General features: G+C 42.6%; 4 protein-coding genes across 5 annotated transcripts in view; all 4 read right to left on the bottom strand.

Annotated features, from left to right (window-relative positions):
• gcnt4 (glucosaminyl (N-acetyl) transferase 4) overlaps positions 1-3217 on the bottom strand; it is an 8406-nt gene extending 5189 nt beyond the window's left edge. Inside the window, exon 1 of one of the 2 annotated variants that reach the window (XM_033018646.1) lies at positions 2982-3217. The gene's annotated coding sequence lies outside the window, so the exon portion shown is untranslated. Of the gene's footprint in view, positions 1-911; positions 1021-2981 lie in introns of those variants that run through there. The other variant, XM_033018647.1, reaches the window with a different exon arrangement.
• Positions 3218-30016: 26799 nt separating this feature from the next.
• ankrd31 (ankyrin repeat domain 31) lies at positions 30017-96140 on the bottom strand. Its single transcript, XM_033018645.1, has 13 exons — positions 95612-96140; positions 93336-95190; positions 88065-88247; positions 86076-86218; positions 83686-83854; positions 75202-75288; positions 72553-72641; positions 72331-72430; positions 46050-46146; positions 39327-40509; positions 35538-35678; positions 34297-34441; positions 30017-30934 (listed from the first exon to the last, which is right to left on the bottom strand). Exons 1-13 carry the CDS (start codon positions 96125-96127, stop codon positions 30783-30785), a joined length of 4860 nt encoding a protein of 1619 aa, XP_032874536.1. The 5' UTR covers positions 96128-96140; the 3' UTR covers positions 30017-30782.
• An 887-nt stretch (positions 96141-97027) lies between these two features.
• Positions 97028-101697, bottom strand: LOC116971600. The gene is made up of 6 exons (XM_033018834.1): positions 101554-101697; positions 100594-101058; positions 99724-100251; positions 98871-99398; positions 97951-98415; positions 97028-97609 (listed from the first exon to the last, which is right to left on the bottom strand). The coding sequence occupies exons 1-6, from the start codon at positions 101695-101697 to the stop codon at positions 97028-97030; spliced, it is 2712 nt and encodes a 903-aa protein (XP_032874725.1).
• Positions 101698-106942: 5245 nt separating this feature from the next.
• On the bottom strand, positions 106943-142665 carry LOC116971597. The gene is made up of 10 exons (XM_033018833.1): positions 142267-142665; positions 137346-137425; positions 134267-134800; positions 133213-133455; positions 119145-119669; positions 118560-118802; positions 108631-109155; positions 107760-108287; positions 107028-107304; positions 106943-106962 (listed from the first exon to the last, which is right to left on the bottom strand). Exons 1-10 carry the CDS (start codon positions 142379-142381, stop codon positions 106943-106945), a joined length of 3090 nt encoding a protein of 1029 aa, XP_032874724.1. The 5' UTR covers positions 142382-142665.
• Positions 142666-144179: the final 1514 nt, after the last annotated feature.

Raw genomic sequence — 144179 nt, 5'->3', positions numbered from 1 at the left:
AGGATTTTGTGTCTATCTTCGATTGAGAGATGACTGTGCAGTCTAGCTTGCAGGAAGTTCCTTGTTGCAGTTTCATCAGGGTTCACCTCGTGTCTAGGATACGTATTGGCACGATAAACTGCCCTCTTCTTTGGAGCAGGGTTGAGAGTGCAGGGATGGGAAGGTTATGGATTATGTGCAGACAGATCAGTGATCTTGGCATTATGTTCGGACAAAGGGCCTGTTCCTGTGCTGTTCATCAGTTCTAGGAGAAGAATTAGGCCATTCGGCCCATCAAGTCTACTCCGACATTCAATGGCTGATCTATCTTTCCCTCTCAACTACATTTTCCTGCCTTCTCCCCGATGCCCTTACTAATCAAGAATCTGTCAATCTCTGCTTTACAAATCTCCACTAAAAATATCCATTGATTTGACCTCCACAGCCATCTGTGGAAACGAATTCCACAGATTCACCACCACCTGACTCAAGAAATTCCACCTCATCTTTCCAAAGGAACACCCTTCATTTCTGAGGCTATTGCCTCTGGTCCTAGATTCCCCCACTAGTGGAAACATCCTATCCACATGCACTCTATTCACTATTCAGTAAATTTCAATGTCTCTCAACCCCTCCCCTCCCCCTCCCCCTCCCCCTCCCTCTCCCTCGCCCTCTCCCTCTCCCTCTCCCTCTCCCTCTCCCTCTCCTCCTCCTCCTCCTCCTCATCCTTCTAATCTACATATCAAGCTTGGTCCACCCATAAGCAATTGTACTGTCTGATGTAGACACAAAAAGCTGGAGTAACTCAGCGGGTCAGACAACATCTCTGGAGAAAACTCTCGCTGACCCGCTGAGATACTCCAGTTTTTTGTATCTATCTTCAGTTAAAACCAGCGTCTGCAGTTCCTTCCTACACATACGGTCTGATTTACCTCTATCCCATTGTAGACATTGGACTTTGACTCTGGAACGGATGCGTTACTTTCCTTGTTCAAGAAGGAACTGCAGATGCTGGAAAATCGAAGGTACACAAAAATGCTGGAGAAGCTCAGCGGGTGCAGCAGCATCTATGGAGCGAAGGAGATAGGTAACGTTTCGGGCCGAAACCCTTCTTCAGACTGATAGGGGGTGACGGGAAGTGCTTTCCTTGTTGTGAGACTGTATGCTACAAACAGCACCTTGGCACAGATTGCCGAATACAACTGCACACACCCTCTCTCTGTGGTATCGGCGTGATGCACTACACCCACTGTGTTTATGATAGTGTGGCTTCCGCTTGCCTCTCCATCTAACCTCATGCCCCTGACACCGTTGAAGGCGAGGAGATAGCATCAGCAAAACGCATCCTGTGAAATGTACGAGGGTGGCGGCAGAACTGCCTTCTCGCTCAACAACCTACACTAAAACCCACACAAAGCTGGAGTAACTCAGCGGGTCAGACAGCATCTCTGGAGTCAAGCAATACATGCCGTTTCGGGTCGGATTAATCACTTCCTTTCAATTAAACTACACGGAGATATGGAGTACACCCTTCAGCGCCTCGGTGTGGACGCTGGGCTAAAGTGAAATATACACATAGAATGTGACTGGGAATTGCCCAGAAGAGCAATTGGAAATAGATCCTTTTACCAATCGATGTCCCGGGTCAGCGGCGTTTTCGCATTGAGAGCGTGGCCGCTGTAATGCACAGAACTTACCATTCGCTCCCTGTCACACGCCCCCCTCCCACACACACACCGACACACACGCGGCAATGCACTCCGCAGGTCGCATACCGGACACTAGCCACCACAGGAACCACAATCTCCCTTGCCCAACAAATGGGGCAACAATAAACCCATCTAACACGCAGAAACGAAGTTGGGTCGCGACCCGAAACTTCGCCTGCTCATGTTCTCCAGAGATGCAGCCTGACCTGCTGAGTTACTCCAGCACTTTATGTCCTTTAATCGAACTTGTAGGCTTGTGTTGAATAATGTACACCATAGTTATGGAGTCATACAGCGTGGAAACAGGCACAACTGACCAACAATGTCCCAGCTACTCTAGCCCCACATGCCTGTGTTTGGTCCATATCCCTCTGAGCCTGTCCTATCCATGTACCTGTCTAAATGTTTCTTAAACGTTGACACTAGACTATGAAGTATTAGCAATTAATTATATTTTTAAAAAAGAGAAAAATGTAGAAGCTGGAAATCTGAAATCAAAACAGAAGCATGTGTGGAGAGAGCAACAGGTTAAATTTCAATTGTAGGAAGAAACTGCAGATGCTGGTTTGAACTGAAGATAGACACAAAATGCTGGAGTAACTCGGTTGGACAGGCAGCATCTCTGGAGAGAAGGAATGGGTGACGTTTCGGGTCGAGACCCTTCATTCGCACTGAGAAGGGAAACTTTCCACACAGGGGAAAGGGAAACTAGAGAGGTCTATCAATAAAGTCTCAAATAAAGTTCAGTCAAGTTAGAATTATCTCTAACTTTTGGGAAACTGCTATAGTGGTCCTCGCGTCCCCCAAACGCAGCGCGAACTCACACACACACACACGCACACGCACACGCACACACAGACAGACACACACACACACATACAGACAGACACAGACAGACACACAGACAGACACACACGCACATAGACAGACACAGACAGACACACATACACACAGACAGACACACACACACACACACAGACAGACACACACACACACAAACAGACACACACACACACACAGACAGACACACACACACATACAGACATACACAGACAGACACACACACAGACAGACACACATACACACACAGACAGACACACACACACACACACACACAGACACACACACACACAAACAGACACACACACACAAACAGACACACACACAAACAGACACACACACACACAAACAGACACACACACAGACAGACACACGCACACAGAGACACAAACACACATATGTACACACACAGACAGACACATAGACACACGCACACAGACAGGAGTGACTTACAGAGCAGCGAGCAGGGCGGGCGTGCGGTGTGAGGAGTGACTGCGCCGGTGAGAGGCAGTCGGCTCGGCTCCTCCACACACTGTGAGTGCTGACTCGGGCAGCGCGGAGCCTGGGACGGCGGCCAAGGGGGAGGGCTGCGGGTTAACTTCTATCCGTAGTTGTCAGCAAACATTAACTTCACAGAACTGTGGACACCAGGTGCAATGTCACACTGTTATTTGAGGTAGTGGCTGCGACCGTTCCCTGAACAGAGAGGTTTGCACTGTTTAGAGACACGGCATGGAAACAGGAACTTCGGCACATCATTCACACTAGTTCGATGTTGTCCCACTTCCACATCCACTCCCCACACACTAGAGGCAATCAACCTACAACATGTATCCACCTTACCTGCCACCTTTGCCCTGCTTAGCCTCCCCTCCAGCTTTCTTATCCACCCCCTCCTCAATGGCCTCCCAAAATACGAGTAAACTCTCTTATCTTGGTCTGAAGAAGGGTCACCACCCGAAACGCCCCCTCCAGTGTGTGTTACTCCAGCACTTTTGTGGCACAAACCCGACACTTTGGGATGTGGGAGGAAACCGTATCGCCCGGAGGAAACCCACACAGTCACAAAGAGAATGTGTAAACTCCACTCGTACAGCACCCAAGGATCGAACCGGGCTCTACGGCGCTGTGAGGCAGCAGCTCTACCAGCTACGCCACTCTCCACCGCCACATATTGGTCATTTAATCAGTCAGAGTATTGAGTATAGAAGTTGGGTTGCAGTTATATAGACATTGGTCAGGCCATTTTTAGAGTATTGTGTTCAGTTTTGGTCACCTTGTTATGGGAAAGACGTTGTCAAGCTGGAAAAGGTTCAGAAAAGATTTAGGGGATGTTGCTAGGACTCGCTATGAGTTATGAGCCTGAGCTATGGGTAGAGGTTGAGTAGGCTGGGACTCCATTCCTTGGAGCGCAGGAGGATGAGGGGTGATCTTATGTAGATCTTATAAAATCATGAGAGGAATAGATTAAGTAAATGTACAGTCTTTTGTCCAGAGTAGGGAAATCGAGAATCAGAGGTTTAAGGTGAAGGGGGGAAAATGGAATAGGAATATAAGGGGCAACCTTTTTGCACAAAGGCATGTGGGTGTATGGAACGAACTGCCAAAGGAGGTCGTTGAGGCAGGTAATATTGCAACGTTTAAGAAACATTCTGATAGGTACATGGATAGGACAGATTTAGAGGGGTAGGAGCCAAACGCAGGCAGGTGGGACTAGTGTAGATGGGACTTGTTGACCAGTGTGGGCAAGTTGGGCCGTGGGGCCTGTTTCCATGCTGTATCACTATGACTCTGTGACTATGACTGCAACTGAATCTATCTTTTTCTCCTTTCCCAGGATGGAAAAAATCAAATATCAGAGGTCATAGCTTTCAGATGGACAACACCAGAAACCGAACCTAATCCCTTTACACTGATGCAGTGATCCAGAAATCGCATCAGCATTTCTTTCTTAGGCATCTGAGCAGTTTTGGCATGTCCACAAGAATCTCTCAAACCTCTACAGATGTACTATAGAAAGTAAGGCGATGAAATGCATCTCACTCAGCCTGGTCTGCAAACTGCTCTGCTCTTGACCACCTGAACCTGCAGAGAGTGGTGAACACAGCCCAGTCCATCACAGACTCATCACTTCCTTCCATCCAGTCCATCTACATGGTGCGTTGCATAAACATCGAAACATAGAAAATAGGTGCAGGAGTAGGCCATTCGGCCCTTCGAGCCATTCAATATGATCATGGCTGATCAATACCCTGTTCCTGCTTTCTCCCCTTATCCCTTGTTCCGTTAGCTCTAAGAGCTAAATCAAACTCAAATATTGACTCTAAAGAAGGCTGGAAGTATCTTCAAGGTTGCCTTGTTGTCCATTCCCCTTTCTCTCTTCTACCTACAAGAGCTTAATAACTCAACTATCTGGGCTTCATACCAATTTCTCTCCACTGCTATCTGACTCTTGGACCTATTATCTCTTTGAAAATCCATTTCCAAAGGTGCTGCAACGTAATCTTACTTTTAACTCTATCTCATTCAGTTATTGTTAGAATTCTGAAGAAGGGTCTCCACCCGAAACGTTGCCTACTCCTTTTCTCCATAGATGCTGCCTCACCTGCTCAGTTAGTGCTGCCTCACCCAGCACTTTTTGTCTACTTTCGATTTTTCCAGCATCTGCAGTTCCTTCTTAAACAGTTAATCTGTTATTGTACTTTAATGCTCCCTTGCACTACTCATATTTTTTATTACATACAGTCTTGCACCATACTGCTGTTTAGCACTCCTCAATGTATTTATTGATGTATTTATCATTGTTGTATGTATAGTGTTTTACTCCTTAAGCTTCGTATGAACAAGACATTTAATTGCACCTTGACAATAAACTAATCTAATTTATTTAGATTTTATATTTTGATTTTGTCCAGAACTCAAGTTCGGACTGGAGGGCCTGAACTATAGGGAGAGGTTGAGCAGGCTGGGACTCTATTCCTTGGAACGCAGGATAAGGGGTGATCTTAGAGAGGTGTACAAAATCATGAGAGGAATAGATCGGGTAGATGCACAGTCTCTTGCCCAGAGTTGGGGAATCGAGAACAAGACACCATAGGTTTAAAGTGAAGGGGGGAAAGATTTAATAGTAACCTGAGGGGTAACTTTTTCACACAGAGCGTGGTGGGTACATGGAAGAAAGTAGTTGAGGCAGGTAATATCGCAATGTTCAAGAAACATTTGGACAGATAGATGGATAGGACGGTTTTAGAGCGATATGGGCCAAACACAGGCAGGTTGGAGTAGGGTAGATGGGACATGTTGGTCGGTGTGGACAAGTTGGATCAAAGGGCCTGTTTCCACACTCTATGACTCTATAGCGCTGTAACTAATTCACTTTTATTCTTTAAATGAAATTCCATTATAACTATTCCCTCAAGGCTTTTTCATTACACATTATTAATTAAACGTTTCTCATTGCAGAATATAAGAACTAATAAAACTTGCACTCTAGATTTGTTCCTGAGCATACTGATCGAGAAAACCTTCTCATACAGACTCCATGAATTTCCCCTCTCATTATAACTGCTGGTTTGATTGTCCCTACCAGCTCCCTGTTATCGTGTTACCCTTGTTAGCAGACCAACTAATTTTCTGATTTGTACATTCCTTCATTAAAATATTGGTGAAAGCCGTAAGCTCAGCTTCTACCTGCATTTTCTGCCGTCTTCTAAGGTTTAGTTTAGACATATATCGTGGAAGCAGGCCCTTCGGCCCACCGACCAGCGATCCCCAGAATGAAAATGCAAGGTTGCTTGCCAATAAAACAGGAAGATATACCATTGAGTGAAGGGTGGAGATGGTTCAGGAGAAGGTTAGCTACTGTCTGAAGGTGCTGCTGTGAGAAAAAAAGTTGCTCCTCAGTTTTCCTATTAAATAATTTTCCTCTTACCGTAAGGCTATGCCCCCTAGTTCTTGATTCCTCCATCCTATCTAAAAAAAATCTGACTATCTACTGTATTTATGCCCCCAATTATTTTATAGACCTTTATAAAGTCAACCGCCAGCTTCCTGCGCTCCAAGGTATAACATTCCAACCTGCCCAACATCTCCCTCTAGCTCAGGCCCTGGAGTCCTTACATCTTAATTTTCTTCATAATTAATCCCATCCTTCATTCTCAAGGCTACCCTCCTTCTCTTTTGCATGTCTCTTCTAAAAGTTAAATACCTTGAAATATTTAGTTCCCCGCTTTGGTCACTTTATAAAAGTATCTCGACGCTGGCTGTTAGATGTTATCCATTAATTTTGAAAGTTGACTTGCTTGTCTATTTTTGGTTTAAATGTTGCACACATTCAGATAAAGGGTCTTCATTTTTAGTTTAGTTTAGTTCTAGGGATACAACGCGGAAACAGCCAATTAACAGATCTCATAGAAAACCCACGCAGTCACGGGGAGTACGTACAAACTCCGTACAGACAGCAACTGTAGTCGGGATCGAACCCAGGTCTCAGGCAGCAACTCTATCGCTGCACCACCATGCTGCCCCAAGATTTTCTTCCCCATGATTACAATTTTTTTCTCATTCTTGTTGGAGGTATGCTCTCACGGTTTTGAGATCTGTGCCTTCCTGACCAACATAGATCATCACTGAAGATGGACACAGAACGCTGGAGTAACTCAGCGGGTCAGGCAGCATCTCTGGAGAAAAGGGATGGGTGATTCCCCCAACATTGGGAACATTTTTCCTGCATCTAGCTTGTCCAGTCCTTTTATAATTGTATATGTTTTGTATAAGATGCCCTCTCATCCTTCTAAATTCCAGTGAATACAAGCCCAGTCTTTCCAATCTTTCCTCATATGACAGTCCCGCCATCCCGGGGATTAACCTTGTGAACCTACGCTGCACTGCCTCAATAGCAACAATGTCCTTCCTCAAATTAGGAGACAAAAACTGCACACAATACTCCAGATGTGGTCTCACCAGGGCCCTGTTCAACTGCAGAAGAACCTCTTTACTCCTATACTCAAATCCTCTTGTTATGAAGACCAAAATGCCATTAGCTTTCTACACTGTCTGCTGTACCGGCATGTTTACTTTCAGTGACTGGTGTACAAGGACATCCAGGTCTTGTTGCACTTCCCTTTTTCCTAATCTGACACTATTGAGATAATAATCCGCCCCCTTGTTTTTGCCACCAAAGTGGATAACCTCACATTTATCTACATTATACTGCAACTGCCACGCATCTGCCCACTCACTCTACCTGTCCAAGTCACCTGCAACCACCTAGCATCCTCTTCGCAGTTCACACTACCACCCAGCTTTGTGTCATCTGCAAATTTGCTTGTGTTACTTTTAATTCCATCATCTAAATCATTAATATATATTGTAAATAGTTGCGGCCCCAGCACCGAGCCTTGCGGCACTCCACTCGCCACTGCCTGCCATTCAGACAAGGACCCGTTTATTCCTACTCTTTGCTTCCTGTCTGCCAACCAATACTCTATCCATGTCAATACCCTACCCCCAATATCATGTGCTCTAATTTTGCCCACTAATCTCCTGTGTGGAACCTTATCGAAGGCTTTCTGAAAGTCCAGATACACTACACCATTTTACTTGTCACATCCTCAAAAAATTCCAGTAGATTAGTCAAACAGAATTTCCCCTTCATAAATCCATGCTGACTTGGACCGATCCTTTTACTGCTATTCAGACGCGCCACCCCCGATGTCAGGCAAACTGGTCTGTAATTCCCCGTTTTCTCTCTCGCTCCTTTCTTGAAAAGTGGGATAACATTAACTACACTCCAATCAAGAGGAACTGATCCTGAATCTATCGAACATTGGAAAATGATCACCAATGCATCCACGATTTCTAGAGCCACCTCCTTGAGTACCCTGGGATGCAGACCATCAGGCCCTGGGGATTTATCTGCCTTCAGTCCCATCTGTCTACCCAATACTATTTCTCGCCTAATGCAAATTTCTTTCAGTTCCTCTGTCTCCCTAGATCCTCTGTCTAGTACATCTTGGAGATTGTTTGTGTCTTCCTTAGTGAAGACAGAACCAAAGTATCTGTTCAACTTTTCTGCCATTTCCTTGTTCCCCATAATAATTTCACCTGTTTCTGCCTTCACGGGACCCACATTTGTCTATTAATCTTTTTCTCTTAACATACCTAAAGAACCTTTTACTATCCTTCTTTATATTCTTGGCCTGCTTACCCTCATACTTCATCTTTTCACCCCATATTGCCCTTTTTGTTACCTTCTGTTGTCTTTTGAAAGTTTCCCAATCCTCTGGCTTCACGCTACTCTTTGCTATGTTATACACCTTTTCTTTTAGTTTTATTCCATCCCTAACTTCCCTTGTCAGCCACAGTTGCCTCTTACTCACCTTAGAATTTTTTTTCCTCTTTGGAATGAAATGATCCTGCATCTTCCAGATTATGCCCAGAAATTCCTGCCATTGCTGTTCCATCGTCATTCCTGCTAGGATCTTTTTCCATTCGACCTAGGCCATCTCCTCTCTCATGCCTTCATAGTCCCCTTTGTTCAACTGCAACACTGACACTTCTGATTTAACCTTCTCCTTCTCAAATTGCAGATTATACCTTATCATATTATGATCACTACCTCCTAGCGGTTCCTTTACCTTGAGTTCCTTTATTAAATCTGGTTCATTGGACAACACTAAATCCAGAATTGCCTTCTCTCTGGTAGGTTCCAGTACAAGCTGCTCTAAGAATCCATCTCGGAGGCACTATACCCAGTCTACCTGCATATTGAAATCTTCCATAACCCCAGTGGCATTACCTTTGTTACATGCCAATTTTAACTCCTGCTGCAACTTGCACCCTATATCCAGGCTACTATTTGGGGAGCCTGTAGATAACTCCCATTAGTTTGTCTTCTTACCTTTACAATTCCTCAATTCTATCCACAGCGATGCTACATCGTCAGCCCCTATGTCACCCCTCGCAAGGGACTGAGTTTCATCCCTCACCAACAGAGCTACCCCACCTCCTCTGCCCACCTGCCTGTCCTTTTTATAGGATGTATAACCCTGAATATTCAGTTCCCAGCCCCAATCCTCCTGCAGCCATGTCTCTGTAATCCCCACAATGCCTTATGTACCCATCTCTAACTGAGCCTCAAGCTCATCCACCTTACTTCTTATACTTCACGCATTCATATATGATACTTTTAAAGAATTACTCACTTTTCACATCAATTCCTATTTCACTTTGCCATATTCTCCTATACCCTTCGTGAGCTTTCTGTCCCGTTAATTTTGGTGTCTTTCTTAACTTTTCCTATACTCTCTTTCCCTTTAACACTTTACCACCTTTAATTTCCAATTTGTCCCCCCCCCCCCCCACTATTTATGGATGCAAACAGTGGAACTGGCAGGGTAACTGAAGTGGGGGAGGGATGAGGGGAGAGGAAATGCAGGGTTTACTTTAAGATTAGCGAATGGCACAGTGGTGCAGCGGTAGAGTTGCTGCCTTACAGTGCTCTCAGCGCCAGAGACCCAGGTTCAATCCCGACTATGGGTACTGTCTGTACGGAGTCTGTATGGGTCACGTTATTCCCGTGACCGCGTGGGTTTTCTCCGAGATCTTCAGATTCCCCCCACACTCCAAAGACGTACAGGTTTGTGGGTTGATTGGCTTTGTATAAATGTAAATTGCCCCTAGTGTGTGTAGGGTAGTGTTAATGTGCCAGGATTGCAGGTCGGCGTGGACTCGGTGAGCCGAAAGGCCTGTTTCCGCGCTGTATCTCTAATCTAAACTAAATCACTACCCATGTTGCTGCCCTAAACTACAGTGTAGTTCCTTCCCACAGCATAAGAACATGTGAGAATCAGAGGCAGGCTATCTGCTTCTCCTTTGACTCCACAAGGTCCCTTTACTCACCAGAGTGCACTTACTGTAGTCACTTCACAGAGGAAGTGGAGATAGACGGAGAGAGGCCTCTAGATTACCCAACTGTAGGCCACGGATTCTTGTTCCTCCTGCTCCCATCGCAGGTCGTAGACAGATTGCTGATGTGGTGGATATTCTCCGTCCAAGTCTGAAATTCTTATTGCTAACCTCAGCACAGCAGAGAAAACAGCAGATCTGTCCAATGTCCAAAATGCTTATTGCTAAACTCAATACTTCCAAGCACAGCAGAAAGGCCGTTTAAATTTCCAAACAGTAACATTTATCCATCCTCATGACAAGATTAAGAAAAAAGTAATATTATCTATGTTGACCCGATCAAGATTATTGATGCCAATAGTAGTTGCAAAACATTATTTTTTTAATCCAAAGGTCATTTATTGTCACGTGTACCAATTAAGGTACAGTGATATTCATATTACCATTACCAAATTATAATCTTGGTCAGAATTTATTCCTCAAAATAAAATAAAACAAAATGACTGTGTGATCAAACTAATTCATTTGCTGGAAATACCTTCCCCTTGAGATCCTTTGGATTTTCAATGTGATCTTACATCCAAAATAGGTGGGATTTTCATGTTGCTCACGGAAGAGACCTTCCCTGAGGTGAAGATCCTATCAACTTTCCAGTGTAAAAGTGACCACTATTAAAACAGTAGTTTAGTTTAGTTTAGAGATACAGCGCGGAAACAGGCCCTTCAGCCCACTGAGTCCGCGCTGACCAGTGATCACCCCATACACCAACACTATCCTACACACTAGGGACAATTTACAATTTACTGAAGTCAATTAGCCTACAAACCTGTAGGTCTTCGGAGTGTGGGAGGAAACCGGAAAACCCGGAGGAAACCCACGCAGGTCACGTGGAGAACATACAAACGCCATGCAGACAGCACCTGGAGTCAGCATTACCTCCCCCCTCGACTCCATTCAAGGACCCAAGCAGTCGTCCCAGGTGCGACAGAGGTTCACCTGCATCTCCTCCTACATCGGTGAGACCAAGCGGAGGCTGGGCGATCGTTTCGCCGAACACCTCCGCTCGGTCCGCATTAACCAACCTGACCTCCCGGTGGCTCAGCACTTCAACTCCCCCTCCCATTCCGTATCCGACCTATCTGTCCTGGGTCTCCTCCATGGCCAGAGCGATCAGCACCAGAAATTGGAGGAACAGTACCTCATATTCCGCTTGGGGAGTCTGTATCCTGGGGGCATGAACATTGAATTCTTCCAATTTTGTTAGCCCTTGCTGTATCCTCCCCTTCCTATCTCTCCCTCAGCCCTCGGGCTCCTCCTCCTCCTTTTTCCTTTCTTCTCCCCGCCCCCTCCCCCACCCCCCATCAGTCTGAAGAAGGGTTTACGGCCCGAAACGTTGCCTATTTCCTTCGCTCCATAGATGCTGCTGCACCCGCTGAGTTTCTCCAGCATTTTTGTGTATCTTCAGCATTGACTACATTGAGGGATGTTTATGTTAAATCTTATTGTGTATTGCATTCTTTTATTTGTATGGCTGTATGGAAACTCAAATCTCACTGTACCAATTGGTGCATGTTCCAATAAATGTAACTTGAACTTGAACTTGAACCCGTGACCTACATGGGTTTCCTCTGGGTGCTCCGGTTTCCTCGCACACTCCAAAGATGTACATGTTTTTAGGCTAATTGGCTTTGGTAAGCTGTAAAATTAGTATGTAGAATAGAGTTAGAGTATGGGGTGATCGCTGGTCGGTGCAGACTAGGTGGGCCGAATGGCCTGTTTCTGTGTTCTATCTCTAAAGTCTAAGGTAAAGTTTAAAGTCTAAAGTGATTTGGTGGATCCAGGTATTTTGTTGTCTAGGAGCTTGGGTGTCATGGTCCTAGTGGAATGTAGGATGCCAATAAGGTTCTTCAGGTTTTTGGGCTTTAGACCTTGGGATGATAGATCCCTGAAGACCAGGGGGTGAGACTGATGGCATTTTGTGAATCAGCATTATTTAGTTTAGAGAAACACCATGGAAACAGATGATTCAGCGCTGAAACGGTCCCTTCAGCCCACCGTGTCCGCGCCGACCAGTGATCCCCGTACACTAGCACTATCCAGCACACTAAGGACAATTTACAATCTCTACCAAAGCCAATTATCCTACAAACATGCATGTGTTGTGCATGTTTGTGAATGTAGGAAGAAACTGGAGCACCCGGGGAAAACCCATGTGGTCACAGGGAGAACGTACAAACTCCATACCAACAGCACCTGTAGTCACGATCGAACCTGGGTCTCTGGCGCTGTAATGCAACAACTCTAAGGGTATCTAAAACTAGAGGGCATTGGTTTAAGATGGAAGGGGAGACATTGAAAGGAGATAGAAACATAGAAAATATGTGCAGGAGTAGGCCATTCGGCCCTTCGAGCCTGCACCGCCATTCAATATGATCATGACTGATCATCCAACTCAGTATCCTGTACCTGCCTTCTCTCCATACCCCCTGATCCCTCTAGCCACAAGGGCCACATCTAACTCCCTCTTAAAATGAACTGGCCTCAACTACCTTCTGTGGCAGAGAATTCCACAGATTCACCACTCTCTGTGTGAAAAATGTTTTTCTCATCTCGGTCCTAAAAGATTTCCCCCTTATCCTTAAACTGTGCCCCCTTGTTCTGGACTTCCCCAACATCGGGAACAATCTTATGTTATGTAAGGGTGTCAGGGGTTATGGGGAGAAGGCAGGAGAATGGTGTTGAGAGGGAAAGATAGATCAGCCATGACTGAATGGCAGAGTAGACATGATGGGCCGAATGGACTAATTCTGCTCTTATAGCTTACGAACCTATGAACATATGAGGTTGTTATAGGTGAAGGACAACAGTGGAGATAGGAATGTGTAGGAAGAAACTGCAGATGCTGGTTTAAACCGAAGTTAGGCACAAAAAACTGGAGTAACTCAGCAGGTCAGACAGCATCTTGGAGAAAAGAAATACCACTCATCCAGACACAGGCCTGGCCTGATTACGGAATTAAGGGTTTTATACACAACTTATATTACACAACTTATATTAATGATGGGAATGGATAATGGGTTCTTGATTGTTAAAGTTCAGGAAGTATTTTGTTACGTCCTCTTGCACTGATAGCAAGTCTACTGAGGCCGTGTCGTAACATGAACAAGAAAGATGTAAAACCAATGCATCTAGAAGTCTTATTCACTATGCATGTCTGCACTGCAACCACGTTACGTGACCTCCCAAAGCTGAAGAAGCCTGGGCAAGAAATGCTGTCAAATAGTTACTAATAATGACTTTTAAAAAAAATGATTCCCAGAGTTGCAATTCAATATGTAGGACAGCACATTCCTGAGCAGGGCATAGCACTTTACAGAAAAGAACAAGTTACTTCACATGTTATAATAGTGCACTAAACCCAACTTTGTGACATAAATGATTCAGAATGATAGCGAATTCTACTTGGCAACGTTCACATTGATGCTCAAAAATCCTTTCAGAAACCAATATGCTTTTATCGGATATAAACAAAATCACCTCTTTTTACATGGAAATGTCCCTGAGAATATTTGTGCTCATTTTGGGAAAAATACTACTTTCACCCTTACCAAGCAAAGAAAAATAGACTTGCATTAACATAGTGCCTTCCACATCCTATTCTGGTTTAATCCTTGCGTAGGTTCACGAGATTGATCCCTGGGATGGCGGGACTGTCATATGAGGAAAGATTGAAAAGACTAGGCTTGTATTCACTGGAGTTTAGAAGGATGAGGGGGAATCTTAGAGAAACATATAAAATTGTAAAAGGACTGGACAAGCTAGATGCAGGAAAAATGTTCCCAATGTTGGGCGAGTCCAGAACCAGGGGCCACAGTCTTAGAATAAAGGGGAGGTCATTTAAGACTGAGGTGAGAAAAATACTTTTTCACCCAGAGAGTTGAGAATTTATGGAATTCCCTGCCACAGAGGGCAGTGGAGGCCAAGTCACTGGATGGATTTAAGAGAGAGTTAGATAGAGCTCTAGGGGCTAGTGGAATCAAGGGATATGGGGAGAAGGCATGCATGGGTTATTGATAGGGGACGATCAGCCATGATCACAATGAATGGCGGTGCTGGCTCGAAGGGCCGAATGGCCTCCTCCTGCACCCATTTTCTATGTTTCTAATTACAGTAATAAGTTCATAAGTTTTAGAAGCAGAATTAGGCCATTCGGCCCATCGAGTCTACTCCACCATTCAATCATGGCTGATCTATCTTTCCCTCTCAACCTCATTCTCCTGCCTTCTCCCCCTAACCCCCGTCACCCGTACCGTTCCCGAATCTGTCAAACTCCGTATTGACAAAATGCTTGGAAATAGGGAAACCCTACTGGATCATAGCAGTACAATGATAATAGTTTTGGATTGATTCATTAATGGATAATTCCAGACCCAGGAACAGCATCTTCCCCAGGCTTCTGAATGGTCCTTCTAGACGCAAGGGTACTGTCTGATTTACCTCTGCCCTATTGTGGACATTGGATTTTGTCTCTGGAACTGTGTTACATTGTTGAAAACTATATTCTGCACTCTGTATCTTTCCCCTTCACTTTACCTATTGCACTTGCTTGGCTTGATAGTATTTATGTGTAGTATTATGTGATCTGATTGGAGAGCATGCAAAACACTTTGCACTGTACCTCAGTGTATGTAGTACCTTAGCTAATCTGTGGAACTCTGCCACAGAGGGCTGTGGAGGCTGGCAGTGGATATTTTTAAGGTGGAGATAGATGAATTCCTGATTAGAATGGGTGTCAGGGGCTAAGGGGAGAAGGCAGGAAAATGGGATTAGGAGGCAGAGATCAGCCATGATTGAATGGCAGAGTAGACTCGATGGGCCGAATGGCCTAATTCTACTCCTATATCGTGAACTTGTGAATATGTGACATTAATAAATCATAAACCTAACGTGAGCAAAAGCTTCCTAGATCAGCCACTCAATGTTGCCATAGGGTCATTCGCACCGCTTAAAGGAGCATAAAAACTTTTGATCAGGTGTTTGGAGTAGGTCGTAGGCCCAAGGAACTCAAGATGCCGGTTTACAAAAAAAGACACAAAGTGCTGGAGTAACTTGGCAGGCCAGGCAGAAATAGGCCCCACTGAGTTCACACCATTCACCCAACACATATTTACATTCACCCAATATCCCATATTGATCTCAACACATTTCCAACAACCAATCCCACTGGCAGAGTCCTGGAGTGGAAAGGCATCACAGTTGGCATGGATGAGTAGAGGTGTGGGTCCCATTTCTTCGCTGTACAGTTCTGTTTGGGTGTTGATCTATTTGGGCCAAGATTCCCTCTGCCTCTGATGACAGTGTGCCCTCAGTAGGGGATAGAAGCCCCTTTTGTGGAGCAGAGTGCTCAGCCCAATCTCAGACCTGCTGTGCGCAGGAAGGAACTGCGGATGCTGGTTTATACCGAAGATAGACACAAAGTGCAGGAGTCAGGCAGCGTCTCTTGAGAAAAGGAAATAGGTGACATTTCAGGTTGGAACCCTTCTTGAAATTGCTGTCTTTCAGTGAAAATAATTTGGCTAAATGACCTCTGTAAACTCTGCGGGACAGCCCACTTTAGGAAAGTGGAATGAAGTGCACAGCAGTAGGTGTTTCTGGCAGATTTAGCATCATGTTGAACCTTGGGTGGCCGAAGAGGGAAGAGGAAATCTTGTAACAGTAACAATAACAGGGAATGTAAATCTAATTATTCCCTGGACAGCAAGAATGGCCAAATCTGCACAGTGTTGTTTAGTTTAGTTTATTGTCACGAGTTGCATAAGCGAAAAGCTTATTCTGCGTGCTAACCAGTCAGCGGAAAGTCAGAACATGATTACAATCGAGTATTGTCTTCCTGCTGACTGGTTAGCATGCAACTAAAGTTTTTCACTGCACTGAATTTCTATGGTCAATGTTTGGGAGACTCTCCTTAGAGCACGTTTTCTCATCAAAGTTTTATTATAAGCCAGGCCAAAAATACTTCCACACTGTTGGCATTGTGGGAGCCTATCTGACTATAACATCCCCCTGACTATAACAAGTCCAGTGAACTATTTTGCAAGTCTTCACATGCTTGGACAAGATACAGTGAGTGCCTTGGCTTCCGAGTTTTTTTCCATTAGTGGTGAACTGTTTTCTGTATGCAGGAAAGGACAAGCCCAGGCAGTTGTGTCGCACAATCAGCTTCTCCTTCCGTAGGATGTGGGAATTACCTAACATTTGTTATCCATCACCCGTGGGTCTCATATGGTTTGCTTGTCCATTCAGAAGTTAAGTGTTAAACCACATTGCTGAGGATCTTTAGATTTTAGAGATACAGCATGGAAACAGGCCCTTCGAGTCCGCGCCGACCAGTGATCACCCCATACGGCGCCGACCTGTAGGGGGTATGTCTGTTTTTCATTTCTTTTTTCTTATTTTTAGTTAGTTTAGTGTTTTATTTTTAAGGAGTTCTAGCTTTTTTATGTGTGGGGAGGGGGGGGGGAAACTAATTTTCAGGGTCCCTACCTGGTCGGAGATGCAGCTTTTCTCCGGGCTGCACTTTCGACCCGTCCTCGCGGCCTACCAGCGGGCCTGGAGCAGCATTTCCTGAGGGGACCGCCCGGAGCCTCGGCATCGGCATCGGCGGCGGCTGCGGAGCTGCGGGTCCGAGGAGCGAGGGGACCGCCCAGAGCCTTGGCGGCGGCACCGGCATCGGCGGCGGCGGCACCGGCATCGGCGGCACCGGCATCGGCGGCGGCGGGGCTGCGGGTCTGAGGACGGCGGTGCAGCGCTGGAGTGCCATTGCGGGGCGGGCTGTGCCTTGCCTGGGTCGCTGAGCTGAAACTCCAGTGAGCTGGGTCCGTTGCGGAGCTGTGGGTCTGAGGAGCGGCTGCGGGCGGCGGCGCTGAACTTTCCATCGGGAGCCTGGGATCTCTCGATGAGATCGCCAGTTGAGCTCCATTCGGCGCGGCCTTGTCGGCTCCGGAAGCCAAGGTCTCGAGTAGGGAGGCGGCCGTTCCAGGGTTCCCATGCCGCTGAGAGGACTCTCCCGACGCCGGAACATCATCACCCGGCGAGGACGGCCTGGAACATCGGGCCTCCGTAGAGGCAACTGTGGAGGCCTCAATAGGCGCGACTATGGGTGGACATTGGGGATGGGACTGGACTTTGTGCCTTCCCCCATAATGGGAACCATTGTGGGGGGATGTTTTTTATGTTAAAGCTATTTATTATTGTTATGTTTGTATTCTTTTTTATGTGCTGCATTGGCAAAAAGAATTTCGCTACATCTAGGTGTATGTGACAATAAATCAACCTTTGACCTTTGATCTACACTAGCAGTATCCTACACACTGGGGACAATGTTACAAGTTTTACCGAATCACTTCAAGCAGGGTGCAAGGCCACCAAACTCAAGTGCAGTTTCATGCCATTTCAAGCAGGGTGCAAGGCCACCAAATTCAAGTGCAGTTTCATACCACTTCAAGCAAGTTGCAAGGCCACCAAATTCAAATGCAGTGTCATACCATTTCATGCAGGTTGCAAGGCCATCACATTCAAATGCATTTTCATACCATTTCAAGCAGGGTGAAACCACCATAAAACCACACAAAACACCACACTCACAGTTCAGGAGACATTCAGTGTGTTCAGTTGATTCACAGCTCAGACAGAGAGTCGTGACCTCTCCCCCATCTTGCAGAGACCGAGCCACACCCACACTTCCGAGTTTTATAATCCCTCCCCCCTCCCACCGGAAGGGGCGTGGCCTTTGTGGCGTGATTGACAGGGGAGGGATTCTCAACATGTTTTAAACATTAATAACACTTTTATTTTTCATTGATGGGAAGAATCCTCTGCACCTGATGTGCAGAGGGGGACTGAGTAAGATGGCCAAAAATCACAGCTGTAAGTGATAGCGTTTTATCTAAAATCAATATACAGTGCAAACAGGAAGTTGTCAAGTTTAGCCATTTAATCATTTGCCTTTTCAAACCAACCATTTGCTGTGCTTTGCTTCAAGCCAACCACCACCAATCATTTGCATGTGCTTTATTTCAAACCAACCACATTTTCATTTTCAAACCACATTAAGGGCACTCAAGGTCAGTAAAACCGGACTCACAGTTTAGTAGACATGTGTTCAGTGTTATTCACAGCTCAGACTGAGAGACGTGACCCTCTCGCTCCCCCATCTTGCAGAGACTGACTGATGCACTCAACACTTCCGGGTTTTATAGTGCCTCTGGAAGGGGCATGGCCTTCAGGAGAGAGAATCTCAACATTTTTAAAATACTAATAACTCTTTTATTTTTCATTGATGGGAAAAATCCTCTTATCCTGCACAGCGGAGGGGGACTCTGAGTGCAGATGGCCAAAAATCACAGCCGTAAGTGGCAGCGTTTTTTCTAAAATCAATATACAGAACAACAGGAAGTGGCCAAGATCAGGCTTTCAGTAATATGGATACAGGACACTAATGAACCAGGTGTCATTTTTGACAGTAAATTAAATTTATCAATTATTTTTTTTAAATTCCATTTAATTAATTGGATTTTAATCCACAGCTAAGTAATTTGCCCAATGCTAAATGTATCTATCCAGTGATTTATCATATTCCTGTGTTTAGTTTAGAGACACAGCATGGAAACAGGCCCTTCGGCCCCGAGAGCTCACCGACCATCAATCACCCATTCACACTGTTGCTCACACTAGTTCTATGATATCCCTCCTACATACTGGGAGCATTTTACAGAGGCCGATTAACCTACAAACCCGCATGTCTTTGGAATGTGGGAGGAAACCGGAGCACCTGGAAGAAACCCATGCGGTCACAGGTAGAAATTGGAAACTCTACACAGCAGCACCCGAGGTCAGGATCGAACCCTGGTCTCTGACACTGTGAGGCAGCTGCTCTACCAGCTGTGCCACGGTGCCTATAGTATTATGCCTGGCATAACAGGTGAAGTGATTTTGGGCTGCAGGGCATAAAAGAAATATAAACGTTCTATATTGTTAATGAGATAAGCAGAAAAGACTCACCATGCAGATAGATACCTTGAATCACAAAGTGGACCAGGAATTTCTCACATTCAGATGCTACAACCTTGGTGCATGATTGGCATCGAGCCCATCGACATGTAAATCTGTCAGTCTACTGCCAAATGAACAGTGTGGCTGATCTGATTCCCAGGGAAACTCTTTGGCACGTTACAATGAAAGTCAATGGTGAATGCATATCTATTGCCTTGAATAAAGATGCAGAGAGGAGACCTTGCAGATACATAAAAGATGGATGAAACCATCTGGAATATCACCTTAAATTAAACCAATGAGAAAACTGCTGGCTGGTGGCCAGACCATGCTGGCAGCACTGCAGTGTGATAGACAATGCTGATTAGTTATGTATCGATTCAAGTGTTTTTCAATGTTGCAAAGTCCATCTGCAGTATTTATTCTGGTAGCCTCTGCCATCAGAATCAACAACTGTGTCATGGTGAAATGAGTTCAACATCCACATTTGGGGGTAATTGCAATTCTGGTCATTAGGGAAGAGCTAAGGGGGTGGCTGGGGATGCCAACAAACAAGGTAACTCTGGTATGGCAATGTTCGTAAGTTCATAAGATATAGGAGCAGAATTAGGCCATTCGGCCCATTGAGTCTGCTCGGTCATTCGATTGTGGCTTATTTGTTTTTCCCTCTCAACCCCATTCTCCTGCCTTTTGCCCATAACCCTTGACACCCTAATTAATCAAGAACCTATCAATCTCATCTATAAAAATACCCAATGACTTGAGCTCCATCACCATCTGTGGAAATGAATGCCACAGATTCACCACCTTCTGGTTTAAAAAAATCCTCATCTCCATTCTAAAGGTGCGTTATTTTATTCTGAGGTCCAAGAGATGCTCTCCACATCCACCCTATCTAAGCTTTTCATTATTCAGACTTTTTAATGAGATCCCCCTCATCCTTCGAGTACAGCGAGTACAGGTCCAGAGCCATTAAATGCTATATAATGGTATTTGATGTTAAATCCACTTCTCTTTCCACAGAGTTTTTAAGAAGGAACTGCAGATGCTGGAAAATCGAAGGTACACAAAAATGCTGGAGAAACTCAGCGGGTGCAGCAGCATCTATGGAGCGAAGGAAATAGGCAAAGTTTCAGCCCGAAACGTTACCTATTTCCTTCGCTCCATAGATGCTGCTGCACCCGCTGAGTTTCTCCAGCATTTTTGTATACTTTCTCTTTCCACAGATGCTATTTAATATGCTTTGCATTTTCCCTTTATACAATAGTTTATAGAAACAGAGAAAATAGGTGCAGGAGTAGGCCATTCGGCCCTTTGAGCCAGCACCGACATTCAATATGATCATGGCTGATCATCCAAAATCAGTAACCAGCTCCAGCATTTTCCCCATATCCCTTGATTCCCTTAGACCTAAGAGCTAAATCTAACTGTCTAAATCTAAATCTAGATGTCTTTCTAAAATGTCTTTCCAAATCATTATTACTCTCCTCCCTTTCTTCTTTACAACCGTTCCCTTTGACTTGACTTTTGGAAAACCTCTGTCTTTTTGGTTACATTTTAGTGAAGAGTAGATCTGAATCGTTATATAGTAAGGTTGAAGTAAAACCGACAGTGTACGGGATAAATGAAAGATTAGGCGCCTAACCGCATCTTTCTAGAATGTTTAATCTTTGAAAAGACGGGCAGAGTTTGTTAGTGACATGGAAACAACAATCTTCACACAGACTTGTACATATTTCACCCTCAACCATAAAGTTAGAAGATCTGCAGCTTTCTGAGGAAGTGATAACAATATCAGGTTTAAATATCAGGTCTGAAGAAAGGTCTTGAGCCGAAATGTCACCTATTCCTTTTCTCCAGAGATGCTGTCTGACCCGCTGGGTTCACAGCTTTTTGTGTTTGTCACAGGTTTAATATAGTTCCTGGCTTTATCATTATTCTTGGTTGAAAAGATGTTACATGCTGTTTTTTTTAGGTAATAGACTGCTCTCATGCTTTTGTTGATTAGAAAATAGACCTTAGAACCGTGCAGCACTGGAGCAGGCCCTCCAGCATATGACATCTGTACTGTCCATGATGCCAATTTAAACTAAATCCCATCTGCTTGCATATAGACTAAGGGTTCCCAACCTGGGCTAAATGTTCTCGTTGACTGACTGTGTTACGTTCTGGTATACCGATATCTGTTCATCATTCTTCTTAGGCCCCCTTCGGCCATGGCTGACCATGGGTGCTATTCTCTATATGGAGGACGCCTGTGCGTGACTTTGTTTAACGTGGGCAGACTGGTGCACAGACAGCCACCCCACGGTCCTTGACAGATCTGGGTCAAGATCCAGTGGCATGGAGTCCAAGGCGACCGGAGAGCCTTTTTTGCTGCCGCCTTCATCCGCCTTCCCAGCCGTTGTGACGCTCCACTCAGGTCAGCCATCATCGTCCCCCTCCCATTGGAATTGCGCAATATTGTGCGAGTCTTTTAACTTACACTTGAATACAATATACAGTATATGCTTTAAATTGGATTGGAGCGTTTTTGAAAGGGGGGAGGCTGTGCGATCACTGATCACTGGCCTTGGGGGTACCCGGTGAGGGAGTGGAGCAACCGAGTGTGGAAAGGGTCTGGAAGAAGGGGGTCCCCCCTCCAAGGGTAGGAACTTTTTGAAATTTGATGTATTAAAATCATGTTTTAGTGCCCTGTAGAAGTATGATTTCAATGTTTTTTGTATGAAGTATTTTTAAGAGGTAACTTTTTAAGGGGTAACTTTATCCACACAAAGGGTGATGGGTGTATGGAACAAGCTGCCAGAGGAGGTAGTTGAGGCAGGGACCATCCCAACATTTAAGAAAAAATTAGACTGATACATGGATAGGACAGGTTTGGAGGTATTGACCAAAAGCAGGTAGCGTAGCTGGGACTTGTTGGCGGGTGTGGGCAAGTTGTGCCGAAGGGCCTGTTTTCACACTGTATCGCTCTATGACTACATTATACCTCCACCATGCATGAATGCTTCAAAATCAAGTGATCGAGTTTTATTGCCATATACTCAAGCATAGAAACATAGAAAATAGGTGCAGGAATAGGCCATCGGCCCTTCGAGCCAGCACTACCATTCAATATGATCATGGCTATTCATCTAAAATCAGTACTTCTTTCCTGTTTTTTCCCCATATCCCTTGATGTCGTTAGCCCCAAGAACTAAATCTAACTCTCTCTTGAAAACATCCAGTGAATTGGCCTGCACTGCCTTCTGTGGCAGAGAATTCCACAGATTCACAACTCTCTGCGTGAAGAAAGTTTGTTCTCATCTCAATCCTAACTGCCCCCCCCCTTTATTCTTAAACTGTGACCCATGGTTCTGAACGCCCCAACATCGGGAACATTTTTCCTGCAGTTACAGTAAGTGAAAATCTAGCAGGCAAGCAGGATGCTTTCACCAACCACCCCCATTTGAAGTCCACTATCTTCCACCGTTTCTACCCAGTGCTTGGTACTTACTTCCAGCAGCCACTGGTTGTCCTCCAGGATGCACTCTCTCTCCTCTCAACCCCCCTCTATCTCTCCCCTCCATCTCTCTTTCCCCTCTCTCTCCTCTCACCCCTCTCCCCAGTCTCCCCCTCTCACTCTCTCCCCTTCCCTCTCCCCCTCTCCCCCCCTCTCTCCCCCCTCTCCGTCCCACCTCACTCTCCCCCCCTCTCTCTCGTCCCCTCTCCTCTCTTTCCCCTAACTCTCTCTCCCCTCTCTTTCTTCTCTCTCCCCCTCTTCTCTCCCTCCCCCTCTCTCTCTCATCTCCCCCTCTCTTTCTCCCTCTCTATCCCTCTCCACACACTCTCCCCTCTCTCTCTCCCCTCTGTCTCTCCTCTCACCTCTCTTCCCCCCTCTCCCTCTCTCATCTTTTTCCTCCTCTCTCTTTCTCCTGTCTCTATCTCCTCTTTCTCTTTGCCCCCCCTCTCCCTCTTCCCCCTCTCTTTTACCACCCCTCTCCCATTCTCTCATACCCTCTCCTCCCTCTCCACCCCCTTTCTCTTCCCTCTCTCTTCCCCCCCTCTCCCACCTCTCTCCCCTACCTCTTCCCCCTCTCCCTCTGTCTCTCCCCTCTCTCTCCTCTCACCCCTCTCTCTCTCTCCCCCCTGTCTCCTTCCCCTCTCTCTCTCTCTCCACCTCCCTTTGAGAGTCTGTCCCTTCAGCACAGAGACTCTCGCGGCAGTGGTGCAACGCTTCCAACGGCCCCGGGACACTCGCACTGTCTGGAGTACTCCATGGCCGAAGCTGCAGCGAGCCACTCGCTAGCCGCACAAATACTCGTCAGCCCCGCAAACTCGACAGTCCCGGCTCCCCGCATCTGTATCTGCCCGCTGCTTCCATCCCTCCCTCAGCCCCGGCTCTCCAACACCCGCGGACCACGCAGTTTATCCTAGTTTTGAAATTTTTGTTGATCACAGAATTTCTCACCACAGAGCGTGAGAAATTTCTGATCAGCGTGAGGGCGTGAGAGTTTGCTTGAGGGCGTGATTCTCACGCTCAAAGCGTGAGAGTTGGCAGCCCTGTATTAGCCAAGTATGTTTTCCAACAAATGAGGAATTTCATTTGCCAAATCCGTCATACAAATAAAAAGCAATGGAACACACAAAACACATTTTAACATAAACGTCCACCACAGAGACTCCTCCACCTGAGAGTATTGCCATTTACCATATGGTTCTCTCTTCCATTTGACTCCCAATGTGCAACACCTTACACTAGTCTAGGTTAAACTCTATCACTCATTTCTCCATTCATATTTCCAAATGATCTATATCCTGTTGCCTCTTTTATAATTGTCCTTGTCATCTGCAAATATATATATATATATATATATATATATATATACATACACAAGCAACAGAGGTCAGTGATCCATCTGAATAGGTAATGGTTCTGTTATTCAATGATAGTTTGATACCACATGTACCAGGTACAGTGATGCTTTGACAATCTGCATGTAGCAGATCTCATCTAGGCAGTACACAGTCTCCACGTTTTGGTGCTGGCAAAGTTACAAAAGTTCACCCAACATTCCTATCTACTGCCTGCCGCCGCATGTGGCAGCAGCCCCTCCCTGTCTCCCTCCGGTCTTGGCACCACCTGCCCTCACCACCCCGCCGGTCCCCCTTTGCTCCTTTGTTCTCGGTGCCCCCCCTTCTGTCGTGTCCCCCCTGGGTCTTGGCACCCCCCCCCCCCCCTCCCGCCTCCAGCTCCGAAGGGTCTCCCTCCGTACTCACGTTCTCAGCACTCCCCCACTCCGAAGGATCCCTCTTCTTTCTCAGCTGGATGATGAATCAGGGTATTGGATCTACGACTTCCTCATCAACAGACCACAATCATGAAACCAGAGCAGTGACACTCCTTGCAGGCAATTGATTCTAAGAGCCAGCAAGTCTATTCAGTGTTAATGATTAATGGTCTACCATGCCATTGTAAATGTATCTCATTTAACAAGGTAAAATGTTTTCAGTGTTTTTTTTACTGGCAATCGTACATTAAAGAATTTCACATAAAACCAGTGACTCTGCTGATTGCTTTGACGTGGGCTACCACACCCAACGTTGAAAAGAAGCAGGCATTTCTAGATTTCACCTATATTTTTTGCTTTTTTGATGTTTTTTCTTCGGGGAAAGTTAATTTGATCATAATCATTTGAAAGGTGATGCAGAGCTGAATTCTTGAATCGCTGCAGGCAATAGACAATAAACAATAAGTGCAGGAGTAAGCCATTCGGCCCACCTCGTTCCTGACCTCCCCATATCCTCTGACTCCGCTATTTTTAAGAGCCCTATCCAGCTCTCTGTTGAAAGTATCCGGAGAACCAGCCTCCACCGCCCTCTGAGGCAGAGAATTCTACAAACTCACAACTAACTCTGAGAGAACAAGTGTTTCCTCGTCTCCGTTCTAAATGGCTTACCCTTATTCTTAAACTGTGGCCCCTGGTTCTGGACTCCCCCAACATCGGGAACATGCTTCCTGCCTCTAGCATGTCCAAACCCTTAACAATCTTATATGTTTCAATAAGATCCCCTCTCATCCTTCTAAACTCCAGAGTTTACAAGCAGCTCCATTCTCTCAGCATATGACAGTCCCGCCATCCCGGGAATTAACCTTGTAAACCTACGTTGCACTCCCACAATAGCAAGAATGTCCTTCCTCAAATTAGGGGACCAAAACTGCACACAGTACTCCAGGTGTGGTCTCACTAGGGCTCTGTACAACTGCAGAAGGACCTCTTTGCTCCTATATTCGATTCCTCTTGTTATAAAGGCCAACATGCCATTCGCTTTCTTCACTGCCTGCTGTACCTGCATGCTTTCTTTCATAGACTGATGTACAAGGACCCCCAGATCCCGTTGCACTTCCCCTTTTTCCAACTTGACGCCATTTAGTTAGTAATCTGCCTTCCTGTTTTTGATACCAAAGTGGATAATCTCACATTTATCCACATTAAACTTCGTCAAGTCAAGTCAAGTCATGTTTATTCGTCACATACACATACGAGATTTGCAGTGAAATGAAAAGTGGCAGTGCTTGCGGATTGGGTAAAAAAACTACAAAACAGAATGGAACAGAATCAGTAATTACATATTTGTGGGAGAGAAGCAAAAAAAGAAGAAACAGCAATTTAAAAAGACACCACAGAGAGCTTAAAATTCCTGGGCGTGCACATCTCTGAAGATATTTCCTGGTCTGACAACACTGATGCAATTATCAAGAAAGCACATCAGCGCCTCTACTTCCTGAGAACACTACGGAGAGTCGGTTTGTCAAGGAGGACTCTCTCTAACTTCTACAGGTGCACAGTAGAGAGCATGCTGACCGGTTGCATCGCCCTGGAGAGGAAAAGACGAGAGAGAGAAGAAGAGAGAAAGAGAGAGAGAGAGAGAGAAAGAGAGAGAGAGAGAGAGAGAGAGAAAGAGAGAGAGAGAGAGAGAGAGAGAGAGAGAGAGAGAGAGAGAGAGAGAGAGAGAGAGAGAGAGAGGAGAGAGAGCAGGAGAGCTGATCGGAGCAGCCTCTCCTTCTAAGAGCGCAAATCTCGATCGTCAGTGCTCTACGCTGTTCGCCTCGCTCTCTCGAGAGAGCTAGCTCTCTAGTCCTGAAGACCCTTGCTTTGCGCCCCTTAGACTTATGGAGCATGTTCGTACCTTTGTAGCAGGCGCTTCGTTTCCACTCAACGTGTGGCTCAGTTCAAAGGAAGGTAGGTTGGATTTGCAGTGGTGGAAGAGTACAATGGCCAATGTGGATTCAGCAGTTTGAGATAAATATATCTAGAGAGGGTAAAATGCCAGAAGAAGAGAGGATCAGGAATTCTGGAGATGGCAGAAAGGGTAAGACCCCACACTCTTCTGGGGTGAGTTCTCCCGGCCAGAAAATTGGGCATGGGGCCAAAGAGAGTGACAGAGGAGGTCAACATCACGTTGGGCTCAAAAGTCATTGTGAGAGGGAACTCACTACGAGGGGGATTCGAGGATGAAGCTGAGGCCTTTGTGGAATCTTGATCATTCAAAATCAGGGAGGGGAGGAGAAGTCGTAGTAAAAAAAACATTGCAACGGGTGAGACTGTGGGGAGAGATGGGGTAAGAGAAAATTAAGAAGGTGGAAACATCCCCAAGTGTGTTGTAATTAATGAGCTCATATGTCTGAAATTTGATTCTGAAAGTAAATTCTGAAAGTCTTTTGGTGACACATAGGGTGTGACAATGAATAAAGTTGAACTGAAGTTCAGGGCATCTTGAGAAGCAGTTGGTTGGGCCTGTTGTGATGAGAGGTCAATGGTTTCCACATGCAATGGGTGGAATTAATCATACATCTCAGGTTTTAAAGGAATTATGATTCAAGGTGCGCTGGATAGCTTGGACATACCTATGATGAAGGGTAGCTCCAATTGCAAAGAGAATTCCAGATGGGCTGCATGTGAAGGAAGATGGAACTGGAAATAATTGCTAAAGAAGGAGATGCGACTATGAAACATGGTTTAGATTAGTTTAGAGATACCTAGCGGAAACAAATCCTGCGGCCCTCCGAGTCCACACCGACCAGTAATCCCCACACAATAGCACTCCCCTACACACATTCATAACCAAGCCAATGAACCTATAAACCTGTGCGTCTTTGGAGTGTGGGAGGAAACCAAAGATCATGGGGAGAACGTACAAACTCTGTACAGGCAGTGCCCGTGGTCAGGATCAAACCCGGGTCTCTGGCTCTGCAAGGCAGTAGGTTTACCGCTACATCACTGTGCCTCCCAATTGGTCTGCAATGCATTGCAGTCATCCCCTTTGTTTTCTCCACTCCTCATACTCTGCAACTTCTAACACAATTGATTTAGCAGTTCTCAAATGCTTATTGACCTGGAACTGCAATCCTTTCCCTCTGCAGATAGTCCACAGAACTGCTGAATATTTCCAGAATTTCTGTACACTGTGGGTGGCTTGACTGTAATCATGTATACTCATTCTTCTGACTGGAGAGCACGCAACCAATAGCTTTTCACTGTACCTCGGTGCACGTGACAATAAACAAACAACAAATCTTATGGTAGACAAAAATGCTGGAGAAACTCTGCGGGTGAGGCAGCATCTATGGAGCGAAGGAAATAGGCGACGTTTCGGGTCGAGACCCTTCTTCAGACTGATGTGAGGGTGGGGGGGGCAGGAAGAAGAAAGGAAGAGGCAGAGACAGAGGGCTGAGGGAGAGCTGGGAAGGGGAGGAGAGAGCAGGGACGACCTGAAATTGGAGTAGTCAATGTTCATACCGCTGGGGTGCAAACTGCCCAAGCGAAATATGAGGTGCTGTTCCTCCAATTTACAGTGCGCCTCGCTCTGGCCATGGAGGAGGTCCAGGACAGAATGGGAGGGGGAGTTGAAGTGCTGAGCCACCGGGAGATCCGGTTGGTTAGTGTGAACCGAGCGGAGGTGTCGGGCGAAACGATCGCCAAGCCTACGCTTGGTCTCACCGATGTAGAGCAGCTGACATCTAGAGCAGTGGATGCAATAGATGAGGTTGGAGGAGGTGCAGGTGAACCTCTGCCGCACCTGGAAAGACTGCTTGGGTCCTTGGATGGAGGTAAAGTGACACGTGTAGCATTTCCTGCGGTTGCAAGGGAAAGTGCCAGGAGAGGGGGTGGAGTGGGTGGGAAGGGATGAGTTGACCAGTTAGTTACGGAGGGAGCGGTCTCTGCGGAAAGCAGACAGGGGAGGAGATGGAAAGATGTGGCCAGTGGTGGAATCCCGTCGGAGGTGGCGAAAATGTCGGAAGAGTATTTGTTGTATGTGACGGCTAGTATGGTGGAAGCCGAGGACAAGGGGGACTCTGCCCTTGTTACGAGTTGGGGGTGTAGGGTGGAAGGCGAGGACAAACTAATCTTATGTTTTCTTTTTGGATTGCTAATGTGCAATTTCTGGAGTAATTCTACTTGCATCCCCTGCTTCAACTGGTGTGAAGGAGATGGTTACATTATGGATAGGATTATGGTTATGATATGAATATGGATGGTTACATTATGGAGATGGGCTGAATTTTTGTTTCTGCTTTATTAATATTCAACTTTAATAATGCAGTCACAAGGAACTCCAGCAGTTTGTGCCTTTTTTTCAATGATATAGTGTTTCCCTTTGCAATGTGGGATTTAATATATCATTTGGATGGGATGTTGTGGGCCTGAGGTGTGAGGCTGTACCATCCTACCCAAGTAACACATTGTTTGATTTGGAAATATTTCATGTCTTTTAACCTTCACAGGTTTAATGCATTTGTGTGTAACTTCATCAAAACAGAAGGCTGTTCATCTCCATTTCTCAAGTGCAGGCAGCAATGAGCAAAAGAAGGTCTGAAGAAGGGTCTCGACCCGAAAAGTCACCCATTCCTTCTCTCTACAGATACTGCTTGTCCCGCGGAGTTACTCCAGCTTTTTTGTGTCTATCTTTGGATTAAACCAGCATTTGCAGTTCCTTCCTAAACAATGAACAATAATGGTTGGCCTTGGCCGTAACTCCATATTCTGTGAATTATTTAAAAAAAGTAAATAGTCTGCAAATGTGCATTTCCCAAACCCTTTGTTGCTTCACTGGCAGCCTTCTTTTGGCAGTAAAGGTCCTAAACTCTGGAATTTCTGCCCTAAACCTACATCTCGTCTTTTAATATCTTTGGGAAAACCAGTGCTATCACTTCACTGGGATTTTAAATTCCCAGCAACATATATTACAAATCATCTGTTGTAAATTTTACCTAATGCAGCTAAAATATGTTATGTTAAATCATATATTATTTTTCATGCAGCTTCTATACTGAGTATTCACCGCTTTAAAGGATTATTTGATCCCCAAATAATCAAAATGCACTTTGGACTTCAATGTAAATAGAATCGGGGTAAATGGGTCAAACTTCAGTGAATCACATTTTTTTCAGAAATCTGTCAACATCCAATTTATTCTTCCAAAAGTATTGGAATAACATCAATTTCAACAGAAATACATATCAATAAACAAATCTCTTTGGGAAAGCAGATTGGGAAGTCTGAGTGACAAATCTTTGATCTGAAATATAAAGCAGCAAATTTAAATATTAAGCTTATCCTGAAATATATTAAACCAAATATTCTGATGACATCTGAATTAAAGCTAAAGAATGCTGCTGTTTTTTTTTCAGAGATGCAATCTCTTTGGTTAATATATGCTTTTCTTTCATTGGCAATGTTCATTAATTTTCATTTTACGTGGACTTAATGGGACTAAATGCATCGTATAAATAGCATATCTTCATAAAAAAAGAACAATAATTACATTCTTATGCACTCATTTCACAATACTTCGGTAAACCTCACACAACCCTTTTAAGATACAATATTCCTGATATTTATCCAATCAAATTGAATAGGAAAAAAAGATGAAACATTAATATATATTAGTTGTCACCAAGGAGGTTTTAAAATGAACAATGACAATGCAAAACATGCCGTTTGGAAATAACATCTTTGTTGACAATAGCAGTTTGGTGTCATTAATATAACACAATCTTAACACAATGTTAAATTATTTATTGGAGACACAAGGAACTGTAGAAACTGGAATCTTGAGCAAAAGACAAAGTGCTGGAGTAACTCAGCGGGTCAGGCTGTAGATATTGGAAATGTCTGAAGAAGGGTCCTGACCCAAAATGTCACCTATCCATTCCCTCAGTGATGCCGCCTGACCCACTGAGTTACTCCAGCACTTTGTGTTTTACTCATAAATTATTTACTGTTGTGGCTGTTTCTTCTTTAAAGAGCAAGTTCAGAAATTCCACTCATCAGATTCTGCGTAGAACTTCCAGTGCTGATTCATGATGTGACATGGCAGGAATTCTTCATTCTTTATAAGGAGAATCTCCCGAAGATGCATAAAGCTGCTGTTGGATTTCTTTATCTGAATCTGTGAGAAGTTATCTGCACAAGATATAAAGAATTACATATTGTACAATGCCTCCGGTTGGACGGGCAGACTACTGATAACGATCCAGAATTATTTGATAAGTAACTTTGATAAGTTCGGAACATAGCTGTTACAACTCCTGTGCTGGTTAGAGTATAGTAACAACATTTAAGACCATTTTGCAAGATTGTGGATCCCTGCCTTTGGTTTTGGGCAGATGAGTGTTAATTTTAGGTGGACCTCAATTAAATCGAGACAGCATTCAGCTCCAGCTTGACCAGTTCATTCCACTTTAATTTTCATGATTGCCACTTGGCCAATGTGAATTTATAATTGAGCCAATGCATAGGAATGCAAGAGGCTATGGACTCAGCTTGGTCCATCAAGGTCAGAATCCTCCCCTCAACCTCCGACGGAAACAATCCAAGTCTGTCCAGCTTCTCCTAGTAGTTAATAATCCCTAAACCAAGCATAATTCTGAGAAAACCTCCCCTGCACTTTGCAAAGCCTCCACATCCTTCCTGTACTGGGGCGACCAGAATTGTACACAATACTCAAATGCGGCCTAACCAAAGTCATATCGAGCTGCATCATGACTTCCTGATTCTTTTACTCAAAGGCGTGACCAATGAAAGCAAACATACCACATGCCTTCTTTCTCTATCTACTTGTGTAGCAACTTTCAATGAGTTAAGGACTTGGACCCCAAGATCCCTCTGCATCTCAATGCTGTCAAGAGTCTTGCCATTAATTACATTTTTTCCCCCTTACATTTGACCTACCAAAATGCAGCATCTCATACTTGTTGGGATTAAACTCCATCTGCCATTTCTCTGCCCATTTCTGTAGCTGATCTCTATGCCACTGTATACTTGGGCAGCTTTCCTCAGTTTGTGACCACAGCAATCTTAGTGCTATTACAAACAATAACACATGTACTTCTGCTTTAGAGTTATTAATACGTTTCACAAACAACACTAAATGTGCTCTGCTTTTACGTATCGTTCTCCCACACAGAACAAGGATAGTACTTCCATTGGCCTCACCATATTTCCCCTTTCAGACAACTGAACCATCCTATGAACAACTAGAGAATAGTTCTGAGCTACTATCTACCTCACTGAAGACCCTCGGACTATCCTTAATTAGACTTTACTTTACTCATCTTGCACCAAATGTTATTCCCTTTGTCATGTATCTGTACACTGTGGATGGCTTGATTGTTATCATGTATAGTCATTCCCTTGAAGATAGGCACAAAATGCTGGAGTAACTCAGCGGGACAGGCAGCAACTCTGGAGAAAAGGAATGGGTGACGTTTTGGGTCGAGACCCTTCATCAGACTTTCCCTTGATTGGTTAGCACGCAACAAAAGGATTTTCACTGTATCTCAGTACACATGACAATAAACAAAACTAAACACATGTGATTCAAGTTCGCAAGTTATATGAGTAGAATTAGGCCATTCGGCCCATCGCGTCTACTCCGCCATTCAATCATGGCCGATCTCTGTCTCCAAATCCCATTCTCCTGCCTTCTCCCCATAACCCTTGACACCCATTCTATACAAGAATTTGTCTATCTCAGCCTTAAAAATATCTACTGACGGCCTTCACAGCCCTCTGTGGCAATAAATTCCACAGATTAACTACTCTCTGACTAAAGAAGTTCCTTCTCGCATTTCTAAAAGAACGCCCTTTAATTCTGATACTATGACCACTGGTCCTGGACTCGCCCACCAGTGGGAACATCTTTTCCACATCCACTCTATCTATACCTTTCATAATTCTGAACGTTTCAATGAGGTTCCTCCTCAAACTTCTAAACTCCAGCGAGTACAGGCCCAGTGCTGTCAAACGCTCATCATTTGCCAACCCACTAATTCCTGGAATAATTCTTGTAAACCTCCTCTGGACCCTCTCCAGAGCCAGCACATCCTTCCTCAGATATGGGGCCCAAATGTGCTCACAGAACTCCAAATGCGGCCTGACCAGCGCCTTATGGAGCCTCAGCATTACATCCCTGTTTTTGTATTCGAGTCCTCTTGATATAAATGCAAGATTGAATTTGCCTTCGTTACTACTGATGAGTCCTGCACCAGCAATCCCAAGTCCCTTTGCACTTCTGATTTCTGGATTCTCTCTCCATTTAGAAAATAATCAACACCTGTCCAAATCCTTCTGTAGAGACCTTGCTTGCTCTACACTGCCTGCCCCTCCACCTATCTTAGCATCATTTGCAAACCTAGCCCCAAAGACTTCAATCCCCTTGTCTATATCATTAATATACAACGTGAAGAGAAGTGGCCCCAGCAACGACTCTTGCGGAACTCCATTAGTCACCGGCAGCCAACTTGAAAAAGCGCCTCTTATTGCAACACTTTGTTTTCTGCCATCCAGTCAACTCGCTATCCACGTTAGTATCTTCCCTTCAATACCATGGGCTCTCATCTTCTCCAGCAGCCTGATGTGCAGCACCATGTGTCTGGTAACAATGCCTTTACCAGACATATATTTCCCTCCCATCCTCACTCAGCATTCTCAGGGACCGTTCCACCTCTACACCCCATTCACACTTCCATCTTCACCTACCCACCATCCAGGAGTCCAAACACTTATTCCAAGTGAGCCAGCAATTCAATTGCACTTCTTTTAATTTAGTGTACAAAATTTGGTACTCATAATGTATATCTTACATTTTGGAGAAACTAAACACAGATTAGAAGAGTTTACAGAACAGCGCTGTTAATGCCATAAGGGTAAACCTCAGCTTCCAATTACCTGTTGGTTTAATACCCTATCCTATTCTCGCATTCTCACTTTGATGTCTCTGGCTTTACCTTCAGAGAGTGTTCCAACCAGGTCCAACATCTGCCAGAGGAAGAACATCCATTTTTTGACCAGTCCTCAGAGCTTTGATGAAAAATCACCAGAAAATGTATTCTTGCTTGGATTCCCATGAACTTGTCTTAATCTAGAAAGTGGGTGAACCTTTGGTATTAAGTTCTTTAGTTGCTGAGCACAGATTTTTAGGTGTTGGGGAAATTAAAGCATGTGGGTTTAATGGTGCAGTAAAACATCACCCATGATGTATGTTTATTGAATGGTCAAGTAGGAATAAGGGACCACATGGCATTCTTCTGCTTCTATTATGGTTTTATTTTCTTTATCCATCACAGGAATGCATAATTGTCTTCAAACGAAAATGTTATTAAATTTTGGTTACATCAAATGAGAAGATGAAAGTACAAAAATACATTATTTTCTACTATTGAATCCAAAATATTACAGTTGGATCATATTAACTTGAAGTAAATTAAAATAATAGGCATAAAATAAATGGTTTACTGGCTGATGTAACATTCATATTAACAAACCTGCACAGATGCTGTTTTGCACAGTTACTGAGGATGTCTCATCTATTGCTAGGATGGGTTTTGGAATAGACTGAGTCTCTGGGGTCTTGGATGATGTTGTAATTATGGTCCTGTATTTGTCGAGTTCTTTTCCTTTGTACGTAACCTAAATAATAAACACAGTAAGCAAGATTTTCACTTAACCTGTACCTCACCTTATTTGTTGAAATGACAATAATCTCAATTTGACTTGCCATCAGTGCAATGCAACATTTTGAAATTTAAAATCAACTTTGTTCCCAGGAACAGCTTGTCTTATCTTTATGTGGAGAATTCAGTGAGAATATTTTACGGAAATTTTAAATGGTCATCCATATCACATCTGCGACATTAATCTTTTTATAATCTCCAGCAGTTACAATGGCATTCAATCATTACAATGAACAATATTTTCTTTATGATTAATATATTCAGCTAGAGAGAGGTTTTGGAAAAAAAGCATCAGAAAGAATTGAAGAATCCCTTTTCAGAAATCAGGATGTGGAAATACAGGAATTCATCTTAAGTGGTGTTGATTGGGTGTGCAAAACTAGGCAAAATTTCAGCCTTGACGAATGGGAAATGGCTTGGCAAAAGGGAATTTAAATGAAATAAATTGGACTAAAAGCAATAGTGAAAGCAGCAATGATTGGTGCATGAACATTTCTGGTTTACTAATAGTTCACTAATGTCTTTGAGGGAAGGAAATGTCCTCTATATGTGACTCTCGACACATTAATATGGGAAAATATACCATTTAAATGGTCAATTAACCTACAAACCTGTACATCATTGGAGTGTGGGAGGAAACCGGAGCCCCTGGAGAAATCCACGCAGGTCATGGTGGGAATGTACAAACTCCGTACAGACAGCATCCATAGTCACGATCGAATCCGGGTGTATGGCGCTGTAAGACAGCAACTCTACCGCTGCGCCACTGTGCCACCCATTTAATTCACTTCTTTTCAGGTGTTACATGGCGCTATAATATTTTTCCATTGTTGAATTTAAAAGGAAAGTTGAAAATAAGGAAATAAGGGTTTAGAATGAGCATGGGACAACACCTGGTGAGTCAGGAACAGTATGATCAGGATTGTTTGACAAATGGGGGATGTTTTCTCTAGAATGTCTGAGGATGATGGTGACCTGATAGAAGTATATAAAATTGTGCAAGGTAGAGACAGGCTGGATAGTCAGAATCTTTTTCCCATCATTGTCATTACCTTGCTCCATGCAAAGCTCCGGCTGACTGGCATTCCTTCTTCCAGAAGTTCTTTAATCCAATGCACTGGATTACGATATAGTTTTCTGTCTTTATCTCTAATTATACCAGTATCAAGAAGATCAGCTTTATAGCAAACTCCCTAAGGACAAGAAACCAATTTTGACTTATTATCTGGATTTCTCACCAGAATAAAGAGATCCACCATTAATTCACTGCTCATAAATGTAAAATGTGCACATCTAGTGCATACATAAAAAGACATATAGGGAGCCAAATAAAGAATGTGGGATGTATACTGGAGGGGGCACTGCTCTGGCAGCAGCCATGTCATGCAGCTCGTCAGTTTTTCAACTTTTTTTTATTTTTTTAGTATGTTTTAAAGTCTGTATTTAATGTTTCTTTGTGTGTTTTGTGTGGGGGGTGGTGTGGGGGGGGGTAAGGGGGAACCGCTTCGGTCGCCTCCTCCACGGAGAGGCGAGTTTTTCCAGGTCGCCTCCCCCGTGGCCTAACATCAAGGATCGACGCGGCCTTTCCCGGAGACGCGCCCGGGGCTTCAGCGGCGGGCGCAGCGTGGACTCTCGGCGTGGAGCGGGCGACCCTCGCTGGGGCTCGCTGGAGGGGAGCGCTCCGTTTCGCTGGCCCGGGGCAGCCGGCAGCCTGAAGTCGCAGCCTGAAGCCGCGGTCTGCAGAGCTCCAGCTGGTGCGGCGTCTACAGCCCGGCATCCCTCGTGGGGGACCCGGGGGAAGAAGAAGCCATCACTGCCGGCCCGCGGCCAACTTCTACCGCGGGGTCGGCATGGACTTACCATCACCCCTGGAGGGGAGCTTCGACCGCCGGCCCTGCAGTCTACGGTGCTTCTGGCTGCGGCGGGGACTTAAATCTTGACCGCCGGTCTGCGGCCTACAACAACTTAAAGCCGCGGTCTCCGGTGAGGAAGAGCCGATCCTGGACTGACTCTGGACTCTGGTCCTGACCACGGGGGGGAAATGGAGGAGGACTGGCCAAATTTTGTGCTTTCCACCACAGTGATGAATGCTGTGGTGGATGCTTGTGTTAGTTTTATTGTGGCTGTGTGTTCTTTATTATTGTATCGCTGCAGACAACCCAAATTTCCACCAGCCTGGCTGTGTGGCAATAAATTATATCTAATCTAATCTAATTATTATGAAAGTGGTGAACTGGTGTTGTTTCTGATGGTATTGGGACATTCACGAAGGTTTCCAAAAGTTTGAAGAAGCTGGACAGACAGATATGTTGAAGACATCATCCGAGGAGGAGCCATCTTGGGGAACGGCTGCTAACCAGCAGCCGTCCGTTCAATTCATTTTTTTTGAAGTTTTTATTAAGTCCTGAGCTTCGTCTGTTGGAGAAATTGACTTTTTAATGTGGGGGGTAGGGGGTAATTATACTTCTAGGTCCCTACCTGGTCGGTGAGGCAGCTTTTTCTCCAGGCTGCCCCATCGACCCGTCCTCGCGGCCTACCAGCGGGCTTGGAGCGCCGTTTCCTGGCGGGGACCGCCCAGCACCTCGGCTTCGTTGGCGGCACAGCGCTGGAGCGCTATCGTGGAGCGGAGCGGGTGATGCCTTGCCTGGGTCGACGCGCTGGATCGACGCGCTGGAGCTGCGGTGAGCTGTGACCGCCGAGATCAACACCTCCGGGCTGCGGGTCTGCGGAGCGGAGCGGGCGGCGCCGACTCTAACATCGGGAGCCTGCGTGCTCCAAACCGGCACGGCCTTGTCGGCTTCGGAAGCCGCGGTCCCCAGCTAGGAAGCGGCCGTTCCAGGTGGCCCAGCCGGTGAGAGGACTCTCCCGACGCCGAGGCAACACCACCCGGCCAGAACGGCCAGGAACATCGGGCCTCCGTGGAGGCCATTGCGGTGGCCTCAATAGGCCTGACTTTGGGTGAACTGGGGATGGGGACTGGACATTGTGCCTTCCCCCACAGTGGTATCCACTGTGGGGGGATGATTTTTTTATTTTTTTTTGTGTGTAAGTTAATATGTTAGTCTGTGTCTAAGATGACTGTCGAAAGGGAGAGTGGACGCTGGCGTGCTTTAGCTGCCGCTGCCGCTGCTCTCTCTTCACATTGTGTTTTTTGATTTTTTGTCTTTGGAGCGATTTCTGTCTTTAATTTGTGTACTGGTGATGTCCTTATTATTTATTTTTCTCCGACTTTGATTTTTCTCTTCTGTTAATTTCTGTAAGGTGTCCTTGAGACTTTAAAGGCGCCCGAAAATAAAATTTATTATTATTATTATTATCATTTTACCACCATCAAAGGTATTCTGCAATGTTTTGTGTGTTCGTCCAAATGACACAACTTTGCCACGTGTTGTGCTATGTAGGGTCTCAACAGATGGATCTGGGAAGCTCGCAACTTCGAATCTTTCCCTGCCAGATACAAACCAGTCCAGTACAATGAAGAATCTGAACAATAAACACATAAACACAGAGTGCTGAGTAACTCAGCGGGTCAGGCAGCTCCATTGAATATGCATGGGTGACGTTTCGAGTCTGGATTGTAGTTGGAGAGATGGGGGGAGGGAGGGAGGGAGGTAGATGGAATAGAGATGGGAGCAGGACAAAGCCAGGAAAGTGATAGGTGGAGGAAGAACACAAAATGCTGCAGTAACTCAGCGGGACAGGCAGCTCCGGAGAGAAGGAATTGGTGGTGTTTAGTGTCGAGACCCTTCTTCAAACTGTCACCCATTCCTTCTCTCCAGAGATGCCGCCTGTCCTGCTGAGTTACTCCAGCATATTGTGTTTATCTTTGGTGTAAACCAGCCTCTGAAGTTCCTTTCTACACAAGTGATAGGTGAATACAGGTGAGTGCGGGGGGGGGGGGGGGGGGGGGGGGAGGGTAGAAGAAGGGTTGTTTGAGTGGCAGAATTTATTCCTTATCTACTAGATATCATTTAAATCAGCATATCCCGTATTTCAGCTGTCTCTTGCGTTTTCCCCTTGCATTCTTTTCAGCTGCCTCCATTTTATTCCATGTAAGATTACGTAATTGCATATTCTAACATAAAGGAGACTCCTTTATATATACATGATGCAGTTTGCAGATGAACCAAAAGTAGACTTTTCAGGCTTCAAGCTTATTCCATCATCTGTATGATGATGCACCTTAATCTCATTTAGTTTGCCATTGATGAACTAGTGGTACAGCAGTCAGTGTTGCTGCCCACAGCTCTGGAACCCAGGTTCATTTCTGACCTTTGGTGCTAAATGTGCATACTCGCCCTGTTTCCTCTCACATCTTCGCGAGGTACTGATTGATTATGTGGTCACTATAAATTGCCTCTCAGAGTAGATAAGTGGCAAAAAGTTTTAAAAGCAGGTTGGAAGGTCATGAGAGGATGTTGTGGGGAATAAAACAGGGCAATTGGACTAATTATGTTGTCCTGCTTGAATCCAGCATGGATTTGATGGGTTGAATAACCTCATCTGTGCCATAATGATGTTGGACTTTAGAGATACAGTACAGAAACAGGTACTTGGCCCATCGTGTTCACACCGGCCAGCGATCACCCCGTCCACTAGCCTACACACATTAGGGACAATTTTACAACTTACCCAAGCCAATTAACCTATAAACCTGTACGTCTTTGGAGCTTGGGAGGAAACCAGAGCACCCAGAGAAAACCCATGCGGTCAACGGGAGAACGTACAAACTCCGTATAGATAACACCTGTGATCAGGATCGAGCCCTGGTCTCTGGTGCTGTGAGGCAGCAACTCTACCTCCTCACCATGGTTCATACGTGGTTCTTTTTAATGACTCACCAGTAGTTTGAGATCAAGGACATCGTCTCCCGGCTGAATCAATCCATGTTTGATGAGATCTATTAAGTGTAGTAGTTTTCTTTGCCCAGTTCCTCTATCCACTGGTAGAGATTGTATATTGAGCTCTCTCCCAGAAAGACCAGATGCATTCGCCAGGCTGTGAACTTGATTGTTGCTGGTAACCTGTCTGTTATTTACCAGCAATGTGCCCCGGTTGTCTGGCTGAGAAACATTTACCTTCACAATGTTTTGGGAATTCACACTATTACCTGCATTGTTAAATGGTAAAATCTGCTGTTGAATCCTACTCTGTGGTGCGTTCAACTTAAGGTTGGATTTTAATACATTTGGCTGCTTGGTTAAATTAATTGGTATCATGTAGGTTGCAGGTTGTGTGGCAGCTGGAAGCAAATAATACCTTTGCTGGTTGGAACTAATCAGGTTTACCCTCATCACTGTAGATTTTTCGGTGTTCACCAGCGTAGGGTTACAAACTCTTCCAGCGTTATTTTCTGGGTTATTGATCGATTGTGCTATGTTCAAATGTATATTCTGGCTTGAGTTACTGCATGGTGTTGAATCTCTGCTTGTCTCAGTTTGGTTTGAGTTTAATGATTCCACTTGTAACATTTCCAGAGTACGTGACTGTAACAAATTTGACTCTCTGTGGCTTGGGTCAGGTTCTGAAGCACTAATTGTACTTATACTGCCATCGCTACTTGTAGCGTCAACAACATTGGTTGCAGCAACATTTTCTTTATCTCGTCCAGTGCTATGATCCACAACAGCAGTAGTTGTATTTGCCTCCTGATTGGCTGAAATATTAGTCTCTCCCTGATTGGGAAAGTTGTCCGGTTGTAAGCATTCTGATCCGCGAGCTGGACAGGCAATGGATATTTGTTCAGACTCTTCAGTTGCACAGCCAGCACCGAGTCCTTCATTTTGATCCAGAAACTCCACTGCTTTCGAGGGTGTAATTCTGCTTTCAGTAGGGCAAGTCAAACGTTTACCCTGGGTTTGTATATTGTTTTGCCGCGACTGTCGCTCTTTTAATTTGTATTCCCGCAATTTATGATCTAATGTTTTCTGCTTCTGTAACAAATTTAGAAATCTTCTCTGTCGAGTGGCCAGAGCAGTTACTTGTTTTTGCAGCGTGCCTTGCCTGAATGATCCTGGGGAGACCCTATAAAATAAACAATCACTAAATAATATATTTCTGATACCTATAACATGTGGCATGTAGTTTAGTTTAGATATGATGCATAGGAAGGAACAGCAGATGCTGGTTTATACTGAAGATAGACACAAAAGCACCTCTGGAGAGAAGGAGTGGGTGACGTTTCAGGTCAAGTCTGAAGAAGAATCTTGACCTGAAACGTCACCCATTCCTTCTATCTAGAGATATGGTCTGTACCACTGAGCTACTCCAGCATTTTGTGTCTATCTTTAGTTTAGACATATGAAAACAGGCCCTTGGCTCACCAAGTCCACGTCGACCATCGATCACCCGTTCACACTAGTTCTATGTTATCCCACTTTATCACTTCCATCACACTAGGAGCAATTTACAGAGGCCAATAAATCTATAAACCAGTCTGTCTTTGGGAAGTGGGAGTAAATACGAGCACACGGAGGAAACCCACATGGTCACAGGGTGAAGGTGCAAACTCCTCACAGACACCACCCGAGGTCAGGATCACACCCTGGTCTCTGGCACTGTAAGGCAGCAGATCTACCAGCTATACCACTGTGCCACCCACTGAGCATGTTGATGTTGGCAAATAGCCGAACAATCCAAACTTGTTTGTTCTTAAATTCCATTAATTATTTTGTTAAATAAGGAGTTACTGTTATGTCTTTGTATGATTAATTGAATTCTATTGACCACAGCCTAATAACAGATAATGTATAGTTGTCATTGTAAGTAAACTCAAAGAACGTAGAACACAGTACAGTACAGCACAGGAACAGGCACTGGAGCACAATGTCTGTGCCGAACAATGATGCCAAGCCAAACTCTTATCTCATAAAGTCATAAGGGATAGGAGTAGAATTAGGCCACATCGTCTACTACGCCATTCAATCATGTCTGATCCCTCTCCCTCCTAACCCCATTCTCCTGCCTTCTGCCCACAACCTCTGACACCTGTACTAATCAATAATCTATCTATCTCTGATGGATTATCTGCCTGCACATGATCTGTATCCTTCTTTTTCCCACATATCCACGTCTATCCAAAGGCCTCTAAAACACCACTGTCGTATCTGCCTCCACCACCAGTCCTGGCAGCAAATTCCAGTCACCCACAACCCTCTGTGTAAACATAGTTGCCGGGTACATCTCCTTTAAAGTTTGCCCCTCTCATTTTAAAACTATGTATTCTAGCATTTGATATTTCTATCCAAGGAAAAGGGGTCTGACTGTTTACCCTGCCTCTCATCATTTTATGTACTTCTGTCAGGTCTCCCCTATACATTAGTAATTAATGTCCCCACAATGAATTAGTTCCTCCACCAGGAACAACATTAGCTACGCTGCAGTCTTCCAGGACTTCGCCTATGGTTTTACATCTAAGATGAATCTAAGATGCAAAGATCTTCGTCTAGGCTCCTGCAATCTCCTTTCTTGCCTCTGTGGTAAATGGCATCAGTAACTTAATGCAGATTAAATTCAAATGGTACATGCAATCGAGGCTAAGATACTGAATCATTACCTTTGGTTTGGTTTTGTCAAAAATTATAAGTTATGCCTAGTGTGTAGGAAAGTGCTAGTGTGCGGGGATCGCTGGACGGTGCGGACTCAGTGGGCCGAGGGGTCAGTTTCCTTGCTGTATCTCTAAACTAAATTAGAAAGTAAAGGGACAGTTTAAACACAGTATTGATGAAGTAATTAGTGGAGTGATTAAAATGTAATGTGCGCAAACGCAAACAAACAGGTTTAATATATTGAGGTACTCGCTAGCCAACAAGGACACTGTGAGCCAAAGAGCCTGTTGTAGTGTTTTGAGGTGATGGCTGGGGGCATTGATGTGATCCATTATAAAAACCCTTGACACGTTCAATTAAACATGGCACGGTGGCGCAGCGGTAGAGTTGCTGCCTTACACCACGTAGCGCCAGAGACCCGGGTTCGATCCCGACTATGGGTGCTGTCTGCACCCAGGCTGAGGTGTTCCAAACCAGGGCATCGGAAATTTCCTCATTCTTTAGGGAAGATCCCCCTCTTAGACTATAGATGAGGCTCTCACCAGGGTCTCCTCTATATCCCGTAACTCCACTGTCACTCCCCATCCCCCCCACTCGTAACAAGGACAGAGTCCCCCCCTGTCCTCACCTTCCACCCCACTAGCCGCCACATACAACAGATAATCCTCCGACATTTTCACCACCTCTAACAGGATCCCACCACTGGCCACGTCTTCCCATCTCCTCCCCTTTCGGCTTTCTGCAGAGACCACTCCCTCCGTAACTCCCTGGACAATTTGTCCCTTCCCACCCAAACCACCCCCTCCCCTGGTACTTTCCCATGCAACCGCAGGAAATACTACACTTGCCGCTTTACCTCCCCCCTTGACTCCATCCAAGGACCTAAGCAGTCGTTCCAGGTGAGGCAGAGGTTCACCTGCACCTCCTCCAACCTCATCTATTGCATCCGCTGCTCTAGGTGTGGGCTGCTCTACATCGGTGAGACCAAGCGTAGGCTTGGCGATCGCTTCGCCCAACACCTCCGCTCGGTTCACACTAACCAACCTGATCTCCTGGTGGCCCAGCATTTCAACTCCCCATCCCATTCCGAATCCGACCATTCTATCTTGGGCCTCCTCCATGGCCAGAGTGAGTCCCACCGTAAATTGGAGGAGCAGCACCTCATATTTTGTTTGGGTAGTTTACACCCCAGCGGTATGAACATTGACTTCTCCAATTTCAGGTAGTCCTTTTTTCTCGTGTAAATTGGCCTTAGTGTGTGTAAGATAGTGTTAATGTGCGGGGATCGCTGGTCGACGCGGACTAGGTGGGCCCAAGGGCCTGTTTCTGCGCTGTATCTCTAAAACCCTAACATCTTGCAGGATAGTATCATTAAATTACTTCAGTTCCATTATGGAACGTGACACCATTATCTAACATTTTACTTTCAATGTTTTTTGTTCTATTGTTACTGCCAAAGACTCAGATGGGTTAGAAATTGTTTGGTGTATCCAGAAGAGTTTCTTGAAAGAGTATGTCAATAAGCCAACAAGGAAAGGAGCCATATTGGGAGGTGGTCAAGTGATTGGAGTTTCAATGGGAGAGCAGTTTGGGGACAATATCCATAACACCATAAGTTTTCAGATAATTATGGACCTCAGGGAAAGGTGATAAATTGGGGAATGGCTAATTACATAGTACTCGGCAGGAGTTGGTGACAGCAGATTGGGAGCTGATGTTATTGGTTCAGTCCACATCTAGATAAACAGGGAATCAATAGGGCTGAAAGAGGTCACATTATACCCTTGGCAAGTAAGATTAAGGAGAATCTCTTGGCATTTTATACATTATGTAAACACTAGAGGGTAGCTTGAGAGAGAATAGGGCCTCTCTAGGCCAAAGAAGGGCATTTTACATTGTCAGAAGAAATGTGTAAGATTAATTACCACATTCATATTGGAGAATTGTGAGGTCAGGGAGTAGGATGCGGACAAATGGAGCATGTTGAAAACAAGAAAGAGGTGTTGAGTCTTTTGAAGAATGCGGAGTTGGATAAGTCCCCACAGGATCTATACCAGGTTATTGAGAATCAAGAAAGGAGATTGCTAGGGCCTTAACAAAGAGTATTGCTCTTGATGTACCAAGGATTGAATGGGTCAATGCTTTATTTACTGCACATGCACAGAGATACTGTGCAGTGAAATACTTGTTCTATATGCCATGCCATACATGAATACAATAGATGCTCTTCTGGAACAGCATGCAGAATCATCATGTTCCAACTTCCAAGTCTCTGAAATGTCTGATGTAAGCCTATGGAGATGCGCAAATTTTATATTTCTCACTTTAAGGCCTTGTGTTCTGGTATAATTGATTTGGGGTCCCAGGGATCAGCCTGGCCCAGTGAGATGCCGTCGGCTCTATGCAGCTACTGCAGGCCCGTATCAATCACAGAATCTTAAGGAGCTTTCCAGGGACGCGGGAGGTGTGTCCGGTAGTCTGTTCACAGCCATCAACTTTACCCTTCACCTTCCACTGCTGCCAGGATGCAGCATCCATTTACCATGATTGATCAGGTTAAACCACAAGGGGAGGCTGCTTGGCTTAAACCAGAGGTGTTCCCTGTTCACATTTTGAGGAAGTGACAAAGATGATTGAAGCAGGTAGGACAGTAAATGTTGCATGCATTTAGTAGGGCATTTGACAAGGTTCTTCATGGTAGGCTGATCTAGAGGATTAAGGCAAAAGGGATCCATGGAGCCTTGGTAGATTGGACTCAAAATTAGCTCGGTCAGGGGATTGATGGTGGGTTGTTATTCTTACCAGACGTTTGTGACAAGTGATGTTCTGCAGGGATCAGTGCTGGGACCACTGATGTTTGTGATATATATATATATATATATATATATATATATATAAATAATTTGGGTGAAAATGTAGGTTGGCTGATCAGCAAGTCTGCAGATGACACAAAAATTGGCAGAGCACTAGATAGTGAGGAAGTTTATCAAACGACAGCTGAATCCAGATGGGTTGGAAATATGGATGTTGAAATAGTTACTATTGTGTGCAGTTGTGGTCGCCCCGTTATATGAAAGATTAGGAGGTTTTTAGATAGGCATATTGATATACAAGGAATGGAGGGATATGGATCATGCAGAGTAGATTAATTCAATTTGGCATCATGTTTGGCACGGATATTTTGGGTCGAAGGGGTTGTTCATGTGCTGTACTGCTCTATGTTTCATGTTAAGAAATGGCAGATGGAGTTTAATCCGGGCAAGCATGAGGTATTGCATTTTAGGAGGTCAAATGTAAGACAAAAGCATACAGTAATTAACAAAGCCCTTAGGAGCAATGATGCTCAGAGGGATTTTGGGGTGCAAGTCCGTAGCTCCAGGAAAGTGGCAACGCAAGTAGATAGGGTGGTGGAGAAAGTTCATGGTATATGCCTTTATCTGTCGGGACACTGAGTTTGAAAAGAGGAAAGTCAGTACAATACAGTTTGCACAGTTGCAACTGTATAAATGGCCCCATTTGTGTATGCATGCTGTTCTGATCGCCACATCACAGGAAGGATGTGAATGTTTTTGGGAGGGCGCAGAAGTGTTTCACCAGGATGATACCTGGATTAAAGAGTATTTGCTATAAAGATTCAACAAACTTGATTTTTTTTCTCTCTGGAGTGTCAAAGGCCAAGGAATGATCTGACAATCAGTGACTTTTTCCCAGGAAGGAAATGTTATATACCAGAGGACATACCAGAGGACATACGTAGCTTCAAGTTGAGATGGAAATTTTTTACAGGGTGTTTGCGAGTCGAATAATGATTAGAGAAAGTGATGGGTGCCTAGAATGTGCTGCCTGGGGAGGTGCTGGAATCAGAAATGATGGCAACATTTGAAAGCCATTTAGACAGGTACGTGTGCAAGCAAGGGTTCGAGGAAGATAGACCATGTACAGGCAGCTAGGATTAGTTTAAATTGACACAGGCCTTTTCCTTCCTGTACTGTTCTAGGTTCGATGTTTGAAACTTACCTAAATTTTTTAACAAGATCTTCCTTTTCAACTTTATGTTTGGTAAGTATTTCATTTAACACAGCCCGCATCTGTAACAATTCCAGTTCAAGTTGAGCTGTTGGAACAAACAAATTGATTCCATTATTGAATATGACAATGTAGTTTGCTGACAATTATCTACTTAGTTATTTATTGGGCATGTTATAGGAAACGCATAAAAAGGTGTAAGGCTTTATAGACTGATTTTGATATGTTGGAAATGTGAGATGTCACAATAACATTTGATTCTCTTAATATCCATAAATGTTTTGATTTCTGTTCAGAATAAACTCACTAACTGAACATTCACAGCCCTTGAGAGACATGAATTGTAAAGATTCACCACCCTTTGCGAGGAAAAAATCCATCTAAACTGAAATCTGGTAAGATGTAAAAGCAAATAAAAATATATGTTAATGATTTGTTCTGAAACATGCCAAGTGTTGTTATTTCTTGCATCACTGCCACACTGCCAGTTCCTCAAATGATTTGCAGTGCATCAAATGTGTACCAAGAACAACAAGTGGAAACATTGATACCTGTGTTACATGACCTATTTTAAAAACCAACTGCGGTATTTTCTTCCGAGAAGACAGTTGTTGTCATCTAACACATTTTACCCTGTGAATGGAGAACTATTTACACTGTACACATGTCACATAAACCCAACAAGCAGTTGCACAAAGTGATAAGGAGGACAGATAGAAAAAACCTACTGGACTACTCTACGGGGCAAGCAGCATCCGTGGAGGGAGTGGACGGACAATGTTTCGGGTCAAGACCCTTTTTCAGACTGATTAGGAAGACAAATGGAATTATGTTTTTTATTAGAGGAGTATAGCAGTACAGGTGTAAAGATGTCATGCTGCAGTTATATATGGTCATGGACTCGGAGTGACACAGTGTACACTTCGGCCTAACTTGCCCACACCAGCCACCAATGTCCCAGCTACACTAGTCCCACTTGCCTGTGCATGGTCCATATCCCTCCACATAGAAATTAGGTGCAGGAGTAGGCCATTCAGCCCTTCGAGCCTGCACCGCCATTCAATATGATCAAGGCTGATCATCCAACTCAGTATCCCGTACCTGCCTTCTCTCCATACCCCCTGATCCGTTTAGCCACAAGGGCCACATTTAACTCCCTCTTAAATATAGCCAATGAACTGGCCTCAACTACCTTCTGTGGCAGAGAATTCCAGAGATTCACCACTCTCTGTGTGGAAAATGTTTTTCTCATCTCGGTCCTAAAAGATTTCCCCCTTATCCTTAAACTGTGACCCCTTGTTCTGGACTTCCCCAACATCGGGAACAATCTTCCTGCATCTAGCCTGTCCAACCCCTTAAGAATTTTGTAAGTTTCTATAAGATCCCCCCTCAATCTTCTAAATTCTAACGAGTACAAGCCGAGTCTATCCAATCTTTCTTCATATGAATGTCCTGACATCCCAGTAATCAGTCTGGTGAACCTTCTCTGTACTCCCTCTATGGCAAGAATGTCTTTCCTCAGATTAGGAGACCAAAACTGTACGCAATACTCCAGGTGTGGTCTCACCAAGACCCTGTACAACTGCAGTAGAACCTCCCTGCTCCTATACTCAAATCCTTTTGCTATGAATGCTAACATACCATTCGCTTTCTTCACTGCCTGCTGCACCTGCATGCCTACTTTCAATGACTGGTGTACCATGACACCCAGGTCTCGTTGCATCGCCCCTTTTCCTAATCGGCCACCATTCAGATAATAGTCTACTTTCCTGTTTTTGCCACCAAAGTGGATAGCCTCACATTTATTCACATTATACTGCATCTGCCATGCATTTGCCCACTCACCCAGTCTATCCAAGTCACCTTGCAGCCTCCTAGCATCCTCCTCACAGCTAACACTGCCCCCCAGCTTCGTGTCATCCGCAAACTTGGAGATGTTGCATTCAATTCCCTCATCCAAATCATTAATATATATTGTAAATAGCTGGGGTCCCAGCACTGAGCCTTGCGGTACCCCACTAGTCACTGCCTGCCATTCTGAAAAGGATCCGTTTACTCCTACTCTTTGACATCTGTCCTATCCATGTACCCGTCTAAATGTTTCTTAAACAATGGGATAGTCCCAGCGTCAACTATCTCCTCTGGCAGCTTGTTCCAGCTCCATTCGGCAGCTGTGGCAGGGCCTGAATGCAATCATCTCCTACAAGGTGAAATCAGGAGGCAGCACACAAGTCAGTGAAACATCACTCCCTGACGAGCTCAATGCGTTTTACGCACGCTTTGATAGGGAGAACACTGATGTGCCTTCTCGAGGCCCCATTCGCTGTGAGGGTATTTCGGTCACGGTCACAGAGGTTAACGTCAGAAAATCCTTCAGAGGGGTGATCCCTCGGAAAGCACCTGGACCTGATGGTATACCCGGTCGTGTTCTAAAAACCTGTGCGGACCAACTGGCTAGAGTTTTTAAGGACATTTTCAACCTCTCACTTCTGAGATCTGAGGTTCCCACCTGCTTTAAAAGGGCATCAATTATATCGGTGCCCAAGAAGAGCAAGGTGACGTGCCTCAATAACTATCGACCAGTGGCACTAATGTCAGTGGTGAAGAAGTGCTTTGAGAGGTTGATCATGGCGCAAATCAACTCCTAACTCGACAAAAACCTGGACCCACTGCAGTTCGCTTACCGCCACAACAGATCAACGGTGGATGCGATCTCGCTGGCTCTCCACTCCGCTCTGGACCACTTCGACAACAAAAACTCATATGTCAGGCTGTTATTCATTGATTACAGCTCGGCATTTAACACAATCATCCCCTCCAAGCTGGTTACCAAACTCTCGGAACTGGGTCTCTGCGCGTCTCTCTGTAATTGGATCCTCGTCTTCCTCATTCACAGACCACAGTCTGTTCGTATTGATGAAAATGTGTCAACGTCGATACCAATCAGCACGGGAGCACCTGAAGGCTGCGTACTCAGCCCCCTGCTATACTCACTCTATACTCATGACTGCGTAGCCGGTCATAGTGCGAACTCCATCACCAAGTTCGCTGACGACACCACCGTTGTGGGACGTATCATTGATGGAGATGAGTCAGAGTATAGAAGTGAGATCGACCGTCCGACCAAATGGTGCCAGCACAATAACCTGGCTCTCCACACCAGCAAAACCAAGGAACTGATTGTGGACTTCGGAAGGGGTAGGATGGGGACACATAGTCCCATTGATATCACCAGGTCGATGGTGGAGAGGGTCAAGAGCTTCAAATTCCTGGGCGTGCATATCTCTGAAGATCTCTCCTCGTCTGAGGACACTGATGCAATTATAAAGAAAGCTCATCAGCGCCTCTACTTCCTGAGAGGATTACGGAGAGTTGGTATGTCAAGGAGGACTCTCTCGAACTTCTACAGGTGCACAGTAGAGAGCATGCTGACCAGTTGCATCGTGGCTTAGTTTGGCAACTTGAGCACCCAGGAGCAGAAAAGACGGCAAAAAGTAGTAAACACTGCCCATCGGCTCTGACCTCCCTACCATTGAGGGGATCTATCGCAGTCGCTGCCTCAAAAAGGCTGCCAGCATCATCAAGGATCAACACCATCCTGGCCACTCACTCATCTCCCCGCTGCCTTCAGGTAGAAGGTACAGGAGCCTGAAATCTGCAACATCCAGGTTCAGGAACAGCTGCTTCCCCACAGCCATCAGGCTATTAAACTCAACTCAAACAAAACTCTGATCATTAATAGCCCATTGCACTTTATCTGCTTATTTATGTGTGTATATTTATATATTCATTGGTATATGGTCACATTGATCTGTTCTGTTCTGTATTTATTTATGCCTATTATATTCTGTTGTGTTGAAGCAAAGCAAGAATTTCATTGTACTATCTGGGACACATGACAATAAACTCTCTTGAATCTTGAATCCTGAATCCATACACCCACCACCCTTTGTGTGAAAAAGTTATCCCTCAGATTCCTATTAATTTTTTTCCATTTCACCTGAACCTATGTCCTCTCGTCCTCGATTCCCCTACTCTGGGCAAGAGACTCTGTGCATCTACCCAATCTATTCTTCTCATGATCTTGTACACTTCTTAGGGTGACCCTTCTCACCATGGCCACAAACTCTTTGAATCACTTCCTGCTGAAAGGCGACTCCGGACTGTCAAAGCTGCCACAGCCAGACATAAAAACAGCCTTTTTACCACGAGTAGTAGCTCTACTCAATAACCAAAAATCTGTAGCCTCCTTTTGCTGTGGTATTTTATTTAATTCACATGTTTAATCAATATTGTTTTAATACTAATGTTTAATGTTTTATGTGTCATTCCTAACTGTCATGTATGTCATGTTGCCACTTGCGGGCGGAGCACCAAGGCAAATTCCTTGAATGTGAATACTTGGCCAATAAACATTCATTCATCATTCATTCTATAAGATTTCCCGTCGTCCTCCTGCTCTCCATGGAAGAACCCCAGCCTACTCAATCTCTCCCTATAGCTCACACCCTCTAGTCCTGGCAACATCCTGGTAAATCTTTTCTGAACCCTTTCAAGCTTAACAATATCTTTCCTATAACATGGTGCCCAGAACTGAACACAATATTCTAAATGCGGTCTCACCAACGTCTTAAACATCTGCAACATGATCTCCCAACCTCTATACTCAATACTCTGACTGGTGAAGGGCAAAGTGCCAAAAGCCTTTTTGACCACCTTATCTACCTGCAAGGAACCATGCACTTGTACTCCTCGATCCCTCTGCTCTACAACACTACTCAGGGGCTACCATTTACTGTGTAGGTCCTGCCCTTGTTCGACCTCCCAAAATGCAACACTTCACACTCCTCTGTATTAAATTCCATTAACCATCCCTCCGCCCACCTGGCCAATCAATCCAGATCCTGCTGCAATTATTCACAACCTTCTTCACTATCTGCAAAACCACTAACTTTTGTATCATACCATCTGTCTTGGGCAGAGTTGTTGCCAAACAGACCTATGATGCATTTGTGGAAGTTTGTAAGAGCTGCTGGAGACATCCCAAAATTCCTTAGTCTTCTGGGGAAATGGAGACTTTCTGGTGTGCTTTCTGGGCCGCAGCTTCAATGTAGTTGGTCCCCAGCAGATTTTTTGCTGATATTTATGCCCAGGAACTTGAAACTCTCGACTATCTCCACATCAGCACTATTGACGCTGACAGTGGCATATGCACCATCTCATTTCCTGCACTCAATAACTAGCTCCTTCATCTTGCTGACATTTAAAGAGCCATTGTTATCTTGACACCATGTGACTAAACTCCCTATCTCTCCTTTCCATCTATCTAGACATAAGTAAAACTATGATCTTGTGCTCTTCCGGTTTGCGCGGTCTTTCTATTTGCGCAAAAACGGTACGCGATAGCACTACGATTTTTCGCCAGCTCACTCACCGTTCTCCTGTGCTGCGAGTGCACCAAGTTTCGTTCCGATTGGTGGTCTATTGTAAAGGTTAGTGAGTTTATAAAATCTTTAAAATCGGGCGGGCGCTGATCGATCTCCTCTCCTGCCAGTCAACGTCGCGTGGATTGGTCTTTTCTCCTGTCTTTATTGGAGCTGAGGGATGTCCTAGATGGCCGGTGGAGGTCTCCAACCGGACACAATTTTCGGAGGGGCCGGATGCGGCCCGGCCCGGGAGATGTCGCCAAATGGAAAGCGGAGAATCTGAACCCGGCGTAGAACGTCCAGCGACCAGTGCCCGCTGTGAGCCCCAAACGCACCACCAGCTGCAGCCCCTTCCCCTCTGGTCCTCCTCGCTGTCTCCTGCCCCCCAAAATGCAGGGTGGCACCATCGAGTGTGGCAGCCTCGCCAGCAGCTGTCCGCCCTTTTACCTTTTTCTGTTATTTTTCGTATGTCACAAAGTATGTTTTAAAGATTTCTTTTTTTTTTTTTTTTTTTTTTTTTTTTATTAGAAGTACGGTAAATTACAATAACACACAACACATATATCTTAATACATTTTTTGTACCGCTTCATTTTTTTTTTTTTTTAAAGCTTTAAGAAAAAGATAGAAGTAAGGAAAGTAAAGAAGGTGCGCAAGAGTTGTGAAGTGCAGGAGAGTGTTGGGAAAAGAAAGCCCCTTAGAAAAGAAGTTAGAGAAGGAAGTAAAGTAAGAAAGTAGACCCTAGAAAAGAAAGAAAAAGAAAGTAAGGACAATCGCTCTATTATAACATTAAACTCCGCAGAAAGACTACCAACCAAGTCTGTTTTTGTTGTTTTATCTCCCAATGCCAGGTCCTGATACCATTTATTTATTTATTTATTTTAAAGATTTCTTAGTCTTTTTTATGTGGGGGAGGTGGGGGAGGGAAAGGGGGAAACCGTTTCCCAGTCACTTACCTGGTCGAGATGCGTATTTTCTCTGAGTCGCATCTTCGCCCCCCCACTCGCGGCCTACCAACTGGATGGCGCGGTCTTTCTTAATCTAGTCTTTATTAAAACTGTAAAATTCATAATTAACTACTAGAACTTGCTTAGATGCCAGGAAGTTAGATAAACGGATCGTTTTCACTGGAGAGTTAGAGTCTGACAGGTGTCCTGGTAGAAATATATCAAATTATGGGAGGCATATCTGCACTTTCTCTGCAGTTGCAACACTATATTCTGCATTTTGTTCACTTTTCTCTTTGTTTTGACTGTTGTATGGTTTGATGTACCCAATGGATGGTGTGTGTAGGAAGGTACTGCAGATTCTCGTTTAAACCAACGATAGACACAAAAAATTGGAGTAACTCAGCGGGACAGGCAACATCTCTGGAGAGAGGGAATGGGTGATGTTTCGGGCTGAGATCCTTCAAGGGTCACCTATTCCTTCTCTCCAGAGATGCTGCCTATCCCGCTGAGTTATTCCAGCCTTTTGTGTCACTCTTCCATGCGTAGTATCAGGGCCGGCCTTAAGCCGATTTGACCGATTGCTCCCAATTGGGCCCCGCGCCTAATGGGGGCCCCACACTAATGTTCCGTATTTCGTACGGAAATACGATTTCTCTTTGTTAAATAAAGATTTTTTTTTAAATTCGCCATCCGGATTTTTTTTTTAAACGAACATGTATAACAACCGCTGCACGGCCATCAGACACAAACGATTTGGTAACTCGTACTGTTAGCACTTCTTAACATGAAGTACTTAACAAGTTGTTATACCATGTCATCAATCTGCATCCATCCGCATTCCTCAGTAAATGTTATTGTGTTTTGAACAAGTATTAATAACGTCGTGTTCCTTTGAATAAAATTCACGCGGCGTCAATAATACTTGTTTAAAACACAATTACATTTACTGAGGAATGTAGATCGATGACACATTGAGAATTTCTTTAAACTCACCATCATGAGTGAGGGCCCCGGACCGCGAGAAGGGGCTTCGTCCTGGTGTGCAGGTTAGTCATTCACCTACCGACCCACGTTGTGTCTCTCTGTGTTTTGCTCTCTCTCTCCCTCCCTCTCTCTCTCCCGCTCCCCATCTCGTCTCTCTCTAGCTCTCCCACTCCCTCTCTAACACCCTGTCACCTCAGCATTCCCGGAATCATTGACGTTTAGCGGTAGACAAAAATGCTGGAGAAAACCAGCGGGTGAGGCAGCCGCCTTGCCCGCTGAGTTCCTCCAGCACTCTGTGTTTATTGTTTGGCTCTGAAGTTGAAGGTGGCTCAGCGGGACGGGCATGGGCTCTGGGGAGAGGGTTGCGTTTCTGGTCGAGACTTCTTCAGACAATCACAAGTATTCTCACCGACGCGAGTTCAGTTTAGTCTGAAGAAGGGTCTTCTCTCCAGAGTCGCTGCGCTGCCTGTCCTGCTGAGTTACTCCAGCTTTATGTCACTCTTCAATTTCAGAGAAATACAATTTCTCATGGGGGGCTTATAACGTCTCTAAACCCCTCTGGGACCCTCTGAACACCTCTAAACCCCCTCTAGCCCCCCCTATTCCCCTCTAAACACTTCTAAACACACCTGAACCCATCTGAAGCCCTCTAAACATCTCTACACCGTTTAAACCCCTCTAAACTTGGAGGCTGCAAGGTGACTTGGATAGGCTGGGTGAGTGGGTAAATGCATGGCAGATGCAGTATAATGTGGATAAATGTGAGGTTATCCACTTTGGTGGCAAAAACAGGAAAGTAGACTATTATCTGAATTGTGGCCGGTTATGCAACGAGACCTGGGTGTCATGGTTCACCAGTCATTGAAAGGAGGCATGCAGGTGCAGCAGGCAGTGAAGAAAGCGAATGGTATGTTAGCATTCATAGCAAAAGGATTTGAGTATAGGAGCAGGGAGGTTGTACTGCAGTTGTACAGGGTCTTGGTGAGACCACAACTGGAGTATTGCGTACAGTTTTGGTCTCCAAATCTGAGGAAAGACATTCTTGCCATAGAGGGAGTACAGAGAAGGTTCACCAGACTGATTCCTGGGATACCAGGACTTTCATATGAAGAAAGACTGGATAGACTCGGCTTGTACTCGCTAGAATTTGGAAGATTGAGGGGGGATCTTATAGAAACTTACAACATTCTTAAGGGGTTGGACACGCTAGATGCAGGAAGATTGTTCCCGATGTTGGGGAAATCCAGAACAAGGGCTCACAGTTTAAGGATAAAGGGGAAGTCTTTTAGGACCGAGATGAGAAAAACGTTTTTTACACAGAGAGTGGTGGATCTCTGGAATTCTCTGCCACAGAATGTAGTTGAGGCCAGTTCATTGGCTATATTTAAGAGGGAGTTAGATGTGGCCCTTGTGGCTAAAGGGATCAGGGGGTATGGAGAGAAGGCAGGTACAGGATACCGAGTTGGATGATCAGCCATGATCATATTGAATGGCGGTGCAGGCTCGAAGGGCCGAATGGCCTACTCCTGCACCTATTTTCTATGTTTCTATGACTGCGTCCAACTGCTGTCTGGTTCGTTGATCGGATTGCTAGATATGAACTGGTTTGGGAGAGAAAAATGGTCACGGCAGACCAAACGTGTTAAACAGAAATTGGTCAGATATTGAGCTTTACACAGTGAGAAATTATGTGAAATAATCACAGAATTTAATTTTAAATGAATGTACCTGCATGTTATACTGTTTAGTTTGGAGATACAACCAGATAGTCTGGTTGATACAACCAGATTAGTTTGGAGATACAACCAGATAGTCCACTGAGTTTGCACCGACCAGCGATTTTTGTTATAGATTTGACAATTTTATTTGGCGGCCAATCAAACGCTGTCTCTAAGGGGGTTGCATCCAATCACCAACCAGCTTGCCTTAAAATTCCCGTCCAATCAACAAATAGGTCTCCTCCCGTCCAATCAGCCGCTGTCTCCAAGGTCATTGTATCCAATCACATAATTAGCAGCTACGGTAAATGTTGGAAGCCAGTGTAGCTACTGACAGTCAAACGGGAGGGAGCAGGAGAGATTCACACAGTGTATAATCCATAGCACCTAGTGTACAATTTCATAATATATACTAAATAACTGGGCTGACACACCTTGGCTGGGAATCTGGGGTTCACCAAAATTGTTCCCAATTGGGCCCCGCACCCCTAAGGCCGGCCCTGCGTGGTATGATTTGACAGGATCGCACGCAAAACAACGTTTTTCACAAAGTTGGTCTAAGAGAAGCCCTTTAACGGGATCCCTATCAGGAAATGGGAATATTGGTAAAATAAAATTGGGTAGTGATTGCAGAAATGTTGCAGACAATGTGGCTAATGGTTGGCTCAGGGCGTGGTCTGCTCTGTTAAGGGGTGGTGTGTAGTGTAAGGGTGTCCTTGTATTATGTTTGACTTGATTTAACCATCTGTTGTTGAATAAGATTAACATAAACGAAAAGATCATTATGATTAATGAAATAATTAATAACCATGTAGTAGATAGTAATGACAGGGAAACATATAGCCAAGGACAAAGTATATTTTTGTATAATTGTATCTAACCAAGAAAAAAGTTGTTTACTGCACTGTATACCTATCGGCTAATTCTGCTGCAAAAACAGGGAACTGGTGAGCAGTTAACTGCCGCCATCTCTCCATGATATCATGCAATAAAGCCTCTTGAAGCAAAGTCTCCGTTTTTCCTTTAAGTCAATTTCCTCGACAACTATTACTACACTGACTACTATACTACTTGAAAGGCTGTCCGATTAAAGGGCATAGCATGCAGAAGGATCAGAAACAGATTTAAATAACCCTCGATAGACGCAAAATGCTGGAGAAACTCACCGGGTCAGGCAGCACCTCTGGAGAAAAGGAATAGGTAACATTTCGAGTCAAGACCCTTCTTCAGACTGAGCACCAGACTCTCAGTCTGAAGAAGGGTCTCAACCCAAAACGTCAGCTATTCTTGTTTACGATTTATTCAGTGTTTTACCTATTTGTTTATATCATCATTATGTGAAAACCAGCTTCGCTCCAGGCTTTATTAAATCCTTGTTCAAAACCTAGTCAACAGATTTGAACTCTGTGGATGTGGCGAGGTTGATTACATTTTGAAAATAAGGTAGTTGCAAAGAATGTGCTACCAAGGAGCTCTAAAAAAGCTGAGGCCATTGGCGCTGAATGAAAATGCTTTTCAATAGCTTGGATCTAATAAAATGATTGAGTTTGTCAAATATTAGGTATTAAACTAGTTTGCTTTATTCCCCATGCTTCATTTACCTGATTGCCATGGGCACTACCATGCAAACAACTACGTACTCAAAGTTTTGCATAACGTTCTGGCCTAGGGGAAATTCCTGAGGCCTGGTTTGTTGGCATGTGGTTGCAACGCATGGTTGGATGCAATGGCTTATTCAAAGGCTCATGAAATCTTGATGCTAACAACCTTAAGAAAGTACAAATGTAGACTGTAACAAATCGACACCTGCCACATCAGTTTGATCGAACTGATCTTCTGCGGCAAGGTAGGGTGTCGAATTGCAAGTTTCAAGGGCAAGTTACAAATAATGATAGTCTTGGCAAAGGCATGGTCCCTCGTGATTGATAGGGGTTATTCAGGGTTGTAAAATTAAGTAGAAGTTAGTTAGAGTTAGATAGTTAGTTAGATATACATAATAGAAACAGACCCTTCGGCCCAACAATTCTGTGCTGAGCAAAGACACTTGTTCTATGCAATCCCATTTTCTCATCCATTCCCTTCCCTCAGAAGCTTTTCGACCATCCATATGAATTACTTTGGACCAGCAAAGGTGTTGGGAAATTCAGAGATATCTTGTCAGCTATAATATGCTCCCATTGTAAATATATAATTTTGCAAAGTTACTTGTCTACACTCAAAATCTTAAAATTAAGTAGATAATTATAGCCATCAGTAATGTAGTTAATAATTTATTGTTGTCTTAATGTTTAAAAGATATTAAAACTCAATGTACGTAGATTCTTTCAAGAGGTTGTCCAAGAGGAAGTCTGTTTCTCTTAAGCAATAAAGACTTTTATATGATTAAGAAGGAACTGCAGATGCTGGAAAATCAAAGGTAGACAAAAGTGCTGGAGAAACTCAGCGCGTGCGGTAGGATCTATGGAGCGAAGGAAATGGGCAACGTTGGTCTTATTAAAACACTGTGTTTTGTTTTAAGTCGTACTGTACGCACCAAACCCTTAACATCAGGCATGATTTTTAGTATTCTCCCCATCTGCCAAGAACCTCGTGATGCTGTGGAATCAACCACCAACACAATGTCACATGGGACAAAATTGCTTTTAATTCTTAACCATCGTTGTCGTTCCTGAATCAAAGGCAAATACTCTTGTATCCATCTCCTCCAAAAAAGATTTGCCATATATTGTATTTGTTTCCATCAACGTCTCATATACAAATCCTCTTTTACAAGAAAGAGCCCAGGTTGGATTGGTTTTCATCCGAAGAATATGATTTGGTGTAAGTACTTCTAGTTCATTCGGGTCATCAGAACTCTTAGTAATAGGTCGATCATTTAAAATCACTTCAATTTCACAGAACAGAACCCTTCGTAATCCAAATTGTTTTTTGTCTAAGAACAGAGCGCAGCACATTTCGTACCATGCGAATTAACCGTTCACACATACCGCCATGATGAGAACCCAGCGGACGATTAAAGCTCCATTTTATACCTTGTTGAAGCATAGTATTCTGGATTTTATCCTGATTTGAGCTTTTGAGTGCCTCTTTTAGTTCCCTTTCCACTCCAACAAAATTTGAACCATTATCCGATCTTAACGAAAAACTTGACCTCGTCGACAGATAAATCTCCTTAATAGATTAATACAGCGGTCTGTGTCAAGTGTAGATGCTACTTCAAGATGCACTGCTCTACTTGCCATACAAGTGAAGATCACACCATACCTTTTCACAAAGCCTCATCCTCTTTTAACCTCTACAGGACTGAAATAATACACCCCCACATCTGTGAACGGAGGTTTATCCAGAGTGATCCTCCAGAGGCAAACCTGCCACCTTCTGTATACCAAATTTCCCACGCTGTCGCCTACACATAATACAATTTATTATCTTTCTTGCGGCGGAATTAGCTGTGATAACCCAATATTTTTTACAAAGTTGGGATAACATATAATTTCTTCCTCCATGTCCAATCCGTTCATGAATATGTGGTAATAATAGTGTCGTTATGTAAAAGTCCTTTGAGAGAAGGATAGGACGTTTAGCTTCTTCGGACATTGCCAATTTATTTAGGTGACCGCCCATCCTCAGAAGACTTTCCTCCAATACTGGGTCAAGCTTGTACAACCGACTGTTTCTTTTTACCCCATGTACCCCAGCTTCCAATGTTAATATTTCTTCCTTGTATTTCTATCTTTGACAGAAGGAGATGATGGCATTTTCCACCTTGAGGAGATTATCAAGACGTAAACCCTGTACGCCATATGAAGCTTCAAAAACTTGCAACTGGCTTTCAACCTTTTATTTTCGCTTATCAGGGTTCTCTTCCAGGATACTTCCTGTAATTTGTCTCCTTTTCCGAGCCGACAGCAATAACCTTGTTTTCAATTTAAGAAACCAGGATACCGCAGTTATCAATTTATTCCATGATGAAAAGTGGGTAATTAAATTGTTCACGGTGTCATATGAATCTTTAGCAATCACATTCACCGTAATGTTTTGTTTAATTTCCGGATCATTAACAGAGATTTCAAATGAGTTCAAGCTTTGGCCATCTCTTGTTGCTTAGAAAGCAATTTGCTGTCAATCCTCTAGAGGCTTCGTCCGCAGGATTTTCTTTTGTGTTAACATATTTCCATTGTGAAACATTAGTAGGTACTAATACAAAAGAGACTCTGTTCGCTACAAATGTCATAAAGCATTTGGTTTTCATTGTTTAAGTATTTAAGAACTGTAGTGCTATCGGTCCAGAAGATGGATTCTTCCAGTTGAAATTGTAGTTCCTTTTGCAGCATAATGTCAACTTTAACAGCTAAGATTGACACAGTAATTTCCATTCAGGGAATCGGCATTTGTTTCAGTGGTGCCACTCTGACCTTTCCCATAAAGAATACAACACGCATTTAAAAAAAAAATCATTTTGCAAATCATATGAAACAGTACCGTAACCACTTTCATTGGCATCCGAGAAATGATGCAATTGTGCACTTCTGATTTTACCAGTTTTTAGGCTTTATGCACCGATCCATCTTGAACTTCGAAATCTTATGGAGGTCTGTTAACCATTCTGTCCAGCGGTGTATACAGGTGCACAACCTTTTATCCGAAAGCCTTGGGACCAGACACTTTTCGTAATTCAGAATTTGTCGGTCTTCGTAATGGAAATTTTTTAGCGTAGATTTTAATGGCTGGCTCAGTGGTAGAGTGCTCGGCTCATATCCGCAAGGTCGCGAGTTTGCGCCTTGATCCTGGCAGTTACTCGATCGCGAGTTTGAGTCTTCAATGTCGTTTTTTCTTGCAGAATAAATGTTTGTATGAAATGCAGTGTAGGAGAGGTGTACTGACTGTGTGGGCAGAACTTTGGAAGTGATTGCCCACCAGTCTAAAAAGCCGCTGTGTCTCCCTGTCCCTGGGATAGCAGGGGGCGATCAAACAGCACAATACCCCCCTCCCCCTCCAACTCCAGAGGAATCCGCTCCCCGATGGGCCGCTACGGCGACAAGTGGCAGTTTGCCCACAGCCCGAGCTGCGCCCCCTCATCCGCCACCCCAAGAACAAGACGTACCTTGCATACCATCAGCTTCTGCCCCTACGTGTTCCTCTGGAGTTGGAGCGGGGCTGGGCTGGAGTTGCTGCTGGCTGTGGGTCTCTGGGTTCTCCGTGCTTACAGTGGGCCTGGGGGTCGGTGGGCGGCGGTGGGAGCTGTGGAGCATGTGGACCTACGGACCTACCTCCGTGGAGCTAGCCAGCTTCGGAGCGTGGAGAGCTGCGGGGGCGAGCTGCTGCGACCCGACTCCGGTGGATGGTGACACCGGGAGCTCGCGGGTCCCCGGTGGGAGACTGCTTTGCGGGGCACCGGCAGCGGCGACTTCTCCCGCCCGAATTACGGGGTTGAGAATGACCTGGAGGGGGGCCTTACAACGCCCGGCGCGGCTGTAAATTGCCGCGGACGTGCTAGCGCCCGCCGGGGGCTTTGATCGTGAGTCTACCGTGGGAACTTTTTAACTCAGCGGGCAGGCAGCAGCATATTGTCAATTATTAAACCTCCCGCGCAATATACCCTCACCTTCTCTTTTATGAATGGGGATTTAGTTCCCCTTTCTTCGAGGACCGACCGGAGGTTCCGCTGTCACCTCTGCGGGCCGCCCTCGGTGAACGTTTTCAAGGACCTTTCTTCAAGGACCGAAAAAATGGCCGTTATTCGGAGGTTTTCGTTATTTGGATCTTCGGATAAAAGGTTGTGCACCTGTACTCTCATCCCATCCAAGTTTTTCCTTACAAAGATTCTGTAAAATTAACTTGGCTGGCAGTGTAAATGGTGCAAGAATTCCCAAAGGGTCGTATTGAGATAAGATACCCCTTCTAGTACATGGTCGCTCTTGAATTGACATTCTGAACTTGAACACATCCGTTTCAGTGCAGTCCCAATGCTCTTTCCATTGGCATATTATCTTTGCTTAAATCCAACTCTTTGGTTTCTTTGGCTCTATCACCTGGTGGAATACTTTCCAATACAACACGATTATTGCTGATCCACTTGGAAAGCGTAAATCCTCCCTTAATGCAGAGAGAGGTCAGGTGTTTTACCATTTGGATTGCCTCCTGTTCAGTAGATATGGATTTTAAGCAATCATCCACGTAGAAATTATTTTTCAAAGTGGATATTACGTCATCTGGAAAATAATCTTTATTGTCCTCTGCGGTCTTCCTTAAAGCAAAGTTCGCACAACTTGGAGATGACACTGCTCCAAAGAGATGTACCTTCATCCGGTATTTAACATGAGCTTGCTGCACATCCCCTACAGGCCACCATAAGTATCGCAGGTAATCAATATGTTTCCCAGCTACTTTTACTTGATGAAACATCGATCTGATATCAGCCATTAAAGCAATCGGTTCTTGTCTAAATTTAATGAGACCTCCAGTGAGTGAGTTGGTAAGGTCTGGACCTTGCAGTCATTCACCGTTAAGTGATGTTCCTTTAAAGACTGCAGCACAGTCAAAGACAACCCTCAGTGTCCCTTTCTTTGAGTGATACACCCCATGGTGTGGAATATAGCAGAGCTCTCCATCATCCCGATTCAGTTGATTCGTTGGTACCATTTCGGCATAATCATTATCAATCATATCCTGTAAAAAGGATGTATATTCCTCATGACATTTTGTATTCTTAACAAACTTACGTTTCAAATTCTGGATACGCTGTTCTGCAATATGACTATTATTCGGTAAACTAACACTTTTTTCCTTGAAAGGTAACTTCAAACAATAATGTCCATCGATCATCTTAACTGAATAGTTCATAATATCCAAGAATTTTAATTCTTCTCTGGGCATTACTTCAGATTTTTTATTTCAGTTTCCTTTATTTCTTCTCAAGGAGCCATAGATAACCCATCCAAGTAGGGTTTTCGCAGCATACGGTCCATCATCTTGGCTCCTAACAATCTGTATAGGTTCCAATGCTTTCAGAGCATTCGTTCCAATAAGCAGCCCAATATCAGAATTTATTTTAGATATTTTGACATCTTTCAGGTAAGGCCATTGCTTTAAGTCTTCACATCTGGGTATATTTTGATGACCAACAGGCATAGTTCCATGTGTAAACACTTCAAATATTCGTATAAAATTTTCTTCATCCAAACTGGATATCTCCATACTTGTAATGTAATGACTAGGGTACTCTTTCTCTTTATTCATGGTACGCATTTGAATTTTAACCTTCTCTCCTGTAATGTCTAGCCTTCTCATCAGATTCTCTGTACAAAAGGTAGCTGAACTTCCGTGGTCCAAAAATGCATGTTTGCAACACTACATTCGTGGCTCTATTCCTCACCTGTACTGGTAAGAGGAAATGCATGCTTCTACCCCGGCCACAATATGAGCAGTTACTTGAGACGAGGTGACAGCATCACTAACAGCTGTCACCTCTTCCTGCTCTGTATGGTCCGGCTTCCTTTATACAGGGTGAAGCACATCAGGATGATTCTGCTTACACTTGTCACAAATTATTGGGCTCTTACAGTTTTTTTTATCATGAGCCCCCTTCTCAGACATCCATAGCAAATCCCTTTTTTTTTAAGAAGTCCATCTTCTCATCATATTTCTTGGCTTTGAATCTTCGACACCATCTTATGATGTGACCCACTTCATCACATAACTGAAAAATCCCTTCTTCTTAATAGTTGACACATCTTCTTTGGCTCCACCTGTCGTCTCCATAGGTATTATAGTGGTAGCAAAATTGCTTATCTTAGGTCCTGATTTTCCTTTAGTTTTGGTAAAGATAGAACCTTTGTAAGTTGCAAGTGGTTTGTGATCTTCAATAGCCCCATAGTGTGGCTCTAACATGTACCGTACTTCCTTTTCAAAGAAATACACCAGATCTGGTAGCCTGGCTACTTGGTTCATCCTATCCAATATTCCGCCTGCTTCATCTCTCCACTTTTCTCTCATTCTTCTGGGCAGCTTGCTAATGATTATTCTAGTATTAATCGCAAGATTCATTTCTTCCATGTGGCCAAGATTTTTCATCGAGCTGCAACAATCTCTCAGAAATATTGCATAATCACTCAATGCCTCCCCATCTTCCGGCTCGATTCCTTTCCAAGCATGGGCCTTCTCCATGTATGCATTGGCAATCCTCTGTTCATTCCCAAAACATTCTTTAAGTAATCTTCTCGCCTTTTTATAGCCATGGCTGCCCGGCTCATTTTGACAACTTTCTACAAGTACTTTAACACTTCCACTTGTGTACTTCACCAGAATTCGTAAGCGCTCCTTTTCATCCGTAACTTTAGTTTCTAATACTTCTTACGAAACATTACGAATCAGATTCAGATTCAATCTTTATTGTCATTGTGCAGTGTACAGTACGGAGACAACGAAATGCAGTTAGCATCTCCCCAGAAGAGCGAACATAGAACAATGAGCAATAACTATATATACGTACATACAGTAGTAGTAGTGCAATTTTTCTGGGGGAAGGAGTGTCCGGGGGGGGGGGTGACTGGCAATCACCAAGGTGCAGAGTTAAGTAATGTAACAGCCGCAAGGAAGAAGCTGTTCCTGGACCTCCTGGTCCGGCAACGGAGAGACCTGTAGCGCCTCCCGGATGGGAGGAGGGTAAACAGACTGTGGCTGGGGTGAGAGCAGTCCTTGACGATGCTGCGTGCCCTCCGCAGACATTGCTTGCTTTAGACAGACTCAACGGAGGGGAGTGAGGAACGGTGATGCGTTGGGAAGTTTTCACCACCCTCTGCAATGCTTTCCGGTCTGAGACAGAGCAGTTGCCATACCATACTGTGATACAGTTGGTAAGGATGCTCTCGATGGTGCAGCGGTAGAGGTTCACCAGAATCTGAGGAGACAGATGGACCTTCTTTAGTCTCCTCAGGAAGAGACGTTGGTGAGCCTTCTTGACCAGAGTTGAGGTATTGTGGGTCCATCTGGAGCTGGAGCCACGTTCCACCTCCGTCCCGTTAATATGGATGGGGGTGTGCGTGCCGCCCCTAGACCTTCTGAAGTCCACAATGAGCTCCTTGGTCTTCTTGGAGTTAAGGGCCAGGTTGTTGTCAGCGCGCCATGCGGCTAGGAGCTGGACCTCCTCCCTACAGGCCGACTCATCATTGTTGCTGATGAGGCCAATCGCCGTTGTATCATCTGCATATTTGATGATGGTGTTAGTACCATATACAGGTGTGCAGTCATAGGTGAAGAGGGAGTAGAGGAGGGGGCTCAGCACACAGCCCTGTGGAACGCCAGTGTTCAGGGTGAGGGTTGAAGAGGTGTGGTTGTCTAACCTAACAGACTGGGGTCTGTTGGTTAGAATGTCCAGTATCTAGTTGCAGAGGGAGGGGTCGATGCCCAGGTCGCTGAGTTTGGTGATCAGTTTTGAGGGAATAATGGTGTTAAATGCTGAGCTATAATCTATGAACAGCATTCTCACGTAGGTGTCTCTGTTGTCGAGGTGGGAGAGGGCGGAGTGAAGTGCCGTTGAGATGGCATTCTCCGTACTCCTGTTCTTGCGGTAGGCGAACTGATAGGGGTCCAGTGTGGGAGGTAGGCAGCCTTTGAGGTGTCAACAAATGTCTACATTTCCATCAGAACCATAACAAACTGGGATGTAGAGAACTTTTCTCAAACCTCAGGTGCTTAAAGATGATGCTTCTTCGAAAGGAACGTGTTTATCAAAAGATTCAAAACAATCCAAGGTCGCTCTCGTTTCTCCAGACAGATTGGAAAAAACACCTTCTGGCTCTTCTTAAAGAAGCAGTTTAATATAAAGCTTTGCTGCTTCAAATTCAAAGAATAATAATCGATTTTTACTCACAATTCCAGTGATATTGTAGGTAGGCAAAAGTGCTGGAGAAACTCAGTGGGTGCGGCAGCATCTATGGAGCGAAGGAAATAGGCACCATTTCGGGCCGAAACCCTTTTTCATCAGATAAGTCTCGATGCTGTCAATAGACCTCAAGGCCTTCTCTGGCCGAGTTCTATTATCTTCAGTTCCTCGGGTGGAACCAGTCTTCTGGCCAAACCTCTTTTGAGATATTAGCATAATCTTCTGTCCCAATCTCTGGGACTGGTATTTACCCCTCTGCCGGCGGAGGTCTCCTTTGACTTAATGTAGCGGCAGATTTTTTTATCGTTCAAGAGATTACTCTCTCTAGCCGCTAAATGGACAGCATGGTTAAGGGACATGTCTTTTAAACGCATGCAAGCTCACCGTCAGAGACCTTCAGAGCTTCTTCAAAGATAAGTCTTCAAAACACAGTCTTTTGATTAGTAAATTCTTTAATGTGGATGAAAAACAATAAGGTACATCCAAACTTCTTCTGACTTGTTAATATAATCTTCATCGAACTCCAGCTTATCGCATTAAAGGTTAGAACACATTCCTCGTGTGTCCGTTAATCTTCGCATGGTCAAAGGGTAAACCTTCTCCATGCTCGTTCCAAACTAAACTAAAAACTAAGCTTCTGCGCAAGCAACTTAGCCCCAAACACGCCCTAAAATAAGTCATAAATCCCACCCACAATATAACGGGCAGTCTAAAATTTAAAGACACATGCCATCATTAATGACACGCAAAACAAGCCAAATGGCCACTACAGTTGGAAATAGACAAGCAGAAAAAAGCTGCTCTGTAAAAAAAAGTCTAGGAAAAAAAAGTTTTTGTATAACCTTGCAGTAATCAGACAACATTATCTCTTAAGAACAGTCAGTTTCATAGTAGATGGTCTTGAAATTGACAACTTCCTGTGACACCTGTGCAATGATACACTATTAAACAATTTAACATATAGCTTTTAGTACTTTTAGCATGGGAATAACAAAAATAAGCTTAGTTGTTAAAACTACCTAACCTCCTTTTCAAATTGATTTATACAACAGGATTTTCTATAAATTGAGATTTCTTAGGAACATAACTATCATAACATAGTTGAACTACCTCCAGTGTTACAATCTCTGACACAAACACAATCAATGAGGTGACCACATGAACTTTTGGTGACTGCGGGTACCTGAAAAGTTTACAGTGTCGATAGTGATCACTGCTTTAGTGTTTGTTTTGGAAAGATATAATCTAAAGCCTCAGGAAGCTACAGGTGCACAGACACATATTTTGATGACGTGACCGTACACAGTAAGTGGTTCATTTCTGAACTATGGAGAGTGATGAGAAACAAGTTTGGAACAATTACGACTGCTGAGGAAAAGGGAGGCCCAGTAATCAACTGTGTAGAGAATGTTATGTGTGGATAGGAGACATGCCTGGTGCAAACAATATAATTATTTCAACCACATTTAGTTTAGAGATACAGAGCGGAAACAGGCCCTATGGCCCACTGGGTCCGTGCCGACCAGCGATCCCCGCATATTAACACTATCCCACACCGGCTAGAGGCAAATTTTACATTTGCCAAGCCAATTAACCTACATACCTGTACGTCTTTGGAGTGTGGGAGGAAAGCGTAGATCTCGGAGAAAACCCACGCAGGTCACGGGGATAACGTACAAATTCCGTACAGACAGCACCAGTAGTCGGGATCTAACCCGGGTCTCTGGTGTTGCATTTGCTGTAAGGAAGCAACTCTACCGTTGCGCCACCATGCTATTCTGCTAGAGGAACTCAGTGGAGTGAGCAGCATAGCGTCATAAAGTTATACAGCACGGAAATAAGCCCTTCGACTTGTCCATGCCAACCAGGATATCCCATCTAAGCTAGTTCCATTCCCCTTTGTCCCGCTAAACCTTTCTTATCCATGTATTTCTCCAAGTGTCTTTTAAATGCTGTTATCGTAGCTGCTTTAGCTATCTTTCTGACAGCTCGTTTCATACACCCCGTGTTCCTGCTCGTTCCATACACCCACTGTTCCCACACGTTCCATACACCCACTGTTCCCACACGTTCCATAACACCCACTGTTCCCGCACGTTCCATACACCCACTGTTCCTGCTCGTTCCATCTGTGGATGGAAAGGAATGGTTGCCATTTCAGGTTGAAACGTTGCATCAGGATATTTCTTTCAAGTTCTCAGCTAGAAAACCTGGGAGATCTCAGTCATTCCCATACTGCCAAATAATCCAGGGCGGCACATGTTCAGGATAATGATGACCAAGCTGAGGACACAGATTTTCATACGGTGTGATCAAAAGCCGAACTGGTCACCAGAACTTTGAATTTATTTGCCAATCGAACAAGGATTGGTATGCTGGATGATGACACTGACAGAATGAACTAAGAGCCTTGGTTATCTGCCTTGTCATCTTGTGAAAATGTTTACAATGTCATCGAGTCCTACAGCATGGAAACTTTGGCCCAACTCATCCATGCCCACCTGGATGTCCCATTAAAGCTAGTCCTGTTTGCCCGCGTTTTGCCGATATTCTTCTAAACCTTTCCTTTACTTTCCAAGAGTCTTTTATTTGCTGTTATAGTTTATAGTACCTGCCTCAACTAAGTCCACTGACAGTCCGTTCCATACACCTACATCATCTGAGTGAAAAAGGTTGCCCCTCAGATTCCTAATAAATCTTGCCCTTCTCACCTTAAACTTATGTCCTCTAGTTTTAGATTCTTCTATCCTGGGTAAAATACGCTGTGCATTCACCTGATCTATTCCCCACATAATTTTATACTTCTCCATCAGATCACCCCTCCTGTGCTTGATGGAATAGCGTCCTAGTCTGCCCAACATCTCCCTAAATCTCAAGCCATGAGTTCTGGCAACAGTAAATCTTTGCATTCTTTCCAGCTTAACGACATCCTTCATATTGCAGTCAGAGCCGGTGCTAGGAATTGCGGGGCCCAATTAGAAAACTGATGGCGGGGCCCCTACTCTAGAAAAGTAAAAATTTATGTATGCTTATATTTCGTGTAGTTTCGGGAATTTTAAGGCAAGCTGGTTGGTGATTGGATGCACCCCCCTTAGAGACAGCGTTTGATTGGCCGCCAAATAAATTTGTCAAATCTGTAACAAAAATCGCTGGTCGGTGCGAACTCAGTGGACTATCTGGTTGTATCTCCAAACTAATCTGGTTGTATCTCCAAACTAATCTGGTTGTATCTCCAAACTAATCTGGTTGTATCTCCAAACTAATCTGGTTGTATCTCCAAACTAATCTGGTTGTATCTCCAAACTAATCTGGTTGTATCAACCAGACTATCTGGTGGTATCTCCAAACTAAACAGTATAACATGCAGGTACATTCATTTAAAATTAAATTCAGTGATTATTTCACATGATTTCTCACTGTGTAAAGCTCAATATCTGACCAATTTCTGTTTAACACGTTTGGTCTGCCGTGAGCATTTTTCGTTGCATCTCGTTGCATCTCCCCTTTTCCTAATCGGCCACAATTCAGATAATAGTCTACTTTCCTGTTTTTGCCACCAAAGTGGATAACCTCACATTTATCCACTTTATACTGCATCTCCCATGCATTTGCCCACTCACCCAGCCTATCCAAGTCACCTTGCAGCCTCCTAGTTTAGAGGGGTTTAAACGGTTTAGAGATGTTTAGAGGGCGTCAGATGGGTTCAGGTGTGTTTACAATTGTTTAGAGGGGAATAGAGGGAAATAGGGGGGCTAGAGGGGGTTTAGAGGTGTTCAGAGGGTCCCAGAGGGGTTTAGAGACGTTATAAGCCCCCCGTGAGAAATTGTAATTCTCTGAAATTGAAGATAGACATAAAGCTGGAGTAACTCCGCAGGACAGGCAGCGCAGCGACTCTGGAGAGAAGACCCGGTCTGAAGAAGGGTTTCGGCCCGAAACGTCGCCTATTTCCTTCGCTCCATAGATGCTGCTGCACCCGCTGAGTTTCCCCAGCAATTGTGTGTACCCTGGAGAGAAGACCCTTCTTCAGACCGAACTGAACTCGCGTCGATGAGAGTACTTGTGATTGTCTGAAGAAGGGTCTCGACCAGAAACACAACCCTCTCCCCAGAGCCGCTGCCCGTCCCGCTGAGCCAACTTCAACTTCAGAGCCAAACAAAAAACACAGAGTGCTGGAGGAACTCAGCGGGCCAGGCGGCTGCCTCGCCTGCAGGGTTTCTCCAGCATTTTTGTCTACTGCAAAACGTAATTCCGGGAATGCTGAGGGGACAGGGTGATAGAGAGGGAGTGGGAGAGCTAGAGAGAGACAATATGGGGAGCGGGAGAGAGAGCGCGAGAGAAAGAGGGAGGGAGCAAAAGACAGAGAGACACAACCAAAGATCCGCTATAAGATGTTCAAAAGGGAACTGGATCCAAGATCTTTGGACACAACGTGGGTCGGTAGGTGAATGACAAACCTGCACACCAGGAAGAAGCCCCTTCTCGCGGTCCGGGGCCCTCACTCATGATGGTGAGTTAAATTAAATTCTCAACGTGTCACCGATCTACATTCCTCAGTAAATGTAATTGTGTTTTAAACAAGTATTAATGACGCCGCGTGAATTTTATTCAAAGGAACACGGCGTCATTAATACTTGTTCAAAACACTATAACATTTACTGAGGAATGCGGATAGATGCAGATTCATGACATTGCATAACAAGGTGTTAAGTACTTACCGTTAAGATGTGCTAACAGCACTAGTTAACAAATCGTTTGTGTATGATGGCCGCGCAGCGGTTGTTATACATGTTCGTTTAAAAAAATCCGGATGGCGAATTAAAAAAAATCTTTATTTAACAAAGAGAATTCGTATTTCCGTACGAAATACTAAACATTAGTGCGGGGCCCCGCTTAGGCGCGGGGCCCAATTGGGAGCAATCGGTCAAATCGGCTTAACGCCGGCCCTGATTGCAGTGGACCAAAACTGAACACACTACCCGAAATGCGGCCCCACCAACATCGTCTTGTACAATTGTAGCATAACATGACAACTTCTATACTCAATACCCTGAGTGAAAATCCTGGTTAAAATGGAATTCTAATCTAGTGCTTTTAATAGAAAGAATGAAACTAATTTGGAGAGGGAAGCAGGGTAGTGACAATTTGGGGCTGTGCTTCAGGTGTGCCACATTGGTCTGGGGAATATAGAAAAACCAGGACCCGTGAGTTTTACGTTTCTTGAGGTTCAGTTTGAGCTGAAAGAAGTCCAGAAAAGTAAGCAGTTTACTTATTGTTCCTGGAAGAATTATTCGCCAGTGCAGATCAGAGGAGAAATTTGAAAGAATTTCTCAGACCTTTGAAGATAAAGCTGATTCAACCTCTGGTCTTTCCCCAAGCATTATAAATATTTTTAGACATTGGACTATTAAGACCTTGAACACCTTTAAGTTACACATCCAACTGTTGCTGCTTACAGTGTTGGTAAGGATTGGACAGAATTAAGACACGTGCATCAAACCACTCAACTGGAAACTCAAAATATACTAGCACCAGTCCACTTCGGCTTGAAGGATGCCACAGTTACAATGAAGCCAAGTGGACCAGATGCCTAGGTGCTGCAATGTCGCCATTGATAATGCTCAGAAGTCGTGATGTTTAGACCTTGTCAGAGGCATAATTTGCTCAGAAATGCAATAGAGTTGCTAGCACTATTTATTTAGACTTACACAATTAAAAGTAGATATTTTCCAGAGAGAAACACATCAAGAAGCATTTCTATGACATTTCATGACTAAGCACTTCCAGTTGTGTAATGCATGATAAATGACACCATTGTTACTTTGGAAAATTGTGAGACAATTCCAGGAAATAACCCATGTAGGATTGGGGTTGGGTGGGGAGCGGGTGTGTGGGAGGTCAGCACTTGCTGGACTGGAACCATAGAATTAACTAAGCCTTCCCAATACCTCATGGTTACCAATCTCATGAGCTGTGCACCTCCCAACCCTTATAGTTGTCCCTAGCCTTGTCCTTCCACTGCTCCACTCTCCCAATATCACTCTTCTCTCAAATCACTTTGGACAAAGACTGGGGGCTACTTATGCCTCACGCTGCCTCGGCAAGTCCAACGGCATAATTTCCTTCTTCTCCCCTCTCCCATCAGGCAAAAGGTATAGAAGTGTGAAAACACACACCACCAGATTCAGGGAGTTTCTTCCCAGCTGTGATCAGGCAACTGAATCATCCTACCGCAACCAGAGAGCAGTGCTGAACTACTATCTACCTCTTTGGTGATCCTCGGACTATCCTTGATCGGACTTTGCTGGCTTTACCTTGCACTAACTGTTATTTTTTTATCATAGAAACATAGAAAATAGGTGCAGGAGTAGACCATTCGGCCCTTCGAGCCCGCACTACCATTCAATATGATCATAGCTGATCATCTAAAATCAGTACCCTGTTCCTGCGTTTCCTCCATATCCCTTGATTCCATTAGCTCTACGAGCTAAATTTAGCATGCATCTATACACTGTAAATGGAATGATTGTAATCACGTATTGACTTTCTGCTGACTGGTTAGCACGCAACAAAATCTTTTCACTGTACCTTGATACACCTGACATAAACAAAACTGAAACTGAACTGTTCCTGGTCTTAACTCTACCGATCTGAGCAGCCCTGTCCAGTTTACTATATTGCCCATAGTTCTTGCCCACCTGATCTCTTGCTGGTCACCCTCCCTCCAGACAGAGGCTCTGATAATAAATCCAAGCCTCTCCATCTGATTTATAATTGGGCTTCTAAATCTTGAAGCACCCCCAAGCCCAGACCTCCCAACATTTGTTACTGTTCCATCCTTACTCTCTGATGGTCAAGACCCTTGACTCAAAGCTGAGCTTTTAACGGCAGAATTCTGCTGGAGCGAGCTGATGATTGAGCAACAGACTTACCAGTGATAGAATAAATCAGAGACGGAGGACATTGCAGATGCTGTATTCTGGAGCAACAAAGCAGCCAAAAGGAAAAGGATTCCTTTTTTAAAATATATCCCTCCCATTCAACCCATTATCAGCATCTGCATCCTCAAAAGGCTACCCCTTAATTTCTTGATATTTGCAATTGGTATTTGATATTCCTCTCTGAAAATCAATGTTCTGTTTACTGTCCCTTACATAGTACCAACATGACCCCAATCAAGTTCAAACTCAGCTTTTTTTTTGTTTCCATAGCTCAGAATCCCATCTCATCTGATGTAACTTTTTGAATACTCAATCTAGTCACACAGAACCTTTCCGCACCGTACACAATATTACAGATTCTATAGTTTTCTTACTTGCACTTTCAGGCTCCTTGAGCTCGCATTTGACTATCCTTTCTTGCTTTGTCGCAATTTCATCCAATGTTATTGTAATCGATTCATGCTGTGAAATATTCTGAAATAACACATGCCATTTTATTTAGAAGCATTTAACATACAAATGGCTTGAAGTGTTTGGCTTATGAATTCAGCGAAATAGATCAAAATTCTAAAATATTCATTTTCTGTGGAACTTACGTAATGTGGACTTTCTAAACCTTTATCATTTTGTAAAACTGTTGATGTTTGATTATCATCACAAGACACACGGTTATCTGGTGGAGGACCTGGAAAATACATATCAGACATCCATTCAGAGATGTAGCAAAAATAATCATGCATCTACAAATAAGTGGCTTTGTCGTTTTGACAGCAGGATTCTATCCAGGCTAATTCCTTAGCAATACTTTTACAATGCAGCAGTTAATAAAAACACATACACAGTTAGCACAATAAGAAATTCAAGTAATAATCCCAGGTAAAGTTGCTTTTCATCAGCACAGCAGTTTTTGCTTCATCTCAGCTTCACATAAAAGTTAATGCACAAATGTGTCCCAGGGATAGCACTACCTGTGGATGCATGAATCAATTATCCCATCACATCTTTCCAATCCATTGTTAGCAGAGAATCAGTCAGCTGGTCGTACACACAAATTTGTCTAGTTTTAATTCATGTAATTTGGTTTATTATTATTGTCACATGTCACATTAGAATGAGATGCAGTGAAAAGCTTTTTTGTTGCATGCTATCCAGTCAGCGGAAAGACTATACATGATTACAATCAAGCTGTCTACAATACAGAGTAAAGCGAATAATTTTTAGTGCAAGATAAAATCCAGTATACTCCGATTAAAGATAGTCCAAGGGTCTCCAATGATTTGTTGGCAGGTCAGGACTGCTCTTTATTTGGTGATAGGATGGTTGGTGAGGAGGATGCTATGAGAATGTTGGGTGACTTGGACAGGTTGGGTGAGTGGGCAGATGCATGGCAGATGCAGTTTAATGTGGATAAATGTGAGGTTATCCACTTTGTTAGCAAAAACAGGAAGGCAGATTATTATTGGATAGGTGTAAAGTCGGGAAAAGGTGAAGTACAACGGGATCTGGGGGTCCTTGTTCATCAGTCAATAAAAGTAAGCATGCAGGTACAGCAGGCAGTGAAGGAAGCGAATGCCATGTTGGCCTTCATAACAAGAGAAGTTGAGTATAGGAGCAAAGAGGTCCTTCTGCACTTGTATAGGGCCCTAGTGAGACCACATCTGGAGTACTGTGTGCAGTTTTGGTTCCCTAATTTGAGGAAGGACATTCTTGCTATTGAGGGAGTGCAGCGTAGGTTCACAAGGTTAATTCCAGGGATGGCGGGACTGTCATATGCTGAGAGAATGGAGCGGCTGGACTTCTATACTCTGGAATTTAGAAGGCTGAGAGGGGATCTTATTAAAACATATAGGATTATTAAGGGATTGGGCACGGTGGAGGCAGGAAACATATTCCCGATGTTGCGGGAGTCCAGAACCAGGGGTCACAGTTGAAGAATAAGAGGTAAGGCATTTAGAACAGAGGAGGAAACATTTTTTCACAGAGAGTTGTGGGTGTGTTATTCTCTGCCCCAGAGGGCGGTGGTGGCCAGTTCTCTGGATACTTTCAAGAGAGAGCTTGATAGGGCTCTTAAAGATAGCGGAGTCAGGGGATAGGGGGAGAAGGCAGGAACGAGGTATTGATTGTGGATGATCAGCCATGATCACATTGAATGGCAGTGCTGGCTCGAAGGGCCGAATGGCCTACTCCTGCACCTATTGTCTATAGTCTATTGATGGTTCAGTTACGTAATAACTGCTGGGAAGAAACAGTCACTGAATCTGGAGGTATGCATTTTCACACTTCTGCACTTCTTGCCTGATGGGAGAGAGGAGAAGAGGGAGTGAACAAGGTGAGATGTCCTTGATTATGCTGCTGGCCTTGCCGGGCCAGGTTTGTAAAGGACAAAACTTTCTATGAAATAGAAAGGCATGAACTTAGCAGGTCTGCACATGACAAGTTCTCACAACAAGCAGTATAATTCTACTGTACAAATCACCATTTCCAGCTTTCTGAAGCCAAGATGGATCATAGTCTTTCCAAGGAAATAACCTGCATCGGTAGTAATTCTTCACAACCATCTCCTTCCTCCTACATATCATTTGCCAATCTTTAAATAGGGAATGTGATACCTCCTCTGTTCCAATCTCTGAGTCATGCTTCCATTTGTAATCCATTCAGTCCATTCAACTGCCAAGTACATAAAGACATGTAAGCAGTTACAGTTACATGAATTGCTAAATTTGCTTAGATGTATTCCAGGTAGTTCTTTCTTTTAACACAATTTTTTTGTTGGAGCGAAATGTTGCTGGCAAGGCCGATCCCTTTGTGCCGATTCCTTTATTGCCGATCCCTTAGTGCCTTGATTAATTTTACAGTGAGCCACCTTCTTGAACCAGGTATTTTCACAATGCAATGGGAAAGTCTGTAACTGAGTTCCACTGTCGAATATAAGAGCTAATGATTGGATTTCATGTTTATTGTAATGCCTTTCTTGAAATTATATAATGCCTTTATTGTAATGCCTTTCAAAAATATGGAGCTGAATTCTGATATGATTTGTACCTGCCCAATGCACTGAAAATGTCCTGTGTGCAAGGACCAGCCTTTGAATTCAGGTTGTGTCATTGATTTTGTCTTCACCACCCTCAGTACCAAGGCTAGGAGACAAATGGTTCTTTTGACCAGGTGCTTCCTGTTACATACAAGTTCTGAAATGGTTCCCAAGTGCAGACTTCCTAGTTTCTCCTTTAACATATGTACTTTACCTAAAGGAAGGTTAGGTGATGCACTGGAATCTTCAGGGGTGCCCTCTGCCTGTTCCTCATTCTCTACATCTTCCACTTGTTGTTGATCTGAAAGGGCAAAGGAAGGTTTTAAGTTGAAGAATAAGCAGAGATAGATGGTTAAATACAGGAAGCAGATTAATTTATTTACATTGAATGTGCAAGTCTGAGATTTCAGTACAAGATAGTCAGAAACCGTGCAGGAGACATCCTTCAGCCTGGTCACTCATTCCATCATTGAATCCAGCTTATCCCTGCAATTTTTGTGACATCCTCCTCAACAGATGTTATATAGTCGACTTCAGGAAGCGAAGCAAACTGTACAGTTTGCATTGACGGTGCCGAAGTAGAGATGGTTGAAAACTTCAAATTCCTAGGAGTCAATATCACCGACAACTTTTCCTGGACCACCCATATTGAAGCAATGACCAAGAAAGCACACCAATGCCTCTACTTCCTTAGGCTTAGGATGTTTGGCATGTCGCCTACAACTTTGACCAATTCCTACAGATGCACCACAGAAAGCATTTTATCAGGATGCATCACAGCTTGGTTTGGTAACAGCTCCATCCAAGACCGCAAGAAATTGCAGAGAATTTTGGACACAGCCCTGACCATCACACAAACCAATCTCCCTTCTATTGGCTCCATTCATACCTCACGCTGCCTCAGTAAGGCCAGCAGCATAATCAAGGACGAGTTGCACGCTGGACACTCCCTCTTCTTCCCTCTACCATCAGGCAAAAGGTATAGAAGTGTGAAAACGCACACCTCCAGATTCAGCGACAGTTTCTTCCCAGCTGTTATCAGACAACTGAATCATCCTACCACAACCAGACTGCAGTGCTATATCTACCTCTTTGATGACCCTCGGACTATCCTTGATCCGACTTTGCTGGCTTTACCTTGCATTAAACATTATTCTCTTATCATGTATCTATACACTGTAAATGGATCAATTGTAATCATGTATTGTCTTTCTGCTGACTGGTTAGCACGCAACAAAATATTTTCTCTGTACCTCCGTACATGTGACAATAAACTAAACTGGACTGATAATCTTCTATCAACCTCTAAGTTGTGGTCAAAGAGTACCTCTCCTTTGAGACAAAAATTATCATGTGATCAAGTTCCCTCTGCGGATGTCATAATGTGCCTAATAATAATTTTCAATTGCAATATTTACTTCCATAACATTTCACGTAAATGTACAATTCCCTTGAAACTGAAGCTTTGACTGCGGTTTCAATGTCCCGACTGACCATCTTTTGGAAGAGAACAAATAGCTATCCTGGGATTTTATGCTAGTTTTTTATACTCCTTTTCGCATTGCAGTAGAAGCACCAGTGGGATTAGAAACAGTATTTCGACCAGGGCTGCGGAGGCGATACCCAAAACTCCCGACTCCGACTCCTTGATATCTTGTGTCTCCAACTCTGACCCTGACCCCTAGGTATAATAATTTTAAATCTGCTATGATGACATTACACAAGATGGCATTTCTTAAGAATCACATGTCATCAAGCTACCTTTTCAACCCATGTCCTTAAAGGTTTTGAGTGTAATGGTTGTAGCTATGCAATTGTGGCTTTTTTTTATTGTTTATTCTTGAAAACAAAGCATAATTCATTATGCTAAAAGAAGAAAAAAATCAGAAACTATGACACAATTAAAATGCCATTGAATTAAAAATTATAAAAGCATTACTTCAACATTTATTAAACTGCCACAGGTATGAGCTAAATGGCTAAATTATGACAAAAAAAATTCTCAAGTGCAATAGAAATTAAAAGTAAATGCATAGATAGTTAAGTTTGCAACAAAAGTACATACCTAAAATTTATTAATAACTTGTCCTTAAGAACAGAATTGCTTCTGCCAGATTCTCTTTCATTGAAGCCCTTAAATCTGATGTAATTGTTTTCAGTGCGGAAAACAGTCTCTCTACGCTGATCTGAGTGGGTGGTATATAAAACACTGATCTGAGTGGGTGGTATAGCTGTTACTATAAAAGCCGCAAATTTTACTATTTCTGGATAAGCAGGGATGGCGGGAAATTATAGACCAGTCAGCGTGACATCAGTGGTGGGGAAGCTGCTGGAGTCAATTATTAAAGAAATAATAGCGGCACATTTGGATAGCAGTAAAAGGATTGGCCCAAGTCAGCATGGATTTACGAAGGGGAATTCCTGCTTGACTAATCTTCTGGATTTTTGAGGAGAGCCAGTGGGTGTAATGTATCTGGACTTTCAGAAAGCCTTTAATAAGGACCCACACAGGAGATTAGTGGCCAAAATTAGATCACATGTTATTGGGGGTAGGGTATTGACATGGACAAAGAATTGGTTGGCAGACAGGAAAGAGAGAGTAGGAATAAACGGGTTTCTGTCAGAGTGGCAGGCATTGAATAGTGGAGTGCCGCAAGGCTTGGTGCTGGGGCAGTAACTATCTATATTACTAAAAGTCTGATCTTGACCACTTCCTGTTTTTCTGTTTCATGATTTTAGAAAAAACGCTGCCACATACAGCTGTGATTTTTGGCCATCTTACTCAGAATCCCCCACCACTGCGCAGGACAAAAGGATTTTTCCCATCGATGAAAAATAAAAGAGTTATTAATGTTTTAAAAATGTTGAGATTCTCTCTGCTGCCCCTGCTGGTGGGAGGAACTATAAAGCCCGGAAGTGTTGTGCCTCAGTCAGTCTCTGCAAGATGGGGGAAGTGAGAGGGTCACGTCTCTCAGTCTGAGCTGTGAATATCACTGAGCACATGTCTACTAAACTGTGAGTGTGGTTTTACTGACTTTGAGTGCCCTTAATGTGGTTTGAAAATGAAAATGTGGTTCTGTTCAAGTAAAAGCACTGCAAATGGCAGGTGAGGGTTGGGTTGAAGTAAAAACACTGCAAATGGCTGGCGGGGGTTGGGTTGAAGTAAAAGCACTGCAAATGGCTGGAAGTCTAAACTTGACAACTTCCTGTTTGCACTGTATACAGATTTTAGATAAAACGCTACCACGTACGGCTGTGATTTATGGCCATGTTACTCAGTTCCACTCCGCTTTTCAGGTGCAGAGGATTCTTCCCATCAATGAAAAATAAAAGTGTTATTAGTGTTTAAAAAATGTTGCGAATCTCTCTCCAGTCAATCACGCCATGAAGGCCACACCTTTTCTGGTGGGAGGGGGGGGGGAGGGATTATAAAACCCGGAAGTGTGGGTGTGGCTCAGTCTCTGCATGATGGGGGAGGGAGAGGTGACGACTCTGTCTGAGCTGTGAATCAACTGAACATACTGAATGTCTTCTGAACTGTGTGTGGTGTTTTGGGTGGTTTCACCCTGCTTGAAATGGTATGAAACTGGATTTGAATGTGGTGGCCTTGCACCCTGCATGAAATGATATGAAACTGCATTTGAATTTGATGGCCTGGAACCCTGCTTGAAATGGTATGAAGCTGCACTTGAATTTGGTGGACTTGGATCGTGCTTGAAGTGGTATGAAACTGCACTTGTATTTGGTGGCCTAGCACCCTGTTTGAAGTGGTTGGAAACTGCACTTGAATTTGGTGGCCTTGCACCCTGCTTGAAGTGGTTGGAAACTGCACTTGAATTCGGTGGCCTTGCACCCTGCTTGAGTGGTAGGAAACTGCACCTGAATTTGGTGGCCTTGCACCCTGCTTGAAGTGGTATGAACTGCACTTGAATTTGGTGGCCTTGCACCCTGCTTGAAGTGGTATGAACTGCACTTGAATTTGGTGGCCTTGCATCCTGCTTGAAGTGGTAGGAAACTGCACTTGAATTTGGTGGTCTTGCACCCTGCTTGAAATGGAATTTCAAGGAATAGCCGTGTCAACTGCCAGCCCACCAGCCGTGAGTGAGCTGCCAACCCAAGAATCCATTTGGCCCACAATGTCCATACTACCCCTCTGGAAACCAGTCCCTCCAGCCCAGAACACCCATATTAGCACTCCAGAAGCCCCCCCACCCCCCCATTTGCCACCAATATTGGAATTGGTGGCGAGGTGGAATATCGCGTTGGGGGACCAGCCCTCCCATGTGATATTGGGACCCAAAGGGTCCCACTTCGTCTAGTAATCTTACATGTTTCAATAAGATTCCCTCTCATCCTTCTAAATTCCAGAGTATACAAGCCCAGCCGCTGCATTCTATCAACATATGACAGTTCCGCCATCATGGGAATTAACCTTGTGAACCTACGCTGCACTGCCTCAATAGCAAGAGTGTCCTTCCTCAAATTTGGAGACCAAAACTGCACACAATACTCCAGGTGTGGTCTCACTAGGGCCCTGTACAACTGCAGAAGGACTCAACTGCTCTTGTTATGAAGGCCAACATGCCATTCGCTTTCTTCACTGCCTGCTGAACCTGCAACCTCCATTGATGAAATTTACACTGCAAGGGCCAGGAAGCGAGCGGGCAAGATCATCTCTGATCCCTTTCATCCTGGCCACAAACTCTTTGAATCACTTCCCTCTGGAAGGCGACTTCGGACTGTCAAAGCTGCCACAGCCAGACATAAAAAGTTTTTATCCACGAGTAGTTGCTCTACTCAACAGCCAAAAATCTGTAGCCTCCCTTTGATCTGGTATTTTGTTGGTTTACATGCTTGATCAATTATGTTTTATCATTAATGTTTTATTATTATTAATGTTTAGTGTTTTCTGAGTCATTCATAACTGTCACTGTATGTCATGTTGTTACTTGTGGGCGGAGCACCAAGGCAAATTCCTTGTATGTGAATACTTGGCCAATAAACTTACTTACTTACAGTGACTGATGAACAAGGACCCCCAGATCCCGTTGCACTTCCCCTTTCCCCAATTTGACACCATTTATATAATAATATGCTTCCTGTTTTTGCTACCAAAGTGGAAAACCTCACATTTATCCATATTAAACTACATCTGCCATGCATCTGCCCACTCCCCCAACCTTTGCAAGTCACCCCGCATCCTCATAGCATCCTCCTCACAGTTCACACTGCCACCCAGCTTTGTGTCATCTGCAAATTTGCTAATGTTACTTTTAATCCTTTCATCTAAATCATTAATATATATTGTAAATAGCTGCGGTCCCACCATTAAGCCTTGCGGTACCCCACTAGTCACTACTGCCTGCCATTCTGAAAGGGACCCGTTAATCCCTACTCCTTGTTTCCTGTCTGCCAACCAATTTTCTAATTGTCAGCACCCTACCCCCAATGCCACGTGCTCTTTTTGCCCACTATCCCCTATGTGGAAGGTTTTCTGAAAGACCAGGTACACTACATCTACTGGCTCTCCCTTGTCCATTTTCCGAGTTACATCATCAAAATATTGCAGAAGATTATTCAAGCATGATTTCCCCTTCATAAATCTATGCTGACTCAGACCGATCCTGCTACTGCTATCCAAATGTGCCGCTATTTCATCTTTTATAATTGACTCCAGCAATTTCCCCACCACCGATGTCAGGCTAACTGGTATATAATTCCCTTTTTCTCTCTCCTGCCTTTCTTAAAAAGTGAGATAACATTAGCTACCGTCCAATCCACAGGAACTGATCCTGAATCTATAGAACATTAGAAAATGATCACCAATGCATCCACAAATTCTAGAGCCACTTCCTTAAGTACCCTGGGATGCAGACCATCAGGCCCTTGGGATTTATCAGTCTTCAGTCCAATCAGTCTACCCAGCACCATTTCCTGCCTAATGTGAATTTCCTTCAAGTGGAATAATCTACAAGGGTAGCCAATTTAAAACTGAGATGAGAACAAAAACGTTTTCACCCAGAGTTGCGAATCTGTGGAATTCTCTGCTACAGAAGGCAGTGGAGGCCAATTCACTGGATGAATTTGAAAGAGAGTTAGATAGAGCTCTTGGGGTTAGCGGAATCAAGGTGTATGGGGAGAAGGCAGGCACGGGTTACTGATTGTGGATGATCAGCCATGATCACAATGAATGCCGGTGCTGGCTCAAAGGGCCAAATGGCCTCCTGCACCTATTTTAATGTTTCTATGCCCCATCTACACTATTCACTCTATCTATTCCCCTCAACATTTTATGCACTTAGTGTTATTAATTTATTGATTTTTTTAATTGTATGGTATCTATGTATATTGGGTTAATCGGCCTGTAAATCTGCACTGTAAAAATTTAATTTGTTCCACTGTCGGTACAAATGACATCCAAGGAAAGATAGCTGAATGGATAGAAAATTGGCTTCAAGCAGGAAGCAGAGAGTGATGGTGGAAGGTTGCTTCGCAGACTGGAGGCCTGTTACTAGTGGTGTGCCTCAGGGTTTGGTGCTGGGCCCGTTACTGTTTGTCATCAGCATCAATGATTTGGATGAGAACAGGCAGGGCAAGATTAGCAAGGTTTGCTGATGATACAATAGTGGGTAGTTTTGCAGATAGTGAACATGATTGTGAAAAATTGCAGCAGGATCTGGATCGATTGGCCAGGTGGGCTAAGGAATGGTTGATGGAACTGAATACAGAAAAATGTGAGGTGTTGTATTTTGGGAAGTCTAACATGGGCAGGATCTACACAGTGAACTGGGTAGTGTTGTAGAGCAGAGAGATTTAGGAGTATAGGAACATAGTTCATTGAAAGTAGCATCACAGGCTAAATAAGGTGGTCAAAAAGGCTTTTGACCACCTACATCAGAGGTCGTAAACATCAGAGCATTCGATTCTTGGCCAGGATGTGACATTTACATCAGTCAAAGTATTGAATAAGTAGGGCGGTCATGTTGCAGTTGTATAAGACGTTGGTGAGGCCACATTTAGAGTTTTGTGTTCAATTTTGGTTACTATGTTATAGGAAAGATGTCGTCAAGTTGGAAAGGGCACAGAGAAGATTTACGAGGATGTTGCCAGGGCTAGAGGGTCTGAACTATAGGGAGAGGTTGTGTAGGCTAGGACTCTATTCCTTGGAGCACAGGATGATGAGGGGTGGTCAATAAATTCATGAGAGGAATCATGAGAGGTATATCTAACTTCTCTGCCACAGAAGGTAGTTGAGGCCAGTTCATTGGCGATATTTAAGGCAGAGTTAGATGTGGCCCTTGTGGCTAAAGGGATCAGGGGGTATGGAGAGAAGGCAGGTACAGGATACTGAGTTGGATGATCAGCCATGATCATATTAAATGGCGGTGCAGGCTCGAAGGGACGAATGGCCTACTCCTGCACCTATTTTCTATGTTTCTAATAGATCGAGTAGATGCACCGTCTCTTGCCCACTCTACCTATTATTGTGGATAATTGGGCTAAACATCATGTGTGGGTAAGATGCCTGCTGTCTTTTAAAAAACAGGTTATTTTTTTGATCAAAATTCAATTGCAGGTACATAGCTCTGTGAAAGTGGTGTCACAGGTAGACAGGGTGGTCAAGAAGGCTTTCGGTACATTGGCCTTCATCAGTCAGAGCATTGAATATATAGTATTGTGTTCAGTTTTGGTCACCATATTATAGGAAAGATGTTGTCAAGTTAGAAAGGGTGGGCAAGGTGGGCTGAAGACTCTAAGAAAAAACATTGAATAAAATGAAGAAATTGAATGTTATTTGCATCATGTTCAACACGGACATTGTGGGCCGAAGGGCCCACTCCTGTGCTGGACTGTTCTATGCACTATTCTATAACAAAGGCTATATTCTACAACAATATGCTCTATTCTGTTCTATAATAACTATGATATTTATATTCTTATGCATCAATATATATGTCATAAGGTCATAAGTGATAGGAATAGAATTAGGCCATTCGGCCCATCATGTCTACTCTGCCATTCTATCATGGCTGATCTATCTCTCCCTCCTAACCCCATTCTCCTGCCTTCTCCCCATAACCCGACAGCCGTACAAATCAAGAATCTATCTCCAACTTAAAAATATCAGCCTTCTGTGGCAATAAATACCACAGATTTACCACCCTCTGACAAAAGAAATTCAATATCATCTCCTTCCTTAAAGAACGTTCTTGAATTCTGAGACTATGACTTCTAGTCCTAGACTCTTCCACTAGTGGAAACATCCTCTTCACATCCATTCTATCCAAGCATTTCACTATTCTGTATGTTTCAATGAGCCTCAGAATTAAAGGACGTTCCTTTAGGAATGAGATGAGACGGAATTTCTTTAGTCAGAGTGTGGTGAATCTGTGGAATTCTTTGGCACAGACGGCGGTGGAGGCCAAATCAGTGGATAAGGCAGAGATTTACGTAGTCTCTGAAATTTATGTTGAGGTCGGAATTGGATCTTTTTTACCAACTCCGACTCCAGCAGCACCAAAATTGATCCGACTCCACAGCCCTGTTTCAGACTCTAACACAACTCTGCATCAGGCCGGAGGCAAAAACCAGGACTGCCTTTATGTGAAGAAATAATTCACAACTTATTAAGAGGAAATTCTGCATAAAGAATATATCACGCTCTCCATTGAACATTAATGAGCTGATGGGTACCAACCTGTATCTGGTTGTGGCTCATCACAAATAATCACATCACTATTATTGTGATTACTGTGGGTCTCAAGTAGATCTTTAATCTTATCATTCACAATTTCGTTAAAAGCATTCTTCCCTTCTTTATTCTTCTGCATTGGATCAGCTCCATACTGAAGCAGGACTTTCACGGCCTAAAAAGATATACCATCATGAAAATTATTTCAGCTAAAGTACTGAAAATCTGGGAGAAAAGCTCCATATTTTTCATTCACAGAACTAAATTTTGCTTTTGAAACTATCAAGTTCTGATCTGAGTCCTGATTTTCATTCTGACCCTCGGATGGTTAGAATAAATGTGCATGCGTATCCTATTTTACTCTTTAGTATAATAAATTCTCCATTGAACACAGTGGGTTTAAAGAGAGCAGGAAATGCCCATGTACCGACTCAACTACGTCCTCTGGCAGCTTGTTCCATACACCACCACTGTCTGTGTGAAAAAATTGCCCTTTAGATTTCTATCAAATCTTCCCCTCTCGCCTTAAACCTTTGTCCTATGGTTTTTGATTCCCCTACTCTGGGTAAAGGACTTTGCATTCACTGTTCTTGAAAGGGCAGAGGTCTTTTTTATTAATGTACGTCATTATGCATCAGCATAAAAATACGTCTTTTGGAATCCTCAAACCTCTGAAAATAATGATTTGCAATTCTACTTTTTAACGGGAGCAACTCTTATAAAAATAAATGACCAATCACTCTGTTATTTTAAAAGGAGGTACAGATTAATTTGCTTCATTTTGCCATAAGCACTAAATCAATTACATTGTAACAGATCCTTCCACTTGCATTTGAAGAAAATATCTGCAGGTTAAATAAACAAAATGGGTCCTGATAATAACTGACGAGTATGTTTAATTTGTGAAATTTGCCACTTCATAGCAAAGCCGCAAACATTTTCAACATGGAAGATGGATACAAGATGCTGAGAAAAGGAATACGTGACGTTTCGGGTCGAGACCCTTCTTCATTCTCGATACGAATCGTCACCTATTCCTTTTCTCCAGAGACGCTGCCTGACCTGCTGAGTTATTCTCGTATTTTGTGTCTATCTTCGGTGTAAACCAACATCTGCAATTCCTTTCTGCACAAGATTTTCAACGTGTCTGTTTGTAGTATTAAAATCCAGCCTGTTCAATGTAAGTTTGGCTTCAGTTGAGCAGAGGATACACAATTGCTTGGAACTATTTAAACCTCATTATTAACAGCCCAATCTAAAAATGGAAGTTGAATTAGCCGAGATGTTTTGTATATAGACAACAATCTTAGTAGGACATCACCAGTTTAAGAGTTACACCAAACCTTCGCAACCCTCTCCAAAATGTAAGGAGGTGCTAATGACAGAAGAATACATTTGCCTGAAGGCATTGAGGTGTTGAAAGAGGATAGGCTTGCCCATTATCAATTTGACCTAAATATTAAGCGTTGACTCCAAAGTGCTCCCAGAAATCACCTCGGAAGCCAATCGTTTCAATCGGAATTGGAGATGAATAGTAAACACAGGCCTTGCTAATAAAATTCAGTCTCAATGAAAACACATCAATTAAAAATTTGGTAGCTTAACAATGGACCATTTCATTAAAACAAATGGGAGGAGTAGGCCACCCGGTGCCCAAAGTCTGCTCCAACAGTCAGTATGATCATGGCTGAACTGTCCCAGGTATCAGTATCTTCACTGTGCCAGTTCTCCATAGCCCTCAATTCCCAGATCTTTCTCTTTAAAGGGCATTTGGACAATGGAGTTAGCGTTTCTTCTCCACGCTGGCTGTAAGCCTGGGGCCGCCACTGCTACGGGCCGGTGTCTCGTGAGTCCAGGGTCCCCCGTAGTCAGAACCGTCGTCAGGTCAGATCCTGACTATGGATGAAACACAGGTCGGGATACATACAGCAGCACAGCTGCCGAGAATGTTTATCGCTAATTCTTGCGTCTTGGTTTCCTGGTCCTCCAAAGATATTCCAAATGGAATTTAAACTGAAGGTGGCGGAGGGTGGACTCAAGCAAAAAAGGGTTCTTGGAGAAAAAGAGCTACCTTAAATGTGGTTGCGTCTGGTTGGGTAACTATGGTAGGGTGAAGACTATTCCATGCTTTAATTGTGTGGGGGAAGAATGAATTGCTGTACACATCTGTCTTGGTAGCAGTATCTCCAATTGGATCTCAAGACATATGACCTGGGCATGCGCAGTCGGAATACCGAACTCGCTTATTAAAAAGACTAATTTTTCTCACAAGGGAAAGGGGTGGGTTTGCTGTATAGAAACAGCATAATGCTCTCAATCATAGAATCATTCCTCTACATTAAAAAAAAAAAAAATTTTAACTTTTGGTGGCAGACACTTTTATAAAGTTACAATACCTCATAATGAGAGCCGCTCACAGCATCTTGCAAAGGTGATACCCCATTCAATGCTGGGCAGTTGACATCAGCACCTGCTTTCAGTAATTCTTGTATGATATCAGTTAAACCTCTGCTGCAAGCTTCATGAAGTGCTGTCCAACCTTGGAAGACAAATTACACAAGTTACTTTTTTGGATTTTATCAGGTTGGACTTTTTAATCTCTGGTGCCATATCATTTTGTATGTTGTAGTAACAGGGACTCTGCAACAGGACAAAGACTCAGACAATGTTCATGGTGGTTATTCAGGAATATACAAACCTGTGTCTTTCAGCACACACACCGCTGCATTTGGCAAAGGACATCTAATTTGTACAGGGCCTGCAGGCATCTTTGTTATAATCTGTTCTTTTCTCTTCTAAATACGGCTTCGCCAATGTCTTATACAACTGCAACATAACCTCCCAACTTCTATACTCAATACTCTGACAAATGAAAGCCAATGAATCAAACACCTTTTTGACCACCTTATCTACCTGTGATGGCAGTCACATTCTAGTGCACGTGACTGTGTGTTGCTTCAAACAGATTGCCTATCCACTTGCTCAGATAGGACCAGAACCAAAGAGGCAATTAAGGTGGTATCATTGTCTACCTGGGTTACATAGAATGAAATGGTGCTGGTGCCATCCGCTACCATCGTCATTCTGAGCTTCCACATTGATGCATCACCTCAAGACCTCCAGTGATTTGTTATTATTTGACCTACACTTTCCCAGCTATTATTTATGCTCTTGTGTATCTCTGGATTCCTGATCAAGTAAATATAACATGAAACAATGAGGATGTAACTAGGGAATGGACAAGGGAGAGCCAGTGGATGTAGTGTACCTGGACTTTCAGAAAGCATTTGATAAAGTGAGCAAAATAGGGCACATGGTATTGGGGGTAGAGTGCTGACATGGATAGAAAATTGGTTGGCAGACACAAAACAAAGAGTAGGGATTAACGGGTCCCTTTCAGAATGGCAGGCAGTAGTGACTAGTGGGGTACCGCAAGGCTCGGTGCTGGGACCGAGGCTATTTACAATATATATTAATGATTTAGATGAAGGGATTCTAAGTAACATTAGCAAATTTGCAGATGACACAAAGCTGGGTGGCAGTGTGAACTGTGAGGAGGATGCTATGAGAATGCAGGGCGACTTGGACAGGTTGGGTGAGTGGGCAGATGCATGGCAGATGCAGTTTAATGTGGATAAATGTGAGGTTATCCACTTTGCTAGCAAAAACAGGAAGACAGATTATTATCTAAATGGTGTCAAGATGGGAAAAGAGGAAGTACAATGGAATCTGGGGGTCCTTGTTCAGTCAATGAAATTAAGCATGCAAGTACAGCAGGCAGTGAAGAAAGCGAATGGCATTTTGGCCATCATAACAAGAAGAGTATAGGAGCAAAGAGGTCCTTCTGCATTTGTACAGGGCCCTAGTGAGACCACACCTGGAGTATTGTGTGCAGTTTTGGTCCCCTAATTTGTGGAAGGACATTCTTGCTATTGAGGGAGTGCAGCGTAGGTTTACAAGATTAATTCCCGGGATGGCGGGACTGTCGTATGCTGAGAGAATGGAGCGGCTGGGCTTGTACACTCTGGAGTTTAGAAGGATGAGAGGGAATCTTAATGAAACATATAAGATTATTAAGGGTTTGGACACGCTAGAGGCAGGAAACATGTTCTTTGTGTCATAAAAAACTTGCCCTGCACATCTCCTTTAAACTTTGACACTTTCTCCTTAAAGTTATGACCCGGAAATAATGTCACCGATCACTTGTTTGGATTGTTTATGATCGTTCTGCTTTTTTTTTTTAACGTGATCTTAGTCCAAGAAGCACAAAGTAGTAACAAATAAGACCATGATGAATGAGAACAGGTTTCATTTGCTAAAAAATAAAGATCAAATCCTACTCCAGGAAAAATATAGTAAAACAAGTTCCTTTCAAAAGTTCATACCTGCATTGTCTTGTACGTTTACACTAGTTCCAGCTACGATTAGAGATCTTACTACACATATGTCTTTCTTTATCACAGCAAGATGTAGATGAGTTTCTCCTTTGCTATTTTTCTTGTTCAAAGCACTTAATTTGGGAATTGGCAAGGAAGGTTTTGGTACGACAATATCCTGCATTGGTGAGCCTATTTCAATCAAAAACAAAATCATATCATAATTAAAATTATTCACCATAACTGCAAGTTTCCTTTTATCTTGAAAAAGAAATTCTCCACGGTATTAGTTTTAGAGATACAGCATGGAAACAGGCTCGTCAGTCCAGCAAGTCCATGCCAACCATCGATCATCCAATTCACACGTTCTATGATACCCCACTTTCTCATCAACATTTTCCAATGTTCAATAGATTCAGGATCAGTTCCTGTAGATTGGAGGGTAGCTAATGTTATCCCACATTTTAAGAAAGGCGGGAGAGAGAAAACAGGGAATTTTAAACCAGTTAGCCTGATATCGGTGGTGAGGAAGATGCTGGAGTCAATTGTAAAAGGTGAAATAGCTGCATATTTGGATAGCAGTAACAGGATCGGTCCGAGTCAGCATGGATTTACAAAGGGGAAATCATGCTTGACTAATCTCTGGAATTGTTTGAGGATGTAACTAGGAAAATGGACAAGGGAGAGCCAGTGGATGTAGTGTACCTGGACTTTCAGAAAGCATTTGATAAGGTCCCACATAGAAGATTAGTGGCAAAATTAGAGCACATGGTATTGGGATTAGGGGACTGACATCGATAAAAAATTGGCAGACAGGAAACAAAGAGTAGGGATTAACGGGTCCCTTTCAGAATGACAGGTAGTGACTAGTGGGGTACCGCAAGGCTCGGAACTGGGACCGCAGCTATTTACGATATATATTAATGATTTAGATAAAAGGATTCAAAGTAACATTAGCAAATTTGCATTTGACACAAAGCTGGGTGGCAGTGTGAACTGTGAGGAGGATGCTATGAGGATGCAGGGTGACTTGGACAAGTTGGGTGAGTGAGCAGATGCATGGCAGATGCAATTTAATGTGGATAAATGTGAGGTTATCCACTTTGGTGGCAAAAACACAAATAATTATTATCTGAATGGTGTCAAGTTGGTAAAAGTACAAAGAGATCTGGGAGTCCTTGTTCATCACTCACTGAAAGTAAGCATGCAGGAACAGCAGGTAATGAAGAAAGCTAATGGCATGTTGGCCTTCGTAACAAGAGAAGTTGAGTATACGAGAAAAGAGGTCCTTCTGCAGTTGTACAGGGCCCTAGTGAGACCACACCTGGAGTATTGTGTGCAGTTTTAGTCTCCAAATTGAGTAAGGACATTCTTGCTATTGAGGGAGTGCAGCGTAGCTTCACAAGGTTAATTCCCGGGAAGGCGGGACTGTCACATGTTGATAGAATGGAGTGACTGGGCTTGTATACACAGGAGTTTAGAAGGATGAGAGGAGATCATATTGAAACATATAAGATTACTAAGGGATTGGACACGTTAGAGGCAGGAAACATGTTGGGGGTGTCCAGAACCAGGGGCCATAGTTTAAGAATAAGGGTTAGGCCATTTAGAATGGAGATGAGGAAAAACGTTTTCACCCAGAGAGTTGTAAATCTGTGGAATTCTCTGCCTCAGAAGGCAGTGGAGGCCAATTCTGGATGCTTTCAAAATGAGTTAGGGCTCTTAAAGATAGCAGAGTCAGGGGATATGGTGAGAAGGCAGGAACAGGGGGTACTGAATGTGGATGATCAGCCATGATCACAATGAATGGCAGTGCTGGCTCCAAGGGCCGAATGGCCTACTCCTGCACCTATTTTCTAATGTCATACACTTGAGGCAATTCTACAGATGCCAATTAACCTACGATGAATGGGATGTGAAAAGAAACTGGAGCACCCAAGGGAAACCCACACGGTCATAGCAAGAATGTGCAAACTCCACACAAACAGCACCCAATGTTAAGATTGAACCCAGATCACTGGCATTGTGTGGCAGCAGCTCTACTATCTACACCATTGTGTAGCCCACTGCAATAGTATTTTCTTGCATTAGAGCTTAACTTTGATGTGCCTTTACTGATGGCATTTTCAGCCGATGGGAATAGTCGCTGAGTTATTAAAGTCAGAAGTGGCAAAAGAATAATAGAATAATGAAAGGAGAAAGAAATATTCTAGCTATTCTATCAAATCAAATTCTGATCATTTTTAATAAGAACATTAAAATGAAAGAAAATGGTTTTAGAGAAAATGCAGGTACAGGTATCACAATGAACCCTGGGCCTCAATGGGGTACATTGGATTAGCTTGCAAATTGTGAGATGAACATGGTGAGATTTCCCAGATACTTCAAGGATGGAGAATCAATTGTGAAGATAATGGCAATCAGGTGGGGCAGAGGCAGTGTGACATTTGAGCAGGATACATTCTAATCAGAGGAGGCCCCAATGTCAGGAGCAGCGAAAGCAACACTGAGAGCAGATGAGGGATATTTACTGTGGAATGTGATTAAGGAAAATAAGTGAGTTAGTAGGTTAATAAACCGCTTTCTTAAGTAAATGAGTTTTTTCCCACTCCATCATCCAATCGGGATCCCTCAACCATGTCTCCTCTGTGTCTTGCTCTTACTTCCCCACCCCCAAAGATAGCACAACGTTAGAGTTCCCCTGATATTCACTTTTCACCCTACTAGCCTCCTCATTGAACACATCATTCGATGATATTTCCATCACCTTCAACATAATCTATCCGCCCTCTCCCCAGGTACATCTGCCTGCCCTGGAAGAGATCTATCGCTCTCGTTGCCTGCGAAAGGCATCACACATCCTAAAGGACTCCTCTCATCCCGCACATCACTTGTTTGCCCTTCTGCCCTCAGGAAAGCGTTACACGCCCAACAAATCACACCAAAGACATCACCATTTTGAACTCTGAAACTAAATACACACCCCCCATAGCCAATATTTTGTACTGCTATAACTCTATACTGTGAAATATTGCACATTCTGACGACATGACGTTTTTCTTGGCGTTTTTGCTGTTTTCATTGTCGTTATTATTTATCTGATACGTTGGTGTTCTACTCGGCTGTGCGCCTGAAATTTTGTTGTATGTATTTACAATGACAATAAGACATATTATTATTAGGTACTTTGCCCTGCAACTGCAGGAGATGCAATACCTGTCCCTATACCTCCTCCTTCAATAGACAATAGGTGCAGCAGTAGGCCATTTGGCCCTTCGAGCCAGCACTGCCATTCAATGTGATCATGGCTGATCATCCCCAATCAGTACCCCGTTCCTGCCTTCTCCCCATATCCCCTGACTCCGTTATTTTTAAGAGCCCTATCTAGCTCTCTCTTGAAAGCATCCAGAGAACCTGCCTCCACCACCCTCTGAGGCAGAGAATTCCACAGACTCACCACTCTCTGTGAGAAAAAATGTTTCCTCGTCTCCGTTCTAAATGGGTTACTCCTTATTCTTAAACTGTAGCCCCTGGTTCTGGACTCCCCCAACATCGGGAACATGTTTCCTGCCTCTAGCGTGTCCAAGCCCTTAACAATCTTATATGTTTCAATGAGATACCCTCTCATCCTTCTAAACTCCAGAGTGTACAAGCCCTGCCGCTCCATTCTCTCAGCATATGACAGTCCCGCCATCCCGGAAATTAACCTTGTAAACCTACGCTGCACTCCCTCAATAGCAAGAATGTCCTTCCTCAAATTAGTGGACCAGAACTGCACACAATACTCCAGGTGTGGTCTCACTAGGGCCCTGTACAACTGCAGGACCTCTTTGCTCCTATATTCAATTCCTCTTGTTATAAAGGCCAACATGCCATTCGCTTTCTTCACTGCCTGCTGTACCTACATGCTTACTTTCATAGGATGATGTACAAGGACCCCCAGATCCCGTTGTACTTCCCCTTTTCCCAACTTGACACCATTTAGATAGTAATTTGCTTTCCTGTTTTTGCTACCAAAGTGGATAACCTCACATTTATCCGCATTAAACTTCATCTGCCATGCACCTGCCCACACCCACAACCTGTCCAAGTCACCCTGCATTCTCATAGTATCCTCCTCACAGTTCACACTGCCACCCAGCTTTGTGTCATCTGCAAATTTGCTAATGTTACTTTGAATCCCTTCATCCAAATCATTGATGTATATTGTAAATAGCTGCGGTCCCAGCACCGAGCCTTGCGGAACCCCACTAGTCACAGCCAGTGGCGGACTGGCCAGGGTGTCAGCTTGCCCGATGGCAAGTGGGCCCCTGATGAAGTGGGCCCCCTTTGTCTCCTGGCAACCAATATTTTTAGACCCAGTCTGCCACTGGTCACTGCCTGCCATTCTGAAAGGGACCCATTAATCCCTACTCTTTGTTTCCTGTCTGCCAACCACTTCTCTATCCATGTCAGCACTCTACCCCCTCTACCTTCGTATAGGAACCGCAGCAGTCTTTCTAGGGGAGACAGAAGTTCACATGCAGGTTCTCTAACCTCGTCTACTGCATCCAGCGTTCCCAATGTGACCTCCTGTACATTGGCGAGCCCAAGCATGTACCCGGCGACCGTTTTGACGAGCATTTATGTTCAGTCTGCCGAGACCTATTGGATCTTCAGGTTGCTAACCTCTTCCCATTCCCATAGTGACTTTTCTGAACTGAGCCACTTCCATTGCCAGAGTGAGGCCACATGCAAACTGGAAGAACAGCACCTCACATTCCGCTTGGGTAGTTTACAACACAACAGTATGAACGTTGAATTCTCCAATTTGAGGTAACTGCAAACCACCCCCCCCACTTCTTCTCCCCCATTTTTTCCATCCCCTCTCCCCTGTGCCCCATCTGAACTCACACCCATTTCTCTCCTCCCCACCCCTTCCACCTACATTCCTTCCTCTTGCTTCGCTATTGGCAACTTTCCAATTATTTTGTCTCACGCTCTTTTCATCTCTGTAGATCTGCCCCCCCCCCCTCACCCCCGCCCCCCCACATCCCCTGCATCCACCTATTACCAGGCTTTGTCCTGTCCCTCCTCTCTTCCAGTTTTCCTCCCTCCATCCCCCACAATCAGTCTGATGAAGGGTCCCGACTCAAAATGTCACCTATCCATGTTCTCCAGATGCCTGGTCCACTGAATCACTCCAGCATTGTGCCTTTCTTTGTACATCAGCACCTGCAGTTCCTTGTTTCTACACTTCAAAATGTAATGCAACTAAAGTTTTATTTCTTGAGCAAATACCTGAAGATTCTGTCGTGTGTTGCTTCCTGGAACTCTTTTCTCTCTCGTTTTCTTTTCTTGCATTTGAATTTATTTCCGCAGACTGTACATTGCTCATTCCCTCTCGGTTCTGCAATGTATTATTTTTCTCATTGCTTCTACATGATTCAGTTAGTACACGTTCGGGTGCATTTTTAACGGTTTCTTCTGCTGATTCTCTAAAGTTGTTTGCAAATCTGTCATTAATATTTTCACCAGGTTCATTCGAATTTACATCTTCAACTATTTCCATGTTAATTGCCCTGGACAAATTATTGCCATCATTTAAATTATTGGTATGGAGCTCAGACAAATTGGTATTAGAATCATTTATATCAGTTTGGGGTTCCGAAGAAGGCTCATGATCCGAAACTTGATCCAATACTGTAGTTTCAACGTTAACTTTGCAACGCGGGACCATATCACAAGTAGGTGTGTTGTTGTTAGACTGATTATTTGCAGTCATCGTATCTTTGGAATATTCTCCTGGAGTTCCATCTAAGATTGCTGCTTCGGTGGGCTTTAAGGTGGAGGGCACGTTATAACAAGATTCATATTCTATGATCATATCATCATTTTGGTCAAAACCTGAAACTGTGGAACAATTGATTTGTTGCTGTAAAGAAATATGATCTGAGGTCATGGATTCAAGTAGATTCTCTCTGGATTCATACGCTGAAATCATTGGGGGATTACACCTATTTTCTAACACATCGGAAGGTACCACATAAGCATCAAGGTTATCTTCTGGAGTCTTGTTCTTATTGTGATCAAATTGCTTCATTTCACCTTGTTGTAATGTATCTTCCATAACAGTGAGTTCAGTGGGAGTCATAGATTCAGCACTTGGAATGTGCTCAACAGATATATTGATTTCTGAGGAATAATTATGGTCAGGCAAGTTGTTTTTCCAGTGTGTTTGAGTTGATGGATCACTGATGGTGTTTTCATGAATAGTGTTTTCTCCGGCGCTTTCATATTCAGGTTCCTGAGCCATTTCCACGTTTTGATTGCATCTGGCCACTTTGCTCAGAATTTCTTCATGGACTTGCACTTTTGGGTATTTTTTCAATTGTGCAAGTTGTTCAATCGTATTGTGTTCTTTCGGCACTTCTATAGTGACTAATTTACCATCTGTTGCAACAGTGGCATTAGATTTGTTTCTTGCACTTTCTAACATATTTACAGTACAAGATTTGTCAATTGAATCAACGTCTGTATTTGGAGTGGCTATTTGATTTACTGTGGGAGTTGCAATGCTTTTATTGGACCTAAGAGCAGTGGTCATTATAGTTTTGTTCACAGCATCAGAGGGTTTAAGTGCTAATGTATGCATCTGGGAATTTTTAATATTCTGTTGATTGTATGTACTTGAATTGTCCTCAGTTGGGTCAGCAAACCCGTTCATTGAATTACTAATTCCTGCAGATCGTCTCAATGATGTTTGAGCTACAATTGTTTTCCCAATGATTACAGGATTCTGAAAGCTAACATTGCTACTGGCAGGCTTGGTCACAGCTTCGTTCACAGATGTAGAGGCAGATTTTGTCTGAATTTCAAAAAAGTTGGATTTTATGATTTCTTGTCCACCATGAATTGCAAACTGGGCCTGTGACTCCACCATGTCACGAGTTACAGGTTTTCTCTGGGATTGCTCCTCAACAATATGCTTTGGCTGATTTTCATTGATATCGCACATAGTCAGTGTGCTTTGAGTCTTTTTATTGGGTTGCACATAACTTTTGGCTTGATGGGTGCTTTCTGTTTTTCTCTTAAAGGACGCTGCTTTGTTAAGAACATGACTACTCATAGTAGCCATTTTATCATTCTTGCAAACCTATAATTGGATGAAAACAATAGATAAATATAATTAATATTCATCAACAGAGAAAATTGACAACAGGCTCAGCAACTTTATACAGCACCATATAGACAGAATATAACTTCACAATGCACTCAGTGGAGTGGTATCAAATAGTGAATATAAAGTCAATAGGGGAGAAAAAAAGAGAATGGAATAGAAAAAGTTATTGATATAAGCATTAATTAAGTTATTAAATAATTCAAACAGCCAAGGGAAGAACTGCAAATGAAATAGACAATAGGTGCAAGAGTAGGCCATTCCGCCCTTCAAGCCAGCACCGCCATTCACTGTGATCCAATGTGCAATTTTTTGCACACTTGTCACATTGCATGTGGCTGGGAAAAATCACTACAATCTTTGTAGGCTTTGTAGCAGAAAGGTAAATCTTCCTCACCAGCCTCTCCATGTTGCTTCCTTCAGCGTCAGAGATGGACAAAACATTTTGGCATTGTTTGGATGTAGCTGAATAGTCCTCAGCTTGAACAGTTAACCCGCAAATTGAATTTCTAGATCTTGCAGACTGTCTTAGCGATGTTTGAGGTACAGTTGTATTACCAATGACTACAGGATTTTGAAAACTAACAATGCTAGTGGCACGCTTGGTCATAGATTTGTTCACAGTTGTCGAGGCAGATTTGGTCTGAATTTCAAAAAAGTTGGATTGTGTGATTTCTTGTCCAGAATGTGTAGCAAAGTGGGTTTGTGACTTCACCATGTCACGAGTTACAGGTCTTCGCTGGGGTTGCTCATAATCAATATGCTTTGGCTGATTTTCACTTATATTATGCATAGTCCCTGTGCTTTGAGTCTTTGTGTTCGGTTGTACATCACTCTTGGCTTGATGAGTGCCTTGTGGTTTTCTCTTAAGGGATGCTGCTGTGTCAGGATCACGAATACCAATAGCAGCCATTTTATCATTCTTGCAAACCTAGAAATGTGTGAAAACAGAAAATAAATATGTAATATTAATTAGCAGGGAAAATTAACAGGCTCTTCAATTTTATACAGAAGAATCAGAATCAAATACACAGGACAAGATGTTAAGAAGTCCCTTGTGCCAATAGGTGGGGAGCATTTCACGACATTCGTTGATTGTTGAGAGTGGTAGACGCTCAACATCTGTGGGGGGGGGGCGGGGGGGGGGGGGGGGGATGGGGGAGTGGATACGTATATCTTGGCCTGGGTAACCTTTAGGACAGTTGGGCACAGGACACATCATCAGTAGTGTACCCTTGCATCACTGGGTGTTTCGGCCTTTTAACACTATACACCCTCCACAAGGGCGGCCCGCTGCAGGATGATCAGCCCTCAGCGCGTGTCCCGTGTCAAACCGTCCCAAAGATTCACCCTGAAAAACTTGGGGCCCAGCATGGGTCTTTCCGCTTGAGCCAAATCCACCGGCTGCTTCTTTCAGCCGCCTCTGAGAGTGATCTTATGGTCTTCCGCAGAGCCTGACCGTGGATTCCAAGCTCCTTCAGCAGTCTGATGGTAGATGACGCAACAAATCCTCTGCATCCCACTTCAACTGGATAGACTTTGGTGTTCCAGCCACGCTGCGTTGCCTCTGCTGCAAGCTCTGCGTAACGCAGCTTTTATACAGCATCTTATATAGAGTAAAAAACTGGACAATGCACTCAACAATGTGGTATCAAATAGTGAATATAAAGTAAATAGAGGAGAAAAATAAAAATGTAAAAAAGTTAAGATTTATGCATGGTCTTATTAAATAATTCAACCAACCAACAAAAGAACTGCAAATGAGATGTTTTTGCACACTTGCTACATTGCATATAGCTGGGAAAGTTCACTACTATCTACAGTATGTAGGCTTTGTAGCAGAAGGGTAAATATTTCTCACCAGCCTCTCGATGTTGCTTCCTTCAGCGTTAGAGAGCGACAAAACAATTTGGCATAGTTTGGACGTAGCTGAATTGTCCTCATCTTGGACAGTAAACCCGCAACTTGAATTTCTTGATCTTGTAGACCCTCTCAGCGATGTTTGAGGTACAGTTGTATTACTAATGACGACAGGATCCTGGAAACTGACATTGCTACCAGCAGGCTTGGTCACAGCCTCATTCACAGTTGTAGAGGCAAATTTGGTCTGAATTTCAAAAAAGTCGGATTGTGTGATTTCTTGTCCAGAATGAGTAGCAAACTGGGCCTGTGACTCCACGATGTCATGAGTTACAGGTTTTCCCTGGGGTTGCGCCACATCAATATGCTTTGGCTGATTTTTATTTATATTGCGCTTAGTCCCTGTGCTTTGAGTCTTTTTGTTGGGTTGTGCATCACTTTTGGATTGATGGGTGCTTTCTGTTTTTCTCTTAAGGGATGCTGATATGTCAAGAACATGACCACTCCTAGTAGCCATTTTATCATTCTTGCAAACCTATGAAAACAGTAAATAGATATAATCAAAATTAATCAACAGGGAAAATTGACAACAGGCTCTTCAGTTTTACACAGCACCTTATATATAGTAAAAAAAAACTGCACAAGGCACTCAACAGGGTAGTATTAAATAGTGAATAAACAGTCAATAGGGGAAAGAAAGACTGGAAAAGAAAAAGTTATTGCTTTAAGCATTAAATAATTTAGATTAAATTATTCAACCAATCAACAAAAGAACTGCAAATTAAATGTTTTTGCGCACTTATTCCATTGCATGTAGCAGGGAAAGTTAACTACTATCTATGTAGGCTTTATAGCAGAAGGATAAATATTTCTCACCAGCCTCTCGATATTGCTTCCTTCAGCGTGAGAGATAGGCAAAACACTCTGGCATTGTTTGAATGGAGCTGAATTCTCCTCAGTAAACCTGCTAATTGAATTTCTAGATCTTGTAGACAGTCTCTGCGATGTTTGAGGTACAGTTGTATTACCAATGACTACAGGATCCTGTAAACTGACATTGCTACCAGCAGGTTTGGTCACAGCCTCGTTCACAGAATGAGTAGCAAACTGGGCCTGTGACTCCACCATGTCACGAGTTACAGGTTTTCCCTGGGGTTGCTCCACATCAATATGCTTTGGCTGATTTTTATTTACATTGCGCTTAGTCCCTGTGCTTTGAGTCTTTTTGTTGGGTTGTGCATCACTTTTAGCTTGATGGGTGCTTTCTGCTTTTCTCTTGACGGATTCTGCTCTGCCAAGATTTTGTCTACTCACAATTGCCGTTTTATCATTCTTGCAAACCTAGAATTGTATGAAAGTAAATAAAGGTAATTAATATTAATCAACAGGGAAAATTAGCAACAGCCTCTTCAATTGCATACAGCACATCATAGATAGAAAAATCTGCAAAATGCACTCAACAGGGTAGTATCAAATCGTGAATAAACAGTCAATAGAATGGAAAATACAAAGATTTAAACATTACTTAAATACAAAGATTTAAACATTAAACTACCGAAGGGTTCGGCCCGAAACGTTGCCTATTTCCTTCGCTCCATAGATGCTGCTGCACCCGCTGAGTTTCTCCAGCATTTTTGTGTACCTTTAAACATTACTTAGCAGTTATTAAATAATTTGAACAACCAACAAAAGAATTGCAAATTAAATGTTTTTGCACACTTGCTACATTGCATGTGGCTGGGAAAGTTTACAACAATCTGTGTAGGCTTTGTAGCAGAAAGAAAAATCTCCCTCACCAGCCCCTCGATGTTGCTTCCTTCAGGGTGAGAGGTAGGCAAAACACTTTGGCATTGTTTGGATCTAGCTGAATTGTCCTCAGCTTGGACAGTAAACCCACTAAATGAATTTCTAGTTCTTCCAGACTGTTTCAGCGATGTTTGAGGTACAGTTGTATTCCCAATGACTACAGGATTCTGAAAACCAACGCTGGCAGGTTTGGTCACAATCTCATTCACAGTTGTCGAGGCAGATTTGCTCTGAATTTCAAAAGAGTTGGATTGTGTGATTTCTTGTCCAGAATGAGTAGCAAACTGAGCCTGTAACTCCACCATGTCAAGAGTTTTAGGTCTTCTCTGGGGTTGCTCCACATCAATATGCTTTGGCTGATTTTTATTTACATTGCGCTTAGTTCCTGTGCTTCGAGTCTTTTTGTTGGGTTGTGCATCACTTTGGGCTTGATGGGTGCTTTCTGTTTTTCTCTTGACGGATTCTGCTGTGCCAAGATTTTGTCTACTCACAATTGCCGTTTTATCATTCTTGCAAACCTAGAATTGTATGAAAGTAAATGAATGTAATTAATATTAATCAACAGGGAAAATTAGCAACAACCTCTTCAATTGTATACAGCACATCATAGATAGAAAAAGCTGCACAATGCACTCAACAGGGTAGTATCAAATCATGAATAAACAGTCAATAGAATGGAAAATACAAAGATTCAAACATTACTTAACAGTTATTAAATAATTTGAACAACCAACAAAAGAATTGCAAATTAAATGTTTTTACACACTTGCTACATTGCATGTGGCTGGGAAAGTTCACAACAATCTGTGTAGGCTTTGTAGCAGAAAGGTAAATCTCCCTCACCAGCCTCTCGATGTTGCTTCCTTCAGGGTGAGAGATGGACAAAACACGTTGGCATTGTTTGGATCTAGCTGAATTGTCCTCAGCTTGGCCAGTAAACCCACTAAATGAATTTCTAGTTCTTCCAGACCGTCTCAGCGATGTTTGAGGTACAGTTGTATTACCAATGACTACAGGATTCTGAAAACCAACGCTGGCAGGTTTGGTCACAATCTCGTTCGCAGTTGTCGAGGCAGATTTGCTCTGAATTTCAAAAGAGTTGGATTGTGTGATTTCTTGTCCAGAATGAGTAGCAAACTGGGCCTGTGACTCCACCATGTCAAGAGTTTTAGGTCTTCTCTGGGGTTGCTCCACATCAATATTTTTTGGCTGATTTTTATTTATATTGCGCTTAGTCCCTGTGCTTTGAGTCTTTTTCTTGGGTTGTGCACCACTTTTGGCTTGATGGGTGCTTTCTGTTTTTCTCTTAAGGGATGCTGATATGTCAAGAACATGACTACTCATAGTAGCCATTTTATCATTCTTGCAAACCTATGAAAGCAGTAAATAGATATAATCAATATTAATCAACAGGAAAATTGACAACAGGCTCTTTAGTTTTACACAGCACCTTATATATAGTTAAAAAAAACTGCACAATGCACTCAACAGGGTAGTGTCAAATAGTGAATAAACAGGCAATAGGGGAAAGAAAACAGACTGGAAAAGAAAAAGTTATTGCTCTAAGCATTAAAAAAAATATATTAAATTATTCAACCAATCAACAAAATAACTGCAAATTAAATGTTTTGCACACTTATTCCATTGCATGTAGCAGGGAAAGTTCACTACTATCTATGTAGGCTTTATAGCAGAAGGGTAAATCTTTCTCACCAGCCTCTCGATGTTGCTTCCTTCAGCGTGAGAGATAGGCAAAACACTGTGGCATTGTTTGAATGCAGCTGAATTGTCCTCAGTAAACCTGCTAATTGAATTTCTAGATCTTGTAGACAGTCTCTGCGATGTTTGAGGTACAGTTGTATTACCAATCACTACAGGATCCTGTAAACTGACATTGCTACCATCAGGTTTGGTCACAGCCTCGTTCACAGAATGAGTAGCAAACTGGGCCTGTGACTCCACCATGTCACGAGTTACAGGTTTTCCCTGGGGTTGCTCCACATCAATATGCTTTGGCTGATTTTTATTTACATTGCGCTTAGTTCCTGTGCTTTGAGTCTTTTTGTTGGGTTGTGCATCACTTTGGGCTTGATGGGTGCTTTCTGTTTTTCTCTTGACGGATTCTGCTGTGCCAAGATTTTGTCTACACACAATTGCCGTTTTATCATTCTTGCAAACCTAGAATTGTGTGAAAGTAATAAATGTAATTAATATTAATCAACAGGGAAAATTAGCAACAGCCTCTTCAATTGTATACAGCACATCATAGATAGAAAAAGCTGCACAATGCACTCAACAGGGTAGTATCAAATCGTGAATAAACAGTCAATAGAATGGAAAATACAAAGATTTAAACACTACTTAACAGTTATTAAATAATTTGAACAACCAACAAAAGAATTGCAAATTAAATGGTTTTGCACACTTGCTACATTGCATGTGGCTGGGAAAGTTCACAACAATCTGTGTAGGCTTTGTAGCAGAAAGGTAAACCTCCCTCACCAACCTCGCGATGTTGCTTCCTTCAGGGTGAGAGGTAGGCAAAGCACTTTGGCATTGTTTGGATCGAGCTGAATTGTCCTCAGCTTGGACAGTAAACCCACTAAATTAATTTCTAGTTCTTCCAGACTGTCTCAGCGATGTTTGAGGTACAGTTGTATTACCAATAAGTACAGGATTCTGAAAACCAACGCTGGCAGGTTTGATCACAATCTCGTTCACAGTTGTTGAGGCAGATTTGCTCTGAATTTGAAAAGAGTTGGATTGTGTGATTTCTTGTCCAGAATGAGTAGCAAACTGAGCCTGTGACCCTACCATGTCAAGAGATTTTGGTCTTAGAAACATAGAAAATAGGTGCAGGAGTAGGCCATTCGGCCCTTCGAGCCTGCATCGCCATTCAATATGATCATGGCTGATCATCCAACTCAGTATCTAGTACCTGCCTTCTCTCCATACCCCCTGATCGCTTTACCCACAAGGGCCACATCTAACTCCCTCTTAAATATAGCCAATGAACTGGCCTCAACTACCCACTGTGGCAGAGAATTCCAGAGATTCACCACCTTCTGTGTGAAAAATGTTTTTCTCATCTCGATCCTAAAAGACTTCCCCCTTATCCTTAAACTGTGACCCCTTGTTCTGGACATCCCCAACATCGGAACAATCTTCCTGCATCTAGCCTGTCCAACCACTTAAGAATTTTGTAAGTTTCTATCTGATCCCCCCCTCAATCTTCCAAATTCTAGCGACTACAAGCCGAGTCTATCCAGTCTTTCTTCATATGAAAGTCCTGCCATCCCAGGAATCAGTCTGGTGAACCGTCTCTGTACTCCCTCTATGGCAAGAATGTCTTTCCTCAGATTAGGAGACCAAACCGTACGCAATACTCCGGGTGTGGTCTCACCAAGGCCCTGTACAACTGCAGTAGAACCTCCCTGCTCGTATACTCAAATTTTTTTGCTATGAATGCTAACATACCATTCACTTTCTTCACTGCCTGCTGCACCTGCATGCCTACTTTCAATGACTGGTGTACCATGACACCCAGGTCTCGTTGCATTTCCCCTTTTCCTAATCGGCCACCATTCAAATAATAGTCTACTTTCCTGTTTTTGCCGCCAAAGTGGATAACCTCACATTTATCCACATTATACTGCATCTGCAATGCATTTGCCCACTCACCCAACCTATCCAAGTCACCTTGCAGCCTCCTAGCATCCTCCTCACAACTAACACTGCCCAACAGCTTTATGTCATCCGCAAACTTGGAGATGTTGCATTCAATTCCCTCCTCCAGATCATTAATATATACTGTAAATAGCTGGGGTCCCAGCACTGAGCCTTGCGGTACCCCACTAGTCACTGCCTGCCATTCTGAAAAGGACCTGTTTACTCCTACTCTTTGCTTCCTGTCTGCCAGCCAGTTCTCTTTCCACATCAATACTGAACCCCCAATACCATGTGCTTTAAGTTTGCATACTAATCTCTTATTTGGGACCTTGTCGAAAGCCTTCTGAAAGTCCAGATATAACACATCCACTGGTTCTCCCTTATCCACTCTACTAGTTACATCCTCGAAAAATTCTATAAGATTCGTCAGACATGATTTACCTTTCATAAATCCATGCTGACTTTGTCCAATGATTTCACCACTTTCCAAATGTGCTGCTATCCTATCTTTAATAACTGACTCTAGCATTTTCCCCACTACCGATGTTAGACGAACTGGTCTGTAATTCCCCATTTTCTCTCTCCCTCCCTTTTTAAAAAGTGGGGTTACATTAGCTACCTTCCAATCCTCAGGAACTACTACAGAATCTAAAGAGTTTTGAAAAATTATCACTATTTCTGGGGCTACTTCCTTAAGTACTCTGGGATGCAACCTATCTGGTCCTGGGGATTTATCGGCCTTTAATCCATTCAATTTACCTAACACCACATCCCGGCTAACCTGGATTTCACTCAGTTCCTCCATCTGATTTGACGCCCGGTCCCCTGTTATTTCCGGCAGATTATTTATGTCTTCCTTAGTGAAGACAGAACCAAAGTAGTTATTCAATTGGTCTGCCATGTCCTTATTCCCCATGATCAATTCGTCTGTTTCTGACTGCAAGGGACCTACATTTGTTTTAACTAATCTTTTTCTCTTCACATATCTATAAAAACTTTTGCAGTCAATATTTATGTTCCCTGCCAGTTTTCTTTCATAACCTATTTTCCCTTTCCTAATTAAGCACTTTGTCCTCCTCTGCTGGATTCTGAATTCCTCCCAGTCCTCTGGTAGGCTGCTTTTTCTGGCTAATTTGTATGCTTCATCGTTTGTTTTGATCCTATCCCTGCATTCCCTTGTTATCCACGGATACACTACCTTCCCTGATTTATTCTTTTGCCAAACTGGGATGAACAATTGTTGTAGTTCATCCATGCAGTCTTTAAATGCCTTCCATTGCATATGCACCGTCAACCCTTTAAGAATCAATTGCCAGTCTATCTTGGCTAATTCACGTCTCATACCCTCAAAGTTACCTTTCTTTAAGTTCAGGACCCTTGTTTCTGAATTAACAATGTCACTCTCCATCCTAATGAAGAACTCAACCATATTATGGTCACTCTTGCCCAAGGAGCCACGCACAACAAGACTGCAAACTAACCCTTCCTCATTACTCAATACCCAGTCTAGAATAGCCTGCTCTCTCGTTGGTTCCGCTACATGTTGGTGTAAAAAACTATCCCGCATACATTCCAAGAAATCCTCTTCGTCAGCACCCCTGCCAATTTGATTCACCCAATCTATATGTAGATTGAAGTCACCCATTATAACTGTTTTACCTTTGTTGCACACATTTCTAATTTCCTGTTTGATGCCATCCCCAACTCCACTACTACTGTTAGGTGGCCTGTACACAACTCCCACTAGCATTTTCCGCCCCTTAGTGTTTAGCAGCTCTACCCATGTTGATTCCACATCCTCCAAGCTAATGTCCTTCCTATCTATTGCGTTAATCTCCTCTCTAACCAGCAACGCTACCCCACCTCCTTTTCCTTTCTTATCCCTCCTGAATATTGAATATCCCTGGATGTTCAGCTCTCCGTGATCCCAACTATGTCATATTCATTAATAACTATCTGCACATTCAACTCATCAACCTTATTACAAATGCTCCTTGCATTGAGACACAAAGCCTTCAGGCTTGTTTTTACAACACTCTTACCCCTTATACAATTATGTTGAAAAGTGTCAGTTTTTGATTTTTGCCCTGGATTTGTCTGCCTGCCACTTATACTTTCCACCTTGCTACCTTATGCTTCTACTCTCATTTTACACCCCTCTGTCTCTCTGCTCATGCACCCATCCCCCTGCCACATTAGTTTAAATCCTCCCCGACAACACTAGCAAACACTCCCCCAAGGACATTGGTTCCATTCCAGCCCAAGTGCAGACCGTCCTGTTTGTACTGGTCCCACCTCCCCCAGAACTGGTTCCAATGCCCTAGAAAATTGAATCCCTCCCCCTTGCATCATTTTTCAAGCCACGTATTCATCTGCAATATCCTCCTATTTCTACTCTGACTAGCACCTGGCACTGGTAGTAATCCAGAGATTATTACCTTTGAGGTCCTACTTTTAAGTTTATCTCCTAGCTCCCTAAATTCACCTTGTAGGACCTCATCCCGTTTTTTACCTTTATCGTTGGTGCCAATGTGCCCCACGACAACTGGCTGTTCACCCTCCCCCTCCAGAATGTTCTGTAGCCGTTCAGTGACATCCCTGACCCTTGCACCAGGGAGGCAACATACCATCCTGGAGTCTCGTTTGCAGCCGCAGAAACGCCTATCTATTCCCCTTACAATTGAATCCCCTATTACTATAGTCTTTCCACTCTTTTTCCCCCCCTTCTGTGCCGCAGAGCCACCCATGGTGCCATGAACTTGGCTGCTGCTGCCTTCCCCTGATGAGCCATCTACTCCAACAGTATCCAAAATGGTATGTCTGTTTAAGAGGGAGATGACCGCAGGGGACTCCTGCACTACCTGCCTACTGCTACTCTGGCTAATGGCCAACCGTTCCCTTTCTGTCTGCTTAACTTTTACCTGCGGTGTGACCAACTCACTGTACGTGCTATTCACGACTTTCTCAGCATTGTGGATGCTCCAGTATGAATCCAATCGCAGCTCCAATCATTTAATGCGGTCTGCCAGGAGCTGCAGCTGGACACACTTCCTGCAAACGTAGTCACCAGGGACACCGACCATATCCCTGATCTCCCACATGTTGCAGGATGAGCAAACAATGGGGCCGATCTCAACTGACATAGCTTCCCCCAAATTAAATCAATTCACTCACGCTATAAAAATATTAATCCTTTAAACTATACCTTTACTAAAAAGCACTGTACCCTTAACTCACAGTACCCTTAACTCACTGAACCCTTAACTCACTGAACCCTTATCTCACTGAAGCCTTTTAACTCACTGTACCCTTAACTCACTGAAGCCTTAACTCACTGTACCCTTATCTCACTGAACCCTTATCTCACTGAAGCCTTTTAACTCACTGTACCCTTAACTCACTGAAGCCTTAACTCACTGTACCCTTATCTCACTGAAGCCTTAACTCACTGTACCCTTATCTCACTGAAGCCTTAACTCACTGTACCCTTAACTCACTGAACCCTTAACCAGAAAGCACAAATGCAAACCTGGGGTTGATCCCAATCAGCTGCTTCCTCTAGTCCGCTTCCACCAATCAGCGGCTTCCACCAGACCACTTCCTTTGAAGTGTGATGGAACGTTACAGGTTGGGTACTCCTCCTCTTGCTCCAACGGCTCCTGGGCCTCTGTGGAGTAAAGCCCCACGCTCCATTTTAAACTCACCGCCCGGAAACTCCTCCTCTTGCTCCAACGGCTCCTGGGCCTCAGTCTTCTCTGGGGTTGCTCCACATCAATATTCTTTGGCTGATTTTTATTTATATTGCGCTTAATCCCTGTGCTTTGAGTCTTTTTCTTGGGTTGTACATCACTTTTGGCTTGATGGGTGCTTTCTGTTTTTCTCTTAAGGGATGCTGATATGTCAAGAACATGACTACTCATAGTAGCCATTTTATCATTCTCGCAAACCTATGAAAACAGTAAATAGATATAATCAATATTAATCAACAGGGAAAATTGACAACAGGATCTTCAGTTTTACATAGCACCTTATATATAGTAAAAAAAACTGCACAATGCACTCAACAGGGTAGTGTCAAATAGTGAATAAACAGTCAATAGGGAAAAGAAAACAGACTGGAAAAGAAAAAGTTATTGCTTTAAGCAATCAATAATTTATATTAAATTATTCAACCAATCAACAAAAGAACTGCAAATTAAATGTTTTTGCACACTTATTCCATTGCATGTAGCAGGGAAAGTTCACTACTATCTATGTCGGCTTTATAGCAGAAGGATAAATCTTTCTCACCAGCCTCTCGATGTTGTTTCCTTCAGCATGAGAGATAGGCAAAACACTGTGGCATTGTTTGAATGCAGCTGAATTCTCCTCAGTAAACCTGCTAATTGAATTTCTAGATCTTGTAGACAGTCTCTGCGATGTTTGAGGTACAGTTGTATTACCAATGACTACAGGATCCTGTAAACTGACATTGCTACCAGCAGGTTTGGTCACAGCCTCGTTCACAGAATGAGTAGCAAACTGGGCCTGTGACTCCACCATGTCACGAGTTACAGGTTTTCCCTGGGGTTGCTCCACATCAATATGCTTTGGCTGATTTTTATTTACATTGCGCTTAGTCCCTGTGCTTTGAGTCTTTTTGTTGGGTTGTGCATCACTTTTAGCTTGATGGGTGCTTTCTGCTTTTCTCTTGACGGATTCTGCTCTGCCAAGATTTTGTCTACTCACAATTGCCGTTTTATCATTCTTGCAAACCTAGAATTGTATGAAAGTAAATAAAGGTAATTAATATTAATCAACAGGGAAAATTAGCAACAGCCTCTTCAATTGCATACAGCACATCATAGATAGAAAAATCTGCAAAATGCACTCAACAGGGTAGTATCAAATCGTGAATAAACAGTCAATAGAATGGAAAATACAAAGATTTAAACATTACTTAAATACAAAGATTTAAACATTAAACTACCGAAGGGTTCGGCCCGAAACGTTGCCTATTTCCTTCGCTCCATAGATGCTGCTGCACCCGCTGAGTTTCTCCAGCATTTTTGTGTACCTTTAAACATTACTTAGCAGTTATTAAATAATTTGAACAACCAACAAAAGAATTGCAAATTAAATGTTTTTGCACACTTGCTACATTGCATGTGGCTGGGAAAGTTTACAACAATCTGTGTAGGCTTTGTAGCAGAAAGAAAAATCTCCCTCACCAGCCCCTCGATGTTGCTTCCTTCAGGGTGAGAGGTAGGCAAAACACTTTGGCATTGTTTGGATCTAGCTGAATTGTCCTCAGCTTGGACAGTAAACCCACTAAATGAATTTCTAGTTCTTCCAGACTGTTTCAGCGATGTTTGAGGTACAGTTGTATTCCCAATGACTACAGGATTCTGAAAACCAACGCTGGCAGGTTTGGTCACAATCTCGTTCACAGTTGTCGAGGCAGATTTGCTCTGAATTTCAAAAGAGTTGGATTGTGTGATTTCTTGTCCAGAATGAGTAGCAAACTGAGCCTGTAACTCCACCATGTCAAGAGTTTTAGGTCTTCTCTGGGGTTGCTCCACATCAATATTCTTTGGCTGATTTTTATTTATATTGCGCTTAGTCCCTGTGCTTTGAGTCTTTTTCTTGGGTTGTGCACCACTTTTGGCTTGATGGGTGCTTTCTGTTTTTCTCTTAAGGGATGCTGATATGTCAAGAACATGACTACTCATAGTAGCCATTTTATCATTCTTGCAAACCTATGAAAACAGTAAATAGATATAATCAATATTAATCAACATGGAAAATTGACAACAGGCTCTTCAGTTTTACACAGCACCTTATATATAGTAAAAAAAACTGCACAATGCACTCAACAGGGTAGTGTCAAATAGTGAATAAACAGTCAATAGGGGAAAGAAAACAGACTGGAAAATAAAAAGTTATTGCTTTAAGCATTAAATAATTTATATTAGATTATTCAACCAATCAACAAAAGAACTGCAAATTAAATGTTTTTGCACACTTATTCCATTACATGTAGCAGGGAAAGTTCACTACTATCTATGTAGGCTTTATAGCAGAAGGATAAATCTTTCTCACCAGCCTCTCGATGTTGCTTCCTTCAGCGTGAGAGATAGGCAAAACACTGTGGCATTGTTTGAATGTAGCTGAATTCTCCTCAGTAAACCTGATAATTGTATTTCTAGATCTTGTAGACAGTCTCTGCGATGTTTGAGGTACAGTTGTATTACCAATGACTACAGGATCCTGTAAACTGACATTGCTACCAGCAGGCTTGGGCACAACCTCGTTCACAGTTGTAGAGGCAGATTTGGTCTGAATTTCAAAAAAGTCAGATTGTGCGATTTCTTGTCCAGAATGAGTAGCAAACTGGGCCTGTGACTCCACCATGTCATGAGTTACAGGTTTTCCTTGGGGTTGCTCCACATCAATATGCTTTGGCTGATTTTTATTTACATTGCGCTTAGTCCCTGTGGTTTGAGTCTTTTTGTTGGGTTGTGCATCACTTTGGGCTTGATGGGTGCTTTCTGTTTTTCTCTTGACGGATTCTGCTGTGCCAAGATTTTGTCTACTCACAATTGCCGTTTTATCATTCTTGCAAACCTAGAATTGTGTGAAAGTAAATAAATGTAATTAATATTAATCAACAGGGAAAATTAGCAACAGCCTCTTCAATTGTATACAGCACATCATAGATAGAAAAAACTGCACAATGCACTCAACAGAGTAGTATCAAATCAAGGAAAGCACGGAGCTAGTATTTTTATAAACCAAAAGCTACGGAAGTCCATAGGTGCTTAGCCACATTAGGGTGGCTATCACTAACTGCACTAATTGTAGTTGTAGTTGCTTTTCTTTTTTACTTTCCACACTTTACTAACCCTATTAGCTATCACCTTTTTTTTTATCTTATATCACATTATATTTTGTATTTGGAATGGAATTGCATATTTTATTTAAGGAGATACGTTCGGATGGAAAACAGACGTGACCTAAAATTCATCTACCTGAAGTTCAAGTATAAGGTAGGGTTGAGTGTGCTGAATCATCTGCTCTACCACTTAATCACAAGATGCAAGACATGAATATAAAAATTGGGGGTGAGGGAATTAAATTCTGTAGTTGGAATGTTAAGGGAATTAATGAACCTATCAAGAGAGGCAAAGTGTTAGCTCATTTAAAATCATTGAAAACAGATATAATATTTCTCCAGGAGACACATCTTAAAAAGGAAGCACAACACAGACTGAAAGCAAAATGGATTGCTAAAGCGTACCATTCTTCATTCTCACATAAATCAAGAGGTGTTGCAATATTAATTCGTAAAGGTATACCCTTTAAACATATATCAACGATAGAAGACATTGAAGGCAGATATATTATAATAATAGGGGAGTTATACTTAAAAAAGGTGACTCTCCTCAATGTGTATGGACCAAATTTTGATAGCCCTCTGTTTTTTAAGAGAATTCTTAACAATATCCCGGAAGGTACACAACAAAACTTAATAATCGGTGGAGATTTAAATTGTACATTGGATGCTTGTTTGGATAGATCATCAACTCAAAGAAAACTAAAATCTCGATCAAGTGAATTTTTAAATTCATACATTAATACTACTAATATTAAGGACGTTTGGAGAATTGAAAATCCATCGGGCCGAGAATATTCATTTTACTCACCAGTACATAAAACTTACTCAAGGATAGACTATTTTTTAGTAGATTCAAAACTTATCCCATTCACCTATAACTCACAATATCATAACATCATAATCTCAGACCACGCCCCATTAACATTTATGATCAAAGTAAACGGAATGGCAGAGACACAGTCACAATGGAGATTTAATCCCCAAATCTTAAAAGATAAGTCATGTAATGAATATCTAGTAAAACAGATTAAAATGTTTTTTGAGGCTAACGATAGCCCTGAAATCTCTGCCTCCCTTCTTTGGGAAACATTTAAAGCATTTGTACGAGGAGCATTAATTTCTTCCCAATCATTTTTTAATAAAGAGAATAGGGCCAAACAACAGAAACTGGAAATGGAAATAAAGCAATTAGACACAGAAAATGCAGCAGCACCATCCACGATAAAACACAATAAAATTGCAGTATTGAAATATAAATTAAACAAGATTTATTCAGACCAAGTTATAAAACTTTATCAACATACAAAACAATTAAATTTTGAATTTGGTGACAAACCACAAAAACTATTAGCGCGTCAACTTCGCAAATTGGACGGGGAAAAAACTATATACAAAATTAGAACAGATAAGGGATAAACATTAACACTGCCTAAAGATATTAATGATAGATTTCTACAATACTACCAAAAATTGTATTCATCTAAAATAACAGAACAATCAACGGGAATGGAAACATTTTTACAGAATTGTAAGTTTGCGGGTCTAGATCAGAAAGAGAGAGAATTGCTAGGGGCTGAAATTACGATAAAAGACATTGAAGAATCAATAAAGTCCTTAAAAAACGGAAAGTCGGCAGGACCCGATGGTCTAAATTCGGAATTTTATAAAAAAATTTATGATTTGCTTTCCCCACGCCTACAGACAATGTACAAATACGCATATACTCAACAAAAACTCCCAGAAACTCTAAATGAATCTACAATCATACTTATACCAAAAACGGACAAGGATCTTTAAGACCCAGGTTCATACAGAGCTATAGCCCTCTTAAATACTGATCAGAAAATATTAACTAAGATTCTATCTAATAGATTGAGCTTAGTGATCAGTAAATTAATACATCCCGACCAAACAGGGTTTATCCCCAAACGGTATTCATTTTTTAATCTGAGAAGACTATTTAATATTATATACTCCAATAGAATCCCTAACGCAGAGCTAGCAATTATCTCGTTAGATGCTGAAAAAGCATTTGACCAGGTAGAATGGCCATATTTATTTTCGGTGATGGAAAATTTTCAACTAGGAGAGAAGTACTGTACATGGGTTAAATTGTTATATTCTAACCCAACAGCTAGAATATTAACAAACAAAATGTTATCAACTAAATTTAATCTCTCTAGAGGCTGTAGACAAGGATGCTCACTATCCCCACTATTATTTGCTCTTGCAATCGAACCCCTAGCAGAAAGCGTTAGAAACCATCCAGGAATATTTGGATACAATACTAGAGACACAAGGAATAAAATCTCCTTATATGCAGATGATATACTAATATATATTACAAAATTAGAAACTAGTATTCCAAACCTATTAAATCTAATAACTCAATTTGGTCAGTTTTCGGGATATAGAATCAATTGGAATAAAAGCGAAATCATGCCAATAACAAAATTCAATTTACATACAATACAACAATCCCCTTTTAAAATAGTTAAAGATAAATTTAAATACTTAGGAATCTATGTAACTAAGACATATACCTCTTTATTTAAACTAAATTTCCCACCCTTACTGAATAAACTACATAAGAATATTCAATACTGGAAAACACTCCCCATTTCAATGCTTGGGAGAATTAATGCTATAAAAATGATTTTTTTACCGCAACTGCTGTACCTACTTCAATTAATTCCGATATATATCCCAAAAACTTTTTTCAAAAAAGTCGATTCCATTGTTACAAGTTTTGTCTGGGATTATAAGAATCATAGAATAAGTAAAAAACATTTATGTAAATCAAAGATAAATGGAGGTCTGGCTTTGCCAAATTTCTTATTTTATTTTTGGGCAGTCCATATTAAAAACATGAATTTTTGGCTGGAAGAAATGGACCAACAACCAGATTGGCTAATGATGGAAAAGGAAGACTGTCTACCTTTTGAAATTGGACCGATCATATTTGCCCCCACAAAACTGCACAAAAAAACCTATAAAGAAAACCCCATAATACATAGTGGAATACGAATTTGGAAACAAATTAAAAAAGATTTAAAATTGAATAATATACCACTCTGCCTTCCCATTGTAAATAATCCTTTATTCAAATCATCCTTTATGGACAAAGGTTTCACACAATGGAAAAATCATGGAATCAAAAATATAGGACATCTTTATGGGAAAGATACTTTTCTTTCATTTCAAGAGTTACAACTGAATTATGGACTGCACTCAAATAATGTCTTCAGATATCTACAAATTAGAGATTATGTTAAATCTAATACACAAGTTTACAGGAATAGGGAATCAGAAATTCTTGATGAATGTCTGAACAAGCATCCTAATACTGAAAAACTAATAGCATATTTATAACACCCTACTAAATAACGAGGTACCACCGACCGAACCATATAGATACAAATGGGAAAATGAAATAGGTCATCCTATCACGAAAGATATGTGGGACGAAAGTTTACAACAAATACATCAATGTTCATTAAATGCCAGACATACTTTAATACAATTCAAGGTCTTACATAGACTACACTTCTCTAAAATAAAACTAAATAGAATCTTCCCACAAATCTCTCCTATTTGTGATAAATGTCTACATTTAGAGGCTAATTTAACACATACGTTTGCAAACTGTATAAAACTTAAACATTTCTGGACAGATATTTTTGAAATAACTTCAGAAGTTATTAATACAAAACTGGACCCAGACACAAAATTAATAATACTTGGAATATCAGAACAAAGCTTAACACTCACAACAAACCAAAGAAACTTCCTCAATTACAGTATAATAACCGGAAAAAAATTAATATTAAAATTTTGGAAAGGCCCTACAACCCCCACAATTAAAATGTGGATTACGGAAATGTCGGAGACCCTATACTTAGAAAGAATTAGACTTGTCTTAATGGACAAACAAGATCTTTTCCATAAAATTTGGGCTCCATTCATTAACTATCTGAAGGGATAGATTGGCACAGCACGAGGACCCAGCTGAAACTTGAACTCAGGAACAGATGAAAAACTATACTTTATAACCTACGAACCTATCTCCATTGATGTATTACAGGTAACCCATTCCACCTCCCTTGTTTTTCTGTTGTGTTGTTTTTTGTTTTTTTTTGCTTTCTTTTTTATTTGTAACTTTCTACCCTCTCTTTTTCTCGCTTTCTATAAAAAATAAAAATACTAGAAGCAGAAGTAATTGATAATGGAAAATTTTAATAATGTATGACTGATGTATATGAAAAGTTTTTTTTAACTATAATATGTAACTACATTTTATAATATGTCTACTTCTAATAAATAAAAAAATAAATTAAAAAAAAAGAATTGCAAATTAAATGTTTTTGCACACTTGCTACATTGCATGTGGCTGGGAAAGTTCACAACAATCTGTGTAGGCTTTGTAGCAGAAAGGTAAATCTCCCTCACCAGCCTCTCGATGTTGCTTCCTTCAGCGTGAGAGATGGACAAAACACTTTGGCATTGTTTGGATCTAGCTGAATTGTCCTCAGCTTGGACAGTAAAGCCGCTAAATTAATTTCTAGTTCTCGCAGACTGTGTCAGCGATGTTTGAGGTACAGTTGTATTACCAATAAGTACAAGATTCCCAAAACCAACGCTGGCAGCTTTGATCACAATCTCGTTCACAGTTGTTGATGCATATTTGCTATGAATTTGAAAAGAGTTGGATTGTGTGATTTCTTGTCCAGAATGAGTAGCAAACTGAGTCTGTAACTCCACCATGTCAAAAGATTTTAGTCTTAGAAACATTGAAAATAGGTGCAGGAGTAGGCCATTTGGCTCTTCAAGCCTGCACCGCCATTCAATATGATCATGGCTGATCATCCAACTCAGTATCCAGTACCTGCCTTCTCTCCATACACCCTGATCGCTTTAGCCACAAGGGCCACATCTAACTCCCTCTTAAATAGAACCTTCTGTGGCAGAGAATTCCACAGATTCACCACTCTCTGTGTGAAGAATGTTTTTCTCATCTCGATCCTAAAAGACTTACCCCTTATCCTTAAACTGTGACTCCTTGTTCTGGACATCCCCAGCATAGGGAACAATCTTCCTGCGTCTAGCCTGTCCAACCCCTTAAGAATTTTGTAAGTTTCTATCAGATCCCCCCTCAATCTTCTAAATTCTAGCGAGTACAAGCCGAGTCTATCCAGTCTTTCTTCATATGAAATTCCTGCCATCTCAGGAATCAATCTGGTGAACCTACTCTGTACTCCCTCTATGGCAAGAATGTATTTCCTCAGATTAGGAGACCAAAACTGTACGCAATACTCCAGGTGTGGTCTCACCAAGACCTTGTACAACTGCAGTAGAATCTCCCTGCTCTTATACTCAAATCCTTTTGCTATGAATGCTAACATACCATTCATTTTCTTCACTACCTGCTGCACCTGCATGCCTACTTTCAATGACTGGTGTACCATGACACCCAGGTCTCGTTGCATTTCCCCTTTTCTTAATCGGCCACCATTCAAACATCTGCAATGCATTTTCCCACTCACCCAACCTATCCAAGTCACCTTGCAGCCTCCTGGCATCCTCCTCACAACTAACACTGCCCCCCAGCTTCGCATCATCCGCAAATTTGGAGATGTTGCATTCAATTCCCTCATCCAGATCATTAATATATATTGTAACTAGCTGGAGTCCCAGCACTGAGCCTTGCGGTACCCCACTAGTCACTGCCTGCCATTCTGAAAAGGACCCGTTTACTCCTACTCTTTGCTTCCTGTCTGCCAGCCAGTTCTCTATCCACATCAATACTGAACCCCCAATACCGTGTGCTTTAAGTTTGCATACTAATCTCTTATGTGGCACCTTGTCGAAAGCCTTCTGAAAGTCCAGATATAACACATCCACTGGTTCTCCCTTATCCACTCTACTAGTTACATCCTCGAAAAATTCTATAAGATTCCTCAGACATGATTTACCTTTCATAAATCCATACTGACTTTGTCCAATGATTACACCACTTTCCAAATGTGTTGCTATCCCATCTTTAATAACTGACTCTAGCATTTTCCACACTACCGATGTTAGACTAACTGTTCTGTAATTCCCCGTTTTCTTTCTCGCTCCCTTTTTAAAAAGTGGGGTTACATTAGCTACCCTCCAATTCTCAGGAACTACTCCAGAATCTAAAGGGTTTTGAAAAATTATCACTATTTCTGGGGCTATTTCCATAAGTACTCCGGGATGCAACCTATCTGGCCCTGGGGATTTATCGGCCTTTAATCCATTCAATTTACCTAACACCACTTCCCGGCTAACCTGGATTTCACTCAGTTCCTCCATCTGATTTGACCCCCGGTCCCCTGCTATTTCCGGCAGATTATTTATGTCTTCCTTAGTGAAGACAGAACCAAAGTAGTTATTCAATTGGTCTGCCATGTCCTTGTTCCCCATGATTAATTTGCCTGTTTCTGACTGCAAGGGACCTACATTTATTTTAACTAATCTTTTTCTCTTCACATATCTATAAAATCTTTTGCAGTCAATTTTTATGTTCCCTGCCAGTTTTCTTTCATAATCTATTTTCCCTTTCCTAATGAAGCCCTTTGTCCTCCTCTGATGGACTCTGAATTTCTCCCAGTCCTCTGGTAGGCTGCTTTTCCTGACTAATTTGATTGCTTCATCTTTTGTTTTGATCCTATCCACGGATGCACTACCTTCCCTGATTTATTCTTTTGCCAAACTGGGATGAACAATTGTTGTAGTTCATCCATGCAGTCTTTAAATGCCTTCCATTGCATATCCACCGTCAACCCTTTAAGAATCAATTGCCAGTCTATCTTGGCTAATTCACGTCTCATACCCTCAAAGTTACCTTTCTTTAAGTTCAGGACCCTTGTTTCTGAATTAACAATGTCACTCTCCATCCTAATGAAGAACTCAACCATATTATGGTCACTCTTGCCCAAGGAGCCACGCACAAGAAGACTGCCAACTAACCCTTCCTCATTACTCAATACCCAGTCTAGAATAGCCTGCTCTCTCGTTGGTTCCGCTACATGTTGGTTTAAAAAACTATCCCGCATACATTCCAAGAAATCCTCTTCCTCAGCACCCCTGCCAATTTGATTCACCCAATCTATATGTAGATTGAAGTCACCCATTATAACTGTTTTACCTTCATTGCACACATTTCTAATTTCCTGTTTGATGCCATCCCCAACTCCACTACTACTGTTAGGTGGCCTGTACACAACCCCCACTAGCGTTTTCTGCCCCTTAGTATTTCACAGCTCCACCCATGTCGATTCCACATCCTCCAAGCTAATGTACTTCCTATCTATTGCATTAATCTCCTCTCTAACCAGCAACGCTACCTCACCTCCTTTTCCTTTCTGTCTATCCCTCCTGAATATTGAATATCCCTGGATGTTCAGCTCCCAGCCTTGGTCACCCTGGAGCCATGTCTCCGTAATCCCAACTATATCATAGTCATTAATAACTATCTGCACATTCAAATCATCCACCTTGTTACGAATGCACCTTGTATTGAGACACAAAGCCTTCAGGCTTGTTTTTACAACACTCTTACCCCTTATACAATTATGTTGAAAGGTGGCCCTTTTTGATTTTTGCCCTGGATTTGTATGCCTGCCACTTTTACTTTTCACCTTGCTACCTATTGCTTCTACCCTCATTTGACACCCCTCTGTCTCTCTGCTCATGCACCCATCCCCCTGCCACATTAGTTTAAATCCTCCCCGACAGCACTAGCAAACACTCCCCCAAGGACATTGGTTCCATTTCAGCCCTGGTGCAGACCGTCCTGTTTGTACTGGTCCCACCTCCCCCAGAACTGGTTCCAATACCCTAGAAATTTGAATCCCTCCCCCTTGCACCATTTTTCAAGCCACGTATTCATCTGCAATATCCTCCTATTTCTACTCTGACTAGCACATGGCATTGGTAGTAATCCAGAGATTATTACCTTTGAGGTCCTACTTTTAAGTTTATCTCCTAGCTCCCTAAATTCACCTTGTAGGACCTCATCCCGTTTTTTACCTATATCGTCGGTGCCAATGTGCACCACGACAACTGGCTGTTCACCCTCCCCCTCCAGAATGTTCTGTAGCCGTTCAGTGAAATCCCTGACCCTTGCACCAGGGAGGCAACATACCATCCTGGAGTCTCGTTTGCGGCCGCAGAAACGCCTATCTATTCCCCTTACAATTGAATCCCCTATTACTATAGCCTTTCCACTCTTTTTCCTCCCCTTCTGTGCCGCAGAGCCACCCATGGTGTCATGAACTTGGCTGCTGCTGCCTTCCCCTGATGAGCCATCTACCCCAACAGTATCCAAAATGGTATATCTGTTTAGGAGGGAGATGACCGCAGGGGACTCCTGCACTACCTGCCTACTGCTACTCTAGCTAATGGCCACCCGTTCCCTTTCTGTCTGCTTAACTTTTACCTGCGGTGTGACCAACTCACTGTACGTGCTATTCACGACTTTCTCAACATCGTGGATGCTCCAGTATGAATCCAACCGCAGCTCTAATCATTCAATGCGGTCTGCCAGGAGCTGCAGCTGGACACACTTCCTGCAAACGTAGTCACCAGGGACACCGACCATATCCCTGATCTCCCACATGTTGCAGGATGAGCAAACAATGGGGCCGATCTCAACTGACATGGCTTACCCCCAAATTAAATCAACTCACTCACACTATAAAAATCTTAATCCTTTAAACTATACCTTTACTAAAAAGCACTGTACCCTTAACTCATTGTAACCTTAACTAACTGAACCTTTAACTCACTGAAGCTTTAACTCACTGAAGCCTTTACTCAATGAACCCTTAACTCACTGTACCCTTACTCACTGTACCCTTAACTCACTGAACCCTTAACTCACTGTACCCTTAACTCACTGAACCCTTAACCAGAAAGCACAAATGCAAACCTGGGGTTGATCCCAATCAGCTGCTTCCTCTAGTCCGCTTCCACCAATCAGCGGCTTCCAGCAGACCACTTTCCTTTGAAGTGTGATGGAACGTTACAGGTTGGGTACTCCTCCTCTTGCTCCAACGGCTCCTGGGCCTCTGAGTAGTAAAGCCCCGCAGTCGATTTTTAAACTCACCGCCCGGAAACTCCTCCTCTTGCTCCAACGGCTCCTGGGCCCCAGTCTTCTCTGGGGTTGCTCCACATCAATATTCTTTGGCTGATTTTTATTTATATTGCGCTTAGTCCCTGTGCTTTGAGTCTTTTTCTTGGGTTGTACATCACTTTTGGATTGATGGGTGCTCTCTGTTTTTCTCTTAAGGGATGCTGATATGTCAAGAACATGACTACTCATAGTAGCCATTTTATCATTCTTGCAAACCTATGGAAACAGTAAATAGATATAATCAATATTAATCAACAGGGAAAATTGACAACAGGCTCTTCTGTTTTACACAGCACCTTATATATAGCAAAAAAACTGCACAAGGCACTCAAAAGGGTAGTGTCAAATAGTGAATAAACAGTCAATAGGGGAAAGAAAACAGACTGGAAAAGAAAAAGTTATTGCTTTAAGCAATAAATAATTTATATTAAATTATTCAACCAATCAACAAAAGAACTGCAAATTAAATGTTTTTGCGCACTTATTCCATTGCATGTAGCAGGGAATGTTCACTACTATCTATGTAGGCTTAATAGCAGAAGGATAAATCTTTCTCACCAGCCTCTCGATGTTGCTTCCTTCAGCGTGAGAGATAGGCAAAACACTCTGGCATTGTTTGAATGGAGCTGAATTCTCCTCAGTAAACCGGCTAATTGAATTTCTAGATCTTGTAGACAGTCTCTGCGATGTTTGAGGTACATTTGTATTACCAATGACTACAGGATCCTGTAAACTGACATTGCTACCAGCAGGTTTGGTCACAGCCTCATTCACAGTTGTAGAGGCAGATTTGGTCTGAATTTCAAAATAGTCAGATTGTGCGAATTCCTGTCCAGAATGAGTAGCAAACTGGGCCTGTGACTCTACCATGTCATGAGTTACATGTTTTCCCTGGGGTTGCTCCACATCAATATGCTTTGGCTGATTTTTATTTACATTGCGCTTAGTTCCTGTGCTTTGCGTCTTTTTGTTGGGTTGTGCATCACTTTGGGCTTGATGGGTGCTTTCTGTTTTTCTCTTGACGGATTCTGCTGTGCCAAGATTTTGTCTACTCACAATTGCCGTTTTATCATTCTTGCAAACCTAGAATTGTGTGAAAGTAAATAAATGTAATTAATATTAATCAACCGGGAAAATTAGCAACAGCCTCTTCAATTGTATACAGCACATCATAGATAGAAAAAGCTGCACAATGCACTCAACAGGGTAGTATCAAATCGTGAATAAACAGTCAATAGAATGGAAAATACAAAGATTTAAACATTACTTAACAGTTATTAAATAATTTGAACAACCAACAAAAGAATTGCAAATTAAATGTTTTTGCACACTTGCTACATTGTATTTGGCTGGGAAAGTTCACAACAATCTTTTAATATATTTTTTTATTAAAGATAATCAATTACAATGCTTCAAACAACTTTATATCAAATTAATTCAATTTGCATTAAGTAAAACACTAGTAATACTTATCTACTATTTTTTTAGAAATAATGATAGAGAAAGAATAGAACAGTTATAAATCATTAAGAGAGTGATTAAATAATAATTTGATTATATATAAGAAAGAAAAGAGAAACGAAAAAAAAAAAAAAAAAAAAAAAAGAAAAAAAAAAAAAAATTTGAGTAACCACAATATGTATTATTAATAACACTACTACAAGTGATAGTATCAATAAAGACATATATGTTAATTCCAATATAAAAATGAATTATTCTCACCAAATCCCGCAGGGTGCACGCCGAGCTGTGTTGCCAAGAACAGCTACTTCTCTAAATACTGTATATATGGAGACCATATCTGTTCAAAAGAATTATACTTGTCCAATAGGACAAATCTAATTCTTTCCAGATGTAACGTCTCCATCATCTCTGTTGCCCACATTTTGGTTGTGGGGGATAATGTTCCCTTCCAAAATTTCAATATGATTTTTTTCCCAATTATCAAACAGTAATCAAAGAAATTTCTTTGATTTACTGTAAGTGATAGATGTAAATCCGGAATTCCAAATATTATTAGCTTTGGGTTAGGGTCCAATTTAACTTTGATGACTTCAGAAATAACTTTAAAAATTTCTGTCCAGTAATAATTCAATTTAGGACATGTAACGAAACTATGTATTAAATTTGCCTCTGCTTTCTTGCACTTATCACAAATAGCGGAGAGATTCGGAAAAATACTATTTAATTTAGTTTTCGAATAGTGTAACCTATATAATACTTTAAATTGTATCAGTATATGTCTGGCGTTTAATGAACACCGGTGTATTCGTTGTAGACTTTCTTCCCAGTTTTCTTTTGTTATAGCCAATCCCATTTCATTTTCCCATGCTTGACGATATGTTTCCGTTATTGGATTCTCCTTATCCAAAATGATGTTATATATATAGGCTATTAATTTTTCTGTATTTGGATGTAAATTAAACAGTTCGTCTAACAATCCTGCTTCTTTATTTTTATAATCTTGTGTATTGGATTTAATATAATCTCTAATTTGTAAATACCTAAACAAATGTTGTGGAGACAATCCATAAATATCTTGTAACTCCTGGAATAAAAGAAATTTTCCTTTTCTATAAAGGTGTTCTATCCTTGTAATTCCTAAATCATCCCATTGTTTAAACCCCCCATCTAATATAGCAGGTTTAAACGATGGATTATTCATAATTGGTAATCTAAATGAGAGATTATCCAAATGTAGAGTCTTAACTATTTGTTTCCAAATACGTCTATTATTATATATTATTAGGTTGTCTTTATAATATTTTTTTTGTACTTCCGTTGGTGCAAAAATTATCGAACCTACATTGAAAGGTAGACAGTCTTCCTTTTCTATATTTAACCATGTCGGTTCATGATCCATATTTACCCACCAGAAATTCATATTCTTAATCTGAACAGCCCAGAAATAATATAAAAAGTTTGGAAGTGCTAATCCTCCATTTATCTTAGTTTTGCATAGATGTTTTTTATTTATTCTGTGATTTTTATAATCCCAAATAAAACTATTGACAATATTATCAATTTTTTTAAAAAAAGTTTTCGGAAGAAAAAAAGGAATAGCCTGAAACAAATATAACAACTGCAGTAGAAATACCATCTTTATGGCACTTATTCTACCAATCATGGATATAGGAAGTGTTTTCCAATATAAAATATTTTTTCTAAGTTTATCTAATAGTTGAGGATAGTTGGATTTTATTAATGAGTTATGAGTTTTAGTTACGTTAATCCCTAAATATTTAAGTTTGTCTGTAACTACTTTTAATGGGTATTGTTGTAATGTATTTAGATTTATTCCTGTTATTGGCATAATCTCGCTTTTATCCCAATTAATCCTATACCCAGAAAATGCACCAAACTTAGTTATAATGTTTAGCAGGTTGGGAATACTAATTTCCGGTTTTGTAATGTAAATCAAAACATCATCTGCATATAAAGAAATTTTATTAATTGTTGTATCAGTATTATAGCCATATATTTCAGGTTCAGATCTAATTTTTTCCGCCAATGGTTCTATCACCAATGCGAACAATAAGGGTGATAACGGACATCCCTGTCTGCATCCCCTAGAGAGTTTGAATTTGGCTGATAAAATTTGGTTAGTCAAAATTCTTGCCATAGGATTCGAGTATAAAATTCTTACCCATTTACAAAATCTATCCCCCAATTGAAACTTTTCCATTATATTAAATAAATACATCCATTCCACCTGATCAAACGCTTTTTCTGCATCTAGTGATATAACCGCTAGTTCCGTATCTCGTATTCTTTTGAATATATAATATTAAACAAACGTCTGAGATTATGGGATGAGTAACGTTTTGGGATAAAACCTGTTTGATCATAATGTATTAATTTAGAGATCACTAAACTTAATCTCCTAGATAAGACCTTAGTTAATATTTTTTGGTCTGTATTTAAAAGGGCAATCGCTCTATATGATCCAGGATCTTCCAAATCCTTATCTACTTTAGGGATGAGTGTAATTGTGGATTCATTTAAAGATTCTGGTAATTTTCCTTGGTCATATGCATATCTATACATTATTTGTAATCTTGGGGAAATCAGATCTTGAAATTTTTTATAAAATTCTGCACTCAGGCCATCTGGGCCCGCTGCTTTTCCGTTCTTTAGCGAACTAATTGATTCTATAATGTCTTTTACTGTTATTTCAGCATTTAACAATTCTCTACCTTCCTGATCTAAGCTATTGATTTGACATTCTTGTAAAAATATTTCCATACTATCTGTTTGTCCTGTTAGTTTTGACGAATAAAGATTTTTATAATATTGTAAAAATCTATCATTAATATCTTTTGGAGTAATTAATATATTTCCATACTCAGATCTAATTCCGTGTATCATCTTCTCATCTTCTAATTTTCTAAGCTGTCGTGCTAGTAATTTTTGTGGCTTATCTCCAAATTCAAAATACACTTGCTTAGTTTGTTGAAAAAGTTTAATCACTTGATTAGAATATATTTTATTTAATCTATATTTTACTGATGCAATTTTATTACTTAACTCTTTGGAAGGCTGTTTTATATTTTCATTATCTAGACGTTTTATCTCATTTTCTAAATTTTGTTCTATTTTTCGATTTTCTTTATTGAGATGTGCTTGTGCGGATATTATTGCGCCACGCATGAATGCCTTAAATGTGTCCCAAAATAGTGATGGAGAAGTTTCAGGATTATCATTAGTTTCAAAAAATAATTTAATCTGATCCATCACATATTTACAACAGTCATTGTCCTTTAATATCTGAGGGTTAAATCTCCAGGTAGTAGTTTTATTAGATATATCTTTTAATTTTATCTTAAATGTTAATGGCGCATGATCCGAGATGATAATATTATGATATTTTGCATCATACGTAAAAGGAAGTAATTTAGAATCTATTAAAAAATAATCTATCCTCGAATAGGTTCCATGTACGGGCGAGAAAAAAGAATATTCTCGTCCGGATGGATTATCTAACCTCCAGATGTCTTTAATATTAGATGTATTGATAAAAGCATTTATGAATTTACTTGATTTCGAGGCGGCTTTCCTTTTTGCAGATGATCTATCTAGATAGTTATCTAAAGTACAATTTAAATCACCTCCAATTATTAAATTGTGTTGAGTGGATATAGGAATATTATTAAATATTTTCTTAAAAAATAATGGATTATCAAAATTAGGGGCATATATATTCATTAAAATTACCTTTTTTGAATATAATTCCCCTGTAATTATTACATATCTGCCTTCTTTATCCTCTATAATAGAACTTTGTATGAAAGGTATACCTTTGCGAATAATTATTGCAACTCCTCTAGATTTATGAATAAATGTAGAATGATACACCTTAGAAATCCATTTAGCTGTTAATCTATGTTGAGCATCTTTTTTAAGATGAGTCTCTTGAAGGAAAATGACATCTGTCTTCAATCTGTTCAACTGAGCTAACACCTTTCCCCTTTTAATTGGTTCATTAATTCCTTTTACATTCCAACTGCAGAAGGTTACTCCATCACCCCCAGTCTTCACCTTTATATCATGCATTTTACTATTAGGGCGGCTTTTTTTGGAGTAGCCTTCTTGACTCCCTCAGCTCCCCGTTGCACCCGGACATCAATCCAATGAGAATTTCTATCCACCTTAATCCGCATCTATGTCTTCTTAAACTAAATACACAATATCCTTCACATCTACATTCAAATAATATATAATATAAGATCAATAAAAAACAAAAACAATAAGAAATATCAATAATAAAAAAAAAGTAAAGGGTGTTAATAGGGTGCTCAGAAAAAAAAGAAACTACACTTGTATAGTGTGTAGTATGTGAAGTTGAAAGCCACACTAACGTGGCCATTAATCTAAAGACTTCCGTTTTTTTAATAAAAAAAAAGATGTTGATTATACCAGCTCCTATCTCAAATGCTATATATATTGGGGTGGGGTACTAACTTTATATACTTAGTACTTAGTAATTATTTCTATTATTCATATTACTATTTGCTAATTACTAATATCAATTATATTTAATACTATAATATGTAATACTATTATCATGGAATAATTAAATATTTTCTAATAATTAATACAGAACTACTACTAAATGCCCATTATTCCACTTCCTTCTAAGTGAATATTTCATAACCACAGGTCGATGATAAAAGTTCAGTCCTCTCCTTCTCCTTCTCCCTCGGGTTCTTCCTCCGCATCTTCTCTCTCTTCATCTTCTGGCTTCTGCTGTATGTCTCGGGCGAATTTCAATGCTTCAGTGTGCTTAACGAAACGATATTCCTTGTCATCATAAGTTACTCTCAGTATTACTGGGTACATCAAGCCATATCTCAGATTCTTAGTATTCTGTACATTCCTCAGGATACCTTTTGTTTCTTAAAATAGTGCTCTTTTCTTGGCCACTTCTGCTGGGAAGTCTCTAAAAATACTGATGTTGTCTCCCTCGTATTTCAGGTTTCTCTTTTTTATTATTATCTTCATCATTTCTTCGAAGACATGGTCAAAGGCGACTTTTACAATCATTTGTCTGGGCGATGAACCTATCCCAGGGGCCCGTCTTAGAGCCCTATGTGCACGGCTCAACAGGGGTTCATGATCCAAATTCAGAATATCCATTAAAAGTTTTGCAACAAATTTTCGAGGATCTTGACTCCCGTCACGACCTTCGCTCAGACCAACTATACGCAAATTTTTACGGCGTTGGCGTCCCTCCAGATCAATACATTTCTCGTTTGTTTTACGTAATAATTCTAAGAGGCGTTTGTTCTCGGCACGGAGTTTTTCGGTCTCCTTAGTATTCACTTCAGCAATTTTAGTTAGCACTTTAATTGCTTCGCCTTGTTGGTCTAGCGAAATTTTAGTAGGATCTATCTTGTCATCCAGATTTCTTTCCATCCCAGCAGCTATATCCTTTACATCCTCAATTTGAGTTTGTAACTCGGCATTAGCCTTTTCCTTCCACTCATCCATCATACTTTTTACCGTCGTTATAACTTGTTTTATTAAGTCTTCTTTATCTTCTTTATTTTTCTCGTGAGACACCAGCATATCCGCTTTTAAACTTTTTATCTCCTCCATATACTCCTTCCTCTGCTTCTTTATCTCCTCCATATACTCCTTCCTCTGCTTCTTTATCTCACCTAGAATGGTAGTCTTAAGTTCCTCCATTTCAGCTTTCCTCTGTGAGATATCTTCTTGAGAAGCAGCAGCAGCAGCAGCTCCCGAGCTGAGGCCAGTTTCCCTTCTCGTAGCTTTTTTTCCAGTGGTGGGGGGAGGGGAGCGCTGGGTCATAATTTCTTCTTAAAATCGCGCGCCTGATGACGTCACGCACCTTTTAAACGCTGCCGGAGCCGTTCGCAATCGATCTCCTGTGGTAAGTGCGTTTGTTTGACCCTTTACCCCCGTTTTAAATTCAGTTTTTTGCGGAGCTGTAATGGCGCGATTCCACTCACATCGTGGCGCCAACCGGAAGTCAGTTCACAACAATCTGTGTAGGCTTTGTAGCAGAAAGCTAAATCTCCCTCACCAGCCTCTCGATGTTGCTTCCTTCAGGGTGAGAGATGGACAAGACACTTTGGCATTGTTTGGATCTAGCTGAATTGTCCTCAGCTTGGACAGTAAACCCGCTAATTGAATTTCTAGTTCTCGCAGACTGTCTCAACGATGTTTGAGGTACAGTTGTATTACCAATGACTACAGGATTCTAAAAACCAACGCTGGCAGGTTTGGTCGCAATCTCGTTCACAGTTGTCGAGGCAGATTTGCTCTGAATTTCAAAAGAGTTGGATTGTGTGATTTCTTGTCCAGAATGAGTAGCAAACTGAGCCTGTGACTCCACCATGTCAAGAGTTTTAGGTCTTAGAAACATAGAAAATAGTTGAAGGAGTAGGCCATTCGGCCCTTCAAGCCTGCACTGCCATTCAATATGATCATGGCTGATCATCCAACTCAGTATCCTGTACCTGCCTTCTCTCCATACCCCCTGATCCCTTTATCCACAAGCGCCACATCTAACTCCCTCTTAAATATAGCCTATGAACTGGCCTCAACTATCTTCTTTGGCAGAGAATTCCACAGATTCACCCCTCTCTGTGTGAAAAATGTTTTTCTCATCTCGGTCCTAAAAGACTTCCCCCTTATACTTAAACTGTGACCCCTTGTTCTGGACTTCCCCAACATCGGGAACAATCTTCCTGCCCAACCACTTAAGAATTTTGTACGTTTCTATCAGATCCCCCCTCAATCTTCTAAATTCTAGCGAGTACAAGCCGAGTCTATCCAGTCTTTCTTCATATGAAAGTCCTGCCATACCAGGAAACAGTCTGGTGAACCTTCTCTGTACTCCCTCCATGGCAAGAATGTCTTTCCTCAGATTAGGAGACCAAACCTGTACGCAATACTCCAGGTGTGGTCTCACCAAGACCCTGTAGAACTGCAGTAGAATCTCCCTGCTCTTATACTCAAATCCTTTTACTATGAATGCTAACATACCATTCGCTTTCTTCACTGCCTGCTGCACCTGCATGCCTACTTTCAATGATTGGTGTACCATGACACCCAGGTCTCGTTGCATCTCCCCTTTTCCTAATCGGTCACCATTCAATAATAGTCTACTTTCCTGTTTTTGCCACCAAAGTGGATAACCTCACATTTATCCACATTATACTGCATCTACAATGCATTTGCCCACTCACCCAACCTATCGAAGTCACCTTGCAGCCTCCTAGCATCCTCCTCACAGCTAACACTGCCCCCAGCTTCGTGTCATCCGCAAACATGGAGATGTTGCATTCAATTCCCTCGTCCAAATCATTAATATATATTGTAAATAGCTGGGGTCCCAGCACTGAGTCTTACGGTACCCCACTAGTCACTGCCTGCCATTCTGAAAAGGACCCGTTTACTCCTACTCTTTGCTTCCTGTCTGCCAGCCAGTTCTCTATCCACATCAATACTGAACCCCCAATACCGTGTGCTTTAAGTTTGCATACTAATCTCTTATGTGGGACCTTGTCGAAAGCCTTTTGAAAGTCCAGATATAACACATCCACTGGTTCTCCCTTAACCACTCTACTAGTTACATCCTCGAAAAATTCTATAGATTCCTCAGACATGATTTACCTTTCATAAATCCATACTGACTTTGTCCAATGATTACACCACTTTCCAAATGTGCTTCTATCCCATCTTTAATAACTGACTCTAGCATTTTCCACACTACCGATGTTAGACTAACTGTTCTGTAATTCCCCGTTTTCTTTCTCCCTCCCTTTTTAAAAAGTGGGGTTACATTAGCTACCCTCCAATTCTCAGGAACTACTCCAGAATCTAAAGAGTTTTGAAAAATTATCACTATTTCTGGGGCTATTTCCATAAGTACTCCGGGATGCAACCTATCTGGCCCTGGGGATTTATCGGCCTTTAATCCATTCAATTTACTTAATACCACTTCCCGGCTAACCTGGATTTCACTCAGTTCCTCCATCTGATTTGACCCCCGGCCCCCTGCTATTTCCGGCAGATTATTTATGTCTTCCTTAGTGAAGACAGAACCAAAGTAGTTATTCAATTGGTCTGCCATGTCCTTGTTCCCCATGATCAATTTGCCTGTTTCTGACTGCAAGGGACCTACATTTATTTTAACTAAACTCTTTCTCTTCAAATATCTATAAAAACGTTTGCAGTCAATTTTTATGTTCCCTGCCAGTTTTCTTTCATAATCTATTTTCCCTTTCCTAATGAAGCCCTTTGTCCTCCTCTGATGGACTCTGAATTTCTCCCAGTCCTCTGGTAGGCTGCTTTTCCTGACTAGTTTGATTGCTTCATCTTTTGTTTTGATCCTATCCCTGATTTCCCTTGTTATCCACGGATGCACTACCTTCCCTGATTTATTCTTTTGCCAAACTGGGATGAACAATTGTTGTAGTTCATCCATGCAGTCTTTAAATGCCTTCCATTGCATATCCACCGTCAACCCTTTAAGAATCAATTGCCAGTCTATCTTGGCTAATTCACGTCTCATACCCTCAAAGTTACCTTTCTTTAAGTTCAGGACCCTTGTTTCTGAATTAACAATGTCACTCTCCATCCTAATGAAGAACTCAACCATATTATGGTCACCCTTGCCCAAGGAGCCACGCACAAGAAGACTGCCAACTAACCCTTCCTCATTACTCAATACCCAGTCTAGAATAGCCTGCTCTCTCGTTGGTTCCGCTACATGTTGGTTTAAAAAACTATCCCGCATACATTCCAAGAAATAATCTTCCTCAGCACCCCTGCCAATTTGATTCACCCAATCTATATGTCGATTGAAGTCACCCATTATAACTGTTTTACCTTTGTTGCACGCAATTCTAATTTCCTGTTTGATGTCATCCCCAACTCCACTACTACTGTTAGGTGGCCTTTTCACAACTCCCACTCGCGTTTTCTGCCCCTTAGTGTTTCGCAGCTCTACCCATATCGATTCCACATCCTCCAAGCTAATGTCCTTCCTTTCTATTGCGTTAATCTCCTCTCTAACCAGCAACGCCACCCCACCTCCTTTTCCTTTCTGTCTATCCCTCCTGAATATTGAATATCACTGGATGTTCAGCTCCCAGCCTTGGTCACCCTGGAGCCATGTCTCCGTGATCCCAACTATATCATATTCATTAATAACTATCTGCACATTCAACTGTGATCAGCTGGAATTAGCGATCATTATATTATCCAAGCAAAACTGCACTTAAAGCTTAAAGTTCCTTCAAAACCACCGCTTAAAATTTCCCTCTAGAAAAAAGTGAACAGCGCGGAATTTAAAGTCTTAGCAAAAAAACTGGGAAAAGATTTCTTCAATCTACAACCAGATAAAAGATCTGTAAATGACAACTTGGGTGTGGCTGAGAAACTCCTTAAATAATATTGTTACAAAACATGTAACATTACAATCATTAAGGGCCGTATGTGTCCTCCTTGGTTTTCGGGAAAACTGAAACGTCTCTGCAGTAAGAAAGAGAAGTTTTATATCCGTGCCAAAAAAAGGGGTACAAAACTGGACTGGGACAATTTTACTAGAGTGCGAAAGCAAGTCGATCGTGCAATTAGGAGTGCTCATAGACAACATGTTTCTTCTATTCTTGGGGGAGAGCAACCCAAGGCATTTTGGAGATATGTGAAATCCAGGACGGACAGACAACACTGGTGTCCAGATGCTTAAAGTGAACAACTGTCTGATCACTGAGGACCAGGCGAAAGCAGAAGCTCTTAGCAAACCAATTTCAACACGTTTTCACCTGGGAAGATGTGGAGCCTTCATCATTTCCAGTCCTACCGCTGATATGCCTGCTATTAAAATTGAGGTTGAAGGTGTCAAGAAGTTATTGCTCAACATCAATACCACAAAAGCAATTGGACCAGATCAGATACAGAATCAAGCCCTCAAGATCGCAGCCGAAGAACTGGCTCCAGTTTTGCTGTTCATTTTTGCAACAATCGCTTGACTCAGGTGATGTTCCGCTGGATTGGAGGTAGGCTAACATCACTCCTCTCTTTAAGAAGGGTTCAACCACCAACCCAGCGAATTATTGTCCTGTTTCATGAACAAGTACTTGCTGCAAATTGCTGGAGCATTTAATTGATAGTAATCTGATGCGACACGTGAGCAAACATAACATTCTTGCTGACAACCAACATGCATTTCGGAGGCATAGATCATGCGAGTCTCAGCTTATCCTGACGACAAATGACCTGGCCAAGCACCTTGATAGTAACGTCATCACGGATTTAGTTGTGCTGGACTTTTCTAAAGCATTTGATGTCAATCCACACCAGAGACTGCTTCGGAAGCTTGACTTCTATGGTATTCGTTCCAACACGAAACAATGGATTTCCAGTTTCCTGACAAAACGTCTTCAGCGTGTGTGTGTGAACGGAAAGAGTTCCAATTGGCATCCAGTGTTGTGTGGTACACCTCAGGGCATAGTACTTAGCCCACACCTATTTTTGTTTTACATAAATGACATCCATGAAAAAGTCGCAAGTACAACCAGACTTTTCGCTGATGATTGTTTGCTGTGGCGTCCAATTAATGCCGTCAGCTGATGATGAAGATACTCTCCAACAGGATCTCGATACTATGGTTGAGTGGTCACAACAATGGGGCATGCAGTTCAACCCTTCCAAATGTGAAACTATGCGTGTCACCAGAAAGAGGAATCCAGGCGAAACATCTTAAAATATACTTGGTGCCACCCTTGAAGAATCCAAACAAGCCAAGTATCTTGGCATCAAATTGCAGAATGATCTGCATTGGAATGGTCAGACTCATCATGCAACGGTGAAAGCAACAGGTGTCCTAAACTTTCTGAGGCGCAACTTTCATCATTGTTCAGCTTCTGTCAAGGAGAAGCTATACTTCACCCTCGTTAGACCTCATTTGGACTACGCAGTTGCAGCATGGGACCTATACACAAATAAAAACATTTCTTCCATCGAACGTGTCCAAAGACAGGCAGCTCGATTTGTTACTAACACCTATGAGAGAGAAGCGAGTGTCACCAAACTTCTGAATTCTCTGGGGTGGAACCCTCTCCAAGACAGACGTGAAGCTCACCGTTTGACCTGTTTTTACAAAATGTTAAATGGTCAGCTCGACATAGACTATAAGACCTACACCAAATCCAAACCAATTAGGAGCAGTCAAGGGCATTCGATCCAATTTGTGATCCCAGCTACAAAGACAGATGTATACAGCAATTCGTTCTTCCCCCGCACAATTAAAGCATGGAATAATCTCCACTCAACTATAGTTACCCAACCAGATGCAACTAAATTTAAAGTAGCTCTTTCTTCCCAATAACCCTTTCTGGCTTAAGCCCTCCCTTCACCACCTCTAGTTTAAATTCCATTTGGAATATTTTGGAGGACCAAGAAACCAAGAACCAAGAACTCATCCACCTTATTACGAATGCTCCTTGCATTGAGACACAAAGCCTTCAGGCTTGTTTTTACAACCCTCTTACCCCTTTTTCAATTATGTTGAAAAGTGGCCCTTTTTGATTTTTGCCCTGGATTTGTATGCCTGCCACTTTTACTTTTCACCTTGCTACCTATTGCTTCTACCCTCATTTTACACCCCTCTGTCTCTCTGCTCATGCACCCATCCCCCTGCCACATTAGTTTAAATCCTCCCCGACAGCACTAGCAAACACTCCCCCAAGGACATTGGTTCCATTCCAGCCCAGGTGTAGACCATCCTGTTTGTACTGGTCCCACCTCCCCCAGAACTGGTTCCAATGTCCTAGAAATTTGAATCTCTCCCCCTTGCATCATATTTCAAGCCATGTATTCATCTGAAATATCCTCCTATTTCTACTCTGACTAGCACGTGGCACTGGTAGTAATCCAGAGATTATTACCTTTGAGGTCCTACTTTCAAGTTTATCTCCTAGCTCCCAAATTCACCTTGTAGGACCTCATCCTGTTTTTTACCTTTATCGTTGGTGCCAATGTGCACCACAACTGGCTGTTCACCCTCCCCCTCCAGAATGTTCTGCAGCCGTTCGGTGACATCCCTGACCCTTGCACCAGGGAGGCAACATACCATCCTGGAGTCTCGTTTGCGGCCGCAGAAACGCCTATCTATTCCCCTTACAATTGAATCTCCTATTACTATAACCCTTCCACTCTTTTTCCTCCCCTCCTGTGCCGCAGCTACCCATGCTGCCATGAAATTGGCTGCTGCTGCCTTCCCCTGATGAGCCATCTCCCCCAACAGTATCCAAAATGGTATATCTGTTTAAGAGGGAGATGACCGCAGGGGACTCCTGCACTATCTGCCTACTGCTACGCTGTCTAATGGCCACCCGTTCCCTTTCTGTCTGCTTAACATTTACCTGCGGTGTGGCCAACTCACTGTACGTGCTATTCACGACTTTCTCAGCATCGTGGATGCTCCAGTATGAATCCAACCGCAGCTCCAATCGTTCAATGCGGTCTGCCAGGAGCTCCAGCTGGACACACTTCCTGCAAACGTAGTCACCAGGGACACCGACCATATCCCTGATCTCCCACATGTTGCAGGATGAGCAAAACATGGGGCCGATCTCAACTGACATGGCTTACCCCCAAATTAAATCAACTCACTCATACTATAAAAATCTTAATCCTTTAAACAGTACCTTTACTAAAAAGCACTGTACCCTTAACTCACTGAACCCTTAACTCACTGTACCCTTAACTCACTGAAGCCTTAACTCACTGTACCGTTACTCACTGAATCCTTAACTCACTGAAGCCTTAACTCACTGAAGCCTTAACTCACTGAAGCCTTAACTCACTGTACCCTTACTCACTGTACCCTTACTCACTGTACCCTTATCTCACTGTACCCTTACTCACTGTACCCTTAACTCACTGAACCCTTAACCAGAAAGCACAAATGCAAACCTGGGGTTGATCCTAATCAGCTGCTTCCTCTAGTCCGCTTCCACCAATCAGCGGCTTCCACCAGACCACTTCCTTTGAAGTGTGATGGAACGTTACAGGTTGGGTACTCCTCCTCTTGCTCGAACGGCTCCTGGGCCTCTGTGGAGTAAAGCCCCGCGCTCCATTTTAAACTCACCGCCCGGAAACTCCTCCTCTTGCTCCAACGGCTCCTGGGCCCCAGTCTTCTCTGGGGTTGGTCCACATCAATATTCTTTGGCTGATTTTTATTTATATTGCGCTTAGTCCCTGTGCTTTGAGTCTTTTTCTTGGGTTGAACATCACTTTTGGCTTGATGGGTGCTTTCTGTTTCTTTCTTATGGGATGCTGATATGTCAAGAACATGACTACTCATAGTAGCCATTTTATCATCCTTGCAAACCTATGAAAACAGTAAATAGATATAATCAATATTAATCAACACGGAAAATTGACAACAGACTCTTCCATTTTACGCAGCACCTTATATATAGTAAAAAATCTGCACAATGCACTCAACAGGGTGGTTCATTTTGCTCGTGTCAGACATCGTATTGGTCGTGGTTGGCTTCTGTCGTCGTCTAACTGCATGTTGATAGAATTGGTTGCCCGGCGCGTCACAGAGTGCATCATGTCGTCGTTTCCGGGGATAGTATAGTAGTCAATAGTCAGATTAATTCGTCACGTGCACAGTAAAGTGAAGTGAGATGAACTTGCCAGCAGCGGTAACATAAAAAAGAACGCACAGTACCCAATACAAATTTATCACAAACATCCACCACAGCATTCATCACTGTGTTGGAAGGCACAAATTTAGTCAGTCCTCCTCCACTTTCCCCCGTGGTCGAGACCACCAACCTCCGCAGTCGCCGCTGCGGGCGGCCAGATGTACAGACAAGGCAAGTCACGAATCGATGCTTCCCTACTGGAGACTGCGGCTTCAAGAAGGTGTAGGCCGCAGGATCGCCACGAGGAAGCTTCTGAAATGATCCTCAACAGGATAGTATCAAATAGTGAATGAAAAATCAATATGGGAGAGGACAGACTGGGAAAAAGTTATTGCTTTAAGCATTAATTAAAATATATTAAATTATTCAACCAATCAACAAAAGAACTGCAAATGAAATATATTTGCACTTATTCCATTGCATGTCAGTGGGAAAGTTCACTACTATCTATGTAGGCTTTATAGCAGAAGGGTAAATCTTCCTCACCAGCCTCTCGATGTTGCTTCCTTTAGTGTGACAGATGAACAAAACACTTTGGCAATATTTGAATGTAACTGAATTGTCTTCAGTTTTGACAGTAAAGTCGCTAATTGAATTTCTAGATTTTGCAGCCTGTATCAGCGATGTTTGAGGTACAGTTGTATTACCAATGACTACAGAATGCTGTAAACTGACACTGCTAACAGCAGGCTTGGTCACAGCCTCGTTCACAGTTGTAGAGGCAGATTTGCTCTGAATTCCAAAAAAGTCGGATTGTGTGATTTCTTGTCCAGAATGAGTAGCAAACTGGGCCCGTGTCTCCACCATGTCATGAGTTACAGGTTTTCCCTGGGGTTGCTCCACATCAATATGCTTTGGCTGATTTTCATTTATATTGCACTTAGTCCCTGTGCTTTGAGTCTTTTTGTTGGGTTGTACATCACTTTTGGATTGATGGGTACTTTCTGTTTTTCTCTTAAGGGATGCTGATATGTCAAGAACATGACCACTCCTAGTAGCCATTTTATCATTCTTGCGAACCTATGAAAACAGTAAATAGATATAAATCAATATTAATCAACAGGGAAAATTGACAACAGGCTCTTCAATTACAGAATACTACTGCAGGGAGATGGTGTTTCAGTTGCATAGGTATTACCTGTGATCACGTCTGAAATGCTATCTACAGTATTGCCCCCCCCCCCCCCCCCCCCCCTTACAAACGCATTGGAAAAAACAGTTCAAAAGGCTGAGGAGAGGTCAGGAGACTAGGCATTCAGCTGCTGTAGTGGAGAAGAGCGAGTAAGGGACTTGACTGAAACATATAAGATGCTGACATTGTGAATGTAGAGAGCATGTTTCCTCTTGAAGAATGATCAACAACTAAAGGCAATTGTTTAAAAATAAGTTAATAGTACAAAAATAAGAGATTGCTCATTTAAGACAGAACTGTTTTTAAGTAATAGCCATATGGTCTGCAGCCAAACCTTGGGAGCATGATGTGAAAATAAGTCGACTGTACACAAATTCTGGGTAAAAGGTGTCACCTTTGCATGGACTCTTTATCCGAGTATAAAGAGGAAGCAGAACCAGGCAGGCACATGATCTTATTGAGCCAATTGTGAAATATTGCACAACATAATGGAATCTCAGGTTGCTAAATTAAGGATCAAAAAGGGAACAATAGAACAAATATGCCTTGTTCTGGAATCAATTCTGGAATGAATGATCTCAGAGTGATGAGGGTCTTGGCCAACAAACATTTTAGATTAGGAGAGACTGCATAAAATAGTGACGGGGAACAACCATGTCAAAGAAAACTGGAACTCAGAGAAGATTATAGCCCCCCCATTGGAGTCAATCTTACTAGTTCACCATGCACAGTTAGTATTTATGTTCAGGCCGTGAGTCTTGTGATTTAGTACAACAAGCTGGACAAACAAATCAAATGTGCTTAGTTAGCGACAGCAATAGACAACTGTATGACAGTTATGTGAAAGGGAAATAGAGATTAGGAAGCAAAAACAGGAATTAGAAACTGTAGAACAAGAAGCAAATGAGTTACATGAGAGAATATCAGAAGAGGAACAAAAGAATCAATTGCAGATGCTGCAAATGAATCAATTTCAACAAGCTTATCGAGAAAGGGAAAAGATGATCAGAGAGTGTGAATCAGGAGGTTGCAGCGGTAACAACAAAATTCACAAACCTACAGACGGCAGGTGGGAAGGAGAAATAAATGTAAGCCTGCTGTAAGTTCCAACACTAAATTGATTTAATGATTCAATTATACTTTATTGTCATATGTACCTAGATATCATGAAATTCTTTGTTTTGCATACAATGTACTAAATTCATACTATCGATGAGCGCAATTATGGATAAGTACAGTAGGTGTTGGAAGGAACAGCAGATGCCAGTTTAAACTGAAGAAGACACAAAATGCTGGAGTAACTCAGCGGGACAGGTGGCATCTCTGGAGAGAAAGAATGGAGATGCTGCCTGTCTCACAGTTACTCCAGCATTTTGTGCCTATCACAGATAAGTACATCGTGTCCATTCAACAAAGACCCTTGGGTCATAATGTAGGTTTTACAAAAACTGAAACTATAATGAACATATGCATTGTTCCAGGTGCCTTGAAAAAAGAGGTATGGTGGACTAACTGAAATAAGCTGTGCAGAAGCACATTCTTTCTGATAATTCAACAGTAAGGAAAAACAAAAAATCAAGAGCAGAAGAAATGAAAGCAAAATTGGTCCTTTTGCCATTTTGACCATGCACATGTGAGGATGGTTCAATATCTGCAAGATGAAAGTCCTCGACCACGCTGCCCCCACTGCACCATGTGGATCTCTGAATGTAAAGCTTTACAAGGTGATGGAAAACTGGTAGCTATGTCCTATAAATCAGGAGCCACCTCTCACTGATGGCAGACGTCAAAGACTGAAATCATCAAGTCATTGAAGGAACATCAAGTCCTCAGACCTGGCATAACCAGGTGGTTTACGAGGCATATATGATCTCTTCCTTCTAACTGCTTCGCACTCTTGCACTACCTCCAGCGGGCATTTCAAGGCACTGTAAAAGGACCATTGACACTCTCTCTGAAAATCCCTGTAATTTCACCGGAAGGATAAATGAACCAATGGCTGAATCCTGATGCAGGCAATATATACAGGAATTAAACTATCTTTCATCTCCACTGGTTATGTCAAACAAGTGGTGGAAGCAGATACAATAGCAACATAAAGAGGCATTTAGAAAGGCACATGAACAGGCAGGGAATGGAGGGACACAGGCCACGTGCAAGCAACCGTTTAGTTTAAATTGGCATCATGACTGGCACAGACATGATGAGCCAAAGGGCCTTTTCCTGTGCTGTATCTTTTTATGTTCTATATTTTAACATTTACAAAAGTACTTATTCATGTGTGTATGTATTTATATTATGGTATATGGACACACTGATCTGTTTTGTAGTAAATGCCTACTATGTTCTGTGTGCTGAAGCAAAGCAAGAATTTCATTGTCCTATCAGGGACACATGACAATAAACTCACTTGAATTTGAACTTGACACCTACCTCAAGCTTCTTATTGTCCACTGTATTTTTTAAAGCCATGTTTCTTATAAGCTTTTGGTTACCTCCAACTTTGACTGTAACTAGAATAACAAATTGTTATTTCTCTTTTCAAAATTGAAATTAACCAGAAAATGCACAATAACTTACATTAGTGACAAATAAAACAACATCAAATCCCATGGTCAGTACCAAATTATTGATTCCAAGAAGCAACATTGTCAGTAGTGATAGTGCTATCATAAATTATACGTTAAGTTAATTGTTTGATTAGTGACATAGAATGGTACAGTGTGGAAATAGGCCCTTGGGCCCAACTTGCCCACACCGGCCAACATGTCCCAGCTACACTAGTCCCACCTGCCTGTGTTTAGTCCATATCCCTCCAAACCTATCCTATCCATGTGTTTAAGAAGGAACTGCAGATGCTGGAAAATCGAAGGTAACACAAAAATGCTGGAGAAACTCAGCGGGTGCAGCAGCATCTATGGAGCGAAGGAGATAGGCAACGTTTCGGGAAACGTTGCCTATCTCCTTCGCGAACGTCCCGAAACGTTGCCTATCTCCTTCGCTCCATAGATGCTGCTGCACCCGCTGAGTTTCTCCAGCATTTTTGTGTTACCTATCCTATCCATGTACCTGTCTAACTGTTTCTTAAACGTTGGGCTAGTCCCAGCCTCAACTTCCTCTTCTGGCAGCTTGTTCCATACATCCATCATGCTTTGTGTGAAAAGGTTACCCCTCAGATTCCTATTAAATCTATTCCCCGTCACCTTAAGCCAATGTCCTCTGGTCCACGGTTCACTTGCTCTGGGCAAGAGACTGTACATCTACCCGATCTATTCCTGTCATGATTTTATACACCTCTATAAGATCACCCCTCGTCCTCCTGCACACCAAGGAACAGAGACCCCAGCCTACTCAACCTCTTCCTATAGCTCAGACGCTTGAGTCCTGGCAACATCCTCGTAAATCTTCTCTGTACCCTTTCCTGCTTGACAACATCTTTCCTATAACATGGTGCCCACAACTGAACACAATACTCTAAATGCGGTCTCACCAACGTCTTATACAACTGCAACATGACCTCCCAATAACTGATCTACTCAACACTATGTCTGATGAAGGTTAATGTGCCAAAAGCCTTTTTGACCACCTTATCAACCTGCAACTCCACCTTCAAGGAACCATGCACCTGTACTCCTCTGTTCTACAACACTCTCCACAGCCTTACCATTCACTGTGTAGGTCCTGCCCGTGTTAGACTTCCCAAAATACAACACCTCACATTGCTCTGTATTAAATTCCATCAACCATTCCTCAGCCTACCTGGCCAATCGATCAAGATCCTGCTGCAACTTTTCACAGCCATCTTTACTATCTGCAAAACCATCACGTCTTCAAAAAACTCAAATTTGCGAGACACGACAAAGTACAAAACCACGTACAAAACCACGCTGTCTATCCCTAATCAGCCCTTGTCCGTCCAAATGCCTGTATATTCTATCCCTCAGAGTACTCCCTAGTAACCTCCCGACTACAGATGTTAAGCTCACTGGCCTATAGTTCCCAGCATTTGCCCTATAGCCCTTCTTGAATAGAGACCCGACATTTTGCCATTTCCAGTCTTCGGCACCTTTAGTTTAGTTTAGTTTAATTTAATTTAATTTAGTTTAGAGAAACAGGCCGTCGGTCAACCGAGTCCTCACCGACCACGGTGGCGCAGCGGTAGAGCTGCTGCCTTACAGTGCCGGACACCCGGATTCGATCCAGGCCACGGATGCTGTTTGTGCGGAGTTTGTATGTTCTCCACGTGACAGCGTGGGTTTTCTCCGAGATCTTCGGTTTCCTCCCACACTCCAAAAACTTACAGATATGTAGTTCTATGAGTAAAATTGTCCCTAGTGTGCGATAGGTTTAATGTGCGGGGATCGGTGGTTGGTGCGGACTCGGTGGGCCTGTTTCCGCGCAGTATCTCTAAACTAAACTAAAGACCAGCAATCCCCGCACATTAACACTATCCTACACACACTAGGGACAATTTCACACATTCACCAAGCCATTTAACCTACATATCTGTTCATCTTTGGCGTGTGGGAGGAAACCGAAGATCTCGGAGAAAGCCCACGTGGTCACGGGGAGAACGTAAAACTCCGTACAGACAGCACCCGTACTCGGGATTGAACCCGGCGCTGCAAACGCTGTAAGGAAGCAACTCTACCGCTGTGCCACTGTGGCCACCCTCTCCTGTACTTAAAGACGATTCCTAAATTTCAACCAGGGATTCTGCAACTTCCTCTCTAATTTCCCACAATGTCCTCGAATATACATGATCAGGCCCTGGAGATTTGTCTACCTTCAGACACGATAGTACTGTCAGCACTTCTTCGACGGTAACACTGACTGCTCTCAAGACACTTCCATTGACTGCCCCAAGTTCCTTGTCCTTCTATCTTTCTTATCGGTAAATACAGAGGAGAAATACTCATTGAGGACCTTGCCCATCTCCTGTGGCTCCACATAGAGGTAGCCGCTTGGGCTCCTGAGGTCCCACTCTCTCTCTGGTTACCCTTTCTCCCTTATGTATTTATAAAATCTCTTGGGGTTGTCCTTAATGCAACTCCTGGCCCCTTTATGCCCTTCTGATTTCGTTTTTACTTTACTCCTTAGTTCCCAAAACGCCTCCAGGAATGCACTTGATCCCAGCTGCCTATACCTGTCTCATGCGTCCTTCTTATTCTTGACCAATGCCTCAATTTTCCTCGTCAGTCAAGCTTCCTTACGTTTGCCTGACTTGCCCTTCACTCTAACAGTGACGTGCATATCCTGAGCTTTTGTCAGCACACTTTTAAAAACATCCCACTTGGCTGATGTTCCTTTCCCCTCAAATAACCTACTCCAGTCAACTTGAACAAGATCTTCTCTCATACCCTCAAAACCCTCTCCCACAAGGATACAGCATGGAAAAAGGTCATTTGCCCGACCGAGTCCATGCTGACCATTACACAATATGTTATCTCACTTTCTCATCCACTTGCTACACACTAAGGACAATTTAACCTAGATCCACCCCATCTAATCTAGTTCCCATACAATACGTTCCCGCGCGGTATCTCTAAAGTCGACAGTAATAATAGCAAATAAGGAAATTATAATGGATTTAGTTACAGTGCCCTCCATAATGTTTGGGACAAAGACCCATCATTTATTTATTTGTCTCTGTACTCCACAATTTGAGATTTGTAATAGAATCACATGTGGTTAAAGTGCACATTGTCAGATTTTATTAAGGGCACCATAACGTTTAGGACACATGGCTTCACAGGTGTTTGTAATTGCTCAGGTGTGTTTCATTGCCTCCTTCATGCAGGAAAAAGAGAGCTCCCAGCGTCTAGTCTTTCCATCACCTTTGGAATATTTTATTGCTATTTATTAACATGAAGACCAAAGTTGTGCCAATGAAAGTCAAATAAACCATTATGAGACTGAGAAACAAGAATATAGCTGTTAGAGACATCAGCCAAACCTTAGGCTTACCAAAATCAACTGTTTGGAACATTATTAAGAAGAAAGAGAGCACTGGTGGGTTAACTAATCACAAAGGGACCAGGAGGCCAAGGAAGACCTCCACCGCTGATGACAGAAGAATTCTCTCTATAATAAAGAAAAATCCCCAAACACCTATCCGACAGATCAAAAACACTCTTCAGGAGTCAGGTATGAATTTGTCAATGACCACTGTCTGCAGAAGACTTCATGAACAGAAATACAAAGGCTACACTGCAAACCACTGGCTAGCCGCAAAAATAGGATGGCAGGTTACAATTTGCCAAGAAGTACTTAAAAGAGCAACCACAGTTCTGGAAAAAGGTCTTGTGGACAGATGAGACGAAGATTAACTTATATCAGAGTGATGGCATGAGCAAAGTATGGATGAGAGAAGGAAATGCCCAAGATCCAAAGCATACCACCTCATCTGTGAAACACGGTGGTGGGGGTGTTATGGCCTGGGCTTGTATGGCTGCTGAAGGTACTGGCTCACATATATTCATTGATGATACAACTGCTGATGGTAGTAGCATAATGAATTTTGAAGTGTATATACATGTCCTATCTGCTCAAGTTCAAACAAATGCCTCAAAACTCATTGGCTGGCAGTTCATTCTACAGAAAGACAATTATCTCAAACATACTGCTAAAGCAACAAAGGAGTTTTTCAAAGCTAAAAAATGGTCAATTCTGGAGTGGGCAAGTCAATCACCTGATCTGAACCCAATTGAGCATGCCTTTTATATTATTTGAAGAGAAAACTGAAGGGGATTAACCCCCAAAACAAGCATAAGCTAAAGATGGCTGCAATACAGGCCTGGCAGAGTATCACCAGAGAAGACACCCAGCAACTGGTGATGTCCATGAACCCCAGACTTCAAGCAGTCATTGCATGCAAAGGATATGCAACAAGATACTAAACATGACTACTTTCATTTACATTACATTGCCGTGTTCCAAACATTATGTTGTCCTGAAATGGGAGGACTATGTATAAGCACTGCTGTAATTTCTACATGGTGAAATCAAAATGTATAAAAATGGCCCATATTAAAATCTGACAATGTGCACTTTAACCACATGTTTTTTTTTAATTACAAATCTCAAATTGTGGAATACAGAGGCAAATAAATAAATGATGGGTCTTTGTCCCAAACATTATGGAGGGCACTGGATGAAAAATATCATGGGCAAAGGAAAGAGTCTAGAGAGGATATTATAAAGCCTCTGAGCAATGTTTTTCAATCACCTCTGGCTTCAGGCATGCCATCAAAGAAATGGAGTTTTGTGAAAGTCCTCCTTTACTTGCTGATAAATGATGGCATAATCATGCAGGTAAAATTAAATTAAAATTAAAGGTAGAATACATTCATACCTTTTCTCCTTTGTGGATGGATTTTGATTAAACTCTTCATGTCGTCACCCACAGCTAAATCCATTGCGCAGTTGCCAAAATTATTCTTTTCATAGGGATCAGCTCCATGTTGCATCAGTAATTGCACCACCTATTGGTGACACATTATAAAAGGATAGAATAACTTAATTCTTGATCGTTCCTTTGGATACGAACCAGAGGAATACGTCTGATTATAAACTCAATTATCTACCATATTATCCATTCTCTACAATAATATGAGAACCAAATTCTAATGGGTTAATTATAAAACTAACAATTAAGGTACTGTTAGATCACAAAGCAGGTTGTAAAAAGAAAAATATTTTCATCAAGTTCTTTCACTTTTCTATAAACATTTTAAAGGTAAAGTGGATGGCAAGTGTATTGTGGTGGGGAGAAGCAATGTAAAAATAATTAATGTTAAGCAAAAAGGTTTAAAATATATATATTTAAAGTAGAATCAAAATATTCATATACATTTCCAGATAACTAAAAAAACCAAGGTGAATGGCCTTAATGTTGGGGTTGGTTTAATATTGTCACATGTCTGAGATTCAGTGAAAAGCTTGTTTACTTACCATCCTGTGAATCCTTACTTAAGCCACACATACGGGTAGAGCAAAGCGAAAAATATCAGAGTACAGCACATAACGTTACAGCTTTATTGAATTACAGTTATGGAGAAAAAGTCTAAGGTCTGCAATGAGGTATTGTTGGAAGATCAGGACTACACTCCAGCTTATGATCAGTAGTTTGATCACAGCAGGGTCAAAGCTGTGGAAGAAGGAACTGCAGATGCTGGCTTAAACCGGATAGACTCAAAAAGCTGGAGGTACTCAGCGGGACAGGCAGCATCTCTGGAGAGAAGGAGGGGGTGAAGTTTCGGGTCGAGACCCTTCTTCAGACTGGTTAGGATAAAGAACACTAAATGAAAGATATGCAAAAAAGTAACAATGATAAAGGAAATAGGCCATTGTAAGTTGTTTGTAGGGTGAAAATGAGAAGCTAGTGCAACTTGGTTGGGGGAGGGATGGAGGGAATGCCGGTGCTACCTGAAGTGAGAGAAATCAATATTCATACCACTGGGCTGTAAGCTGCCCAGGTGAAATATGAGATGCTGTTCCTCCAATCTGTGTTTAGCCTTACTCTGACAATGTAGGAGACCGAGGACAGAAAGGTCTGTGTAGGAATGGGAAAGAGAATTAAAATGTCCAACAACCAGGAGATCAGATTGGTTCACGTGGGCTGAGCGAAGTGTTCCGCGTAACGATCGCCCAGTCTGCGTTTGGTCTCGCTGATGTATAAGAGACAACATGTTGAACAACGGATACAGTAGATGAGGATGGAGGAGGTGCAAGTGAACCTCTGCCAAACCTGAAAGGACTGTCGGGGTCCCTGGAGAGAATCGAGGAGGTATAGCAACAGGTGTTGCATCTTCTACAGTTGCAGGGGAAGGTACGTGGGGAGGGGGTGGTTTGGGTGGGAAGGGATGAGTTAACCAGGGAGTTGCGGAGGGAACGGTCTCTGCGGAAGGTGGAAAACGGGTGGAGATGGGAAAATGTGGCTAGCGGTGGGATCCCGTTGGAGGTGGCGGATATTTTGGAGGATTATGTGTTGTATGAGACGGCTGATGGGGTGGAAGGTAAGGACTAGGAGGACTCGGCCTCTGTTGCGACTAGGGGGAGGGGGAGCAAGGGCAGAGCTGCGGGATACCGAGGAGACACGAGTGAGTGCCTTATCTCACTCAGGGAGAGGTGAACCCACGTTCCAAAAAGAATGTGGACATCTCGGATGTTCTTGTATTGAACACCTAATCTTGGGCGCAGATGCGGCGTAGACGGAGAAAATGGGAGTTGGGGATAGGGTCTTTGCAGGAAGCAGGGTGGGAAGAA

This window comes from Amblyraja radiata, chromosome 3, assembly GCF_010909765.2.
Source record: "Amblyraja radiata isolate CabotCenter1 chromosome 3, sAmbRad1.1.pri, whole genome shotgun sequence".
NCBI classification, from domain to species: Eukaryota; Metazoa; Chordata; class Chondrichthyes; order Rajiformes; family Rajidae; genus Amblyraja; species Amblyraja radiata.
Note: the sequence above shows the minus strand (reverse complement) of the source record. Positions and strands in the feature narration are given on the sequence as shown.

Bases quoted from the DNA above. Each gene is read 5' to 3' on its own strand.
- ankrd31 (XM_033018645.1), bottom strand. From the start codon at position 96,127: ATGGCTGCTATTGGTATTCGTGATCCTGACACAGCAGCATCCCTTAAG. The intron at 95,191-95,611 runs GTGAGGAAGATT...ATCCAATTATAG, and splicing joins GAAGCAACATGGAGAGGCTG to GTTTGCAAGAATGATAAAAT. The intron at 72,431-72,552 runs GTAAGTTCCACA...GTGTTATTTCAG, and splicing joins GTTTAGAAAGTCCACATTAC to AATATTTCACAGCATGAATC.
- LOC116971600 (XM_033018834.1), bottom strand. From the start codon at position 101,697: ATGGTAGGGTCACAGGCTCAGTTTGCTACTCATTCTGGACAAGAAATC. The intron at 99,399-99,723 runs GTGAGGGAGATT...ATACAATTCTAG, and splicing joins GAAGCAACATCGAGAGGCTG to GTTTGCAAGAATGATAAAAC. The intron at 98,416-98,870 runs GTGAGGGAGATT...ATACAATTCTAG, and splicing joins GAAGCAACATCGAGGGGCTG to GTTTGCAAGAATGATAAAAC.
- LOC116971597 (XM_033018833.1), bottom strand. From the start codon at position 142,381: ATGCAACATGGAGCTGATCCCTATGAAAAGAATAATTTTGGCAACTGC. The intron at 134,801-137,345 runs GTAGGTGTCAAG...CTGTTTTCATAG, and splicing joins TGGACAATAAGAAGCTTGAG to GTTCGCAAGAATGATAAAAT. The intron at 119,670-133,212 runs GTGAGTTTAAAA...ACACAATTCTAG, and splicing joins AGAGGAGGAGTTTCCGGGCG to GTTTGCAAGAATGATAAAAC.